The sequence below is a fragment of the Rana temporaria genome, chromosome 10, assembly GCF_905171775.1.
Source record: "Rana temporaria chromosome 10, aRanTem1.1, whole genome shotgun sequence".
In the NCBI taxonomy this organism is placed as follows: domain Eukaryota; kingdom Metazoa; phylum Chordata; class Amphibia; order Anura; family Ranidae; genus Rana; species Rana temporaria.
Window position 1 is genome coordinate 148,842,307 of NC_053498.1, and position 112,751 is coordinate 148,955,057.

Sequence of the window (112,751 nt, forward strand, 5' to 3'; positions counted from 1 at the left end):
TCACAAAACACACAAATCGCATCGTGTGTATGCAGGGCTGCTGTTAGAAATCACGTGGGGGCCCCCTACAGCCTACCTGGCAGGCCCCCCCCCCTCGAATATGTTTAAAAAAAAACATTTACACAATAAATATTCTAAAATCATTCTTAGCGCACACACAGATAACAGAGAAGCTGTGTGAATTAGCCCCTTTTTTAAATAGTTTTTTAAATTTTTGAACAAAAACATTTTATAATTAAAAAAAAAAAAATATTGGCAATTTTTACAAAAAAAATGTATACAATTTTCTATTTTTTTTTACAAGGGATTAAAATAATACTGGGTTATTTATTTTTATTTTTATTTTTTTAACAGGGCAAGGAAGCCGGCAGTTGTGTTTGTGTCTCTCCATGCAACAGCTAAAAGTCGGCTGGAGGGTTTTCAGCTGCTGCCGAGAGCCGCGCAGGGCATTGTGTAATTGCCCTTCCTTTCCTCTGGTGTTTGGGCCCCCTACAGGAGGACTGGTGGTCCCCCCCCCTATCAGCGGCCCTGTGTGTATGTGCTTAGGAGGACTTCTGCCCCATCCAATATGTAGCACCCAAGGACAGAAAGGCAGTTGTGTTTGTGTCTCTCCATGCAACAGCTAAAAGTCGGCGGGAGGGTTTTCAGCTGCTGCCGAGAGCCGCGCAGGGCATCCTGTAATTGCCCTTCCTTTCCTCTGGTGTTTGGGCCCCCCTGTGTGCCCGGGCACCCTACAGGAGGACTGGTGGTCCCCCCCCCCTATCAGCGGCCCTGTGTGTATGTGCTTAGGAGGACTTCTGCCCCATCCAATATGTAGCCCCCCCAAGGACAGAAAAGCAGTTGAATTGCCTCCAAGCTACTTATGACAACTTATGCTTTAATAACATTAAGAAATAAATTAAATTTACATTTTTTTTTGTTTTGCGATTATTTTTAAAGAAATCGATGTAAAGTTCCAGTGTTTTTTAAAAAGTTTAGTAAATGTGTATTTTTATGTGTTTTAGTGTGCAAAATTGTAATGTGTAATGTGTGTCAGTGTTGGGGTGCAGTAGACGCTTTTTTACTGGTTGAAAAATAGCAGTGCGTGTGATACACAGTATATAGAAAATCCATGTCTGATGTATATTATATGTAGTTGTATAATGTGTGCATATGGAAAATTATTAAAACGACCTATCAAATGTGTACAATGTAACAAGACAATGATCTATTAAATCTATACAATGTAATAAGTCAATGGTCTGTCAAATCTATACAATGTAATAATAAGTCAATGGTCTGTCAAATCTATACAATGTAACAAGACGATGATCTATCAAATCTATACAATGTAACAAGTCAATGGTCTGTCAAATCTATACAATGTAATAAGTCAATGGTCTATCAATAATATACAATGTAATAAGTCAATGATCTATTAAATCTATACAATGTAATACGTCAATGGTCTGTCAAATCTATTCAATGTAACAAGACGATGATCTATCAAATCTATACAATGTAATAATAAGTCAATGGTCTGTCAAATCTATACAATGTAATAATAAGTCAATGGTCTATCAAATCTATACAATGTAATAAGTCAATGATCTATTAAATCTATACAATGTAATAATAAGTCAATGGTCTATCAAATCTATACAATGTAATAAGTCAATGGTCTATCAAATCTATACAATGTAATAAGTCAATGATCTATCAAATCTATACAATGTAACAAGTCAATATAAAACACCAGCCAAACTAAACACATACATTGGAACAACATTATCATGTATACTTACCGTTAAAAAATTGGTAATAAAAGAAAAACGTACTTGTTATTATAAAGATGCTGACAGTAGATATGTTGCCCTGAAGGTCTGTTGATTCGGTTTGGGAGCTGCAGTCCTGTAAAAACATACGTTTATCACACTACTACTGTGGCGGCTGGTGCTCCAACAACCCCCCCCCCCAACGCTCGCCCATCTGCCCCCCCAGCCAGCTCGCCCTGCACTTACCTCATCTAAGTCGCGGGCAGCTTCGGCTTCTCCTCCCGGCCAATTTGGTCACTTCTCCTCCTGGCCAATCTGGTCGCTTATCCTCCTGGCCAATCTGGTCGCTTCTCCTCCTGGCCAATCTGGTCGCTTCTCCTCCTTGCCAATCTGGTCGCTTCTCCTCCTGGCCAATCTGGTCTTAAAGGATTACTAAACCCTTGTTTGTTTGTTTTTTAATAACAAACATGTCATACTTACCTCCTCTGTGCAGTTGGTTTTGCACGGAGTGGCCCCGATCCTTCTCTTCTGGGGTCCCTCAGCGGCGCTGGTGGCTCCTCCTCTTCTCAAGTCCCCCGTCTGAGAAGCGCTCTCCATCGGGACACCTGAGAGGGTGTGCTCCCGAGTCCTGCTGCTGCGTCTATTGACACTGACAGCAGGACTCGGCCCCCGCCCCCCGCGTCATTGGATTTTGATAGACAGCAGCGGGAGCCAATGGCTGCGTTGCTATCCATCTATCCAATCAGGACACGAGACGCCGGCCGGAGCTGGTGTGCTCATTCCCGTCATGGGAATTACGGGGCTCAGGTAAGTAAAAGGGGGGGGTTCGGGGGAGCTGCTGCATGACGGGAGGTTTTTCACCTTAATGCATACAATGCATTAAAGGGGAGGTCCGCCTAAAAAAATAATATTATAAGCCAGCAGCTACAAATACTGCAGCTGCTGACTTTTAATAAATGGACACTTACCTGTCCAGGGTGCTTGTGATGTCGGCAGCCAAAGCCGATTAATCGCTGAAGTGGCGTAACCCCCGCAGGGGTCTATGCCCGGAAGTGGGTGCAAATACCTGTATTACACAGGTATCTGCACCCCCTTCCCCCCTGAAAGGTGCCAAATGTGACACCGGAGGGGGGGAGGGTTCCGAAAAGCAGAGGTTCCATTTTTGTGTGGACCTCCACTTTAAGGTGAAAAACCTTGAGGTTTCCCCGCTTCCTGATTGGCCGGGAGAAGAAGGATGAAGACAATAACGAATATTGATTCGCTAATGTCACACAAGTGGGTGGGCTGGGGGCGCAGAGCACTGCGCCCCGAGCCCAACCTTTTTGAAGCCAATTAGAAACTAGGGGCCAGATTCTCGTACAGCGGCGTATCTTTGCGGCGGCATAACTTATCCGATTTACGTTACGCCTCCGCAACTTAGACGGGCAAGTGCTGTATTCTCAAAGCACTTGCTCCGTAAGTTGCGGCGGCGTATCGTAAGTAGGCCGGCGTAAGCCCGCCTAATTCAAATTTGGAACAGGGGGGCGTGTTTTATGTAAATGTTCTGTGACCCGACATGATTGACGTTTCTCACGAACGGCGCATGCGCCGTCCTTGGAAATCTCCCAGTGTGCATTGCTCCTAATACGCCGCAAGGACGTATTGGTTTTGACGTGAACGTAAATTACGTCCAGCCCCATTCACGGACGAGTTACGCAAACAACGTCAAATTTTCAAATTTTGTCGCGGGAACAACGGCCATACTTAACATTGGTACGCCGCACTTACGCCACCATATAGCAGGGGTAACTTTACGCCGGGAAAAGCCTAACGTAAACGGCGTATCTGTATTGCGTCGGCCGGACGTACGTTCGTGAATTTGCGTATCTAGCTGATTTACATATTTCTAGGCGTAAATCAGCGTACACGCCCCTAGCGGCCAGCGTAAATATGCAGTTACGATCCGATCTAAGAATCAGGCGCATAGATACGACCGGCCAGACGCAGAGATACGACGTATCTCTTTTGAGAATCTGGCCCTCAGGCTCTAATCATATGGAGATTAAGGGGGCGGGTACATGGAGATTAAGGGGGCCGACACATGGAGATTAAGGGGGCCGGCACATGGAGATTAAGGGGGCCGGCACATGGAGATTAAGGGGGCTGGCACATGGAGATTAAGGGGGCTGGCACATGGAGATTAAGGGGGCTGGCACATGGAGATTAAGGGGGCCGGCACATGGAGATTAAGGGGGCCGGCACATGGAGATTAAGGGGGCCGGCACATGGAGATTAAGGGGGCCGGCACATGGAGATTAAGGGGGCCGGCACATGGAGATTAAGGGGGCCGGCACATGGAGATTAAGGGGGCCGGCACATGGAGATTAAGGGGGCGGGCACATGGAGATTAAGGGGGCGGGCACATGGAGATTAGGGGGTGGGCACATGGAGATTAAGGGGGCCGGCACATGGAGATTAAGGGGGCGGGCACATGGAGATTAAGGGGGCCAACACATGGAGATAAGGGGGTCGGCACATGGAGATAAGGGGGCCGGCACATGGAGATTAAGGGGGTGGGCACATGGAGATAAGGGGCGGGCACATGGAGATTAGGGGCGGGCACATGGAGATAAGGGGCGGGCACATGGAGATTAAAGGGGCCGGCACATGGAGATAAGGGGCGGGCACATGGAGATTAGGGGCGGGCACATGGAGATTAAGGGGGCCGGCACATGAAGATTAGGGGGAGCGGCGCCCCTGTGTCCCTTAAGGAGTGGCCGCCGCTGCTCTACTACCGGTTATGCTCTATAAAAAGGCAAACCACAATCTGCTTTGATTAGCTGCTATTTTCTTTAGAGATTTAGCATAAAAAAAGATTTTTTTAGATATGAAGATCACACATCATCCAATGTCCAGTCTTACCGAAGTGCAGTTATCTGTGCAGAGTAAAACATCAGCAGACAGCCTGAACCCCAATAAATTGGGGAACTGAAGATTTTTTATTATGAACCGAGATTCATTGCCGATTCCATTGGATATTACAGTCACTGTGTCGGTGGTCTGGTTTATGGTCGGGCATCTGAACAAGAAGCAAAAAGAAAATCTTTTAGTTACTGTCGTCTTTTATGCAAAAATGATGCTAAAAAAAGGATTCTGACAAATATTATAGATCGACAATAAACAACGGGAACCATCAGTAGAGATATGAACCTAGCCTTAGTGACTCCCACTTCCCGCTGTGAAACATTCCCCCCACCCCCCATAACAGAACCTCTTTAAGTCCCCGAAGAGTTTAGAACAGAATGTGAATAAATACCGTATATACTCGAGTATAAGCCGACCCGAGTATAAGCCAAGGACTTAATTTTACCACAAAAAAATGGGAAAACTTATTGACTTGAGTATAAGCCTAGGGTGAGAATGCAGCAGCTACTGTAAGCGGAAAGGAGGGTCAACAATGCCCATTTGCATGCCTCACTGTGCCCATTTGCAACCTCACTGTGCCCATTGCAGTCTCACTGTGCCCATTGCAGCCTCACTGTGCCCATTGCAACCTCACTGTGCCCATTGCAGCCTCACTGTGCCCATTGCAGTCTCACTGTGCCCATTGCAGCCTCACTGTGTCATACCTCACTGTGCCCATTTGCAACCTCACTGTGCCCATTGCAGCCTCACTGTGCCCATTGCAGCCTCACTGTGCCATTGCAGCCTTCCTGTGCCCATTGCAACCTCACTGTGCCATACCTCACTGTGCCCATTGCAGCCTTACTGTGCCCATTGCAGTCTCACTGTGCCCATTGCAACCTCACTGTGCCATTGCAGCCTTCCTGTGCCCATTGCAACCTCACTGTGCCATTGCAGCCTTCCTGTGCCCATTGCAACCTCACTGTGCCATACCTCACTGTGCCCATTGCAGCCTTACTGTGCCCATTGCAGTCTCACTGTGCCCATTGCAGTCTCACTGTGCCCATTGCAGTCTCACTGTGCCCATTGCAACCTTACTGTGCCCATTTCAGCCTTACTGTGCCCATTGTAGCCTCACTGTGTCATACCTCACTGTGCCCATTGCAATCTCACTATGCCCGAGTACCTAAATTCTTGACAGGCGCCCATAGTTTAAAAGTCGCGGCTTCCTCCTGGCGTTCCGTTCCGCGATAGACAATTGACACAGTGTTCCGCCCATCACGGAGGTCTTCTCATCCTCGGACTCAGTTTCCCAGCAGACACTGTGTTCAGTGTTCCGCCAATCACGGACATTCTTTCATCCTCGGACGTCCGTGATTGACGGAACACTGAACACAGTGTCTGCTGGGAAACTGAATCCGAGGATCCGTGATGGGCGGAACACAGTGTCAATTGTCTATCGCAGAACGGAACGCCAGGAGGAAGCCGCGACTTTTAGAGAAAATGGACGCCTGTCAAGAATTCAGGTACAACCACTCGAGTATACGCCGAGGGGGGTATTTTCAGCCCTAAAAAAATGGCAGAAAAAACTTGGCTTATACTCGAGTATATACAGTATATAATATACATATGTGTCCTATGTATACAGCGCACTCAGTGTACTTACCCATCCAGTAGCACATAGTGTGGGGGGGCGTAGGATTCTTCGGAAGAGACATACATTCTCAGCACTTTGGTTTTGAAAATATTACCATCCAGATCTGGAATAAGCACAGAAATGTACACAGCGCCTTCCAGATATACGGGGTCAGTCGCTGGCAGGAAAGTGGAAAAGGAAATATCCCCATAGGCTGCCATGTACACCGTATAGAGAGTGTTCGTTCCAGAGAGACTCATCAATGTGGTCCTAAGAAAAGAAACATAACTGAACTCTTTGTATGTATAGACACATTCATGTATACAGCATGCACATATACACTCACTCACTCCAGCGCCATTCACGAATCACTTACGCAAACGACGTGAAATTCAAATTTCACGACGCGGGAACGGAGGGTATACTTTAGCATTGGCTGCCCCTACTATTAGAAGGGGCAGCCTTACGCTACAGACGCCGTACGGAAACTCCGTAACTTGCGTACGCAGGGCTCGCGCAACATTGTGAATCGGAGTTAGTATGCAATTTGCATACTATACACTGAGCACAATGGGAGCGCCCCCTAGCGGTCATTGCAAGAATGCAGCCTAAAATCTGCGTGGCATAAGAGCCTTATGCCATGCAGATTTTAGGCTGCAGTCTGCGTTACGATGTTTCTGAATCAGGAGCATTCGTAACGCCGGCGCAAGCAAGCAATTGCGCTGCGTAACTATGGTTACGCAGGCGCAATTGCTCTCTGAATCCGGGCGGGTGTTTGTAGAATTTGGAGGAAAATAATGAATTTAATCCATTTTGGAATGAGGCTGTAACATAAAAAAACATAAAAAAATGTGGAAAAGGTGAAGCTCTGTGGATACTTTCCGGATGCTCTGTATTTCACCAAAATGGCAACATTTTGCCAAAAGCTTTCAATTCGACTTCTCCCATTCCCAGTCCTCACCCAAGTATGGGATTCAGTGTTGTATTCGGCGGGACATTTAATCTCAGCGGGTAAGAGCAGGAAACATTCACCGCAAAATCTTCTCGCGTTTGAAGTGGAGTCGTGACGGCGAAAATCTTCAACGTGTTCCGGTACGTGACGTGGGTCGTGTTTAGCTGCGGAGGAATAAAGAGTAAGTTATTTCTTATATATATATATAAATAATTCTGTGTGTTCGAAATTCTTGAAAAAAGCGCAAGAAGTTTAACTAAGTCAGAGAACTGACAACGCCACTAATAATTGTGCAAAACGCAAAAAAAAATTTAAGCCCAACTTTCTGTTTAACCGCTTCAGCCCCGGACCATTATGCAGGTAAAGGACCAGGCCAGTTTTTTTGCGATTCGGCACTGCGTCGCTTTAACTGACAATTGCGCGGTCGTGCGACGTAGCTCCCAAACAAAATTGGCGTCCTTTTTTTCCCCACAAATAGAGCTTTCTTTTGGTGGTATTTGATCACCTCTGCGGTTTTTATTTTTTGCGCTATAAACAAAAATAAAGCGACAATTTTGAAAAAAATTCAATATTTTTTACTTTTTGCTGTAATAAATATCCCCCAAAAAATATATAACATTTTGTTTTTCCTCAGTTTAGGCCGATACGAATTCTTCTACATATTTTTGGTAAAAAAAAAAAAATCGCAATAAGCGTTTATCGATTGGTTTGCGCAAAATGTATAGCGTTTACAAAATAGGGGATAGTTTTATTGCATTTTTATTAGTAATTTTTTTTTTACTACTAATGGCGGCGATCAGCGATTTTTATCGTGACCGCGACATTATGGCGGACACATCGCACACTTTTGACACATTTTGGGACCATTGTCATTTTCACAGCGAAAAGTGCTATAAAAATGCACTGTTTACTGTGAAAATGACAATTGCAGTTTGGGAGTTAACCACTAGGGGGCGCTGAAGGGGTTAGGTGTGACCTCATTTGTGTTTCTAACTGTAGGGGGGCGGGGATGAACGTGTGACGTCATTGATAGTCTTTCCCTATATCAGGGAACAGACGATCGATGACGGCGCCACAGTGAAGAATGGGGAAGGTGTGTTTACACACACCTCTCCCCGTTCTTCAGCTCCGGTGACCGATCGCGGGACACCGGCGGCGATCGGGACGCGGGTCCCGCGGGCGCGGTCACGGATTTTCGGACAGGGTCAACCAACGTCTGGGCTCTTAAAGGCGACGTACCTGTATATCGGCGTTAAGCAGTCCTTAAGTGGTTAAGGACCGCTGCGAGCAAATTTACATCGACAGAATGGCACAGCTGGGCCGATGGGCATATATATACACGTCAACTTTAATTTGCCCGCCGTGTGCCCGTGGGACACGCGGACTCGATGTCCGCCGGTGTCCGGCGATCATGGCCGCCATCAGAAATTTTGGGGCCCCTTACACAGCAGGAGCAGAGAACCGGGGGGTGCTGCTGCCGCAAATTGAGAATGGAGGGCCGCCGTGAATCAAGAAGCAGGGGGGGGGGGAGGATTGGGTGCTGACGGAAAAAAAAAGGGGATGCCATCCGGGGCCCTGGGGACCACCGGGCCCCTTACAGGTGTACTGCCTGATGGCAGACCTGCCCGCGATTGTGTCACAGAGCTGAAGAACGGGGAGATGTCAGTGAAAAACACAACATCCTTCCTAGTGACATGTCACTGATCGTCTGCTCCCTCTCTTCAGGAACAGCGATCAGTGACGTGTCACGGCAAGCCACGCCCTCTAACAGTTGGAATCTCTCCCCAGGACACACTTAACCCCTTCAGCGCCCCCTACAGGTTAACTCCTTCACTGCCGGTGTAATTTTTTACAGTAATCAGTGCATTTTTATAGCACTGATCGCTGTGAAAATGACAATGGTCCCAAAATGGTGTCAAAAGTGTCCGATGTGTCCGACATAATGTCGCAGTCACGATAAAAATCACTGATTATCGTCATAACTAGTAAATACTAGTAAACTAGTTTTTTTCGTCAGCCCCCAAAGCCTCCCCGACCTCTAAGGGGCCCGGTGGTCCCCAGGGCCCCGGATGGCATCCCGCTTTTTGTATGTTTTAAAAAAAAAAATTGTAAGCCCCCCCAGACCTCTAAGGGGCCCGATGGTCCCCAGGGACCCCTTTTTAAAAAAAATGTTTTGTTCCTCAGCACCCAAAGCCCACCCGACCTTAATTTGCAGCGGCAGCACAACACCCCCCAGCTTCTCAATTTGTGGCACCCCTTCCGCTTCTGTGACACTCCCCCGGCCTACCAACTTGCGTCATCCCCCCCCCCCCCCCCCGGGTTCTCTGCTCCAGGGGGCCCATGCCTGAAGCTGTGTAAGGGGCCCCAAAATTCCTGATGGCGGCCCTGCAAAGGGATCACTTTTATGGTCTCTACTCACAAGTCCCCAGATCAACTTCCTCCTTCTAACTTCCCCCGGGTTCCACTCAATGAGAAAAACAATCCTTCTCCAGACCAGATCCCTTGAAAAAACGCTTGTAGTCAGATCCAGGCTGCTTCTAGGTCCCAGCATTGCAGCTCCTGAAACCTGGTCCTTTACTTGCCTCAGGGGCAACAGCCCCCCCCCCCCCCGCCCCAGGCTGGGAACTTTCCTTCCTGGGGAAAGAATCTGTCCAAGGCTTCGGACTATAAGAACTGCCCAGCCTCCTTCTGGGTGCACCTTCTCAGGGATTGGCTAGGCCCTGATTATTATTTTTTGCTGGCTATTTGAATTCTCCCTCCCTAAGATGTAGAAGCGTCTTCTAGAGGCAGGAGGAAGCAATCAACCTGCGAAACCCTAAACAGACCAAACCAAACAATCTCTGCTCCCTTGATTACAGAAGGAGACAAAAAACGAAGGGGCAGATTCACGTAGAGCCGCGTAAAATTGTGCGGGCGTAAACGTATCTGATTTACGTTACGCCTCCGCAACTTACACGGGAAAGTGCTGTATTCTCAAAGCACTTGCTCCGTAAGTTGTGGCGGCGTAGCGTAAATCGGCCGGCGTAAGCCCGCCTAATTCAAATTTGGATCAGGGGGGGGGGGGCGTGTTTTATGTAAAACTACTGTGACCCGACGTGATTGATGTTTTTTCGGAACTGCGCATGCGCTGTCCGTGAGGTTCCCAGTGTGCATTGCTCCAAAGTACGCCGTAAGGACGTCATTGGTTTCGACGTGAATGTAAATGACGTCCAGCCCCGTTCACGGACGACTTACGCAAACGACGTAACTTTTTCAAATTTCGACGCAGGAACGACGGCCATACTTAACATTGGCTGCGCCTCATATAGCAGGGGCAACTTTACGCCGGGAAAAGCCTAACGTAAACGTCGTAACTTTACTGCGTCGGCCGCGCGTACGTTCGGGAAATCACGTATCTAGCCAATTTGCATACTCAACGCGGAATTCGACGGAAGCGCCACCTAGCGGTCAAAAAAAAAATGCAGTTTAGATCTGACGGCGTAAGAGCCTTACGCCTGTCGGATCTAATGGATATCTATGCGTAACTGATTCTAAGAATCAGGCGCATAGATACGACGGGTCGGATTAGGACTTACGACGGCGTACATGGCGCTGCGCCGTCGTAAGTCCTAAGGCTTAATCTACCTAGCAACCCAACTAGGAGGGTGCTACATCTTTATACCTCCCCTGTGCCAGTGTTCTTCTATAATACATAGCCGAGCCGTGTAGCCGGGACTTACTTCCACAATATCATCGCAGTCGTTGTTCGTCAGAGGTCGGTGAAAAGTCACCTGCGCCGCGCCGTTCACAATCTCGCTATCAGCCAGGCACGAGGGACTTTGCAGACTTATACTGGAGGTGGTGTAGCCATTTCTTTCCAGCACACATTTGGATATGAACACGTCAAGCTTTCCTCCGCCGCAATCAACTGTCGGATTCGGACGGCTTTCTGATAAAACAAAAAGTAATAAATTAATTAACCACATTTATTTTTTCCTGTTTATTTTTTGCTAGAAATACTGGGGTAGATTCAGGTAGGGCTGCGCACTCTTACGGAGGCGCAGCGTTCCATTTTTACGCTACGCCTCCGTAAATTACTTGCACTACGCTTCATTCACGAAGCAGTAGCTCCGTAATTTGCGGGGGCGTTCCGTAAAAGTGGCCGGCGTAAGCGCGCGTAATTTAAATGATCCCGTAGGGGGCGTGGATCATTTAAATTAGGCGCGTTCCCGCGCCGAACGTAGTGCGCATGCTCCGTCGGGAAACTTTCCCGACGTGCATTGCGGTAAATGACGTCGCAAGGACGTCATTTGCTTCAACGTGAACGTAAATGGCGTCCAGCGCCAATTACGATTCACTTAGGCAAACAACGTAATTTTCAAAAATCGCGACGCGGGAACGACGGGTATACTTAGCATTGGCTGCGCCTGCTAATAGCAGGAGCAGCCTTACGCGGAACCCGACGAACGTAAACGACGTAAAATTCGAACGCCGGGCGCGTACACGGTTGTGAATCGGCGTGAGTATGCAATTTGCATACTATACGCTGACCACTACGGGAACGCCACCTAGCGACCAGCGTAAGAATGCAGCCTACGATACGACGGCATAAGAGCCTTATGCCAGGCATATCTTAGGCTACAGTTGGCGTATCAAGCTCTCTGAATCAGGAGAAGTCAATACGCCGGCGCAACTAAGCAATTACGCTGCGTATCTATGGATACGCAGACGCAATTGCTTTCTGAATCTACCCCACTGTAAACCCCGCAAGAAAGAATATATTTCTAAAAGCAGAGACCCTCTGAGAATTAAACGGTTGTAGTTGCGACTTTAATACGTCACGTGATATTTGCACAGCTGTTTATCAAACGCATCTTTTTGGGAAGAATAGACTAAAACGAATTTTAGCGCCAACAGACACAATTTTTTAAACACAACTGTTGTTAACCACTTAAGCCCCGGACCATTTTTAAGCCCCTTTTTGCGATTCGGCACTGCGTCGCTTTAACTGACAATTGCGCGGTCGTGCGACGTGGCTCCCAAACAAAATTGGCGTCCTTTTTTCCCCAAAAATAGAGCTTTCTTTTGGTGGTATTTGATCACCTCTGCGGTTTTTATTTTTTGCGCTATAAACAAAAATAGAGCGACAATTTTGAAAAAAAAAACAATATTTTTTACTTTTTGCTATAATAAATATCCCCCAAAAATATATAAAAAAAAAATGTTTTTCCTCAGTTTAGGCCGATACGTATTCTTCTACATATTTTTGGTAAAAAAAAAAAAAAAATCGCAATAAGCGATTGCTTTTTTGCGCAAAATGTATAGCGTTTACAAAATAGGGGATAGTTTTGTTGCATTTATATTAATAATTTATTTTTTTACTACTAATGGCGGTGATCAGCGATTTTGTTTTCGTGACTGCGACATTATAGCGGACACTTCGGACAATTTTGACACATTTTTGGGACCATTGTCATTTTCACAGCAAAAAATGCTATAAAAATGCACTGATTACTGTGAAAATGACAATTGCAGTTTGGGAGTTAACCACAGGGGGCGCTGTAGGAGTTAGGGTTCACCTAGTGTGTGTTTACAACTATAGGGGGGTGTGGCTGTAGGTCTGATGTCATCGATCGAGTCTCCCTATAAAAGGGATCACTCGATCGATGCAGCGCCACAGTGAAGCACGGGGAAGCCGTGTTTACATACGGCTCTCCCCGTTCTTCAGCTCCGGGGAGCGATCGCGAGGGGGCGGCTAGAAACGAATAGCCGTGCCGTCGTCCCGGATCGCTCCCTGCGGGAATCCGACCGCCACACGCAGCGGAGGGGGTCCCGATCGGACCCCCCACCCGCTAGAAGGCAAGGACTAACAATACATTGAGAAGCACTGATTACATTGCGGGTATGCTGGTTGTTTTTTTGTTTGTTTTTTCGTACATACCTCGTTATCGCCTTTTTATCGCTCGGCTTCCGGGTATGATTCTTGCTGGACTGGGCGTTCCTAGTTGATTGACCTTCCTCCGACCGGCGCATACTGCGCGTCACGACTTTCCGACAGAAGCTGAACGTCATTGCGCAGGCGCCGTATAGAGTCTATAGAGTTTATATATAGAGAGTTTTTGAGGCAAGTGCTTTATTCAGAAAGCACTTGCCTCTAAAGTTGCGGCGGCGTATCGTAAATCCACTGGAGGAATTCAAATTCCGCGGCTGGGGGGCGTCTAAAATTTAAATCAGGCGCGTCCCCGCGCCGATCCAACAGCGCATGCGCCGTCCGCAAATTTTCCCAGCGTGCATTGCCCCAAATGACGTCGCAAGGACGTCATTGGTTTTGACGTTAACCTAAATTACGTCCGGCCGTATTCGCGAACGACTTACGCAAACGACGTAAAAAATTCAAAACTCGGCGCGGGAACAACGGCCATACTTAACATTGGATACGCCGCACTTACCCCTCCTATAGCAGGGGTAACTTTCCACCTGAAAAAGCCGAACGCAAACAAAGTAAAAAAAAAAAGCGCCGGGCGGTCGTTCGTTTCTGAATCGGCGTAAATGCTCATTTGCATATTCGACGCGTAAAAGACACGGAAGCGCCACCTAGCGGCCGGCCTGGAATTGCAGCCTAAGATACGACGGTGTAAGTCAATTACACCTGTCGGATCTTAGGCATATCTATGCGTAACCTGATTCTAAGAATCAGGCGCACAGATACGACGGCCGGACTCAGAGATACGACGGCGTTTACCAGGAGATGCGCCGTCGTATCTTCTTTCTGAATCCGGCCCCATGTGCGTGTAAAGGCAGGCGTCCCAATACTTTTGGTAATATAGTGTGTGTTATATCGTGTTTAATATTTTAGATTTGTGCTTATCATACAACCATTCATATACAGCACTTTAGAGTATATAGGAAGGCGAAGTGTCCTTCAGCCCTCTTTATGGCCATTGGATCCTAGCATACTATACCTGCATAGTGGTAGACGGTGGAATTACACCGGCAGGCGGTGCCGCTGCCATCACAGTACTCATCACCGGCGCAGGTTTCATTTCCACAGATTACAGAGGCTGGAGATACAGAGAAGGGAATACAGCTGAATGTCTGCGATGTATTACATGATTTACACATTGATTGGTATTGATTGGCATGGATTGGTATTGATTGGCAATTTTTTTTTTTTTTTTTATAAATTTTTTTTATATATATATATATTTTTTTTATTAAAGGGCCCAGGGGTCCCCATGGCTCCGGATGGCAAACCCCCTTAACCCTTTTTTTTATTTTATTTTTATTAAAAAAAAATTATATATATATATTTTTTTTTTTAATTATTATTATTAAAGGGCCCAGAGGTCCCCAGGGCCTCGGATGACAACCCCCCTTCTTTTTTATTTATCTTTTTATATATATATGTTTTTTTATTAAAGGGCCCAGAGGTCCCCAGGGCTCCGGATGGCAAACCCCCTTACCCCTTTTTTTTATTTTATTTTTATTTAAAAATAAATTATATTTATTTTTTTATTAAAGGGCCCAGAGGTCCCCAGGGCCCCGGATGACAACCCCCCTTCTTTTTTATTTATTTTTTTATATATATATTTCTTTTTTTATTAAAGGGCCCAGAGGTCCCCAGGGCTCCGTATGACAACCCCCCTTCTTTTTTATTTATCTTTTTATATATATATGTTTTTTTATTAAAGGGCCCAGAGGTCCCCAGGGCTCCGGATGGCAAACCCCCCTTACCCCTTTTTTTTATTTTATTTTTATTTAAAAATAAATTATATTTATTTTTTTATTAAAGGGCCCAGAGGTCCCCAGGGCCCCGGATGACAACCCCCCTTCTTTTTTATTTATTTTTTTATATATATATTTCTTTTTTTATTAAAGGGCCCAGAGGTCCCCAGGGCTCCGTATGACAACCCCCCTTCTTTTTTATTTATCTTTTTATATATATATATATTTTTATTAAAGGGCCCAGAGGTCCCCAGGGCTCCGTATGACAACCCCCCTTCTTTTTTATTTATTTTTTTATATATATATTTCTTTTTTTATTAAAGGGCCCAGAGGTCCCCAGGGCCCCGGATGACAACCCCCCTTCTTTTTTATTTATTTTTTTATATATATATATTTCTTTTTTTATTAAAGGGCCCAGAGGTCCCCAGGGCTCCGTATGACAACCCCCCTTCTTTTTTATTTATCTTTTTATATATATATATTTTTTTATTAAAGGGCCCAGAGGTCCCCAGGGCTCCGGATGGCAAACCCCCTTACCCCTTTTTTTTATTTTATTTTTATATAAAAAAAATTATATTTATTTTTTTATTAAAGGGCCCAGAGGTCCCCAGTGCCCCAGATGGCAACCCTCCTTTATTTTTTTCCCACCCCGGTTCTCTGCTTCAGGGGGCCAATGCCTGAAGCTGTGTAAGGGGGGGGGGGGCCCCATAATTCCTGATGGCGGCCCTGCATGGAGGCTCAGGTTTTATGTAACCGTGCCTCTTAAAGCCCCTCCCACTGTTAATGCAATTTGACCACGCCAACGCAATTTGTGTACAAGCGCCGCATTAGGTGCCCCAAGTCTTTTACAAAAATACAGTTACATTTTTACACTTTATTTATATTAATTTGAATATAAAAATGATAACATGATCTAACACAGTTGTGCCCCCTCTCATGTGCCGGGGTACAGCGCCAGAACCACAGGAAACAAATCCGATGTATCACCAGGATCAGAGGCGGGGCTCTAGGCTTTGTGAGGCTTTGACATGAGGCCCCCACTCACGCCCGTAATGGGAAAAAGTATAAAATTTTTGCATGAGGAGATTGGTCCCACACGTCTGCAGGCAGTGCCATCATTCTTCCCGATGCTGGGCTCTCCCCTTCCTCCACCAGGCAAATTAGGCGGCCGCGAGGCCCCCGTGAGCTTCGAGGCCCTAGGCAACCGCCTAATTTGCCTAATTAAAGAGCCGCCTCTGACCGGGATTACATGGAATCGCTGCTACGTAACAGATTTCATACAAACAGAGGCTGGCGTGACTTACTTGTGTTTGAAGAGACTGTAGGCGGGTTACCCCCAGCGCCAGCGCACTCCTGGAATCAAACACAAGATATATGAAAGGAATGCATAAGAGTTTTGTACTTTTTAAATTAACTCTATGGTCGCCAGTGATGCAATTTCACACCCGCTACTCTCCTACACCCCCGGGGGCCACACATGCATTCATTATAACACACAATGGCCTAGATTCAGCATACTATTATGGCGGCGCAGCGTATCGTATTTACGCTACGCCGCCGTAAGTTTGAGAGGCAAGTGCTGTATTCACAAAGCACTTGCCTCCTAACTTACGGCGGCGTAGCGTAAATGGGGCCGGCGTAAGCGTGCGTCATTCAAATGATGTTGAGGGGGGGCGTGTTTTATTTAAAATAGGTTGACCCCGCGTATTTTACGTTTTTTTACGAACAGCGCATGCGCCGTTTGTGAAAAAATCCCAGTGCGCATGCTCGAAATTCCGACGCAAATCGTCATTGCTTTCGACGTGAACGTAAATTACGTCCAGCCCTATTCGCGAACGACTTACGCAAACAACGTAATAAATTCAAATTTCGAAGCGGGAACGACGTCCATACTTAACATTGGCTGCGCCACCTAATAGCAGGAGCAACGTTACGCCGACTGCAGCCTAAGATATGCATGGCATAAGGCTCTTATGCCGTCGTATCGTAGGCTGCATTCTTACGCAGGCCGCTAGGTGGCGTTCTCGTAGTGGTCAGCGTAGAGTATGCAAATTGCATACTCACGCCGATTCACAACCGTACACGCGCCCTGCGTTCGCATTTTACGTCATTTGCGTTCGTCGTTTTTTGCGTAAGGCTGCCCATGGTATTAGCAGGGGCAGCCAATGCTAAGTATACCCGTCGTTCCCGCGTCGCGATTTTTAAAAATTACGTCGTTTGCGTAAGTGAATCGTGAATGGCGCTGGACGCAATTTACGTTCACGTTGAAGCAAATGACGTCCTTGCGACGTCATTTGCCACAATGCACGTCGGGAAAGTTTCCCGACGGAGCATGCGCACTACGTTCGGCGCGGGAACGCGCCTAATTTAAATGATCCACGCCCCCTACGGGATCATTTAAATTACGCGCGCTTACGCCGGGCAGTTTTACGGAGCGCACACGCAAATTACGGAGCTACTGCTTCGTGAATGAAGCGTAGCGCACGTCATTTACGCAGGCGTAGCGTAAAAACGGTACGCTGCGCCTCCGTAGTAGTGCGCGCCCCTACCTGAATCCACCCCATTTATTATAGCAAAAAGTAAAAAAATATTGCATTTTTTTTTCTTAATCGTCGCTCTATTTTTGTTTATAGCGCAAAAAATAAAAACCGCAGAGGTGATCACGGGACTCCAGTGTCGATCGGGTCCGTGAGTCCCGCGGTCACGGAGCTTTGGACCGGGACGTGGGCGCGCGCCCGCGACCCCACAGCTGGGCGTAAAGGAAAACGTACCTATACGTTGATTGTGCTCAGCCGTGCCATTCTGCCGACGTATATCGGCGTGAAGGGGTCCTTAAGTGGTTAAAACAATAAAATTCCGCACACTTCTTTCCGGTATCACGGAACATCTTCCAGGTGTGTGATGAAGTCTTACCGGGACGCAATTATCCACGCAGAAGAGGACGTCGGCAGAAAGCCTGAAACTGTCGAAACCAGAAATCTGGAAGACCTTCATAGCGAACCGCGACTCAGTGCCGACTCCATTGCCGATCACGGTGATCAGGTCAGCAAGCAGACCTCCCGCCGGACACCTGGATACAGAAACAATCAGGTTTTAGCTCCTCCCATCTATATCACAAGGAGTATTCAGGAAATGATAACGATACATAGTATTACATTATAATACAATACACAGCATGCGCACCTCACAACTTTTCAAAATGCAACTGCGGTACATTCAATTTTTTTTGTTCAATGCCATTAAAGTTGTTGAGCGGGGGGGGGGGGGGGGATTAGGGTGACCACGTGTCCCGGATTGCCCGGGACAGTCCCGCATTTTGCATGTCTGTCCCGGGCACATTCATTCCAGGACAATACAGTGTCCCGGAATGAAACTGACATAGCCCCCCCCCCCCCCGGGCCAATCTGATGCCCCCCCCAAAAAATGCAGCCACATCACCGCTTTACTCACTGACAGTACTTGTCCTGGCTGGGAATGCCCGGAGGAGCACAGTCCCCGCCCCCTGCTTGTGATTGGAGAAATCATAAATCCCGCCTCTTGTGTCCAATCACTGTGCTGTGATTCGTTACATCACAAGCTGATTTTGGGGAAGGGGGGGTGTCCCTGAATGGTAGGTTGGAAATGTGGTCACCCTAGGGGGGATGCTACCGCGGGACGGCTACATTTTTTTTATGCTGACATTAAAGTTGTTGAGTGGTGGGGGGGAGGGGGGGTGCCATCGCAGGATGCCGAATATTTTTTTGGGGTGGGGGTGCCGACGTGGTGATTATTTTTATTTTTTTTGGACAATAAAGTTGGTGCGCAGGGGGGGGTGATACTAGCGTGGGATGAGGGGGGGGGGGGGTTGCAGGAAATTAGATCACACTTGGTAGGGGAGGGGGGTGCTGTCATACCTCAACCTCCCATGCTGCCACTGGCTCCTCTTCCTGTGCGGGAAAATTACCGCTATCGCGGGACTGCGGGAAAGAAGTGTCTGTGCGGGAAAGTCCCGCAAAATCCATCCGTGGTTGGGAGGTATGAGCATGTTCCCATTATATCTACGTTTATCATAATCATTTAGCTAATAAAAATGCCATAAAACTATCCCCTATTTTGTAAACGCTATAAATTTTGCGCAAACCAATCAATAAACGATTATTGCAATTTTTTTTTACCAAAAATAGGTAGAAGAATACATATCGGCCTAAACTGAGGAAAAAATTATGAGCTAGATTCAGGTACGAGATACGAGAGCGTATCTCCATATAAACCCTCGTATCTCTGAGTTGCGGCGTCGTATCTATGCGCCTGATTCTTAGAATTAGTTACGCATAGATTTGACTAAGATCACTTACGCCGTCGTATCTTAGTTGCAATTTTACGCTGGCCGCTAGGTGGCGCTTCCGTCAATTTACGCGAGGAATATGCTAATTAGGTAGATACGCCGATTCACAAACGTACCTACGCCCGGCGCATTTTTTTACGTCGTTTACGTTAGGCTTTTTCCGGCGTAAGGTTGCTCCTGCTATATGAGGCGTACGCAATGTTAAGTATGGACGTCGTTCCCGCGTCGAATTTTGAAATGTTTACGTCGTTTGCGTAAGTCGTTGGCGAATAGGGCGTTCAAGTCTAAAGCATTGACGATTTGCGGCGGAATTTCGAGCATGCGTACTGGGATTCTTTTACGAACGGCACATGCGCCATTCGTAAAAAAAAACGTCAAATACGTGGGGTCACACTAAATTTGAATAAAACAGGCCCACATCATCCAAATTTGAATTAGGCGGGCTTACGCCGGAGCACATATGTTACGCCGCCGTAACTTAGGGCGCAAGTTCTTTCTGAATACGGAACTTGCGCCCTAATTTACGGCGGCGTAACGTATCGGAGATACGTTACGCTCGCACAACATTACGCAGGGCTATCTGAATCTAGCCCTATATTTTTTATATATTTTTTGGGGATATTTATTTTAGCAAAAAGTAAAAAATATTGCATTTTTTTTTTTTTAAATTGTCGCTCCATTTTTATTTATAGCGCAAAAAATAAAAACCGCAGAGGTGATCAAATACCACCAAAAGAAAGCTCTATTTGTGGGAAAAAAAGGACGCCAATTTTGTTTGGGAGCCACGTCGCACGACCGCGCAATTGTGAGTTAAAGCGACACAGTGCCGAATCGCAAAAAGGGGCAAGGTCCTTAACCTGCATAATAGTCCGGGTCTTAAGTGGTTAATAAAAAAAAAACAAGAATTGTGTGACTGTATAGGAATTTATGATTCTGGACACTCACCCATTCAGAAGTAAATCGTATTGCAGATTTTCGGACTCTCCGGGAGAGACGTACATTCGCTCCACTTTGAGGTTTGCGTCCAAATCCGGCGCGGTCACTACGATGTACACAGTGTCCTCCACATACAATGCGTCGTTGTCTGAGAGCGGAGTGGTAAAGGCTCCATCTTTATAGATCCACATGCGCACTGCGGAGGAGATATTTGTTCCGGGAATGTTTACTGATAAGATGCTGAAAAATAAAGAAGAGGCGTCACCCACAGGAATAATTGGAGGTTCATCTGCAGAGAGAGACTTCTAACTACTGATAGATACAATGGGCTGGATTCAGGTTTGCGCTTTTTTTACGGAGGCGCAGGGCAACGTTTTTGCCCTGCGTTCCCGCAAATTTACTGCGCTGCCCTTGATTCACGGAGCAGTAGCTCTGTAAATTGCGTGGGCGCGCCGGCAAAATGCCCGGCGTAAGCGCGCGCAATTTAAATGATCCCGTAGGGGGCGGGAATCATTTAAATTAGGCGCGTTCCCGCGCCGATCGTAGAGCGCATGCTCCGTCGGGAAACTTTCCCGACGTGCATTGCGGCAAATGACGTCGCAAGGACGTCATTTGCTTCAAAGTGAACGTGAATGGCGTCCAGCGCCATTCACGAATCACTTACGCAAACTGCGTAAATTTGAAATTTCGCGACGCGGGAACGACGGGTATACGTAACATTGGCTGCCCCTGCTAATAGCAGGGGCAGCCTTACGCAAAAACCGCCGTACGGAAACAACGTAAATTGCGTACGCAGGGCTCACGTAACGTTGTGAATCGGCGTTAGTATGCAATTTGCATACTATACGCTGAGCACAACGGGAACGCCCCCTAGCGGCCATCGCTAGAATGCAGCCTAAGATATGCGGGCATAAGAGCCTTATGCCGCGCATATCTTAGGCTGCAGTCGGCGTAACGAGGTTCCTGAATCAGGAGCATTCGTTACGCCGGGGCAAGTAAGCAATTGCGCTGCGTAACTATGGTTACACAGGCGCAATTGCTTCTTGAATCCAGCCCAATGAGACCCAACAAGGTGACAGAATCATGGCTGTTGGTATCAAGTTTGGGTGGCGGAGTGCGCTGGACCAGTGCCGCTGGAGGCCGCCTAGCGGGTGTAAAGGGAATTTACTTCCAATGGGTTACAGTGCCATGAAAAAGTATTCACACCCCTTGAAATTTCCCACATTTTCTCATGTTACAACCAAAAACGTGAATGTATTTAATTGGGATTTTATGTGAGAGACACAAAGTGTCACATAATTGGGAAGTGGAAGGAAAATGATAAATGATACAAGTAAATATGTGAAAAGTGTGGGGGGGAGGGGCATTTGTATTCAGCCCCCTTTACTCTGATAACTAAAATCCAGTGGAACCAATTGCCTTCAGAAATCACCTAATTAGTAAATAGATTCCACCTGTGTGTCATGTAATCTCAGTATAAATACAGCTGTTCTGTGAAGCCCTCGGAGGTTTGTTAGAGAACCTTAGTGAACAAACAGCATCACGAAGGCCGAGGAACACACCAGACAGGTCAGGGATAAAGTTGTGGAGAAGTATAAAGCAGGGTTAGGTTATAAAAAAATCTCCCAAGCTTTGATCATCTCACGGAGCTTCTGTTCAATCCATCATCGGAAAATGGAAAGAGTACGGCACAACTGCAAACCTACCAAGACATGGCCGTCCACCTAAACTGACCGGGCCGGGCATCAGAGAAGCAGCCAAGAGGCCCATGGTAGCTCTGGAGGAGCTGCACAGCTCAGGGGGGAGAATCTGTCCACAGGACAACTATTAGTGGTCTCTCCACAAATCTGCCCTTTATGGAAGAGTGACAAGAAGAAAGACATTGGAGGAAGAAAGACATAAGAAGTCCTGTTTGCAGTTTGTGAGAAGCCATGTGGGGGAGGGGACACAGCAACCATGTGGGGGAGGGGACACAGCAAACATGTGGGGGAGGGGACACAGCAAACATGTGGAAGAAGGGGCTCTGGTCACATGACACCAAAGTTCAACAAAAAACGCTATGTGTGGGGGAACACTAACACTGCACATCACCCTGAACACACCATCCCCACTGTGAAACATGGTGGTGGCAGCATCATGTGGTGGGGATGCTTTTCTTCAGCAGGGACAGGGAAGCTGGTCAGAGTTGATGGGAAGATGGATGGAGACAAATACAGGACAATCTTAGAAGAAAACCTGTTAGAGTCTGCAAAAGACTTGAGACCGGGGGGGGGGGGGGGAGGTTCACCTTCCAGCAGGACAACGCCCCTAAAGTACAGCCAAAGCTACAATGGAATGGATTAGATCAAAGCCTATTCATGTGTTAGAATGGCCCAGTCACAGTCCAGACCTAAATCCCATTGAGAATCTGTGGCAAGACTTGAAAATTGCTGATCACAGACGCTCTCCATCCAATCTGACAGAGACAGAGATATTTTACAGAGAAGAAGAATGGAGGAGAAATGTCCCTCTCTAGATGTGCAAAGCTGGTAGAGACCCCCCAAAAAGACTTGTAGAGAAAGGGGGTCCTACAAAGTATTGACTCCGGGGGGCGCCATACAAATGCCCCTCCCCCCACACTTTTCACAGATTTATTTGTATCATTTTCCTTCCACTTCACAATTATGTGACACTTTGTGTTGGTCATCAGTGCCCTGATTACAATAAAGCCCCACAGTGCCAGCAATCAGTGGCCATTAGTGATGCCAGTCAGGGCTGGCTATCAGTGCTGCCCATCAATATCACCCATTAAAGCCCATGAGTGCCACCTATCTGTGCCTACCAGTCTTGCCTATTTGTGCCCACCAGTGCCACCCATCAGGGCCACCTATCACTGCCCATAAGTGCGGCATATTTGTGCCTCTTCATCAGTGGCATGTAATTAGTGCCCATAAGTACAGCCTCATCAGTGCCCATTAGTGTCGTCTCATCGGCACCAAAAAGTGAAGGAGATAAATTACTTATTTACAAAACTTACTGATGGAAACTACGAAAAACTTTAATTTTTTTTAATGGGTTTTTACATTTTTGGGGGGAAAAAACAACAACCCAGAAGTGATTAAATACCAACAAAAGAAAGCTGTATTTATGTAAAGAAAATTATAAAAATGTCACATGGTTACAGTGTCGCACGACCGCGCAATTGTCATTCAAAGTGTGACAGCGCCCTATTCTGAAAAATGGCCTGGGCAGGAAGAGGGTGAAAGTACCCGGTATTGAGGTGGTTAATGAATGATCGATATTACCGGAGTGCTGGCTTCAGGGTGATGATAAGCTGGGCGCTGATACTCAGAGGGACCGCGCAGGAAACGTCCATAAAGAACACTCGCTGCATCTGATTTACAGATTCCCGGGAAAAAGCGTACAGCGTGTTCCTGTATGTGACCCGCATCCCATTTACCTGCGGAGAGAGAAGTGAGTCATTAAACCGGTTTGAAGTTGTGGACAATGAACAGGACAAACGTAAATACAGCGGAACCTCGGATCACAGGCATAATCGGTTCCAGGAGAATGCTCTTAATCCAAAGCACTCGCATATCAAAGCGAGTTTCCCCATAGAAGTCAATGGAAACGAAAATAATTTGTTCCGCATTGACTTCAATGGTATGCAATACCGCATGTAGCCAGAGGTGGGGTGGGGGGGCGCCAGAGAGCCTCGGGAACACACGGAAAGGCCCGAGGACAGCTCGGCTGACCTCAGCAAACCGCGGAAAGACTCCGGGCCAGATTCTCGTAGATTTGAGGCGGGCGTAGCGTAAGCCATTTACACTACGCCGCCCCAACTTACAGGAGCAAGTGCTGTATTCCCCAAACACTTGCTCCGTAGTTTGCAGTGGCGTAGTGTAATTGGCCTGGCGTATCCCCGCGTAATTCCAAGGGGGCGGCTTGTATTTAAATTAAGCGTGCCCCCGTGCTGTTCGAACTGCGCATGCGCCGGGCTTAAAATAGCCCAGTGCGCATGCTCCAGTTCTCGACGGAAAACGTCAATGACGCCGACGTGTGCGTTATTGATGTAAAGTCGTATTCAAGAACGACTTAGTAAAACGATGTACCCGACGGGAAAAGATGACGCGGACCCGACGCCATACTTAACATGGCATACGTGGGACTGGCGTAAGGTTACCCCTCATATAGCAGGGGTAACCTTACGCTTACGCAAATGACGTAAGCAACGGTTACGCGACGTGATTTCGTTCGTGAATCGGCATATCAGGCTCATTTGCATAAACAAATGAGACCTGAACGTAAACGCCACCTAGCGGCCGGCGGCGAATTACATTTAAGATCCGACAGTGTAAGTGACTTACACTAGTCGGATCCTAGTCTAAATCCGGCGTATCTTGTTTTGTGAATCAGTAGATACACCGGCGTAACTTGTTTGAGAATATGGCCCTCTGTTCCTTTCCGAATGGTGCCGATCGGCTCCGGCCCCCCCACCTCAGGCCAAACGCAATACTGCACACCGCTTTGGCCTGAATGCTGCTAGTTTTGTGAGACAACACTCGCAGACCGAGCTACGATTTTTTAAAATACAGCGCTCATATTGCGAAACGCTCATTAACCACGTTACTCGCAATTCGGGGTTCCACTGTAGTTCAGTTGAAACTCTAAGATTTTTTTTTACATTTTTAAAAAGATTTTTAAAAAAATCGTAACTCAGTTTGCAAATGTTGTCTCACAAAACAAGCAGGATTCAGGCCAAAGCGGTGTAAGGTGGGGGGGGGGGGGGCACTGGAGTCGAACGGTGCCGATCGCAGCCGATCTGCACCGTTCGAAAATGTACGGAAAGGCCGGAGGACAGCTCGGCTGACTTTGGCAAACCTCGGGAATGGAGTCTTTCCAAGGTTTGCCGAGGTGCCCTTGGGCATTTCCGGCCGTTTCCGAGGCTCTCCGGCAAAAAATACAGCGCTCGTATTGCGAAACGCTCGTTAACCGCGTTACTCGCAATCCGAGGTTCCACTGTATTTTTTAGAGGGGGAATTAAAAATGTAAAAAAAAAATCTTAGAGTTTCAATTGAACTACAGTGGAACCTCGGATTGCGAGTAACGCGGTTAACGAGCGTTTCGCAATACGAGCGCTGTGCATTTTTAAAAATCGTAACTCGGTTTGTGAGTGTTGTCTCGCGGCACGAGCAGGATTCAGGCCAAGGCGGTGTGCAGTACTGCGTTTGGCCTGTGGCAGGGGGGGGGGGGGGGCCGGAGCCGATTGCAGCCGATCGGCACCGTTCGGAAATACACGGAAAGGAACGGAGTCCTTCTGAGGTTTGCCGAGGTCAGCCGAGCTGTCCTCGAGCCTTTCCGTGTGTTCCCGAGACTCTATGCCTCCCCCCTCCACGTCTGGCCACATGCGGTATTGCATGCCATTGAAGTCAATGAGGAACAAATTATTTTCATTTCCATTGACTTCTATGGGGAAACTCGCTTTGATATGCGAGTGCTTTGGATTACGAGCATTCTCCTGGAACGGATTATACCCGTAATCCGAGGTTCCACTGTTAAAAAAATACCCAATCTCTAATTACAAGTTGGCCAGGAGGGTGTCTACGATTTTTAAAAATACAGCGCTCGTATTGCTAAACGCTCGTTAACCGCGTTACTCACAATCCAAGGTTCCACTGTATTGTTTAGAGGGGGAATTAAAAATGTAAAAAAAAAATCTTATGCCCTGTACACACGATCGGTTCGTCTGATGAAAACGGACCGATGGATTTTTTCATCAGATATCCGATGAAGCTGACTTTCATCAGTCTTGCCCACACACCATCAGTTAAAAAAAACGATCGTGTCAGAACGCGGTGACGTAAAACACACGTGCTGAAAAAAAATGAAGTTCAATGCTTCCGAGCATGCGTCGACTTGATTCTGAGCATGCGTGGATTTTCCATCAGAAAATTTTAAAACAGGTTTCTAGTTTTTTCAACGATGGATAAAAAAGCGATGGAGCCCACACACGATCGGTTCGTCTGATGAAAACAGACCGCTTTCATCAGACGAACCGATCGTGTGTACGCGGCATTAGAGTTTCACTTGAACTACAGTGGAACCTCGGATTGCGAGTAACGCGGTTAACGAGCGTTTCACAATACGAGTAATTATTGCAAATACAAATTTATCCGAAATAACGAATGCCGTATCTAAACGAATGGAACGTAACAAATGAATAATAAATAATAATAATAATAAAAAAAATGATTATTGTTATTTATTATTATTTATTCATTATGTTCCATTTGTTTAGGTGTGGCATTCGTTATTTCGGGTAATTTGTGACTTCGGATAAATTTGTGTTCGTTACGTTCACTAACAGCCAAATTTGAACGGAAATTCCAATACCTAGAATTTAATAGTTATTATTTAAGATTTTTGAATTTTCTGGGTTTTCAGAATTTCATATTTTTAATTTAGAATTATTTGGAAAAATTTGTTAACCACTTAAGGACCGCCTCCTGCACATATACGTCGGCAGAATAGCACGTCTGGGCACAAGCACGTACCTGTACGTCCTCTTTAAGTGCCCAGCCGTGGGTCACGGGCGAGCGCCCACGACCCGGTCCGAAGCTCCGTGGCCGCGGGACCCGCGGACCTGATCGCTGCTGGAGTCCCGTGATCGGTCCCCGGAGCTAAAGAACGGGGAGAGCCGTGTGTAAACACAGCTTCCCCGTTCTTCACAGTGGCACTGTCATCGATCGTGTGTTCCCTGATATAGGGAAACACAATCAATGACATCACACATCCAGCCCCGCCCCCCCTACAGTTAGAAACACATATGAGGTCACACTTAACCCCTTCAGCGCCCCCTAGTGGTTAACTCCCAAACTGCAATTGTCATTTTCACAGTTATCAGAGCATTTTTAATGCACTTTTCGCTGTGAAAATGACAATGGTCCCAAAAATGTGTCAAAATTGTCCGAAGTGTCCGCCATAATGTCGCAGTCATGAAAAAAAATCGCTGATCGCCGCCATTAGTAGTAAAAAAAAAATGAATAAAAATACAATAAAACTATCCCCTATTTTGTAAACGCTATAAATTTTGCGCAAACCAATCGATAAACGCTTATTGCGATTTTTTTTACCAAAAATAGGTAGAAGAATACGTATCGGCCTAAACTGAGGAAAAAAAGTTTTTTTTTTTATATCTTTTTTGGGGGATATTTATTATAGCAAAAAGTAAAAAATATAGAATTTTTTTCAAAATTGTCGCTCTATTTTTGTTTATAGCGCAAAAAATAAAAACCGCAGAGGTGATCAAATACCACCAAAAGAAAGCTCTATTTGTGGGGAAAAAAAGGACGCCAGTTTTGTTTGGGAGCCACGTCGCACGACCGCGCAATTGTCAGATAAAGCGACGCAGTGCCAAATCGCAAAAACTGGCCGGGTCCTTTACCTGCCTAAAGGTCCGGGGCTTAAGTGGTTAAACGGTTTTTCATTAATTCGAATTAACGAATTTGTCGAAATTCATTAAAAAACGAATTCGGAACGAAATGAATTGCACAGGGATCCTCAGGCAGGAGGCATTGGCGTCTTTACACCACCTAATACATTTTTAACCAATTCTCGAAAACTGCTGTAATTAAACAATAATCGAATTCCCTTCCAATCACAATGCTTCATTGTATCCAGTCTCACCTCCCTTGTACAATGGACGGCCAATCTGCCGGGTGTAGACTCACCTCTGCCGTGGTGTTGCAGTAATTAATTATCAGCGGGGTGTGGAAGCTCATCTGGGCCGTATTATTGGCAATCTCTCTTGTTGCCAGACAGTCGGGGCTTTTCAGACGTACAGTTGACGCGTTAAACCCATTTTCTTCCAGCCAACATTTCGATAAAAATATATTTAGAGTTCCATCAGTGCAGGTAATGGATGGAGCCAGATTGCTTCCTAAAACAAAAAAAATTAAAAAAAAGGTATATTCAGTATTTTAAGATGATTATAGTGATCGTGAATCTTATTTGTAGAGCAGGGGTGTCCAAACTTTTTTCAAAGAGGGCCAGATTTGATGAAGTGAACATGCGTGAGGGCCGAACATTTTGCCCGACATTTTTTGCACCATTAAAATTCGGTCTAAGGGCCAGATTCTCAAAGGCGTTACGACGGCGCAACACCATTAGCGCCGTCGTAACACCTCATCTGGCCCCGGGTATCTATGCGACTGATTCTCAGAATCAGTTGCGCATAGGTACCCATTAGATCTGACATGCGTAAGGCTGTTACGCTGTCAGATCTTAAAAGTATTTTTTTTTCCCGCCGCTAGGTGTCGCATCGTCGCTTTTCCCCGTCGTCTATGCAAATGAGGTAAGTACGGCGATTCCCGAACATACGCGAGGTCGACGCAGCGAATTAACGTCGTTTGCGTAGCGTACCCGACGCGTAAGGTTGCCCCTGCTAATTAGCAGGCGCAACCAATGTTAACGATGGCCGTCGTTCCCGCGTCGAATTCAATAAAAATTACGTCGTTTGCGTAAGATGTCCGTGAATGGCGCTGGACGCCATTTACGTATACATCTAGGCAAATGACGTCGGGGCGACGTCATTTTGCGCAATGCACGTCGGGTAATTTACCCGACGGAGCATGCGCAGTACGCTCGGCGCGGGAGCGGGCCTAATTTAAATGGTGCCCGCCCCATTTGAATTGGGCGGGCTTGCGACGAGCAATCTAACGCTACACCGCCGCAAGTTTACAGGTAAGTGTTCTGAGAATCAGGATGTAAACCTGTAGACCTGCGGCGGTGTAACGTAGATCTCATATATTACGCTGCCCAGGAGCAGCGCGAATGTATGAGAATCTGGCCCTAAGTGTGTTCGTTTGAGCAACTAATACACTGCGCAACAAGAATTCTCTTGCCTTTGTGGGTGTGTGTGGTGAAGAGATGAGCTTGGGGGGGTTATTTGGATATACTGGGCCAGATTTACAAAGAGATACGCCGTCGTATCTCTGAGATCCGACGGTCGGATCTATGCGACTGATTCATAAGAATCAGGTTCCGCATAGATCTCCCTTAGATCCGACTGGTGTAAGTGACTTACACCGTCGGATCTTAGGCTGCAATATCCCACCGGCCGCTAGGTGTCGCTTCGGTTTTTTACGCGAGGAATATGCAAATTCCGATTTCCGCCGATTCAGAAACGAACGCCCGCCCGCCCGTCGCTTTTTTTTTACGTCGTTTGCGTTCGGCTTTTTCCGGCGGATAGTTACCCCTGCTATATGCGGCGTATCCAATGTTAAGTATGGCCATCGTTCCCGCGTCGAGTTTTGAATTTTTACGTCGTTTGCATAAGTCGGTCGCGAATACGGATCGACGCAATTTACGTTCACGCCGAAAACACTGACATCTTAGCGACGTCAGTGTGAGCAATGCACGCCGGGAAATTTAGCCAGCGGCGCATGCGCATTTAAATCGGCGCGGGGACGCGCCTGATTTAAATACTACACTCCCCCTAGCCGCGGAATATGAATTCCGCCGGGGGAGTTACGATCCGCCGGTGCAAGTTTCGAGGTAAGTGCTTTCTGAATACTGCACTAGCCTCGCAAAATTGCACCGGCGGATCATAAATCACATAGATTACGCGGATCTAAAGATCCGCTAATCTATCTGAATCTGGCCCACTGTATTTATTTCTTTTGTGGCCCCAACGAATCCCAGAGTGCTGCTTAGGTCTAAGGATGAGCTTGGGCGTGTTATATGGATATACCATATTTATCGGCTTACCATTGCCATGAATGCAGCCTTACTATTGCAACCAATGCAGCCTTACATGTGCCATAAATGCAGCCTCACATGTGCCATGAATGCAGCCTCACATGTGCCATCAGTGCAGCCTGAACGATGCCCTTCTGCAGCCTCGGAGGGCAGAGGGAGGGGGGCGGGACGAGTGCCGACAGATAACAAACAGGAGAATCTCTTGTTTACTCTGTGGCCTCTTTAATACAAAGTCCCGCCTCCTATGATAGACAGAACAGTTGTCCAATGGCACCCCAGGAGACGGGACTTCCAATACAGATGATGCTGAGTAAACAAGAGATTCTCTTCATGTAATCTGAAGGCGCCCGTCCTTCCCCCTCCCTGTCCCCTCCAAGGCAGTGCCAATAAATACAGTATACAGCATATGCAGTATATATCTTATATCAATATATATATCCAAATCCCCAGGGGGGCCATATTAAATCAACAGGGGGCCGCATTTGGCCCCCGGGCCGGACTTTGGACATGCCTGTTGTAGAAGCTTTAGCTTGACAAATGGCATGGCAGGGGACTGGTTGGAAGAGAGGATAAGAAGTAGGGGTGACTGGAGATGGGGGTAGGTGGGATGGCAGGGGAATGCATAGAAGGTAGGGTTAGTAGACAGGTGAATAGGTTTGGGGGGTAGGTGGAGCGGTGGGGCAATAGATAGAAGGTACGATAAGTAAAATGGGGATGGGGGTAGGTGGGGTGGCAGGGGAATGCATAAAAGGTAGGGTACGTAGAGCTGTGAATGGGGTTGGGGGTAGGTGGAGCAGTGGGAGAGTAGATAGAAGGTTGAATAAGCAATTGGGTGAATAGGGATAGGAGTATGTGGAGTGACAGGGGAATTGATGGAATCTAGAATAAGCAGTAGGATGAATGGAGATGGGGGTAAGTGGAGCCGCAGGGGAGTGGATGGAAGCGAGGATAAGCAGAAGGGGGGGTGGGGGTAGGTGGAGAGGCAGAGGAATGAATGGAAGGGAGGATAAGCAGTAGGGTGAATATGTATATTGGTGGGGGGGGGGGGGGGAAAGAATGGATGGAAGGGAGAATAAGCAGAAGTGTGAATGGGGATGGGGGTAGGATGGGTGGCAGGTGAATGGATGGAAGGGAGGATAAGCAGTAGGGTGATTATGTATGTGGATAGGTGGGGGGGCAGGGGAATGGATGGAAGGGAGGATAAGCAGTAGGGTGAATGGGGATGGGGTGAGTCAGGTGGCAGGGGAGTAGATGGAAGGTAGGATAAGCAGAAGGGGGGATGGGGGTAGGTGGAGAGGCAGAGGAATGAATGGAAGGGAGGATAAGCAGTAGGGTGATTATGTATGGGGGTAGGTGGAGCCGCCGGGGAGTGGATGGAAGTGAGGTTAAAGGGGTGGTTCACCCTAAAAACTGCTTTTTTTTATTACACTGCCCCCCCCCCCCACATTACAATCCGATTAAAGAGGAGTTCCACCCAAATTTGGAACTTCCTCTTAACCCACTCCTCTCCCCCTTACATGCCACATTTGGCATGTAATTTTTTTTGGGGGGGGAGTGGGGGCTTCAGCACGAGTGGGACTTCCTGTCCCACTTCCTCCTTCCTGTAGGCGACTAAGCTTAATCCTATCACTATTCACCCAATTGCTTATTCAACCTTCTATCTATTCTCCCACCGCTCCACCCACCCCCAAGGTAGTATAAGTAGTAGGGTGAATGGGGATGGGGTAGGTGGGGTGGTAGGGGAATAGATGGAAGGTAGTATAAGTAGTAGGGTGAATGGAGATGGGGGTAGGTGGTGAGGATGGGGAATAGATGGAAGGTAGTATAAGTAGTAGGGTGAATGGGGACGGGGTAGGTGTGGAGGATGGGGAATAGATGGAAGGTAGTATAAGTAGTAGGGTGAATGGGGATGGGGGTAGGTGGGGAGGATGGGGAATAGATGGAAGGTAGTATAAGTAGTAGGGTGAATGGGGATGGGGGTAGGTGTGGAGGATGGGGAATAGATGGAAGGTAGTATAAGTAGTAGGGTGAATGGGGATGGGGGTAGGTGGGGAGGATGGGGAATAGATGGAAGGTAGTATAAGTAGTAGGGTGAATGGGGATGGGGGTAGGTGGGGAGGATGGGGAATAGATGGAAGGTAGTATAAGTAGTAGGGTGAATGGAGATGGGGGTAGGTGGGGAGGATGGGGAATAGATGGAAGGTAGTATAAGTAGTGGGGTGAATGGAGATGGGGGTAGGTGGGGAGGATGGGGAATAGATGGAAGGTAGTATAAGTAGTAGGGTGAATGGGGATGGGGGTAGGTGGGGTGGTAGGGGAATAGATGGAAGGTAGTATAAGTAGTAGGGTGAATGGGGATGGGGGTAGGTGGGGAGGATGGGGAATAGATGGAAGGTAGTATAAGTAGTAGGGTGAATGGGGATGGGGGTAGGTGGGGAGGATGGGGAATAGATGGAAGGTAGTATAAGTAGTAGGGTGAATGGGGATGGGGGTAGGTGTGGAGGATGGGGAATAGATGGAAGGTAGTATAAGTAGTAGGGTGAATGGGGTTGGGGGTAGGTGTGGAGGATGGGGAATAGATGGAAGGTAGTATAAGTAGTAGGGTGAATGGGGATGGGGGTAGGTGGGGTGGTAGGGGAATAGATGGAAGGTAGTATAAGTAGTAGGGTGAATGGGGATGGGGGTAGGTGGGGAGGATGGGGAATAGATGGAAGGTAGTATAAGTAGTAGGGTGAATGGGGATGGGGGTAGGTGGGGAGGATGGGGAATAGATGGAAGGTAGTATAAGTAGTAGGGTGAATGGGGTGGGGTAGGTGGGGAGAATGGGGAATAGATGGAAGGTAGTATAAGTAGTAGGGTGAATGGGGATGGGGGTAGGTGTGGAGGATGGGGAATAGATGGAAGGTAGTATAAGTAGTAGGGTGAATGGGGATGGGGGTAGGTGGGGAGGATGGGGAATAGATGGAAAGTAGTATAAGTAGTAGGGTGAATGGGGATGGGGGTAGGTGTGGAGGATGGGGAATAGATGGAAGGTAGTATAAGTAGTAGGGTGAATGGGGATGGGGGTAGGTGGGGAGGATGGGGAATAGATGGAAGGTAGTATAAGTAGTAGGGTGAATGGGGGTGGGGTAGGTGGGGAGGATGGGGAATAGATGGAAGGTAGTATAAGTAGTAGGGTGAATGGGGATGGGGTAGGTGGGGAGAATGGGGAATAGATGGAAGGTAGTATAAGTAGTAGGGTGAATGGGGATGGGGGTAGGTGGGGGAGGATGGGAATAGATGAAGGTAGTATAAGTAGTAGGGTGAATGGGGATGGGGGTAGGTGGGGAGGATGGGGAATAGATGGAAGGTAGTATAAGTAGTAGGGTGAATGGGGATGGGGGTAGGTGGGGAGGATGGGGAATAGATGGAAGGTAGTATAAGTAGTAGGGTGAATGGGGATGGGGGTAGGTGGGGAGGATGGGGAAGATGGAAGGTAGTATAAGCAGTAGGGTGAATGGGGATGGGGGTAGGTGGGGAGGATGGGGAATAGATGGAAGGTAGTATAAGTAGTAGGGTGAATGGGGATGGGGGTAGGTGGGGTGGTAGGGGAATAGATGGAAGGTAGTATAAGTAGTAGGGTGAATGGGGTTGGGGGTAGGTGTGGAGGATGGGGAATAGATGGAAGGTAGTATAAGTAGTAGGGTGAATGGGGATGGGGGTAGGTGGGGAAGATGGGGAATAGATGGAAGGAAGTATAAGCAGTAGGGTGAATGGGGATGGGGGTAGGTGGGGAGGATGGGGAATAGATGGAAGGTAGTATAAGTAGTAGGGTGAATGGGGATGGGGGGAGGTGGGGAGGATGGGGAATAGATGGAAGGTAGTATAAGTAGTAGGGTGAATGGGGATGGGGGTAGGTGGGGAGATGGGGAATAGATGGAGGTAGTATAAGTATAAGGGTGAATGGGATGGGGTAGGGGGGTGGTAGGGGAATAGATGGATGGTAGTATATGTAGTAGGGTGATGGGATGGGGGTAGGTGGGGAGAGGGAAGATGGAATGTAGTAAAGTAGTAGGGTGAATGGTGATGGGGGTAGGGCAGGGGGATGGGAATAGAGGGAAAGGTAGTATATGTTTAGGGTGAATGGGATGCGGGGTGGGTGAGGGATGGGAAAAGATGGAAGGTAGTATAAGTAGTAGGGTGAATGGGGATGGGGGTAGGTGGGGAGGATGGGGAATAGATGGAAGGTAGTATAAGTAGTAGGGTGAATGGGGATGGGGGTAGGTGGGGTGGTAGGGGAATAGATGGAAGGTAGTATAAGTAGTAGGGTGAATGGGGATGGGGGTAGGTGTGGAGGATGGGGAATAGATGGAAGGTAGTATAAGTAGTAGGGTGAATGGGGATGGGGGTAGGTGGGGAGGATGGGGAATAGGTGGAAGGTAGTATAAGTAGTAGGGTGAATGGAGATGGGGGTAGGTGGGGAGGATGGGGAATAGATGGAAGGTAGTATAAGTAGTAGGGTGAATAGGGATGGGGGTAGGTGGGGTGGTAGGGGAATAGATGGAAGGTAGTATAAGTAGTAGGGTGAATGGGGATGGGGGTAGGCGGGGGGGATGGGGAATAGATGGAAGGTAGTATAAGTTGTAGGGTGAATGGGGATGGGGGTAGGTGTGGAGGATGGGGAATAGATGGAAGGTAGTATAAGTAGTAGGGTGAATGGGGATGGGGTAGGTGGGAAGGATGGGGAATAGATGGAAGGTAGTATAAGTAGTAGGGTGAATGGGGATGGGGGTAGGTGGGGAGGATGGGGAATAGATGGAAGGTAGTATAAGTAGTAGGGTGAATGGGGATGGGGGTAGGTGTGGAGGATGGGGAATAGATGGAAGGTAGTATAAGTAGTAGGGTGAATGGGGATGGGGGTAGGTGTGGAGGATGGGGAATAGATGGAAGGTAGTATAAGTAGTAGGGTGAATGGGGATGGGGGTAGGTGGGGAGGATGGGGAATAGATGGAAGGTAGTATAAGTAGTAGGGTGAATGGGGATGGGGGTAGGTGGGGAGGATGGGGAATAGATGGAAGGTAGTATAAGTAGTAGGGTGAATGGGGATGGGGGTAGGTGGGGAGGATGGGGAATAGATGGAAGGTAGTATAAGTAGTAGGGTGAATGGGGATGGGGGTAGGTGGGGAGGATGGGGAATAGATGGAAGGTAGTATAAGTAGTAGGGTGAATAGGGATGGGGGTAGGTGTGGAGGCTGGAGAATAGATGGAAGGTAGTATAAGTAGTATGGTGAATGGGGATGGGGGTAGGTGGGGAGGATGGGGAATAGATGGAAGGTAGTATAAGTAGTAGGGTGAATGGGGATGGGGGTAGGTGGGGAGGATGGGGAATAGATGGAAGGTAGTATAAGTAGTAGGGTGAATGGGGATGGGGGTAGGTGGGGAGGATGGGGAATAGATGGAAGGTAGTATAAGTAGTAGGGTGAATGGGGATGGGGGTAGGTGGGGAGGATGGGGAATAGATGGAAGGTAGTATAAGTAGTAGGGTGAATGGGGATGGGGGTAGGCGGGGGGGATGGGGAATAGATGAAAGGTAGTATAAGTAGTAGGGTGAATGGGGATGGGGGTAGGCGGGGGGATGGGGAATCCTGGCCGTGTGTATGCTCCTCGCGGTTTTTCCGATGGGAAAACTGCCCAAAAACTGCCAGACAAAAAAAGAGAACCTGCTCTCTTTTTTCCCACCAGGAATCCCGGCGGACTTTTTCCCGGCAGTTTTTCTATGGGGGAAAAACTGCGATGGAGCATACACACGGCTGGATTCCCGAGCAAAGCTCTCATCTGAGTTTTCCTGATGGGAAAACCTCCCGTGTGTATGAGGGGGGGGGGGAAAGTTACCAAGCAGGTTCTCGGTTTTACCCCCCCCGGATTTCCGACAAACAGGCAGGGATCAGGAATCCGCCGCCATCAGGAATTATGGGGCCCCTTACACAGCTTCAGACATGGGCCCCCTGGAGCAGAGAACAAGGGGGGGGGCTGCAGCCTCAAAATGAGAAGCGGGGGGGGGGGCTGCCGCCTCTAATTGAGAAGCGGGGGGGCTGCCGCCTCTAATTGAGAAGTGGGGGGGCTGCCGCCGCTAATTGAGAAGCGGGGGGGCTGTCGCCACTAATTGAGAAGCGGGGGGGCTGCCGCCACTAATTTAGAAGTGGGGGGGCTGCCGCCACTAATTGAGAAGCGGGGGGCTGCCGCTGCTAATTGAGAATGAGGGAGGGGTTTCCCTATATATAAAAAATTATAAAAAAAAAGGGGGGGTAGCCATCGGGGGCCCTGGGGATCTCTGGGCCCTTTAATAAAAAGAAAAAAGAAAAAAAAGAAATAAAACATTTTTTTCCCCCAAAAAATAAAAAGAAAAAAAGGGGGGTAGCCATCGGGGGCCCTGGGGATCTCTGGGCCCTTTAATAAAAAGAAAAAAGAAAAAAAAGAAATAAAACATTTTTTTTCCCCAAAAAAATAAAAAGAAAAAAAGGGGGGGGGGTAGCCATCGGGGGCCCTGGGTATTTCTGGGCCCTTTAATAAAAAGAAAAAAGAAATAAAAAAATATATAAAAAAAATATGTTTTTTTTCAAAAAAGAAAAAAAGGGGGTTACCATCCGGGGCCCTGAGGACCTCTGGGCCCCATACAAAAAAAAAGGAGGTTGCCATCCGGGCCCCTTACAGGTGTACTGCCTGTACCCCCCTGATGGCGGCCCTGCAAACAGGTATAAATACCAATTACTGTATTGGTTGAAGTCCCGCCTCTGGCAAATAACGAGTTAAAGCCGCATGTCTGAGAAAATCGCGGCGTCCTCAGACAGGCGTCTTCGTTTTTTTGTTCTTTTGCACAATTCCTGTAAAGAAGAAACTTCACCTATTTTTTAAACAAAAAAAACTTGTTGAGCCGCATTACCAACATGTAAAAAACAGCTTGGGGCAAAGTCTAAGTCCGGTGGGCATTGGTTTAAAATTAAACCTCAGGTTGAGAAATGCCGCCGCTTTCCTAACACAACGCTGAGTGAACTGCGATTGCCCAGCATGGCGCCCGCTGTTTACCTTTTTGGACGCTGCAATTCAGGTGCCCGGCGCCCGACAAGGGGCCGGGCACCTGAATAGGGGGTGGCAGCGGCGACCTTCGATTTATGCAATGCATGAATCTATCTATGGTGATAGAGAGGTGGCAGGAGAGAGGGGAGTGGCGCCCGTGCGCCCCTTACTGACGCAGCGCCACTGGTATGAGTCATATCTTTCCGAGGTTTGAGACAAATTTTGGTAAATTGCGTAAAAAATGTAAAATGGTCTCATATTCAGTCTTTATCAGACCAGTGCTGAGAGACAGAGAAGTCTATAGAGCAGTGATGGGGAACCTTGGCACCCCGGATGTGTTGGAACTACATTTCCCATGATGCTCATCCACTCTGCAGTGTAGTGGAGCTTCATGGGAAATGTAGTTCCAAAACATCTGGGGTGCCGAGGTTCTCCATCACTGCTATAGACCCTCGGCAACCAACTGATTGGGCCAGATTCTCGTAGAATGGCGTATCTTAGCGGCGGCGTAACGTATCCGATTTACGTTACGCCGCCGCAACTTACACGGGGCAAGCGCTGTATTCTCAAAGCACTTGCTCCGTAAGTTGCGGCGGCGTAGCGTAAATCGGCCGGCGTAAGCCGCCTAATTCAAATGTGGAAGGGGGGGGGGGGCGTGTTTTATGTTAATCTACTGTGGCACGACGTGATTGACGTTTTTCACGAACGGCGCATGAGCCGTCCGTGGAAATCTCCCAGTGTGCATTGCTCCTAATACGCCGCAAGGACGTCATTGGTTTCGACATGAACGTAAATGTCGTCCAGCCCCATTCAACGGACGACTTACGCAAACAACGTAACTTTTTCAAATTTCGACGCGGGAACGAAGGCCATACTTAACATTGGCTGCGCCACCATATAGCAGGGGCAAAACTATACGCCGGGAAAAGCCTAACGTAAACGTCGTAACTTTACTGCGCCGGCCGCGCGTACGTTCGGGAATTCGCGTATCTAGCTAATTTGCATACTCGACGCGGAATTCGACGGAAGCGCCACCTAGCGGTAAAAAAGAAAAATGCAGTTTAGATCCGACGGCGTAAGAGACTTACGCCTGTCGGATCTAATGGATATCTATGCGTAACTGATTCTAAGAATCAGGCGCATAGATACGACGGCCCAGATTAGGACTTACGACGGCGTACATGGTGATGCGCCATCGTAAGTCCTATGAGAATCTGGGCCGTTGTGTCTCCAGGTTTGGTTTCTTGATTATGTGTCCGTTGGGTGATCCCTTAACGAGGTTCTTCAGAGGACGTCAAATCAATGCGTTTTATTGCTGGAAACCAGTTGAGTAGCATTGCGGCCATGGTAGGGTTGGGTTGGGTTGGGTCACAAGGGCAATTTTTACATTTTTAGAATGTTATTTAAATGTTCAAAAGCCGTGATAATGTAAAAAAAAAAAAAGATCACCTGTCACAAGTGAAGAACGTTCCAGATCATACAATGCAGAATTCATGACGTCACTGGGGAGGGGCCAGCAGAGGGGAACGAGTCGTATTAATTACCCCTTTACAGAGACTGCGTCAGAGTGATTGACGCGCTTCAGTTTCTGGAAACCCCAGAAGATTTCTCAACACGGCCTCTCCCAGAAAGGAACGGCTTTATACGGGCAGGAACGGCTAAAATACACTGTGGCCCGGATTCAAAGAGCAATTGCGCCTGCGTAACCATAGTTACGCAGCGCAATTGCTTGCTTGCGCCGGCGTAACGAATGCTCCTGATTCAGGAACCTCGTTACGCCTGCATATCTTAGGCTGCATTCTTGCGATGGCCGCTAGGTGGCGTTCCCGTTGTGGTCAGCGTAGAGTATGCAAATTGCATACTAACACCGATTCACAACGTTAGGCGAGCCCTGCGTACGCAGTTTACGACGTTTGCGTACGGCGGTTTTCGCGTAAGGCTGCCCCTGCTATTAGCAGGGGCAGCCAATGTTACGTATACCCATCGTTCCCGCGTCGCGAAATTTAAAATTTACGTAGTTTGCGTAAGTGAATCGTGAATGGCGCTGGACGCCATTCACGTTCGCTTTGAAGCAAATGACGTCCTTGCGACGTCATTTGCCGCAATGCACGTCGGGAAAGTTTCCCGACGGAGCATGCGCTCCACGCTCGGCGCAGGAACGCGCCTAATTTAAATGATTCCCGCCCCCGGCGGGATCATTTACATTGCGCGCGCTTACGCCAGGCAATTTTGCCGGCGCGCCCTCGCAATTTACGGAGCTACTGCTCCGTGAATCGAGGGCAGCGCAAAATATTTGCGTGGGCGCAGGGCAAAATCGTTGCCCTGTGCCTCTGCAAATAAAGCGCAAATGTACCTGAATCTGGGCCAGTGTGTGTATGTGTATTCTGTGTTTGTATACTGTGTGGCACCATATTCTATTGCCTGGGGCCCCATCATCTCCTATTGCCCGGGGGCCCCCTGAGTTGTCCGCCCCTGCTATGGGGTTGAGGTCAAACTGGTTTCAGTTGAATCTGGAGGCATACACTATATTGTCAAAAGTTTTGGGGTTGAGGTCAGGACTCTGTGCAGGCCAGTCAAGTTCCTCCACCCCAAACTTGCTCCTCCATGTCTATATGGACCTTCCTTTGTACACTGGTGCGCAGTCATGTTGGAACAGGAAGGGGCCGTCCCCAAACTCCTCCCACAAATTTGGGAACATGAAATTGTCCAAATTGTCTCCGTATGCCGACACCTTAAGAGTTCCCTTCACTGGAACTAAGGGGCCAACACAACCCTCAAAAACAGGTAAGTGCTTGTGCCCAGCCGTGCCATTCTGCCGACGTATATGTGCCGGAGGTGGTCCTTAACCACTTCCCGCCGCGGATTCTACGAGAATCTGGCCCATTGTATCTCTCTTGTTACGAGGACGTATGTATTTTCTATGCTCCTCGGCTCTATGGAACGGCCATAATGTGGTATGTTCAGTATGTAACCCCCCCCCATGCGATCGTTATACTATACCTATGTAGCTGTTGGAGGCAGTTGAATTACACTGGCAGGCAGTAATGTTGGCATTGCAGTACTCATCATCAGCGCAGGTATCACTTCCACAGCTTGTGGACACAGACACTGTAAAGACAAAAATAAAAAGGTATAATAAAAGTATAAAAGTCTCCATCGGGATTATTCACCAAAACCTTTGTCCTCCAATATTTTCCGGCAGTGAATCAGTTCAGCCATTGTTAATTATTAATGTGATCGGTGAGCCACATTCCTCCTCATTACACGCTATACGTATTTCTCACCACAGATGCTGCTTGCTGTATCATTTAAACTTTATATTTAACCCCCCCTCTTTAAGAGCTTCTAAATGCTGGGAGGCGGGCATTTCGGATCAGGGCCGATCCTGGGCAGGTGCACGGGGTGCAGTGCACCCAGGAGCCACAGAGGTGGGGGCGCTGAAGTGCCAGAGTGCTCCCCTTCTGCCTCCTCCTCCTCCTCCTCTTCTTGTCTGTGTCCAGAGGCAGATCTCTCCGCCGGCAACTGACGGGAGCGGATCAGAGGAGGAGAGGCTGTGCCGCCGCCGCTGTGTTTTCTGCCCAAGTCCATCCTCCCTCCCTCCTCCTGTCAGACGAGGAGAGCCAAGCAGCCGGAGACCATAGCGGCCGTCTGGGAGTATCTCCTGAATTATATCTGCAGTCTCTGAGCATTTCCTGTATTATATCTGCCGTCCCTGAGCATCTCCTGTATTATATCTGCCGTCTCTGACCATCTCCTGTATTATATCTGCCGTCTCTGACCATCTCCTGTATTATGTATGCAGTCTCTGACCATCTCTTGTATCATGTCTGCAGTCTCTGACCATCTCTTGTATCATGTCTGCAGTCTCTGACCATCTCCTGTATCATGTCTGCAGTCTCTGACCATCTCTTGTATCAGGTCCACAGTCTCTGACCATCTCTTGTATCATGTCTGCAGTCTCTGACCATCTCCTGTATCATGTCTGCAGTCTCTGACCATCTCCTGTATTATGTATGCAGTCTCTGACCATCTCTTGTATTATGTATGCAGTCTCTGACCATCTCTTGTATTATGTATGCAGTCTCTGACCATCTTTTGTATTATGTATGCAGTCTCTGACCATCTCTTGTATCATGTCTGCAGTCTCTGACCATCTCCTGTATTATATCTGCCGTCTCTGACCATCTCCTGTATTATATCTGCAGTCTCTGACCATCTCTTGTGTTATATCTGCCGTCTCTGACCATCTCCTGTATTATATATGCAGTCTCTGACCATCTCTTGTATTATATATGCAGTCTCTGACCATCTCTTGTATTATATCTGCAGTCTCTGACCATCTCCTGTATTATATATGCAGTCTCTGACCATCTCTTGTATTATATATGCAGTCTCTGACCATCTCTTGTATTATATCTGCAGTCTCTGACCATCTCTTGTATTATATATGCAGTCTCTGATGGCTGTTAGTGAACGTAATGAATGCGAATTTATCCGAAAGTTACGAATTATCGGAAATAATGAACGCCGCATCTAAAAAAAATGGAACAGAGCAAATTAATAATAAATAATAATAAAAAGTTTTTATTATTATTATGATGGTTATGTATTATTATTAATTTATTACGTTCCATTCATTTAGATGCGGGTTCCTTATTTCGGATAAATTCGCGTTCGTTACTAACAGCCATATTTGAAAGAAAATTCCAATACCTATAATTTATAGTTACTTATCATTTCAGATTTTTCGTATTTCCGAAAAATTTGTTAAATGTTTTTTTTCCGTTAATTTGGATGTTTCAGAATCAAAGAAACTTGTCAAAATGTGTTAAAAAAAATAAAATAACGAATTCCAAAACGAAACTAATTGCACATGTCTACTTTGTTGAACATTCCTCCTGACACACTTAGAGCCCATTCACACCTAGGCGTTTTGTCGCCTGTAGCGCGACGCTCACAAACGCCAGAGGGACCAAAATACATGAAAGTCTATGGGGATGGTTCACATCTGAACGCTGATGCGCCTGACGCCCATCGCCTGTAGCCAAAAAAAGTTCCGGACCCTTTTTTGTATCGGGCGGTTTGGGCGTATTTGAGCGTTTCCATTTTCCATAGAAAGTAATGGAAACGCTCGATTCAAGCGACTTGCGCGACAACGGGCGTTTGCTACGGGCGTTTCGTCGCTTTAATCAATAGAACTTGTCGCCCATGCAAAGGATTAAAAAAATCTACCAACATAGCAACAAGTGATGAAAAGATGATAATTTTTCCTATTGGCTAAAATAAAAAACGTCAAAGTACAAAAACGTCGGACAACGCTGTATGCAAACGCGCAAATAAGCATGAATACGCGCGACAAAACGCCAGAAAAAAACACTGAAAAAAACGCCAAACGACCGACGCTCAGGTGTGAATGCAGCCTTAGAGTGTCTGTTGTGTTTTTTAAAGAGGGGTGAGGATCACCTACCTGACACGAGAGCGCCAAACGCAATGATCAGCACAAGGAAGGTCTTCATGTCCGCGAGGACACCTAGTGGAGGAAAATATATAGAAATACAGAGGATGAGTAAACTGCACAGCTCTGGTCTCCAATAGCTAGATTCAGTTAGGGTGTCCTAACTTTGCGGCGGCATCGCTTAGCGTGTTTAGGCTACGCCGCCGTAAGTTAGCGAGGCAAGTACTTGATTCTCAAAGTACTTGCCTGCTAAGTTACGGCGGCGTAGCCTAAAGCGGGCGGGCGTAAGGGCGCCTAATTCAAAATTGTCTGAGGGGGCGTGTTTTATGATAATGAGGCTTGACCCTGACGTGATTGGCGTTTTCTTTTTAACTGCGCATGCGCCGGGCGCCTACATTTTCCAGTGTGCATTGCGGCTAAGTCCGCCGCACGGTCCTATTGATTTCGACGTGGACGTAAACAACGTAAATCCCTATTCACGGACGACTTACGCAAACGACGTAAAATTTTCGAAATTTGAAGCGGGAACAGCGGCCATACTTAACATTACTATTCCATCTATTTGATTGAATAACTTTAGGCCTGCTAAAGCGTTACGTAAACGGCGTATCTGTACTGCGTTGGCCGGGCGTACGTTCGTGAATTTTTGGGAGGGGGGGGTGTGTGTGTGGAAAAAGTATGCCAACAACTTCCCCCCCGGCCGGTCAGCAGCACCAGGGCCGCCATCAGGAATTATGGGGCCCCCTTAAACAGCTTCAGGCATGGGCCCCCTGGAGCAGAAAACCGAGAACAGGGGGGGGGGGGGGGCGGCGTGTCCTGACGCCTCAAATTGAGAAGCAGGGGGGCTGCCGCGAATTTAAAAAATAAAAAATAAAATGATATAAAAAAAAGGGGGCCTTTAATAAAAAGGAAAAAAAAGGAAATAAAAAAATGTAAATATAAAAAAAAAAATTGAAAAAAAAGGGGGGGGGGTTGCCATCTGGGGACCTCTGGGCCCTTTAATAAAAAGAAAAAAAAAAGGAAATAAAAAAAATGTAAATATAAATATTAATAAAAAAATAAATAAAAAATAAATATATATAAATATATATATATATATATATATATATATATAAAAAAAAAGATTTAAAAAAAGGGGGGTAGCCATCCGTGCCCCTTACAAAAAAAGGGGTTGTCACCCGGGCCCCTTACAGATGTACTGCCTGTACCCCCCTGATGGCGACCCTGGGCAGCACTTACCGCATCGCTCGGCGACGGTGGCCTCCCGTACCCCTGCTCTCTGCGGGTCATCATGACAGTGGTGGCTTCCATTTCCTCCCTCCTCGGCGGCCAATCGGGAGTCTTCTCTTTTCGGCCAATTGGAAGATGAGTCTCACACCCGCTTCTGATTGGCCGGATTGAGGATCAGTGTTTCTGGCTCTAATCAGGAGCTTAAAAAAAAAACCCGCCGGTGTAATTCATGTGCCCGGCGTCCCGAAAGGGTATGGATGCATGAATAGGGGGTGGGGGCCGTGAATAGAGGGGGAGTGTGACGGCCACTGGCCTCCACCGCAAACTCGCTCCTCCATGTCTGTATGGACCTTGCTTTGTGCACTGGTGGGCAGTCATGTTGGAACAGGAAGGGGCCGTCCCCAAACTCCTCCCACAAAGTTGGGAGCTTGAACTGGTATGCTGACGCCTTAAGAGTTCCTTTCACTGGAACTAAGGGGCCAAACCCAACCCCTGAAACACAACCCCCCCACACCAAAATCCCCCCTCCCCCCACACCATAATTCCCCCCACACCATAATCCCCCCTCCACCCCGCACCATTATCCCCCCTCCACCCCCACATCATAATCCCCCCTCCACCAAATGATTTGGACCAGAGCACAAAGCAAGGTCCATAAAGACACGGATGAGCGAGTTTGGGGTGGAGGAACATGACTGGCCTGCACAGACTCCTGACCTCAACCCCATAGAACACCTTTGGGATGAATTAGAGCCTGTGAGCCAGACCTTCTCATCCAACATCAGTGCCTGACCTCACAAATGCTCTTCTGAAAGAACGGTCAAACATTCCCATAGACACCCTCCTAAACCTTGTGGACGGCCTTCCCAGAAGAGGTGAAGCTGTTATAGCTGTAAATGGCGGAGCCAACTCAATATTGAATCCTCCGGACTAATAGCTAGATTCAGAAAGATTTACGCCGGTGTATCAGTAGATACGCCGTCGTAACTCTGAATCTACGCCGTCGCAAATTTAAGCGTATTCTGGAAACCAGATACGCTTAAATTAGGCTAAGATACGAGCGGCGTAAGTCTCCTGCGCCGTCGTATCTTAGGGTGCAATATTTACGCTGGCCGCTAGGTGGCTCTTCCGTCGAGTTCGGCGTAGAATATGTAAATGACTAGATACGCCGATTCACAAACGTACGTGCGCCCGTTTCCGTAACAGATATACGCCGCGTAAAGATAAAGCTGCCCCCTAGGTGGCGTAGCCAATGTTAAGTATGGCCGTCGTTCCCGCGTCGAAATTTGAAAATTGTACGTCGTTTGCGTAAGTCGTCCGTGAATGGCGCTGGACGTAATTTACGTTCACGTCGAAACCAATACGTCCTTGCGGCGTACTTTGGAGCAATGCACACTGGGATATGTACACGGACGCCGTTCGTAAAAAACGTCAATCACGTCGGGTCACGAGTAATTTCCATAAAACACTCCCCCCCCCATCCTCATTTGAATTAGGCGCGCTTGCGCTGGCCACATTTACGCTACGCCGCCGTAAGTTAGGAGGCAAGTGCTTTGTGAATACAGTACTTGCCTCTCTGACTTAAGGCGGCGTAGCGTAAATACGATACGCTACGCCGCCTTAAAGATGCGGCGCTCTCTCTGAATCCAGCTATAAGACTGGGATGGCAATAAAGTTCATGTGCGTGTAAAGGCAGGCGTCCCAATACTTTTGACAATAAAGCGTATAACCCCGTGCAGTCCTGAAAACATAATAGCGTCACTTAAAAAGAAAATATCAAGCTTTATACTAACCAACAAAGGTGTTGTCGGAATTCCCGCGGTCTGCGACCGGCTCTCTCCAGACCGTGAAGCTCGCGCTCGGTCGTCGGTCGGGTTTTGGGTATTAGAATAGGGCGGCGGTCGCTCCGTGTCTGACCATCAATCACATCAGCTGCTTCTATACTGTGAGCAGAGGAGGAGGAATGTACCGGGGGGGGGGGGAGGGGAGTTATGTCACATTTATGAGAAGATATGTGACCCGCCCATTGCGGTATTTCCCGAGTCGCCGGGATTGGTAACATTTATACTTTTGTGTGTCTCAGGCGTGTTCATTATCTGTATATAAAGATCTGAGACATCGCCGGCGTGTAAAGGAAACGCAGTGCTGCCACTGGTGGCATATATCAGCTGGCACGCCGCTCGAGTTTGATGGGCACAGTGGCTGCGTTTGATGGGCACAGTGGCTGCGTTTGATGGGCACAGTGACTGCGTTTGATGGGCACAGTGGCGGCGTTTGATGGCACAGTGGCGGCGTTTGATGGCACAGTGGCTGGGTTTGATGAGCACAGTGGCAGCGTTTGATGGCACAGTGGCTGGGTTTGATGGGCACAGTGGCTGCGTTTGATGGGCACAGTGGCTGCGTTTGATGGGCACAGTGACTGCGTTTGATGGGCACAGTGGCTGCGTTTGATGGGCACAGTGGCGCCGTTTGATGGGCAGTGGTGTCGTTTGATGGGCACAGTGGCAGCGTTTGATGGGCACAGTGGCTGCGTTTGATGGGCACAGTGGCGGCGTTTGATGAGCACAGTGGCGGCGTTTGATGAGCACAGTGGCAGCGTTTGATGGGCACAGTGGCTGGGTTTGATGGGCACAGTGGCGGCGTTTGATGGGCACAGTGGCGGCGTTTGATGGACACAGTGGCTGCGTTTGATGGGCACAGTGGCTGCGTTTGATGGCACAGTGGCGGCGTTTGATGGGCACAGTGGCTGCGTTTGCTGGGCACAGTGGCTGGGTTTGATGGGCACAGTGGCTGCAGTTGATGGGCACAGTGGTGGCGTTTGATGAGCACAGTGGCGGCGTTTGATGAGCACAGTGGCGGCGTTTGATGAGCACAGTGGCGGCGTTTGATGGGCAGTGGTGTCGTTTGATGGGCACAGTGGTGTCGTTTGATGGGCACAGTGGCAGCGTTTGATGGGCACAGTGACTGCGTTTGATGGGCACAGTGGCGGCGTTTGATGGGCACAGTGGCTGCGTTTGATGGGCTAAGTGGCGGCCTTTGATGGGCACAGTGGCGGCGTTTGATGGGCACAGTGGCTGCGTTTGATGGGCTAAGTGGTGGCCTTTGATGGGCTCAGTGGCGGCGTTTGATGAGCACAGTGGCGGCGTTTGATGGGCACAGTGGCGGCGTTTGATGGGCACAGTGGCGGCGTTTGATGGACACAGTGGCTGCGTTTGATGGGCACAGTGGCTGCGTTTGATGGGCACAGTGGCTGCGTTTGATGGGCACAGTGGCTGCGTTTGATGGGCACAGTGACTGCGTTTGATGGGCACAGTGGCTGCGTTTGATGGGCACAGTGGCTGCGTTTGATGGGCTAAGTGGCGGCCTTTGATGGGCTCAGTGGCGGCCTTTGATGGGCACAGTGGCTGCGTTTGATGGACACAGTGGCGGCGTTTGATAGGCACAGTGGCTGCGTTTGATGGGCACAGTGGCTGCGTTTGATGGGCACACTGGCAGCGTTTGATGGCACAGTGGCTGGGTTTGATGGGCACAGTGGCTGCAGTTGATGGGCACAGTGGTGGCGTTTGATGAGCACAGTGGCGGCGTTTGATGAGCACAGTGGCGGCGTTTGATGAGCACAGTGGCGGTGTTTGATGGGCACAGTGGCTGCCTTTGATGGACACAGTGGCTGCGTTTGATGGGCACAGTGGCGCCGTTTGATGGGCACAGTGGCGCCGTTTGATGGGCAGTGGTGGCGTTTGATGGACACAGTGGCTGCGATTGATGGGCACAGTGACTGCGTTTGATGGGCACAGTGGCGGAGTTTGATGGGCACAGTGGCTGCGTTTGATGGGCACAGTGGCTGCGTTTGAAAGCTGAAAATTGGCTTGGGCGGGAAGGTGCGTAAGTGCCCCCCGGTATGGAAGTGGTTAATATTTTTTTTTTTTTAGGCAGACCTCCCCCCACACTGTTCAGGTAGATCCCCCCCCCTCTCCAGGGTCACTTACCTCCGCATTACACAAATGACTGGAATTTGGAAACATAACAAAAACCTCATCAGACATTCAGATCGGGAAGAGAAATAATCCGGACGCTTTATACAGATTTATTTTTAACAATAGAATTTTATTTTAAAGTCATTCAATGCGCCAATATTTACAGAAGCGGAACGTAGAGAAAATCCCAACAGAAACGATGAATACAAACATGGCGGCAAATCAGTTCTGATCAAAGAAAACAGACTCTAGGCCAGTGATGGGGAACCTTGGCACCCCAGATGTTTTGGAACTACATTTCCCATGATGCTCCACTACACTGCAGAGTGCAAGAAGAGCATCATGGGAAATGTAGTCCCAAAACATCCGGGGTGCCAAGGTTCCCCATCACTGCTCTAGGCAAAAAACAAACAAAAAACAACACTTTTTAGACAGAGAAGGGTTAGAACCTCTGGCGGTTTTTATCGCTTCATCCCCTTTGGGGAGGATTTCTTCCCATAGACACCAATACCGATCATTAGACATCAGAAGATTCAATATTTTCCTTTTGCTGCCCGAGGTCCCGCCTTCTCTTTCTGTCTTGGCCTCGGGGTGGTGTCACCAGGGGTGTATTTAGGTTTTGTGCTGCCCTAGGCCTGGTGAAACTCACGCACCCCCTACTTTATATATGACGCACCCCTTCCTTTTTAAGACCCGCCCTGTCATTTTCATGGGATGAGGACAGAGGGACGCAGTGGGATGAGAACAGGGGGACAGGGTGGGATGGGGACAGGGTGGGATGAGGACAGAGGGACAGGGTGACATGAGGACAGAGGGACAGGGTGGGATGAGGACAGAGTGAGATGAGGACAGGGTGGGATGAGCACAGGGGGACAGGGTGGGATGAGGACAGAGGGACAGGGTGGGATGAGGACAGGGGGACAGGGTGGGATGAGGACAGAGGGACAGGGTGGGATAAGGACAGGGGGACAGGGTGGGATGAGGACAGGGGGGGATGAGGACAGAGGGACAGGGTGGGATGAGGACAGAGGGACAGGGTGGGATGAGGACAGAGGGACAGGGTGGGATGAGGTCAGGGGGACAGGGTGGGATGAGGACAGGGGGACAGGGTGGCATAAGGACAAGGGGACAGGGTGGGATGAGCACAGGGGGACAGGGTGGGATGAGCACAGGGGGACAGGGTGGGATGAGCACAGGGGGACAGGGTGGGATGAGCATAGGGGGACATGAGGACAGGGTGGGATGAGGACAGAGTGAGATGAGCACAGGGGGACAGGGTGGGATGAGCACAGGGGGACAGGATGGGATGAGCACAGGGGAACAGGGTGGGATGAGGACAGAGTGAGATGAGGACAGAGGGACAGGGTGGGATGAGGACAGAGTGAGATGAGGACAGAGGGACAGGGTGGGATGAGGACAGAGGGACAGGGTGGGATGAGGACAGAGGGACAGGGTGGGATGAGGACAGAGGGACAGGGTGGGATGAGCACAGGGGGCAGGGTGGGATGAGCACAGGGGGACAGGGTGGGATGAGGACAGGGTGGGAGGAGGACAGGGTGGGATGAGGACAGGGGGACAGGGTGGGATGAGGACAGGGTGGGAGGAGGACAGGGTGGGAGGAGGACAGAGGGACAGGGTGGGATGAGAACAGAGGGACAGGGTGGGATGAGGACAGAGGGACAGGGTGGGATGAGGACAGGGTGGGATGAGGACAGGGGGACAGGGTGGGATGAGCACAGGGGGACAGGGTGGGATGAGCACAGGGGGACAGGGTGGGATGAGCACAGGGGCTTTTTCGCCGCCCCCCGCAAAGTGCCGCCCTAGGCCTGGGCCTTGTCGGCCTAGGCCATAATACATCTCTGGGTGTCACCCAGACAGGAAGTGAACAAAGTCTCTCAAAAAATGGGGGTCACAAACACACCAATAATCACCTGCCAGGGGTTCTAACCCTCCCCTAGTAGAATTTTAACCTTTAAAAGAGAAAACTGAAATAAACAAACAATCCACAACGACTGGAAAGGTGATTTTTATTTGAGTCGGATGGATCGGCACCCGGATCTCACCCACTAACCAATGGAATTGCCGGTTTCCCCATGGAAAAAGTGACGAAACGCGTTTCTGACATTTGATTGTCTACAGCAGGGGTCTTCAAACTACGGCCCTCCAGTTGTTCAGGAACTACAATTCCCATCATGTCTGTGAATGTCAGTGAGTTTTTCAATGCCTCATGGGACGTGTAGTTCTGCAACAGCTGGAGGGCCGTAGTTTGAAGATCCCTGGTCTACAGGAAGAGTAAAGTGCACCTGTCACGTGTACCCGGCTGCGGCCATGTTGTGTGATGAGGTGACACCCGGCAACACAAAGCCACAAGCGAATACTATCCAGGAAAACACACGGCTGTCAGAGATGTTTATTGTACCTTCAATGCGTTTTATACAATACATTGCTGCCAGATTCAGCAGGCTTTTCACAGTGCTGCCGAGTGGGACGCACAACCTCCCCGGCCCCTGTTCTCTCCGGTTCAGAAATGAAAGGATAGCAGCAAAAGACGAACCCGAGACGCTCTGCAGATAGTCAGCGGCACTTTATTCACTTTTACCAAAAAAAGAAAAAAAAGACACTGCCTATGCAGGCGACTGGCCCTTTAAATAAAAGCAAACTGTGCAGCTCCGACCAACGTTAAAGGAGTGGAGATCATAGTACGGGGGGGGGGAGATCATAGTACGGGGGGGGGGGGAGATCATAGTATGGGGGGGGGATCATAGTACGGGGGGGAGGAGATCATAGTACGGGGGGGGGGGGAGATCATAGTACGGGGGGGTCATAGTACGGGGGGGGATATCATAGTACGGGGGAGATCATAGTACGGGGGAGATCATAGTAGGGGGGGGGGAGATCATAGTACGGGAAGGGGGGAGATCATAGTACGGGGGGGGGGAGGTCATAGTACGGGGGAGATCATAGTACGGGGGGGGGGAGATCATAGTACAGGGGGGGAGATCATAGTACGGGGGGGGGGGGGAGATCATAGTACGGGGGGGGGGGAGATCATAGTACGGGAGGGGGGGAGATCATAGTACGGGGGGGTCATAGTACGGGGGGGGGATATCATAGTATGGGGGGGGGGGAGGAGATCATAGTACGGGGGGGGGGGAGGAGGTCATAGTACAGGGGGGGGGTATAGTACGGGGGGGGATCATAGTACGGGGGGGGGGGAGGTCATAGTACGGGGGAGGGATCATAGTACGGGGGGGGGGGGGGAGGTCATAGTACGGGGGGGGGGGGGGGAGGTCATAGTACGGGGGGGAGATCATAGTACCGGAGGGGGTGGTCATAGTACGGGGGGGGGTGTCATAGTACGGGGAGGAGATCATAGTACGGGGGGGGGGGAAGATCCATGTCCCAAAGAGCGGCTGTGGAATATTATGGAATGGCTCAGGTGAAGTGCAGCACCTCCTGAGGAACTGGAGATTCTCTAGATCAGGGGTCTCAAAACTACAATTCCCATCATACCTCTGCCTGTGGGAGGAGTCATGCTTGTAACTGTCAGCCTTGCAATGCCTCATGGGACTTGTAGTTCTGCAACAAGGGGCTGCCCCCTTTGAGATCCCCTGAGCTAGACTAGAGCAACAGATATGGACAGCAGAGGGCGCATCTGAGTGTAGAGTTTATTAAAAATCATTTTAATTCGACCAGCGGTCTCCAGACTGCAGCCCTTTTCCCTGCCTTTATCTGGTCCTTGGGGCACTATTCTATCCACTGATATCCCAACAATGGGGCACAATTCCCCCCAACGCAAAGGAAGGAGGCTCAATGCCTCCCAATGATGGGGTGCAATTCCTCCCACTGACCCCCAACAATGGGGCCCAGTGATAGGGTGCAATTCCTCCCAATGATGGGGTGCCATTCCTCCCACTGACACCAATGATGGGGTGCCATTCCTCCCACTGACACCAATGATGGGGTGCCATTCCTCCCACTGACACCCAACAATAGGGCCCCAATGATGGGGTGAAATTCCTCCCAATGATTGGGTGCAATTCCTCCCACCGACACCAATGATGGGGTGCAATTCCTCCCACCGACACCCAAAAATATACTTTAAGGTTTTGGATGGAGGGGAGGGGGCTGGATTAGACCCCCGCTTCAGTTTTTATTGCCGTCATTGTCCCCATTAGGGAGATTCATTCTCTCCATTTGTCCCTTTTTCCACCATCATTGAAAGTGAAAGAAAATCCCAAAATGTTAGGTTGTCCCCAGAACAAGAATAGGGGGGTGAGGGGGGGGGGGTTTGAACTTCCAATGGGGACACCAGTTCTGGGGGTCTCCCCCCAACAAAGGGAAAGGAAGTCAGCCCCAACAAAAGGGACAGGAAGGGAAAGGAAGTCTCCCCCCCCCCCCCCCCAACAACGAGACAGGAAGGGAAAGGAAGTCTCCCCCCCCCCCCCCCAACAATGGGAAAGGAAGTCTCCCCCCCCAACAATGGGAAAGGAAGTCTCCCCCCCCCCAACAATGGGAAAGGAAGTCTCTCCCCCCCCCCCAACAAAGGGAAAGGAAGGGAAAGGAAATCTCCCCCCAACAAAAGGGACAGGAAGGGAAAGGAAGTCTCCCCCCAACAAAAGGGACAGGAAGGGAAAGGAAGTCTCCCCCCAACAAAAGGGAAAGGAAGGGAAAGGAAGTCCCCCCCCAACAAAAGGGACAGGAAGGGAAAGGAAGTCTCCCCCCAACAAAAGGGACAGGAAGGGAAAGGAAGTCTCCCCCCAACAAAAGGGACAGGAAGGGAAAGGAAGTCTCCCCCCAACAAAAGGGACAGGAAGGGAAAGGAAGTCTCCCCCCAACAAAAGGGACAGGAAGGGAAAAGGAAGTCTCCCCCCAACAAAAGGGACAGGAAGGGAAAGGAAGTCTCCCCCCAACAAAAGGGACAGGAAGGGAAAAGGAAGTCTCCCCCCAACAAAAGGGACAGGAAGGGAAAGGAAGTCTCCCCCCCCCCCCAACAATGGGCCAGGAAGTGAGGGAGAAAAAATAACCCTCCTCAATAACGGGACAGGAAGTGGGGCCAAATCCCCCCCAAGTAAAGAGAAATGTCTCCAGCAATAGGACGGAAAATCCCCCCCAAGTGAAATCAAATCTCCCCCGCAATGGAACAGGAACCCCTCCCCCAAAACAGGAGAGAAAGTAGGGAAATCTCAAACAAAACGGCAAAAAATTATCTGACAGGAGTTCTAATCCTCCATTACTTTATCCAAAAATGAAAAAAATTCCCCAATGGGAAGAAACCATGAAAAGTAGAACAAGCCAAATTCTTTATTTTTATAAAAAATAATAAGGTCCTGTAGTGGTTTTCTCTGAAGGGTCCGGGTTTCTCCACTCTTCATAAATAAGTCCTCAGGTTTACAAGTGCAAATTAAAGCATGAAAGCCGACTTCTGATTGGTTGCTCCAGGCTCAGGCTTCCCTTTGCCCCATAGCAAAAAAAAAAAACAATACAAACAACACTGGGGTCAATCTTTGGTCTTTTTTTCACCCTCATACATTCCAGACTCCGAATCCACCATGTTTACAGCGCGACTCAGAAATCAAACAATAATCAGCTAAAAAAAAAAAAAAAGGGAGGGGGGGGGTTGGGGCGAATAAAAAAAGTATTGATGGGAATTAGAAGGAAGCGGTCACCACCCACTTGCCTGTAAAAGTGCGCCGTCCAGGCCCAACGTCTTCGCTTCATTGTTTTGTAGCCTGACACTTTCCAAACTACCCCCCCCCCCCCCCCCACAACTGCCTGACCTCCGGGAGGGGGGGGGGCATCAATTAAAACCGAGAAAAGTAAAGTCTCCTCTACAAAGCGGACCTGATGATTGGTGAGGAACGGATGGAAGGGGGGGGAATGAAGCGGTGGGCGTGTACAGTCTCCTCCCAACAAACTTCTACCATTGGGCCAATTTGGCCACACCCACATAACCGTATTCGCTTTTTGATAGGCCACACCCGTTACTATAAACGAGATTGGTAGCAGTATTAGAAATAAATATTAACCACTTCCATACCGGGAATATTCTGGCACTTCTCTCCTACATGCAAAAAAAAAACGTAATTGTTTTGCTAGAAAATTACTCAGAACCCCCCATAAAGTATGCGTTTTTTAGCAGACACCCTAGGGAATAAAATGGCGGTCATTACACGGTATTTGCGCAATAATTTTTCAAACGCTTTTTTTGGGAGGGCAAGAAAAAATAAATAAATAAATAAAAAAAACACAGTAATTGTGAAAGATGATTTTATGCCGAGTAAATAGATACCCAACACGTCACGCTTTGAAATTGTGCACACATTAATGGAATGGCGCCAAACTTCTGTACTTAAAAATCTCCATAGGCGACGCTTAATTTTTTTTTTTTACAGGTTACTATTTTAGTAGTTACAGAGGAGGTGTAGTGCATGGAGTGCTCAACCTGTGGCCCTCCAGCTGTTGCAGAACTACAATTCCCATCATGCCTCTGCCTTTGGGAGTCATGCTTGTAACGCCTCATAGGACTTGTAGTTCTGCAACAACTGGAGGGCCACAGGTTGAGCATCCATGGTCTAGTGCAGTGGTCTCCAAACTGCGGCCCGGGAGCCAGATGTGGCCCTTTGCTTGCTTTTATCTGGCCCTTAAGATACTATTTCATCCACTAATACAAAAATTGGGACAGAAATCCCCCCCCTCCATAGACACCAATGACAGGGCAGAAATCCCCCCTCCCACCCCAATGACGGGGCAGAAATTCCCCCCCCCCCCCCCCCTTGACGGGGCAGAAATTCCCCCCCCCCCCCCCCTTGACGGGGCAGAAATTCCCCCCCCCCCCCCTTGACGGGGCAGAAATCCCCCCTCCCCCCACTGACGGGGCAGAAATCCCCCCTCCCACCAATGACGGGGCAGAAATCCCAACCGACACCAATGACGGGGCAGAAATCCCCCCTCCCACCCCACTGACACCAATGACGGGGCAGAAATCCCCCCTCCCACCAATCCCCCCCACAAACTGACGGGGCAGAAATCCCCCTTCCAATGACATTTAAGAAGAAGAAGAAGAAGTGCAATTCCTCCCACCAGCACCAATGATGGGGACACTATTTCTGCCACCAATGAGGACGCACAATTTCTCCCATTGACACCAAATATGGGGCATTCCCCCCCCAGACGTTGGGACCTTTTCTGCTTTCAGTGGTCACAGTTCCGGCCCCCCCCACTAAAGTCTGAAGGACAGTAAACTGGCCCTTTGTTTAGAAAGTTTGGAGACCCCCTGGTCTAGGGCATGACGTTTACAATACAGAATTTACCTCCCTACAGACTCCCGAACCGGTCATTACAATGGATACTTTGTTAAAAAATAAGTTACAAAATAAATTAAAAAAAATTATCTGCGGACACATTACACTGCGGGGGTGTCAGGCTTCAATGTTGACTTTTGCAAAAGTCAGTACCCTCCATTCTACAAAGCACCAGATTTGGGGCACCCTGCTGAAATAAAAATGAATGAGAGAAACCATGCCCTCTCCCCCCCCCCCATATAGGGGGGGGGGGGAGAGAACAGGGCAAGGCTTCTCTCATTCATTTTTATTTCAGCAGGGTGCCCCAAATCTGGTGCTTTGATGACGCACTGTGGGGGAGAAAAACCGCTCCGGAAGAACCCCGACAATATTGTCGCAATTCCACCTGACAGCCTTATTGACAGCTAGCTCCGTCTCTCAGGGCAGAGCTAAGAGGGAAGGCAAGCTGCGCCCTCCAGTGACAGCGAGGGGCAGAGTTTTTAATGACAAGTTCACCTTTTTGGGGGATATAATAAAATCAATAAATGCATATTTTTGCAGGAAAAAAAATAAATTTATAATTTTCCTGGAAATCATTGCACCCCTGATGAGTGGATTGGGGGGTGCAATGCCAGACTCCTGCAGACCAGGGCTGCAGCTTTGGGGGGGGGGGGGGCAGAATAATAATTAAGAAGCGCCACCTTACATCAGAGGCTGGTAATACTTGATTGAGGTCCACCTCTGCTATACTGCACTTGGTAACACCGCAGAAAAAACACTGGAAAATAAAACAGTGGCCTCTCTGATGGCAGGTAAGAAAAACAGACGAAATAAATAATAAAAAAAAATTAAATAAAAAAAAAAAAAAAAATCCATCTTTTTAATTAAAAAAAAAAAAAAATAAAAGATGGATATCTTTTAATGTTTTTTTATTAATTTATTATTAAAAAAAAAAAGTAATAAATAAAAAAAATAATAAAAAAAATAAAAAAAAATAAAAGATGGATATCTTTTATTATTATTTTTTTTATTATTAATTTATTACTTTTTTTTTAATAAATTAATAAAAAAACATTAATAAAAGATATCCATCCTTTATTTTTATTTTTATTTTTTTTTTAACAGTGCTGAATGTGAATCTAAAATTGCCCTCCTCACACGAATACCAGGAAGACCTCACTGATCTGTTTACCCTCCTCATCACCTCGGCAGAGAGAGTCAGTTTACTTTTAGAAATGCGTGAACTCTGAGATTTGGTTGAGCTGCATTGACTCCAGTGCTTTGTGCGGTGGGTGGGGGGCCCCCCCCCCCCCGGTGTTCCCAGCATTGGGTGGGCCCCCCCCTGGTGTTCCCAGCATTGGGTGGGGCCCCCCCTGGTGTTCCCAGCATTCCATGTCAGTGTAGAACCAGCATTGTCTGTAGAACATTCATGCATATAAAGGATATAGAAATCGGAGCCGTAGAGTTTTGTCATTTTATATATAAAAAGGGCAGGAGGACTTGGTATACGGTATATACGCTGTAATCCCACCTTTGCAGATCTTTATGTTGGAAATACAGACGGGCCCCGGGGCCCCTCAGGATCACCTTCAGCCCCTGTTCTGCCCCTCTATGGACTGGATCATGGTAACCCTTTATTAATCTTAAATTTGGAGAGAAGAAAAAAAAAAAAAAAAAAAATGTATCCCGTTGGGCGGCAGTCCATGTTCTGTGTCGGGCGGTCCGTGTCACGTGTGCTGGTTGTCGGGGGGCGGGGACTAGTTCCTGAGGCCAGGAAGTTCCGCAGTGCCGAGTTACAGTTCAATCTTCACTCCCTTTATGAACGGCAATCCGGTGGGAACATTCTTTTTATATTCGATGTATTGATCTCCGAAGAAGTGGATGAGAGAATACTCCTCTTCCTCCACCCGCTCGCGGAAGAACCTCCAGGAAGCCAGAGTGTAGCCAATCAGACAGACCGGATTACACAGCAAAACCTGACAGACAAGAGCACAAATGACAGACATGGAATTATCAGACCGCAATTTTTATATCACTTCAATACGGAGCGCCCACATCCTGCCCGGGACAGTTTTTGGTCCACACTTTGTGTGACAATTACGCAGTCATGCTACACAGTAACCATAACATAATTATATTTCTCTCCCCCCCCCCCCCCCATGCAAATAGAGCTTTCTTTTGGGGCTTTTAGAGACATAAAATATAGCTTTATTCGTTTTCCTTGACAGCTTATCCCTTGTTTTCCTTTCGTGCTTCTTTGATTGCCATTTAAAATGAGTGGGTTAAAAATTTCACAGGAATGCGGTTTACGGTGCAATTCACATGCGAGTTGCAGTGTTGAACACAGACTCAAAGGAAGGGGGGGGGGGGGGGTTTAGATCAGCTTTAAAATCTTTTGTTTAACCACTTAAGGACCGCCTCCTGCACATATACATCGGCAGAATGGCACGGCTGGGCACAAGCACGTACCTGTACGTCCTCTTTAAGTGCCCAGCCGTGGGTCGCGAGCGCGTGACCCGGTCCAAAGCTGCAGGACCCGATCGCCGCTGGAGTCCCGCGATCGGTCCCCGGAGTTGAAGAACGAGGACAGCTGTGTGTAAACACACCTTCCCCGTTCTTCACTGTGGCGCCGTCATCGATTGTGTTTCCCTATAAAAGGAAGCACACGATCAATGACGTCACACCTACAGCCACACCCCCCTACAGTTAGAAACACAGATGAGGTCACACTTAACCCCTTCAGGGCCCCCTTGTGGTTAACTCTCAAACTGCAATTGTAATTTTCACAGTAATCGGTGCTTTCTTTGCTGTAAAAAAACGACAATGGTCCTAAAATTGTCCAAAGTGTCCGCCATAATGTCGCAGTCACGAAAGAAAAGAGCTGATGCCACCATTAGTAGTAATAAAACAAAAATGCAATAAAAGTATCTATTTTGTAAACGCTATAAATTTTGCACAAACCAATCAATAAACGCTTATTGCGGGTTTTTTTTACCAAGAATATGTAGAAGAATACGTATCGGCCTAAACTGAGGAAAAACTTTTTTTTTTTTTTTTTTAATATATATTTTTGGGGGATATTTATTATAGCAAAAAAATATTGAATTTTTTCAAAATTGTCGCTCTATTTTTGTTTATAGCACAAAAAATAAAAACCGCAGAGATGATCAAATACCACCAAAAGAAAGCTCTATTTGTGGGAAAAAAAAGACGCCAATTTTGTTTGGGAGCCACGTCGCACGACTGCACAATTGTCAGTTAAAGCGACGCAGTGCCGAATCGCAAAAAGGGGCAAGGTCCTTTAGCTGCCTAAAAAGGTCCGGGTCTTAAGTGGTTAACCACTTCCAGCGGGGCTGCGACAGACGTTTTTTACCTTAAAGCGGATGTGCCACTAAAAAAATATATTAAAAGCCAGCAGATACAAATACTGCAGCTGCTGACTTTTAATATAAGGACACTTACCTGTCCTGGAGTCCAGCGCCGATCGCAGCAGATGACGAGCCGATCGCTCGTCACCCTGCTGCTCCCCCCTCCATCCTCGGTGAGGGAACCAGGAAGTGAAGCGCTCCGGCTTCACTGCCCGGTTCCCTACGGCGCATGCGCGAGTCGCGCTGCGCCCGCCGATTGGCTCCTGCTGTGTGCTGGGAGCCGAGTGTTCCCAGCATACAACAGGGGACGGACGGGAAGGAAGGAAAAAACCCGTCCTTTGCCCGTATCGTAGGGCCGGAAGTGGGTGCAGATACCTGTCTGTAGACAGGTATCTGCACCCCCCTCCCCCCTGAAAGGTGTCAAATGTGACACCGGAGGGGGGGAGGGTTCCGATCAGCGGGACTCCACTTTAGAGTGGAGATCCGCTTTAATGCATTAAGGTAACAAAAAACATAAGAGTTTAACCCATTGAGAATGTCCAATAGGACGAAACGCGTCTGGAGGCAGCGTCAGTGACGTCACCACGCCTAGGAGGAGGGCTCCGTAAGCCGGCCGGCTTGTTTTATCTGTTTAATGCTGTGTTTATACTGCCTAAGTGTAAGTACATTACTTTCTTAAATAAATTTGTATACCTACGATATCACGCTATTGCGTCCCTTTCTATTCTCCTGTCTACATGTGAGCCGGATTGGGTTACGCTTATCGCTATACTGTTGTTGCTGATGAATTGTGGGGTGTCCTAAATCGGAAAATCACACCAACTCCAAACCTCAGCTGTCTTTTGATTGGAAATCTGAGCCCGGGGGATTTAAAGGCCGTGGCTGGGTTATAGCCAACTGCACCAAAGGCTTGCTATCTGGTAAGCTGATACACAATTCCGGTGGTGGGATCTCACACATTGTATGCATGTCACCTGGTGCATTGAAAAATCAACATCTTTACATGCAAATCAGCCTCTGATCAATACAGTGTTTTTGTATCTGCTGGAGAATCAATCCAATATCCACTATTACTTACACTACCTGTGGACTGTTGAACTATTATATTCATTTTGTTATTTGGCGCGGCTTTTTATATTGTTTAATTTCCTTTAATGGCTGTGTGTTGAGTTATTTTGAGGGGACGGCAAATTTACACTGTTATACAAGCTGTACACTCACTACACAACATTGTAGATACAAAGTGTCATTTCTTCAGTGTTGTCACATGAAAAGATTTACACAAATGTGTGGGGTGTACTTACTTTTGTGAGACACTGTATATCCCATAACGTGTGGATTCTATAATCTTTCCCAACAGAATATTACACGGATTTGGGTTATTTTCACCAAAATAATGTAGCAGAATACAAATTTTAGTCTAGATTTATGAAGAAAGATTCGTAAAATTTTATAAACAACAAAAAAAAAAGTTTCTCTTGAAAATTTGCAATTTTTTATTTTTGTTTATTTGGCAAACAAAAAAAACCCCAGTGAGGATTTAGTACCACCAAAAGAAAGCTTTGTGTGAACAAAGTTCTAAAATGTCACACGAGTACAGTGTTACATGACCTTGCAATTGTCAAAGTGTGACAGCGCTAAGAAAATTGGCCTGGAAAGGGGTAAAAGTGCCAGGGAATTGAAGTGGATAAACTGAAAATTTATTTGGCATTAAAAGGGGTTGTAGAGGTAATTATTTTTTCCCTAAATAGCTTCCTTTCCCTTACCTCATCCTTCCATTTTGCTTTTTAAATGTCCTTATTTCTTCTGAGAAATCCTCACTTCCTGTTCTTCTGTCTGTAACTCCACACAGTAATGCAAGGCTTTCTCCCTGGTGTGGCGTGTCGTGCTCGCCCCCCTCCCTTGGACTACAGGAGAGTCAGGACGCCCTCTATGTTGCAGATAGAGAAAGGAGCTGTGTGTTAGTGGGTGTCCTGACTCTCCTGTAGTCCAAGGGAGGGGGTGAGCACGACACTCCACACCAGGGAGAAGGCCGCGCATTACTGTGTGGAGTTACAGACAGAAGAACAGGAAGTGAGGATTTCTCAGAAGAAATAAGGACATTTAAAAGCAAAATGGAAGGATGAGGTAAGTGAAGGAGGACTGCACTGAGGTAAGTGAAGGAGGACTGCACTGAGGTAAGTGAAGGAGGACTGCACTGAGGTAAGTGAAGGAGGACTGCACTGAGGTAAAGGAAGCCATTTAGGGAAAAAAAAAAAAAAAAAAATTGCACCTTTACAACCCATTTAAGCCTCATGTACGTGAGTTTTGTATCTGAACACGTCTTTGCATTCAGATCCATAAATGACGCTGTACCTGGGTCCCGATGCTCCAGTAGAACCAGCCGACGTAGGAAGGGTGTCTGAACCAGGAATAGACGCCGGCGGTGACCAGAGTGTGCGTCTCGGACTTCTCGTTCTGGACGATGTGGTTGAAGTTGGAGCCGGCGGTCAGCATCGCAGACTTCCTCAGAGACTCCCCGAAGATCACCATCACCAGTCCGATGACACTCAGCCATGTGATCTGCTTCAGGCCTGCAATGGGGGGGGAGGGGGAAGAAATTCTTACCAATGACAGAAGGTAGACCTCCACATCAACCACACAAAGAGAACCTGTCCCTTACATAGTGTGCCCCACAGCATTGGATTAAATGAGATTATATATACCGTATTTGCCGGCGTATAAGACGACCCCCTAATTTCCCAGCTAAAATGTTGGTTTTGGGATATACCCGCCGTATAAGACTACCCCCTTCTTACTAGTCATGCCTCGCCTCACTGTGCCACCATTACATGCCAGACTCACTGTGCCACTGCATGTCTTGACGATCCCTTGCCTTATCCCAAGACATGCAGAATCTGTCAGACCGCGGCCATCCATTTTTTCAAAAGCCGCACCTCCTTCTGCTGTTCCGTGATAGGCGGAACACTCAGCTTCCCAGGAGACACTGTGTTCAGTTCACTGTGTTCAGTGTTCCGCCTATCACGGAGAGGCGTTTTCATTTTTTTTTTACATATTTGACACTTTATTTTTTTACACTTAATTTTTTTTTTTTATATTTATTTTTATATTTATCACTTTATTTATCACTTTTATTCCTATTACAAGGAATGTAAACATCCCTTGTAATAGGAATCAGTGTGACAGGTCCTCTTTATGGAGAGAGGCGGGGGGGGGGGGGTCAATAATACCCCACATCTCTCCTCCAGGCTGGAAAGCATGAGAGCGGTGAATTTTTTTTTACCAATCTCATGATTACTGTTGCTTAGTAGCCGCAATCACGGCTTTGTTTCCTTACGGTCATCACATCCCACCCGGGCCTCCAACGGTCATAGAAATGACGGGTGACCATCTGGTCACCAGTCATCTCTATGCTTCCTGCCAGTGCCGGACGATTCTTTCTCCGGGCCCCCGATGGCACAGGAGAGCCCGGAGAAGCACCGGATGATGGTGGTGGTGGGGGGGGGGGGGGGATGTCCCCTCCCACCGCCTATAAGAACAACTGCCGCTATGATCATTCTTATGTTGCGCAGGATCGCCGGCAGAAGAGAAGGATATCTGAATGATGCCTCTAGCTGCCCCCATCATTCAGATATCCCCCCACAAAGCCCAGGACGTCATATGACGTCCACCCAGGATGGGAGATCCCCTCTGTGGACGTCATATTACAATGGGCGGGTATTGAAGTGGTTAATCTGCCAGCATCCTTTGTATGGCAGAGAAAGATAGTGATACAAGTAGTAATGAGTAAAATACAGCATACAAGTACCTACTTTATTAATATAGATAAAAGTGCATTGTGTTAAAAACACACACACAGATCATTATAACATAAAACATAATGAATTAGCCCAAAGCTACTGATCCAAATTGTTGCTCAAAATGAATTGAGATCAGCTAGTTGGATTCTCATACATGTTTCGCAAATTGTTTGGTATAATGTACGAGAATCCAACTAGCTGATCTCAATTCATTTTGAGCAACAATTTTGCTCCATGTACACTGGGCTTCAAAAAACGTCCATATAGAGCATTTTCTGTACAAAGTTTAGACAAGTTTTAGTTTTTTTTCTGCCAGTGAGCGCCAATCAGAAACGCGAATGAGAAGGTTTTTTTTTTGTAAAAGTGGGTCTACTTATTAAATGATTAATTTTTTATCTGGTCAGGTCTTCACATCATAAAATAAGACCCTGAGACGGACACCAACCTGGACAGATGGTTTTCTCGATGGTGAACTCCACCCAGGAGGAGATGGCGGCCATTGTGTACTCCACGCTGTGGTTGAGCAGGAAGGAGTCCAGGGATAAACTTTTAGGATTGTTCACCGCCGTGATCAGATATTCCGAGTAGTGGAAGAAGGACAGAGAACACACGTACCTAGGAGGAGGAGGAGGAGGAGGGGGGGGAAGATTATCTGTATTAGAAAACGGGAATCCACATCACAGCTAAACCCCCATCCAGGTGATAGAAGGGAGAGAGGACGCAATTGTCGCCACCGCTACCAGCAGGTCTGATAAGCAGAAGAGAACCCTGGAGCGTGGCCCCGCCCCCAACAAAAGTGATCTTGCAGCGAATCCACCTCAGAGACCACTTTTCTGAAAGTGTACCGCCCCCGCTGAAGAGGATACCGGGGGTTATGGGAGCCATCTGCTGCCATAACAGTATTCCTCTTCAATCAGCCGACGTACAATGGTGCAGCTCTGCATGGCGGCCAATCAGCTTCTAAGTTCAGATTGTTCAATGAAGCCATGGCAACAAAACCTGGAAGCCGATTGGTTTCTATGCAGAGCTGCAGCAGATTTGGCACTCTCCAGTTTTAGTAAATAACCCCCCATTGCATCACTTCCTCTGTATTGCACGGCCCTTGCTATGCAGCAGAACAACCGCGCCCCCCCCCCCCCCCCCCACCCCTGTAGTAGTGATGTATACATATACTCACCATCCGAAGTGTCTCCATGGCGATTGGCTGACGCCCACCACCAACCCACAGCCAAAGGCGAAGCCCAAGAACGCGGCTCTGATGGCCACCTGCAAGACACAGAGAGACATGGATCACATACAGAACAAAGAGAACCTGTCATGGATCGGAACACATTGAGATGTTCAGGCTGCTGACAGATGATCGGCAGATCCAGGAGGAGGAGCTTCTATGCTAAACACTGACACTTCCTCTAGGTCAGGGGTGTCAAATCGCGGGCCGCATCAGCATAAGGATTGACTTCAAAAGGGCCGGTTGTATCTGTAAGATGAGATGTCCAGCGCATCCCCTCCCCTTACATTAGATGTCAGGAGCCCCCCCCCCCCCCCCATCAGAAGTTGAGTCTCCCACTCTCCCTTACATCACAGTGCACCCCCCTTTCCTTATGCTGCTGCTGGGAAGAAGCTGGATGCATTGCTTAAAGCAGAAAATACAGGGTCTGGAGGAGGACAAGACGAGGGGCTGGAGCTCTCCTGCAGCTGCAAGAGCCACATGAAATGGCCTGGAGGGCCGGATTCGGCCCGCGGGCCTTGTGTGCCGACACCTGTGCTCTAAAAGAAAACCTGGCTCCGCCCCCAACCTTCCTTGTAAAAAGGGCAACAGGAAGCCTGAAGCGGAAAGGGGGCGTGGTCATACATTATCTCCCCAAGTCTCCCTATTGGTTGACGAGGCCATCTGTCACAACTTATGTTACCCCCCCCCTGGATCCCTATAGAACAGAGACCGCCTGTAACATTAAAAGAGCAATAGGGAGCCTGGAAAGGCGGGAGGGGGGTGTGGTCATGGATTACTTCCGAGTCTTCCTACTGGTCAGTGAGACGGCCCGTCACATTAAAAAGCAATAAGGAGGATAAGAACCGGGGGGTGTGGCCATGTATTACACCTGGAACCTCCCTACAGGTCAAAGAGGTCACATTAAAGGAGCCCAAGAATGAGTGGGTGTGGTCAGATTACCCCCGAGTCTCCCTATAGGGAGCCTGAGGATGAGGGAGGAGTCTTCCATTGGCCAATGAGGTCCCAGTCACATTAAAGGAGCCATAGGGAACCTGAGAATGAAGCGAGTGGGTGTGGCCTTAGATGAACCCAAGCTCTCCTTTTAGGACACCCGTCACATTATAGGAGCAATAGTGAGGAGGAGGAGGAGGAGGAGGAAAGGGGGCGTGGTCATGTATTACCCCCGGAGCCTCCCTACAGGTCACATTAAAGAAGCACTAAGGCGCCCGAGAATGAAGCGAGAGGGCGTGGTCATGTGTCCACCCCCAAGTCTCCCTATAGGACACACACTAACAACAAAGTGAGCAATAGGGAGTCGGAGGAGGAGGGAGGGGGTGTGCTCATTACTCCCGGGTCTTACTATTGGTCAATGAGGTCGCCACCCATCATATTAAAGGAGAAGGAGGAAGGGGGTGTGGTCAAGCTTGACTTATACAAAAAGTCGAGAATTGCATGCAATTTCAGTTGCCATAGACATGCAAGAAGATTTCATTTGTGTCATTGAGGTGGGGGGAGGCGGGGGGATTGGGAGCTCTTCCTACTCAGGATTGGTCATACGTGTGATCATGTGACTGTTCCAATGTCAAAATACACCGCTGACATCATGTAACCTGTACTTATGACATCACTTATAGGGGGAGAACAACTCATCTCCAACACCCCCCCCCCCCCATACTGACAGCACATCCTATGACATCCTGGGTACCAGTGCCCGCCGGTGCTCAATTTTTTTTTTGGGGGGGGGGGGCACAAACGCCCACCTGCTTGCCCACCCTGTACTTACCCCATGACCGGCAGAGATGGAGGATTGTCTGATCTTCCTCTATAGTACAATGCTGAGCCTCCCCTCCCCCAACACACTGACACTGCAATCAGCTTTACTCCCCTCACTGAGAAATCCTATTACTGGGAATAGAACAAATCTCTGTCCTCCCGTGACCGCACCCCCCCCCCATCCTCCCGTGACCGCACCCCCCCCCCCCCCATCCTCCCGTGACCACACCCCCCCCCCCCATCCTCCCGTGACCGCACCCCCCCCCCCATCCTCCCGTGACCGCACCCCCCCCATCCTCCCGTGACCCCACCCCCCCATCCTATCCTCCCATGACCGCAGTCACCCCCCCCCATCCTCCCGTGACCGCAGCCAGCCACCCCCCCATCCTCCCGTGACCGTACATCCCCCCCCCCCCATCCTCCCGTGACCGTACATCCCCCCCCCCCATTTCCCCCAATCTCATCCTCCCGTGACCGGAACACTTCTCCCCCCCATCCTATGACCGTACATCCCCCCCCCCATGACCGTAAACTGGCAGAGCGCCCTCCAGTGGAGGTGAGGTAGATGTACCTGGCAATGCACCCCCCCCCCCCAGTGGTGAGGCAAGGTAGGTGGCACCACCGGTGGCGAGGTAGGTGCCCCCCCTGCCCCATTGATGGAGCTGAGGTAAGTGTACCTGGTGATGAGGCAGCACAAGGGTAGGTAGTGATGAAGGGGTAAGTAGCGGTAGGTGTACCTGGTAATGCACCCCCTGGTAAAGGAGGGAGGCAGGGTGGGTGGCAGTAGGTGTACTTGGTAATTCACCCCCAGTAGAGGAGGGGGGGTAGGTGTACCTGGTAATACACCCCCCCCCCCGGTAAAGGTAGGTGTACCTGTTAATGCACCCCCCGGTAAAGGTAGGTAGGTGGGTAGGTGTACCTGGTAATGCGCCCCCAGTGGGGGAGGGAAGGTGGGTAGGTGTACCTGGTAATGCGCCCCCCCGGTAGAGGGGTAGGTATGTGGCGGTTGTGTACCCAGTAATGCACACACACCCGGTAGATGAGGTAGGTAGGGGAGGTAGGTGACGGTAAGTGTTCCTGGTAATGCACCCCCCCCAGTGGGGGAGGGAAGGTGGGTAGGTGTACCTGGTAATGCGCCCCCCGGTGGTGGGGAGGTAGGTAGCGGTAGGTGTACCTGGTAATGTGCCCCCCGTGGTGGGGAGGTAGGTAGCAGTAGGTGTACCTGGTAATGCACCCCCCTATAAAGGGGGAGGTAGGTGGGTGGGTGTACCTGGTAATGCACCCCCCTATAGAAGGGGAGGTAAGTAGGTGTACCTGGTAATGCGCCCCCCGGTAGAGGAGGAGAAGGAGTCCATTGAGTCCGGCTATGAAGGCGGTGAGGGAGATTCGGTCTCCGGTACTCCCCAGTAGGCCGGGTCCCCGCTCCGTGTACCGGCTGGTGAGGGCGGGGAGGAGGGTGACGGACACCCCGAGGAGGAAGCTCGCCGCACTCACTCTCCCCTCCACCACCAGCCGCTCGCCGGCCATTTTGGAGGAGGCAGAGAGGAAGCGCACCTCCAAACTTCCGCCCGGGGCGGGGCGTGTCCTTTCCATCCACAGAGAGGAGACAGCGACCCCTGGCGGCCGGATGTCGCACAGCACAGGAGTAGAGATCAGTTATCATAGTGCTGATGGGGATTCTGCCCAATGGGGGACACAGATAAAAAAATACCCAACAGGGGTTCTAATCCTTCCCGACACCCTGTACAAAAATAAAACAACGTTTTTTTATCTGTAAACACACAATAAATATGGAGACATATGTGAATTTGTCTTCTGTACAACGACACGAAATGGTGAATTTGGTACAAAGCGCCGCTAAGATATTTACAAATTAAATAAAGTTTTTTTTCTTTTCAATTTTTAAATGTGACAATAAAAAAAAATTAACAAACAAAACAAATGAGAATGAAAAAAAAATAAAGCAGAAAAAATAAATAAAAACACAGCAGGAAAAATAACAATTAAAGGGGAACTCCACGTGGCAAAAAAATAAAATAATAAATGACAAAAAAAAACACACAAGTCACACAAGTCACGTTGTAAATCAATGTTATTAAAAATTCCCTTTCCTTTCCAATCCTCAGAGACGTCATTCTCTGTAAAATACAATATGGCCACCTGGAGGCGCTCTGTACACAGGCCCCGCCCCCCAGAAATGTCCTGCTTGTGTGATTGGCTCACTGATTTCCCCAGAAGTCTATACTATCTATTTCCAGTATAAACAATGTTACTTTGTATCTCTATATCTCCCGTCTGATCAATGTTTATAAACAATGTTACTTTGTATCTCTCTATCTCCCGTCTGATCAATGTTTATAAACAATGTTACTTTGTATCTCTATCTCCCGTCTGATCAATGTTTATAAACAATGTTACTTTGTATCTCTCTATCTCCCGTCTGATCAATGTTTATAAACAATGTTACTTTGTATCTCTCTATCTCCCGTCTGATCAATGTTTATAAACAATGTTACTTTGTATCTCTCTATCTCCCGTCTGATCAATGTTTATAAACAATGTTACTTTGTATCTCTATCTCCTGTCTGATCAATGTTTATAAACAATGTTACTTTGTATCTCTCTATCTCCTGTCGGATCAATGTTTATAAACAATGTTACTTTGTATCTCTATCTCCTGTCTGATCAATGTTTATAAACAATGTTACTTTGTATCTCTCTATCTCCTGTCTGATCAATGTTTATAAACAATGTTACTTTGTATCTCTCTATCTCATGTCTGATCAATGTTTATAAACAATGTTACTTTGTATCTCTCTATCTCCTGTCTGATCAATGTTTATAAACAATGTTACTTTGTATCTCTCTCTCTCCTGTCTGATCAATGTTTATAAACAATGTTACTTTGTATCTCTCTCTCTCCCGTCTGATCAATGTTTATAAACAATGTTACTTTGTATCTCTCTATCTCCTGTCTGATCAATGTTTATAAACAATGTTACTTTGTATCTCTCTATCTCCCGTCTGATCAATGTTTATAAACAATGTTACTTTGTATCTCTCTATCTCATGTCTGATCAATGTTTATAAACAATGTTACTTTGTATCTCTCTATCTCCTGTCTGATCAATGTTTATAAACAATGTTACTTTGTATCTCTCTATCTCCTGTCTGATCAATGTTTATAAACAATGTTACTTTGTATCTCTCCATCTCCCGTCTGATCAATGTTTATAAACAATGTTACTTTGTATCTCTATCTCCCGTCTGATCAATGTTTATAAACAATGTTACTTTGTATCTCTATCTCCCGTCTGATCAATGTTTATAAACAATGTTACTTTGTATCTCTATCTCCTGTCTGATCAATGTTTATAAACAATGTTACTTTGTATCTCTCTATCTCCCTTCTGAATAATGTTTATAAACAATGTTACTTATCTCCCGTCTGATCAATGTTTATAAACAATGTTACTTTGTATCTCTCTGTCTCCTGTCTGAGCAATGTTTATAAACAATGTTACTTTGTATCTCTCTATCTCCTGTCTGATCAATGTTTATAAACAATGTTACTTTGTATCTCTATCTCTTGTCTGATCAATGTTTATAAACAATGTTACTTTGTAACTCTATATCCCCTTTAAAACATATACAATAAAATCTAATGGGGTAGATTCAGAAAGAAGTTACGCTGGCATATCTATTGATACGCCGTTTAATTCCTTGGATGCGCTGGCGTGTATCCAGAAAACAAGATACGCCGGAATTTTGCTAAGATCCGACTGATGTAAGTCTCTTACGCCGTCGTATCTTAGTTGCATATTTACGCTGGCCGCTAGGTGGCGCTTCCGTAGATTTATGCATAGAGTATGCAAATTAGGTAGATATGCCGATTCACGAACGTAGTTGTGCCCGTCGTATCTATATGCGTCCTTTACGTAAGGCGTCGGACCGGCGTAAAGTTACCCCTGCTATAGTGTGGCGTACGCAATGTTAAGTATTGATGTCGGGACAGCGTCGAATTTTCCGTCGTTTACGTCGTTTGCGTAAAACGTTCGCGAATAGGGCTTTGCGTAAGTTACGTTCACGTCTATTTGCGACGTGATTTCGAGCATGCGCACTGGTATACGTCCACGGACGGTGCATGCACCGTTCGAAAACAGCGCCAATTACGTGGGGTCATGATAGTTTAACATAAAACACGCCCACTACCAGCCAAATTTGAATTAGGCGGGCTTACGCCGACACATTTACACTACGCCGCCGTAACTTAGGGCGTAAGTTCTTTCTGAATACGGAACTTGCGCCCTAAGTTACGGCGGCGTAGTGTATGTGAGAATTTGGGGTGTATGCGCCCCACATATAGTTTATTGTCAAAAGTATTGGGACGCCGATGAGCTCATCACTGAGCTGCTTCTCCTTTCCCTGACCAGTCACAGGCTGATGATGGAGAGAAGACTGAGGACATCTAGTGGCAGAAAAAATGTACTGCATGGGAAATCTCCAAAGCTGAATATTGCAGCAAAAGCTGTTATTTTTTTATTTTTTTTTACTTTTATTGGGTTAATTATTTGTAATCTTGTTATTTTTAGCTGGAGTTCTGCTTTAACCAATGGCAATTGATTCCATGCACAGGAATTTATTATTAATATTAATTTTTAATTAATATTAATTTATTATTATTATTATTATTATTATTATTATTATTATTATTATTATTATTATAATATATCTATTATTAAAAAGATTGTTTTAAATAAATATATTCATATTTAATATTATTAATTATTGATTATTAATTAATTAATAATTAATATTAAGTTATTGTTAATATTACTATTAACTATAAATATTTATTTATTTATATATATAATATATTTAATAGTAATATTGATAATAAATTAATATTAATTATTAATCAATAATTAATATCAATAATAAATATTATTAAAAAGATTGTTTTAAATAAATATATTCATATTTAATATTAATTATTGATTATTAATTAATATTAAGTTATTGTTAATATTACTATTAATACTATTAAATATATATACTGTATATATATATATATAATATATATTTAATAGCAATATTGATAATAAATTAATATTAATTATTAATCAATAAATAATATCAATAATAAATATTAATATATTTATTTAAAAAAATCTTTTTAATAATAGATATATTGTTAGCATACAGTTTTGTATGCAATCAAAGGTCGCCCTCCGCCCCATGCTTTGCTTTTTCCTGTTTTTAACCACTTTGACCATTTGGCTGGCCAAAGAGCAGAGCATTTTTTTTTTGCGATTCGGCACTGCGTCGCTTTAACCGACAATTGCGCGGTCGTGCGACGTGGCTCCCAAACAAAATTGACGTTCTCTTTTTTCCCCCACAAATAGAACTTTCTTTTGGTGGTATTTGATCACTTCTGCGTTTTTTTTTTTTTTGCGCTATAAACAAAAATAGAGCGACAGTTTTGAAAAAAAAAAATGCACTATTTTTTACTTTTTGCCATAATACATATTACAATTAATTTTTTAATTAATTTTTAAAAATAATTTGAAAATATTTTTTTATTTATTAACGCATTACCTGATTTATGGATTTACTTGTAAAATGTTTAAAATAATATTATCGTGATATTTCACGTCATATATATATCTATTTTATTATATTATTTTTTTATTTTTTATTAAGGTTTAAATTTATTGCGCTGCACTTTATTCTTCATAATAAATTTCCCCTAAAAAATTCTCAGTTTAGGCCGATACGTATTCTTCTACATATTTTTGGTAAAAAAAAATATTAAAAAAAAATCGCAATAAGCGTTTATTGATTGGTTTGTGCAAAAGTTATAGGGCCAGATTCACAGAAGAAATACGCCGGAGTATCTACTGATACGCCGGTGTATTTTCAAATTTGCCGCGTCGTATCTTTAGTTTGAATCCTCAAACAAAGATACAACGGCTTCTGGCTTCGATCCGAAAGGCGTACGGCTTCGGACCTTAGGATGCAATACTTTGGCGGCCGCTGGGTGGAGATCGCGTCGTTTTCCGCGTCGGGTATGCTAATTAGCTGTTTACGGGCGATCCACGAAGGTACGCGCGTTCGTCGCATTCTCTTACGTCGTCGCTAGTCGGCTTTTCGCGTCGCATAGTTACGGCTGCTATTTAGGTGGTATAACAATAGACAGCCCATGTTAAAGTATGGCCGTCGTTCCCGCGTCGAATTTCATTTTTTTTTTTTTTGCGTAAGTCGTCGGGGTATACGAAAGTACGTTACGCACGTTGCCGTTCAAAACATTACGTCGGGGCGACGTCATTTCGCGCAAAGCACGGCGGGAAATTTCAAAACGGAGCATGCGCAGTACGTCCGGCGCGGGAACGCGCCTAATTTAAATGGTCCCCGCCCCTTTTGAATTAGGCGGGTTTGCGCTGGACGGCTTTACGCTACGCCGCCGCAAGTTTACACGTAAATGCTTTGTGAATCAAGCACTTACGACGAAAACTTGCGGCGGAGTAACGTAAAGGGGATACGTTACGCCGCCAACATTTTTCATGAATCTGGCCCACAATTTTTCCTCATCGTTATTTGTATAATTGCACCGTTAAAATCCCTCTCTTCTTCCCCTTTGTAAAGTGGACATTTTTCTTCACGAGAGTCTCAGGCCCCGTACACACGGCCGAGAAACTCGACAAACACATGGAGTTCCTCGGCCAGTTCAGCCCTGAAGCCGCCGAGGAGCTCGGCGGGCCGAGAGCTCCCATAGAACAACGAGGAAATAGAGAACATGTTCTCTATTTCCTCGCCGAGCTCCTCGTCGGCTTCCTCGGCCGAAAGTGTACACACGGCCGGGTTTCTCGGCAGAATTCAGCCAGAAACTCGGTCGGAAGCTGAATTCTGCCGAGGAAACTGGTCGTGTGTACGGGGCCTCAGAGTAAAAGTAGCGATGCGTTGCGGATCCTCTACAAGAGTCCGCTTGTCTCCGGCGCTTTTCAGGGTTACCTGGAGTACAATGGGCAGATCTGTCTTCTGTCCCTTCTACACGGGAATAATGGAGAAATAATGGAGCGGTGTGGAGTTCACATGAAAGTTTTCTGACTTGCAGCTGTGCGGCGGAACCGGCCAGTCCCACCAGCAAGCCGCGTTCCTCCGAGAACAATGTGTGGGGGACTCTATAGTTGCGAGCCGGGGGGCTTGGGAAGCGTGGAAATCGGAACACTCCGCCTCCTTCTCCATGGTCCTCTAAGAGATTCGACACACTCTACAACAAAAGGGGCCGCGGCTCCTGGGAACAGGTCTCCCAATCAATGAGTCAACTTTCATGGGACATACATCATCGGTTAAACAACTCCGCAATGACAGCGATATCTGACGCGTCACTTCAGTGCGTCACATCAATGCAACAATGTATCAGACTAAAAATCAATGTATTACACCAATACAAAATATAACAGAATTTCAATGTATCAAACTAAAATGTAATGTATCGTACCAATACACAATATACTGTAATATAACTTCAATGTATCCCTCCAATACAAAATATAATAGAACTTCAATGTATCACACAAAATACAGAATATAATATAGCTTCAATGTATCAGACTAAAAATCTATGTAATACACCAACACAAAATAGAATAGAATTTCAATGTATCAGACTAAAATGTAATGTATCGTACCAATACAGAATATAATATAACTTCAGTGTTTCAGACTAAAAATCAATGTATCCCTCCAATACAAAATAGAATAGAATTTCAATGTATCACACAAAATACAGAATATAATAGAATTTCAATGTATCAGACTAAAATGTAATGTATCGTATCAATACAGAATATAAAATAGCTTCAATGTTTCAGACTAAAAATCAATGTATCCCACCAATACTAAATATAATAGAATTTCAATGTATATCAGCAATAACCCTTTCACACTGAAGCGTTTTACAGCGTTCTAGCGTTAAAAATAGTGCTTTTAAAAGCTCAAAAAACGCTCTCCATGCATCTCAATGGACCCTTTCACAATGAGTCCTGCAAGCAGCATCTTTGGAGAAGCTTTTGGGCGCTGAAAAAAAAACACTCCAAAAACGCCTCTCTCCATTGAAATGAATTGAAAGCGCTGTAAAAACGCCTTACCCTTTCACACCGAGGTGCTGCAAAAACGCCCTAAAACGTTAGGGTCTTAGCGGTGCTTTACCAGCACATTGGGATTGCAGACGAGGCTTCGCTCGAATAACGCTCGAAAAAACACTTGAATAACGCTCGAAAAACGCTGAAATAACGCTCGAAAAATGCTTGAAAAAACGCTCGAATAACGCTAAAACAACGTTCGAGAAAACGCTCGAATAACGCTCAAATAACACTTGAAAAACGCTCGAATAACGCTCGAAAAAATGCTCGAAAAACGCTCGAATAACGCTCAAATAGCGCTCGAATAACGCTCGAAAACGCTCAATAATGCTCGAATAACGCTCAAATAACGCTCGAAAAACTGTCAAATAGCGCTTAAATAACGCTCGAAAAATGCTTGAATAACACTTGAAAAACGCTTGAATAGAGCTCTAAAAATGCCCCAGTGTGAAAAGGGCCTTAAACTAAAACTCAATGTATTACACCAATACAAAATATATAATTTCAATGTATCAAATTAAAATGTAATGTATCGTACCAATATATAATATAATAAAACTTCAATGTATCCCTCCAATACAGATAGTAATATGACTTCAATGTATCACACAAAAAAATCAATGTATCCCACCAATATAAAATATAATATTATTTAAATGTATCCCAAAAATACAGAATATAATATAGCTTCTATGTATCAGACTAAAAATCAATGGGCCAGATTCACTTACAATTAAGGCGGCGTAACGTTACTCCGCCGCAAGTTTTCATCGTAAGTGCTTGATTCACAAAGCACTTGCGTGTAAACTTGTGGCGGCGTAGCGTAAAGCCGTCCAGCACAAGCCTGCCTAATTCAAATGGGGCGGGGACCATTTAAATTAGGCGCGTTCCCGCGCCAAACGTACTGCGCATGCTCCGTTTTGAAATTTCCCGCCGTGCTTTGCGCGAAATGACGTCGCCCCGATGTAATGTTTTGAACGGCGACGTGCGTTACGTACTTTCGTTTTTTTCCAGTTACAGGCGGCTGTCTGGGGGGCAGGGCGATGTCAGCAAGAGAAATTTGGCCACACCCACTGCAGCACGCTATGCGCAACGCATTTCTACTCTCCTTGAGGCACCCAAAAGTGTCCCGGGCTGCTAAAGTGTTCGGGTTTGGCTTAAAGAAAAGGTGGTAACCCTAGCGCAGATCCACGTTCTAGGGTAAGTAAAGTGAATCCCAGTCAATAAATGTGCCTGCCTTATATAGATCCCCCTATATAGCATACAATATATACATAGGTGTACGTACAGGGTGTGCCAGGTGTGCCTGGGCACACCCTAATCACCTTGTGCAGTGCAGAGTGCCCCTCTGGCCCCTTCCCTTTGTGAATGAACACAGTGAGTGATCGGTACCGTGTGTTTGAGCTTTGGAGTGCACACCCTAATGCACACTATATATAAGAAAAAGGGGAGGAGTTGAGAACACACACTGACTTTGGGGGGTGATTGGAATATATAAACTATCCTTAATATTTCTATTTACTATCATATGTGCGTTGTTTCACGTTCCTCTCATGTTATTGGATATCTGATGATAATATACATATCATTGGGGTGGATTCAGAAAGCAATTGCGTCTGCGTATCCATAGATACGCAGCGTAATTGCTTAGTTGCGCCGGCGTAATGACTTTTCTGTATTCAGGAACCTCGTTACGCCGACTGCAGCCTAAGATATGACTGGCATAAGGCTCTTATGCCGTCGTATCGTAGGCTGCATTCTGACGTTGGCCGCTAGGTGGCGTTCCCGTTGTGGTCAGCGTATAGTATGCAAATTGCATACTCACGCCGATTCACAACCGTACGCGCGCCCGGCGTTCAAATTTTACGTCGTTTGCGTTCGTCGGTTTCTGCGTAAGGCTGCTCATGCTATAAGCAGGGGCAGCCAATGCTAAGTATACCCGTCGTTTCCCGCGTTGCGATGTTTGAAAATGATGTTGTTTGCGTAAGTGAATCGTGAATGGCGCTGGACGCCATTTACGTTCACGTCGAAGCAAATGACGTCCTTGCGACATCATTTACCGCAATGCACGTCGGGAAATTTTCCCGACGGAGCATGCACAGTACGTTCGGCGCGGGAACACGCCTAATTTAAATGATCCACGCCCCCTACGGGATCATTTAAATTACACGCGCTTACGCCGGCCATTTTTACGGAGCGCCCACGCAAATTACGGAGCTACTGCTTCGTGAATGAAGCGTAGCACAGGTAATTTACGGAGGCGTAGCGTAAAAACTTAACGCTGCGCCTCCGTAAGAGTGCGCAGCCCTACCTGAATCTAGGCCATTGTCTGTCCAATCAGCACGGATCCTCTGGGCACGTTCTCGCTGTGTAATTAGCGGGCGATGTCTGATTTTGATAAAGTTGTTTCGCCGGATTTCACCACCGCGGCCCCAACAAAGAAGCATGAAGATTGGCTACAAACGGGAAGGCTGTGGCCATTAGAAGCAGAAAATTGTGATTTTCTAAGAGGGTGAAAAGTTTCCGCTTGGAGGGGAGAAGTTGGCCGGCCCGGGAGCTTTGAATGGAGGTGTTGGGGGGTCTCCTGGCTCTCTATCCGAAGCCCACCCACACCATGACCGGCCACATTAGCTGCAATTTTACGGAGGATTCAAAGCTAATCCGATGTTTTTGCAACGGACATTTGAAGGTCGCGACCTTGCTGAGAACCGGTGAATTATGTCACCACCTCACTTTTCAGTCCTGAAGGGCGCATCTGATAGGCTTATGTCTGACTTAGTCAAGCGGAGAGGGACTGCGGCAGACCTGAGTGTTGTGATATGTAGTGATTATTACGATATGTTGCATTAGTCTAGTTATTTTTTTATAGATATTTAATTTGCGCTTTTCCTTGCCCCGTATTTATAGCCCAACTCGGGGAATCTTGAAATGTATCCCTCACAGTGACATCACTGCCCTAATAGGGCCAATACCGTAGACATACTGGGGCAGATCCACAAAGATCTGCCCCGGCGCAGCGTATCTGAGAAACGCTACGCCGCCGTAACTTACTTCTCTTTGGTTCGAATCCAGAAAGAATTCGCCCCGTAAGTTACAGCGGCGTAGTCTATTTCTCGCGGCGTAATTCAAATCGGCGAGTAGGGGGCGTGTTTCATTTAAATGAAGCGCGTCCCCGCGCCGAACGAACTGCGCATGCGCCGTCCCTAAAATTTCCCACCGTGCATTGCGCTAAATGACGTCGCAAGGATGTCATTGTTTTGACATGGACGTAAATTACGTCCAGCCCGATTCACGGACGACTTACGCAAACAAAATAACATTTTTAAAATTATACGCGGGAACGACGGCCATACTTAACATTGAGTACGCCACCAAATAGCAGCTTTAACTATACGCCGAAAAAAGCCGACTAGAGACGACGTAAAAAAATGCGATGGCCGCTGGTACGTTCGTGGATCGTTGGAAATAGCTAATTTGCATACCCGACGCGGAAAACGACGGGAACGCCATCCAGCAGACGCCGAAGAATTGCATCTTAGATCCGAAGGCGTACGAAGACGTACGCCTGTCGGATCTAACCCAGATGCCGTCGTATCTTGTTTTGAGGATTCAAACTAAAGATAAGACGCGGGAAATTTGAAAGTACGCCGGCGTATCAGTAGATACACCGGCGTACTCTCTTTGTGGATCTGCCCCACTGTATTTGGTAAATTATGTCACCACAATCCCCGCCCCCTTCCCTTATATAGCTGATGACAGCTCAGTGGCGGATCCAGGGGGGGCAACGGGGCAATTGCCACCCCCCCCCCCGAGAAATTTGTGGCAGTTGCAGAACTTGCGGCGCCTGAGAGTCTGAGCGGTTGGCTCTGCGGCGAGTCAGAGAGTGGGCGGTCAGCTGGTCGGCTCTGTGGGTGAGTGGGCGGGTGGCCAATCAACAAGCCGGCGGCCGGGGGAGCAGAGAGATGACTTCATCTCTCACCGCCCGCCCTGCATCCCTGCAGTAACTTCCGCCCTCACTGTGCAGGCAGCAGAGAGATGACATCATCTCTCTGCTGCCTGACTCTGACAAGCAAAACACCACCTTAGCATGTGACAATCTGCATCTGGTGGCAGGTGAGGTGACATTCCACAACATGTGGCAGGTGATGTGGCAAGTATCAATCTGCAGCGTGTGGCAAGTGACAATCCGCAACGTGTGGCAGGTGACATGACAAGTGACGCGGCAAGTGACAATCCGCAACGTGTGGTAAGTGACAATCTGCAACATGTGGCAGGCGGCGTGGCAAGTAACAATCCGCAACGTGTGGCAGGTGACGTGGCAAGTGACGCGGCAAGTGACAATCCGCAACGTGTGGCAAGTGACAATCTTCAACATGTGGCAGGCGGCGTGGCAAGTGACGTGGCAAGTGACAATCCGCAACGTGTGGTAAGTGACAATCTTCAACATGTGGCAGGCGGCGTGGCAAGTGACAATCTGCAACATGTGGCAGGCGGCGTGGCAAGTGACAATCTGCAACATGTGGCAGGCGGCGTGGCAAGTATCAATCTGCAACATGTGGCAGGCGGCGTGGCAAGTGACAATCCGCAACATGTGGCAGGTGACGTGGCAAGTGACAATCCGCAACGTGTGGCAGGTGACGTGGCAAGTATCAATCTGCAACATGTGGCAGGCGGCGTGGCAAGTGACAATCTGCAACATGTGGCAGGTGACGTGGCAAGTGACAATCTGCAACGTGTGGCAGGTGACGTGGCAAGTGACACACTCGGGGCTCCCACTGATTCTGCATTATGGTGAGTTGAACCATTTCATTATATATTACAATGTAATAATAGAAATAATGCGCTTCAATCTTCCTGACACCATAACAACCACGGTGTCGTGATGATTGAAGCGCCAACACCAGTCATTTCCCTGATAAATTGCCTCCCAAAAAAAAATATTTTCTGGCAGTGCCCCTCCCGAGACTAGACTCTGGATCCACCCCTGTGACAGCTTGGGAAGCTCATTCAGCTACATGTTCTGTCGGGATCGGTCCTGGGCGCCAAGCTGTCCCTGAGTATTTCCGAGGCTCTCTGGTGCCCCCCCCCCACCTCTGGCCACATGCAGTATTGCATGCCATAGAAGTCAATGCGGAACTAATTATTTTCGTTTCCATTAACTCCTACGGGGAAACTCGCTTTGGATTACAAGCGTTCTCCTGGAACGGATTATGCTCGTAATCCGCGGTTCCACTGTATTTGGGTATCTCTATTTTTAGGTTACATATATATATTTATTTTTGGGAATGAGAAAAGGGTACTTACCAGGTGTGGCTGGTGGCATGTTTTTTGGGGGAGGGGCAAACAATCTACCCGCCCACCACCACCCCCGGTATGTTGGTAGACCCCCCCCCCCCCCGTAAATCGCCGTAAATAGCTAATTTGCATACTCGATGCGGAATTCTACAGAAGCGCCACCTAGCGGCCGCCGAAATATTGCACCTTAAGATCCGACGGCGTACTAAGACATACGCCTGTCGGATCCCTCCGAGATGCCGTTGTATCTTGTTTTGTAGATACAAAACAAAGATATGACGCGGGAATTTTAAAATTACATTATATTATTATTATTATTTTATTTACTTTTACATTTTAATTGTTAACAGTACAAAGGTCACGTTGCTTCCTACTGTAGCCTGGCTGTATTTGCTGCAGTCGTTGGTTGGTGGTCGGTGGTTGGTGATTGGTGGTCGGTGGTTGCGGCTGACATGAGCCGTTGGGGGGGGGGGGGACTTCCCTCTGTATAGAAGATCCACCATCCCAACACTGATAAATGGTCGCATCGCCCGGGGCTGACCATGGCTAATTGCTGGACTTTTTGGCTAATTCTCCTCTATTTCTGCACCGCGAAGGGCATTCTATACACCAGATGTCGCACAAAAGCCCGGGAGAGGCCGGCAGCTCCGTATCTAATTGGCTGTTTTATGAAGCACTATCGCTGCCATCGGGGGATTAATGTGATAAACAAGACACTCAATGAGGCCTCAATAATAAGAAAGACCCCACATGGGTCACTTTCTGTAAGACTCGGAGAAGCCGACTTGAATCTTTTAATGTATATGGTCAACAGCGGTTATAGAAAAAAAATCACCCCCTTTAACCACTTAAGCACCGGACCTTTAGGCAGGTAAAGGACCTGAGCAGGTTTTGCGATTCAGCACTGCGTCGCTTTAACTGACAATTGCGCGGTCGTGCGACGTGGCTCCCAAACAAAATTGACGTCCTTTTTTCCCCACAAATAGAGCTTTCTTTTGGTGGTATTTGATCACCTCTGCGGTTTTTATTTTTTGCGCTATAAACAAAAATAGAGCGACAATTTAAAAAAAAAAAACAATGGGCCAGATCCTCAAAAGATATACGCTGTCGTATCCCTGTTTCTATCTATGGAACTGATCCACAGAATCAGTTTCCAAGAGATAGACAGAAGATCCGACATGTGTAAGGGACTTACACTGTCGGATCTTAGGATGCAGTACCGCATCCGCCGCTGGGGGCATTCATCGTCGAAATTACGCGTCGGGTATGCTAATGAGGAGTTACTTCGATCCTCAAAGCTTTTTCGCGTTCGCTACGTCACCGCTACGTTAGTTTCCCGTCGCTTAGTTACACTTTTATAAACCAGCCCTAATTTTACACAGCAGGCGTACTGCTGTGTAAAGTATGGCCGTCTTTCCCGCGTCTAATTTTTAAATTTTACGTCGATTGCGTAAGCCGTACGGGAATACGGAACTACGCTACGCGCCGATCAAAAAATGACGTCACGTCGCGCAAAGCACGTCGGGAAAATTGCGTCACAAGCATGCGCAGTACGTCCGGCGCGGGAGCGCGCCTAATTTAAATGGGACTCGCCCCATTAGATTAGGAACGCCTTGCGCCGGACGGATTTGAGTTACACCGCCGCAAATTTCCAGGTAAGTGTGTTGTGGATCGATACCTAACTTAGGAAATTTGCGGCAGTGTAACTTAAATCGGTTAAATTACGTTGCGCTGCGGGGCTGTGGATCTGGCCCAATATTTTTTACTTTTTGCTGTAATAAATATCCCCCAAAAACATATTAAAAAAAGTTTTTTTTCCTCAGTTTAGGCCGATACGTATTCTTATACCTATTTTTGGTAAAATAAGCGCTTATCGATTGCTTTGCGCAAAATTTATAGCGTTTACAAAATAGGAGATAGTTTTATTGCATTTTTATTAATATTTTTTTTTTTTACTACTAATGGCGGCGATCAGCGATTTTTTTCGTGACTGCGACATTACGGCGGACACATCGGACAATTTTGACACATTTTTGGGACAATTGTCATTTTCACAGCAAAAAATTCTATAAAAATGCACCGATTACTGTGAAAATGACAATTGCCGTTTAGGAGTTAACCACTAGGGGGCGCTGAAGGGGTTAAGTGTGCCATCATATATGTTTCTAACTGTAGGGGGCGGGGCTGGACGTGTGACATTATTGATCGTGTTTCCCTATATCAGGGAACAGACAATCGATGACGGCCCCACTGTGAAGAACGGGGAAGCTGTGTTTACACTCACCTCTCCCCGTTCTTGAGCTCTGGGGACCGATCGTGGGACTCCAGCGGCGATCGGGTCCACGGGTCCCGCGGCCGCGGAGCTTCGGACCAGGTCGCAGGCGCGCGCCCGCGACCCACGGCTGGGCACTAAAAGAGGACGTACAAGTACGTGCCTGTGCCATTCTGCCGACGTATATGTGCAGGAGGCGGTCCTTAAGTGGTTAAAATAATCACATTTTATTTCTTTGCAGCCTGAATTGAGGACAGACACCGTTTTTGTTTTATCCAGCTGCATTTACTCGTGCAACTTATAACATCCAAGTGAAAGCTATAACACCATAATGTTCGAAAAAAAAATTTCCACGTTGACTTCAATGGAATGCAATACCGAATGCGGACAGAGGTGGGGGGGGGCGACAGAGAGTGCCAAAAATGGTCAAAAAGGCCCGAGGACACTTCAGCTTGGTTCCTGCGCTCCCATACCTCAGGCCAAATGAGGTACTGCAGGCCAATGTTCGGCTTTTCTTGGCTCCTGCGCCCCCGTACCTCAGGTCAAATGAGGTACTGCAGGCCAATGTTCGGCTTTTCTTGGCTCCTGCGCCCCCGTACCTCAGGCCAAATGAGGTACTGCAGGCCAGTGTTCGGCTTTTCTTGGCTCCTGCTCCAGGCCAAATGAGGTACTGCAGGCCAATGTTCATCTTTTCTTGGCTCCTGCGCCCCCGTACCTCAGGCCAAATGAGGTACTGCAGGCCAATGTTCATCTTTTCTTGGCTCCTGCGCCCCCGTACCTCAGGCCAAATGAGGTACTGCAGGCCAATGTTCGGCTTTTCTTGGCTCCTGCGCCCCCGTACCTCAGGCCAAATGAGGTACTGCAGGCCAATGTTCGGCTTTTCTTGGCTCCTGCTCCAGGCCAAATGAGGTACTGCAGGCCAATGTTCATCTTTTCTTGGCTCCTGCGCCCCCGTACCTCAGGCCAAATGAGGTACTGCAGGCCAATGTTCATCTTTTCTTGGCTCCTGCGCCCCCGTACCTCAGGCCAAATGAGGTACTGCAGGCCAATGTTCGGCTTTTCTTGGCTCCTGCTCCAGGCCAAATGAGGTACTGCAGGTTATTTTCGGCTCTGCTTGGCTTCTGCTCCCCCGTACCTCAGGCCAAAATGAGGTACTGCAGGCAGTCAACACTCACAAACCGGGTCAGAATTAAAAAAAAAAGAATTTGCTTGCAAATCAAAACGCTCTCAAACCAAGTTACTCTTAGACCGAGATTCCACTGTACTTACCTTAGAATGAAGCGCCAGCACCGCCTCTTGATCGCCGCTAAGGGAGCTGATATGTGTTTCTTCCGGGTTCCGGGAGATGCTGCCAGAAAATCTGAGCTCTTTACGAGAATGGAGGACTCCCGCGCATGCGCGGGAGTGACGTAATCGCAGCTCCGACGCTGTGAGTGACATGCGTGGGAGTCCTCCATTCTGGCAAGGAGCTCTGATTTTCCGGCGGAACCCGGAATAAACGCAGAGGCAACATATCAGCTCCCTCAGCGGTGAACGGGAGGCAGTGCGGGCGCTTCCTTCTAAGGTAAGGATTTCATAATGAGCTAGTATGCAGTGCATATTAGCTCATTATGCCTTTGTCTTGCAGGTTCTTGTTTTTTATTGGTCAGGACATACAACTGCTTTAATACAAATAAATCACCAGGACTGGATGGCTCACACCCGAGAGTACCTCCTTTTGAGTATATTTATTACAGCAAAAAGTAAAACATAGTGGGCTAGATTCAGGTAGAAGCGCCCATTCTTACGGCGGTGCAGCGTATCGTATTTACGATGCGCCGCCGTAAGTTAGAGAGGCAAGTGCTGCATTCACAAACCACTTGCCTCCTAACTTACGGCGGCGTAGCGTAAATGGGGCCGGCGTAAGCGCGCCTAATTCAAATGATGATGAGGGGGCGTGTTTTATTTAAATTAATGGTGACCCCGCTTATTTTACGTCTTTTAAAAACGGCGCATGCTCGAAATTCTGCCGCAAATCGTCATTGCTTTCCACGTGAACGTAAATTACGTCCAGCCCTATTCGCGAACGACTTACGCAAACGACGTAATAAATTCAAATTTCGAAGCGGGAACGACGTCCATACTTAACATTGGCTGCGCCCCCTAATAGCAGGAGTAACGTTACGCCGAAAAAGCCTAACGTAAACAACGTAACTAAATTGCGCCGGGCGTACGTACGTTTGTGAATCGGCATATCTAGGTCATTTGCATATTCTACGCCGAAAACGACGGAAGCGCCCCCTAGCGGCCAGCGTAATATTGCACACAATTATACGCCGCCGTATTCAAGTTACGTCGGCAGAGGAAGCCTATTTTTTGAACGTATCTGCCTTTGAGAATTGGCGTAAAGATACGATGGCGCAGATTTGAAATTACGGCGGCGTATCTGGAGATACGCCGCCGTAACTGCTACCTGAATCTAGCCCATTGTTTTTTTTTTTAAAAATTGTCGCTCTATTTTTGTTTATAGCGCAAAAAACAAAAACCGCAGAGGTGATCGAATACCACCAAAAGAAAGCTCTATTTGTGGGGAAAAAAGGACGCCAATTTTGTTTGGGAGCCGCGTCGGCACGACCGCGCAATTTTCAGTTAAAGCGACGCAGTGCCGAATCACAAAAAAAAGTGGCCCGGTCTTTGGCCGGCCAAATGGTCCCCGGGGCTGAAGCGGTTAAACGTTGTCATGTTGGGTATCACCTGGAACCGCAAGTCTCAGCATGTCCTCTGCCGCTGGAGGGCCACATGTTGCCCAACTTCTCCACTCAACACAAATTATCCTCACAAATTGCTTCAGATGTTCTACTTGATGTGCAATAAAATGTCACTTTGACTACAAATTCCCTTTGAAAACAGAAGGTCTCATTCAGAGAGATACTTGTATCAGCATGACAAGGAGCACGCCGCCGCCGCCGCCGCCATCGCCATCATCTCTGAAAGCCTCTCATATGAAAGGAGAAGCCGGGAGACTTTATGACAAGGAAGAACATCATTAGGTAACAAATTGTCCTAAACAAGACCTCTGGTTCCAATGACAATAGAAGGTCACATAATGTCCTCACTCACTTTCTCCCTGACAATGGCGGCGGGGGGGGGGGGGGGGGGCGTCTCCCTCCAGCAACAAATCATTGATGGCTATTAATGGGAACCAGTTTGGTTGGAGTCAAAGAGCTGATAGGGAGCTGATAGGGAGCTGATAGGGAGCTTGCTGTGCTCATCCACTTGTTAATAAAGCAATCTGCCCTCCAGCTAAAACAATTACAGCGCCGGCTTGTCTTCTAACTCCGCACTAAAACTCCATCATGGCGGTAATTAGAGGGAAGACCTCAGTTACTAATAGTGTTGCTCACGAATATTCGCATTTCGAATATTCGTTACGAATATGGCATATTCGAATATTCGCGAATAACTCGAATTTCGCGGCCAAAATTCGCTATTCCGAATATTCGTATTTTTTCAAATTTATTTTTAAAACAGATCACATTCTATCGACGTCTAAAAGCATTGCTGGTATGATTAGAGACCCTGGGCCGAGTAGCTAAGCTGAGGCGATCCTTTTATGTTGCCGAATATTCACAATCGCGAATATTCGATTTCCGAATATTCGCAAATACTTTCTCCGCCCTTCTTTTGCATCAGAGCCAATCAGAGTTCTCCTACCACAGTTGTCAAAATCTCGCCATCAATTTCGCATTCACATTAGCGAAATTTCGATAAAATATCACCAATATTCAATTTCCGAATATTCGCGAATACTTTCTCCGCCCTTCTTTTGCATCAGAGCCAATCAGAGTTGTCAAAATCTCGCAATCAATTTCGCATTCGCATTAGCGAAATTTCGATAAAATATCACCAATATTCGATTTCCGAATATTCGCGAATACTTTCTCCGCCCTTCTTTTGCATCAGAGCCAATCAGAGTTCTCCTACCACAGTTGTAAAAATTTCGCAATCAATTTCGCATTCGCATTAGCGAAATTTCGCAAATTTTTATTTTTTAAATATCACGAATATTCGATTTTAGCTAATATTTCACGAATATTCATCTATATATTCGTGATATATTGCGAAATTGAATATGGCGTATTCCGCTCAACACTAGTTACTAAGACAGGAATGGAATACGGAAAGAATCCAGCTGGGGATGAATGGAAACTGGAACGTTTTATATTTGATTTTAGGTATATGTAAGTAAGTGATACTGGTCAGCTTATTGGAAATAGTTCTATCAATATCATATTTGGGCCCGGATTCACAAAGAGTTACGCCGGCGTATCAGTAGATACGCCGACGTAACTCGGAATCCAAGCCCGTCGTAAGTTAAAGTGTATTCTCAAACTGAGATACACTTAAACCTAGCTAAGATAAGACAGCCTGCGCCGTCGTATATTAGGGTGCAATTTTTCCGCTGGCCGCTAGGTGGCGCTTCCGTTGAGTTCGGCATAGAATATGTAAATGACTAGATACGCCGATTCACGAACCTACGCAGTAAAGATACGCCATTTCCGTTAGAGGTGCGCCGGCGTAAAGATAAAGCTGCCCCCTAGGTGGCCTAGCCAATGTTAAGTATGGCCGTCGTTCCCGCCTAGAAATTTGAACATTTTACGTCGTTTGCGTAAGTCGTCCGTGAATGGGGCTGGACGTAATTTACGTTCACGTCGAAACCAATACGTCCTTGCGGCGTACTTTGGAGCAATGCACACTGGGATATGTACACGGACGGCGCATGCGCCGTTCGTAAAAAACGTCAATCACGTCGGGTCACCAATCATTTACATAAAACACGCCCCCCCTCATCCTCATTTGAATTAGGCGCGCTTACGCCGGCCCCATTTACGCTACGCCGCCGTAACTTAGAAGGCAGGTGCTTTGTGAATACAGCACTTGCCTCTTTGACTTAAGGCGTAGCGTAAATATGATACGCTACGCCGCCGTAAAAATGCGCCGATCTACGTGAATCTGGGCCTCGGTTTTTAGTGGTGGCATCATTGCAAAATCTCAAGGCACCCAGTCTAAAAACATAAATGGTTCTTATCACTAGGAAAGCTGAGCCTGGGACGATGTACACAACTGGCCTGACGAAATTAACTTCACATCAGAGGTTCCCCCATCACATCAGAGGTCCTCACATCACATCAGAGGTCCCCCATTACATCAGAGGTCCCCCCATCACATCAGAGGTCCCCCCATCACATCAGAGGACCCCCATCATATCAGAGGTCCCCCTTCACGTCAGAGGTCCCCCCATCACATCAGAGGTCCCCCCATCTCATCAGAGGTCCCCCCATCACATCAGAGGTCCCCCATCACATCAGAGGTCCCCCATCACATCAGAGGTCCCCCATCACATCAGAGGTCCTCACATCACATCAAAGGTCCCCCCATCACATCAGAGGTCCCCCATCACATCAGAGGTCCCCCCATCACATCAAAGGTCCCCCCATCACATCAGAGGTCCCCCATCACATCAGAGGTCCCCCATCACATCAGAGGACTCCCCCATCACATCAGAGGTCCCCCCATCACACCAGAGGTCCTCCCATCACATCAGAGGTCCCCCCATCACATCAGAGGACCCCCTTCACGTCAGAGGTCCCTCATCACATCAGAGGTCCCCCCCCCATCACATCAGAGGTCCCCATCACATCAGAGGTCCCCCATCACATCAGAGGTCCCCATCACATCAGAGGTCCTCACATCACATCAGAGGTCCTCACATCACATCAGAGGTCCCCCCATCACATCAGAGGTCCCCCATCACATCAGAGGTCCCCTATCACATCAGAGGACTCCCCCATCACATCAGAGGTCCCCCATCACATCAGAGGTCCTCCCATCACATCAGAGGTCCTCCCATCACATCAGAGGTCCCCCATCACATTAGAGGTCCCCCCATCACATCAGAGGACTCCCCCATCACATCAGAGGTCCCCATCACATCAGAGGTCCCCTATCACATCAGAGGACTCCCCATCACATCAGAGGTCCTCACATCACATCAGATGTCCTCCCATCACATCAGAGTTCCTCCCATCACATCAGAGGTCCTCCATCACATCAGAGGTCCCTCCATCACATAAGAGGTCCCCCATCACATCAGAGGTCCCCCATCACATCAGAGGTCCCCCATCACGTCAGAGGTCCCCCCATCACATCAGAGGTCCTCACATCACATCAGAGGTCCTCACATCACATCAGAGGTCCTCACATCACATCAGAGGTCCCCCCATCACATCAGAGGTCCTCACATCACATCAGAGGTCTCCCCATCACATCAGCGGTCCCCCCAACACATCAGAGGTCCCCCCATCACATTAGAGGTCCTCACATCACATCAGAGGTCCCTCATCACATCAGAGGTCCCCCATCACATCAGAGTCCCCCTTCACATCAGAGGAATCCCATCACATCAGAGGTCCCTCATCACATCAGAGATCCCCCCCATCCCATCAGAGGAATCCCATCACATCAGAGGTCCCTCATCACATCAGAGGTCCCCCATCACATCAGAGGTCCCCCATCACTTCAGAGGTCCCCCATCACATCAGAGGTCCCCCATCACTTCAGAGGTCCCCCATCACATCAGAGGTCCCCCATCACATCAGAGGTCCCCCATCACATCAGAGGTCCCCATCACATCAGAGGTCCCCATCACATCAGAGGTCCCCAGATCACATCAGAGGTCCCCCATCACATCAGAGGTCCCCAGATCACATCAGAGGTCCCCCATCACATCAGAGGTCCCCCCATCACCTCAGAGGTCCCCCCATCACATTAGAGGTCCTCCCCATCACATCAGAGATCCCCCATCACATCAGAGATCCCCCATCACATCAGAGGTCCCCCATCACATGAGAGGTCCCCCCCATCACGTCAGAGGTCCCCCCATCACATCAGAGATCCCTCCATCATGTCAGAGGTCCCCCCATCACATCAGAGATCCCCCTCCATTGCATCAAAGGTCCCCCATCACATCAGAGGACTCCCATCACATCAGAGGTCCCCCCATCACATCAGAGGTCCCCCATCACATCAGAGGTCCCCCCATCACATCAGAGATCCCCCTCCATCACATCAGAGGTCCCCCCATCACATCAGAGGTCCCTCCATCATGTCAGAGGTCCCCCCCATCACATCAGAGGACCCCCCATCACATCAGAGATCCCTCCTCCATCACATCAGAGGTCCCCCCATCACATCAGAGGTCCTCACATCACATCAGAGGTCCCCCCGTCACATCAGAGGACCCCCCATCACATCAGAGGTCCTCACATCACATCAGAGGTCCCTCATCACATCAGAGCCCCCCCCCATCACATCAGAGGTCCCTCCATCACATCAGAGGTCCCCCCATCACATCAGAGGACCCCCCCCCATCACATCAGAGGTCCTCACATCACATCAGAGGTCCCTCATCACATCAGAGGTCCCCTCATCACATCAGAGGTCCCCCCATCACATCAGAGGTCCCCCCATCACATCAGAGATCCTCCATCACATCAGAGATCCCTCCTCCATCACATCAGAGATCCCTCCTCCATCACATCAGAGGTCCCCCCATCACATCAGAGATCCCCCCATCACATCACAAAATGTTTTACTATCCAAAGTAATTACAACAAGGGCAGCAGATTTACTAGATGGAAAGTTGAAAAAATGACCGACGTTCCGCTTTAATGACTGTTTTGCTTAAAGTTGCGATGCTATGATTAGCCCACAGTTATCACATGGTACTGGGGCCAATCACAGATCACAAGCCTTTCATGACAGCTAAATCTATTGTGATGATCACTGTTATAAGCAATAATAGAGTGGTGTAAATCGTTCAGCCAGTAGGTTGAATGAAAAAAACCGAATCGATTCCTTCATACATTTGAGGTGAATGAAGGAATCCTCCCTGATGCACTCCTCTGCTGTCCGAATACACTGATCAGTGCTGCAGCCTACTGGCTGCAGAGCTGATCGATCGAAAAATTTCCAGCAAGCCCATTTGTGAGCAGTCATTCAGTAGATCAATTGCTCTCGAGCAAGACCGTCCATAGCAGTGGCGGTCCGTCCATAGAGGGCGCTGGAGCGCCGCCCCCTCTGGCTCTCGCCCGCCACTGAGTCTAATAACATACATACATTGCATTGCATGAATGTATGTTATTGTCGCCGCTGCCGCTGGTCTATTCAGAGATGGCCGGAAATTGAGCGCCGACCACCTGAATAACGGCAGCTGGTTGGCTGTGCGGAAGTGCCTATCAGAGCCAGCGATAGGCTTTCCAAGTACAGCCCTCGTCTCCCAGATGTCTTATCCTCGGGACGTACGGAGGGGGCGTTCCTTGGATAAGACTGACGGCCATCTCAGCCAATCAGGTTCCCCGATTCTGGTTATCGGTAACCTGATTGGCTGAAGCGTCACCAAGGCGGGAGAAGACATCAAGGGACGTGGAAGGTGTAAGGTAAGTGCATTTTACAGGGCACATCGGTGACAATGGGCACAGAGGCGACAAAGGGCACAGTGGCATCAATGGGCACAGTGGTGACAAAGGGCACAGTTGCATCAATGGGCACCGTGGTGACAAAGGGCACCGTGGTGACAAAGGGCACAGTGGTGACAATGGGCACAGTGGCAACAATTAAAGGGTACAGTGACATGCACAGTGGCAACAATGGGCACAGTAGCGACAATTAAAGGGCACAGTGGTGACAATTGGCACAGTGGCGACAATTGGCACAGTGGCGACAATTGAGGGGCACAGTGGCTGCGTTTGTTGGCATGGCACAGTGGTGACAATTGATGGCACAGTGGCTGCGTTTGATGGCATGGCACAGTGGCTGCGTTTGATGGCATGGCACAGTGGTGCGAATTGATGGCATAGTGACTGCATTTGATGGCATGGCACAGTGGTGATAATTGATGCCACAGTGGCTGCATTTGATGGCATGGCACAGTGGTGACAATTGATGGCACAGTGGTTGCGTTTGATGGCATGGCACAGTGGCTGCGTTTGATGGCATGGCACATTGGTGACAATTGATGGCACAGTGGCTGCGTTTGATGGCATGGCACATTGGTGACAATTGATGGCACAGTGGCTGCGTTTGATGGCATGGCACAGTGGTGCGAATTGATGGCACAGTGGCTGCATTTAATGGGCACAGTGGCTGCATTTGATGGGCACAGTGGCTGCATTCGATGGGCACAGTTGCTGCATTTGATGGGCACAGTGGCTGCGTTTGATGGGCACAGTGGCTGCATTCAAAGGAAACACTTGCTGCATTCGATGGGCACAGTTGCTGCATTTGATGGGCACAGTGGCTGCATTCGATGGGCACAGTGGCTGCGTTTGATGGGCACAGTGGCTGCGTTTGATGGGCACAGTGGTTGCGTTTGATGGGCACAGTGGCTGCATTTGATGGGCACAGTGGCATTGGAAGGGGTCCCTATACCAACATGTGATCATGACCCGACTTAAGTATGCACATTAGATCTGACTTCACTTGCTGCATGCTTTTTTTTTTGCTCAGTAACTCAGCTTATCGTTCCTCTCTCTCTCATGTCTACCAGTCGGGTGTGACTGCCCCCTGTGCCCCCTATGCCCCCTGTGCATGGCGAGTTCCTGAGATGGATTTTATTGCAGATATTTTTTCATCACACATGACGTCACAGAAATGAATGGAAGTCTCTGATGATGACGTCACTTTACATGTCAGGTTAACATTTCTGAGTATAGAAAGCGGCTTCTCTTTTCTTTTATCCCGGCAAATGATTCACTTTTTTTGTTTCCCTCCAAAGCCCCCCCCCCTCCTTTGTGCCCTTGAAGTGAGCTCATTGGATTAGTTATGCATGGCAGAGCAGCCGGGTGTCAGACGTCACGTGTGTGGGGACAATGGCTGCTGTGAGCTGCACTGTGCAGAATGACAATAGGCAGCGGCCGGTAATTCCCTGCACCCTCTGCAGACCCTTTCTTTTTTCTCTGCACAAAGCCCCGTGTATCTTTTTTCTCTCCATTTAGCGATTCACTCCCATTATACAGTTCGCCTGGAAATCTCTTTGTTCTTTTTATTTCCAAGTCACAAGAAGTTTCTGAAACAACTTTTACAAGTCTATAGAGAACCCCCCCCCAGCCTGGACACGTGCCTATAGTGGGCACCCCCACAACTCCCAGTATACCCACCTTACCCACCAGTGTGTCAGCATGGGTGTGCCAACCTGCTCAGCCTGCAGGGGGCAGTATATACATTTTCCAAGCTGTCGGGGTATCATCCTGCCCACAGGGGGTGCCGCAGGGCAGGGGGGGGGGTGTGTGTCAACATGGGTGTGCCAACCTGCTCAGCCTGCAGGTGGCAATATATCAATTTCCCAAGCTGTCATGTGTCATCCTGCCCACAGGGCACAAAGGAGAGAGGGCAAGAATATAGAGATAGGCTAGTGAGAAAGAGAAAGTGGTAATTACTGCCACCCCCAGGGTCAGGATATTGCCCCATAGTGGGCACTCATATATCTCCCAGTATACCCAAATGGAGGTGCCCCATGGCAGGGGGAGTGTGCCAGCATGGGTGTGCCAACCTGCTCAGCCTGCAGGGAGCAGTATTTCAATTTTCCACACTGTCGGGTGTCATCATGCCCACAGGGCACAAAGGAGGGAGGGCAAGAATATAGAGATAGGCTAGTGAGAAATAGAATGTAATTACTGCCACCCCCAGGGTCAGTATATTGCCCTATAGTGGGCACTCCCAGTATACCCACCTTGGAGGTGCCCCAGGGCAGGGGGGAGTGTGTCAGCATAGGTGTGCCAATCTGCTCAGCCTGCAGGGAGCAGTATATCCATTTTCCACACTGGTGAGTGTCATCCTGCCCTCAGGGCACAAAGAAAGAGAAAGTGGTAATTACTGCCACCCCCAGGGTCAGGATATTGCCCCATAGTGGGCACTCCTATATCTCCCAGTATACCCAAATTGAGGTGCCCCATGGCAGGGGGAGTGTGTCAACATGAGTGTGCCAACCTGCTCAGCCTGCAAGGAGCAGTATATCAATTTTCCACGCTGTCGGGTGTCACCCTGCCCACAGGGCACAAAGGAGAGATAGGCTAGAAAGAAAGGGAAAGTGGTAATTACTGCCACCCCCAGGGTCAGTATATTGCCCTATAGTGGGCACTCCCACAATTCCCAGTATACCCACCTTGGAAGTGCCCCAGGGCAGGGGGGAGTGTGTCAGCATAGGTGTGTCAACCTGCTCAGCCTGCAGGGGGCAATATATCAGTTTTCCACACTGTCGGGTGTCTTCCTGCCCCCCAGGAGGGAGGACATAGAGATAGCCTATTAAGAAAGAAAAGGAAAGTGGTAATTACTGCCACCCCAATCAGGATTTTCCCCCATAGTGGGCACTCTTATATCTCCCAGTATACACACCTGGAGGTGCCCAAGGGCAGAGGGGAGTATGTCACCCGGATACACTCGGAAATACTCAGTTCCTGAGTGTTTCCGAGTGTTTCCGAGATCAGCCGAGCTGTCCTTGTGTATTTCAGAGACTCTCCGGCGCCCCCATACCTCTGGCAACATGCGGTATTGCATGCCCTAGAAGTCAATGCGGAACAAATTATCTTTGCTTCCATTGACTTCTATGGTCACCAGTCATCTCTATGACCGTTGGAGACCCGGGTGCGATGTAATGACGTCACGTCCAGGCCGCGGATGTAAACACGATCGCGGCTGGAAAGCATGAGATCGGTGATTTTTTTTTCTCACTCTCATTGCTTTCCAGCCTGGAGGAGAGATGTGGGGTTTTATTGACCACCCCGCATCTCTCCATAAAGAGGACCTGTCAAGATATATTTTAATTATTTATTTATTTTTTTACTTTATTCATTTATGTTTTACACTTTTTTTTTATCACTTTAATTCCTATTACAAGGGATGTAAACATCTCTTGTAATAAAAAAATCAAGTAAAAAAAAAATAAAGTAAAAAAAAAATGAAAAAAAAAAAATATATAGTGACTGGTCCTCCTTACGAACATTGTTTTTTTAAAATGCCCCCGTCCCCGGTAGCTCGCGCTCAGAAGCAAAAACACGCGTAAGTCCCGCCCACATATGTAAACGCAGTTCAAACTACACATCCCTTGTAATAAAAAAAAAGTGATAAAAAAAGTGTAAAAAAATAAATAAATAAAGTAACAAATATATATATATATATATATATATATATATATATATATATATATATATATATATATATATATCGTGACAGAAAAAAGTGATAAAAAAAGTGTAAAAAATAAATAAATAAAAAATTAAAGCGTCGCCTATGAAGATTTTTATGTAGCGAAGTGGTTTGGATAGCACCGTGCGCAGTTCAAACCACACATCCCTTGTAATAAAAAAAAGTAAAAAAAAAAAGTGTAAAAAATAAATAAATAAAGTAAAAAAAAATGAAAAATAAAATAAAATATATGGTGACTGGTCCTCTTTACGTTCTTTTTTTTAAAAAATGCCCCGTCCCCGGTAGCTAGTGTTTAGAAGCGAACACACACGTAAGTCCCGCCCACATATGTAAACGCAGTTCAAACCACACATCCCTTGTAATAAAAAAAAAAGTGTAAAAAATAAATAAATAAATAAACAAAAATGAAAAAAATAAAATAAAAGATATCGTGACAGGTCCTGTTTATGATTTTATTTTATTTTTTAATGCCCCCGTCCCCGGTAGCTCGCGCTCAGAAGCGAACACACACGTAAGTCCCACCCACATATGTAAACGCAGTTCAAACTACACATCCCTTGTAATAAAAAAAAAGTGATAAAAAAAGTGTAAAAAAATAAATAAATAAAGTAAAAATATATATATATATATATATATATATATATATATATATATATATATATATATATATATATATATATATATATATATATATATATATCGTGACAGAAAAAAGTGATAAAAAAAAGTGTAAAAAATAAATAAATAAAAAATTAAAGCGTCGCCTATGAAGATTTTTATGTACCGAAGTGGGTTAGGAAGCACCGTGCGTCTAAAGGACGTGGTGAGAATTCCGATGGTCCAATAATTTTTTGGGTGATTCTCCTTTCTCCAGCTTTGGCGGCAATGAACAGCTGTCGTCATAAAACTACAGTCCGGCCACAAGCCAGCAGTGTAAAGTTTATGGGGCAATAGACAGCCTGGGGCATTTCACACCCCCCCCCCCCTCCATACTGTACAGCCTCGTTTTGTTTCTTTTTAATTGCAAATGGCCAGTGGGGAACCTGGTGGTGAAATTGGCCCGGCATGCCCGGGGAGACCATCATTAAATAACAAATTACTTCAACAGGTCTCCTAATTTGTTAATTTGGCGCTGTTGTCTCGCACACCCTGCTGTCTCAATGCGGATAGGTGAGTCCTTATGGCCGAGATGAATGAGATCTATTAACTGTCCGGCCACAAAGGGCCATTCCTTCCCATTGTGGAGCATGGAGAGGACATGTAGGCCCCGCCCCCTGCAAGAGTCCCGGATCAGGGCCCTGACATGAGTTTTGAGGCAATCGTATTATTTTTGTCATTTTGGATGCAAAAGTAAAATTTTCGAAGGAAAAAAAATATCATTTGTGGGCATTTTTTTTGCAAAAAAAAAACTGCATGGTAAATACAAAGTACAACCATGAAAATGTTGAATATGCACATACACTATATTGTCAAAAGTATTGGGACGCCCGCCTTTACGCACACATGAACTTTAATGACATCCCAGCTTTAGTCCAATCAGTGGCGGCTGGCGCAAACAAACGAAAAAAAAAAAAAAAACAATTGTAGCCTCACTGTGCCCATCAAACGCAGCCACTGTGCCCATCAAAGGCAGCCACTGTGCCCATCAATTGTCACCACTGTGCCATGCCATCAATTGTCGCCACTGTGCCATCAATTGTCGCCACTGTGCCATGCCCATCAAATGCAGCCACTGTGCCATGGCATCAAACGCAGCCACTGTGCCCATCAAATGCAGCCACTGTGCCCATCAATTGTCACCACCGTGCCATGCCATCAATTGTCGCCACTGTGCCATCAATTGTCGCCACTGTGCCATGCCATCAAATCCAGCCACTGTGTCATGGCATCAAACGCAGCCACTGTGCCATTATTTATTGCCACTGTGGCCATCAATTGTCACCACGGTGCCCATCAATTGTCACCACCGTGCCCACCAATTGTCACCACTGTGCCCATCAATTAGCGCTACTGTGCCCATAAATTAGCACCACGGTGCCCATCAATTTGCGCCACTGTGCCCTGTTAAATGCTGCTACTGTGCCCTTTTAAATTCCAGAAAAGCATTTGTGAGGTCTGGCACTGATGTTGGCCCTCAGTCTCCTCTCTTATTCATCCCACAGGTGTTCTATGAGGTTGAGGTCAGGACTCTGTGCAGGCCAGTCAAGTTCCTCCACCCCAGAGTCCTGACCTCAACCTGATAGAACACCTTTGGGATGAATTAGGCCCGGTACACACGACCGAGTTTCTCGGCAGAATTCAGCCAGAAACTCGATCGGAGCCGTATTCTGCCAAGAAACCCGGCGTGTGTACACTTGCGGCCGAGGAAGCCGATGAGTTCCTCGTCAAGCCAAATAGAGAACATGTTCTCTATTTCCTCGTTGTTCAATGAGGAAAGTTGGCTCGCCGAGATCCTCGGCGGCTTCACACAGAACTCGACGAGCAAAACGATGAGTTTTGCCCGTCGAGTTCCTCGGATGTGTGTACGGGGCCTTAGAGTGGAGACTGCTCTTCTGGAAGAATGGTCAAACATTCCCATAGACACCCTCCTAAACCTTGTGGACGGCCTTCCCAGAAGAGGTGAAGGTGTTATAGCTGCAGAGGGCGGAGCCAACTCAATATTGAACCCTACGGACTAAGACTGGGATGCCATTAAAGATCATGTGCGTGTAAAGGCAGGTGTCCCAATACTTTTGACAATATACTGTAGATGCACCAAGGACAGGGTGACCCGTCTTGTCGGAGTTGCTGCTTTTCGCAGAGAGCCAACCTCTACTGAAGTCCCCAATAGAGATCTGCAGATTTTGATTGCATCCGGGAGATGATGTGCTCTTTAGTTTGTACGCGTTCCGGATCAAAGAGCCGCGCCGTCCCAGAAATGACAAATTCCATTCCATTCTCATCGTACAAAACTTTCCCAGGAGCACTTTGCTGACTGAAGCCCCGCCTCCTGAATGCCCGACGACTATAGAAAGTGGATTCCCAAGCGAGGAGAATTGGCGGCCCGCCTCTAGTCTCTGTCCTATTTTTCCCGATTCTCCACACTTTTTTCTGTAGAGAGAACAAGCCCGAGAACCCTGGAGAACAGCTGTATTCAGTCTGATTGATGGGGAGCGTTTCACCCCCCCCCCCCCCGGGCATGGAGGACAGCTCTGTGAGCCCAGGAACCCAGCAGGGTGAGGTCATGGAGGGGGGTTCACTAAAACTGGGGAGGGCGAAATCTGGTGAAGTTGTGCATGGGGGCAGTGGCAGCTGGTGCTCAATTTTTTTTTTGGGGGGGGGCGCAAACAAACTGAAAAAAAAAACATCAATTGCAGCCACTGTGCCGATCAATTGCCACCACTGTGCCCATCAAACGCAGCCACTGTGCCCATCAATTGCCGCTACTGTGCCCATCAAACGCAGCCACTGTGCCCATCAAACGCAGCCACTGTGCCCATCAAACGCAGCCACTGTGCCCATCAAACGCAGCCACTGTGCCATCAATCGCCGCCACTGTGCCCATCAAACGCAGCCACTGTGTCCATCAAACGCAGCCACTGTGCCCATCAAACGCAGCCACTGTGCCCATAAAACGCAGCCACTGTGCCCATCAAACGCAGTCACTGTGCCCATCAAACGCAGCCACTGTGCCCATGAAATGAAGCCACAGTGCCCGTCAAATGCAACTAATGTGCCTATAAATTCCTGCCCATCAATTGCTGCCAGTGTGCCTATCAATTGCTGCCAGTGTGCCCATCAACTGCTGCTTCTGTGCCCATCAATTGCTGCCAGTGTGCCCATCAATTAGCACTACTGTGCCCATCAATTGCTGCTACTGTGCCCATCAGTTGCTGCCAGTGTGCACCATAGGAAAGCATGTGAAATGGACTGTAGTGCGTTTCTGCAAAACGCACTAAAAACGCATGAACCTGAGGTAAACGTCCGGCGTCCGGGCACTAAGCTCATCCCCAGGGCCGCCATCAGTGGGATACAGGCAGTACACCTGTAAGGGGCCCGGTGGTCCCCAGGGGCCCAGATGGCACCCCTCTTTTTTTTGTCAGCACCCAAAGCCCCTTCGACCTCTAAGGGGCCCGGTGGTCCCCAGGGCCCCTGGATGGCATCCCCCTTTTTAAAAAAAAATGTTTTTCTTATTTAAATTTTTTTCGTCAGCACCAAAACCCCCCCCCCACCTCTAAGGGGCCCAGTGGTCTCTAAGGGCCCCCGGGTGGCATCCCCATTTTAAATTTTTTTTTTGTTTGTCGGCACCCAAAGCCCACCGACCTCTAAGGGGCCCGGATGGCATCCCCTTTTTTTTTTGTTCGTCAGCACCCAAAGCCCCCCTGACCTCTAAGGGGCTCGGTGGTCCCCAGGCCCCTTAGAGGTCAGGGGGGCTTTGGGTGCTTTTTTTTTTTTTTTCGTCAGCACCCAAAGCCGCAACAACCTTAATTTGCGGCGGCAGCCCTTCTATTTCTTGACTCGTGGCGCCACCCTGCTTCTCAACTTGCGATACTCCCCCCGCTTCTCAATTTGAGGCGGCAGCACCCCCCTCGGTTCTCTGCTCCAGGGGGCCCATGCCTGAAGCTGTGTAAGGGGCCCCAAAATTTCTGATGGCGGCCCTGCTCATCCCTGCTCATAAATTTGATTGGATTTGGATCAATCGGATTATAAAACCGAATTGTGAAACCAGAGATTTGTTTGATAATTTATGATTGTATCTTCAGCTATTGATTGAAACCCAAATACTTCCTTGTGTGTGGCATATCGATCACAATGGGCTGTAGATCAATTATTCCTATCAGGATTGGAAAAGTAATCGATCATTTATCAAAGCTTGTATTTCCACCATTTAATAAATCGTTTCTGATTGATTGATTGGATTTCCAATCAGTACTGTATGGCCTCGTACACACGACAGAGATTCTCGGCAGAATTCGCCGAGAAACTCGGTCAAAACCCGGATTCTGCCGAGAATCTCTGTCGTCTGTACAGTTTTGGCTCGATGGAGCCGCCGAGGAGCTCGACGAGAAAATAGAGAACATGTTCTCTATTTTCTCGTTGGCCGCGTTGTTCTATAGGAGAAGGCGGCCCGCCGAGCTCCTCGGCGGCTTCATCCCAAAACGAGACGAGGAACTCGACGTGCCAAGCACGTCGAGTTCCTCTGTCGTGTGTACGGGGCCTCTGTGGTGCATTGTTTGATATTTTAATCGATGTTTTATCTCTTGTTTGTGATCGCTGGTACCTACAAATTCACACATGTATGATTGGGCTTCTCAGTGCACAACAGGAGAAGATAGATGTCTTAGTGTGGTCAGTTTTATAATAGGTCTAGCAAATATCTGGGGATAAAAGTTGTGAGAAATGGTGGAAGAAATAGAGACCTTCCCCTGAAATGATGGACAATTGTCTATTATATGGGGAATTATGGAAGAATAGGGGGGGGGGGCTGATCTCAGGGTGTGATGACACCAGACATACAATCCAGATCAGCCTCTCTGAATAGAAATGTGATTTTATGGTGGGAGGACTGAGCTCCTGTGAAATCAGAGTGTGCTGAGTGCTCCCTGTGATCCCTATGATCCCTATGTCTTCATCTGAAGCGGAACATGTCATCATCTTTTACTTCCGACCTCCAGAGAGCAGAAAATCGCCCATTAGACATAGTGGCAGCCTGCTGTCATCTCCACATCTCCATCTCTCTGTGGGGGTCACCTCTGGATGGAGAGGGAGGGAGGGGGCTGAGTGTGCCCCCCCAGGGGGTAGGATGAGGTGTGGGATCTTCATTCCTCTACAGAAGAGAAAAGCAACCTGTGACCACAAGGGAGAAGTCAGGACACCATGCTGGGACTTGTGCGACTATCTTCCCCCAATCTACTGATCTCCTCTCTCTGAGATACTGGAACCCAAATACATAGAATGATAAATAAACCAAAGTCTTCATCTCTCTTCAAGTCTTCCCTCCTCTCCTATTATATCGTCCCACCTCTATTCTTCTTTATTCATACATCTCTTGTCCTTCTCCTTCCATCCCTCTCTTATCTTTCTACATTTTGTTTTCCTTCCTAAATCCATCTCTCTCTCTCTCTCTCTCTCTCTCTCTCTCTCTCTCTCTCTCTCTCTCTCTCTCTCTCTCTCTCTCTCTCTCTCATCACGTTTTTTCACTTTCTTTCTTTCTGTTTATGATTTGTTTCTTGTATTGTATCTTCCATTCTAATTTCTCCCTCCATCCTTTTCTCTCTTGTATTCACTCTCTCACACTTACCCACCCATCCATCCATCCCATCCATCCATCCTTCCTCCTCTCTGTTTATTAACAATCTTTATCTCTAGTATTCTCTCTCTCTCTCTCTCTCTCTCTCTCTCTCTCTCTCTCTCTCTCTCTCGCGCTCTTTCTTCCTCTCTCTAAAGCTCCCTTCTTTAATTTTATCTTTCTCCCTCTCTACCCTCTTTTTTCTCTCTCTCCATTGTCTCTCTCCCAACCCCACTCTCTCTCCCTCTCTCCTCACTCTCTTTCTTCCTCTATACCTGTCCCTCTCTCCTCCTCCTCCTCCTCCTCCCTTATCCCACTCTCTCTCTCCACTCTCTCTTCTTTCCACCCTCTCTCTCTCTCTCCCTTCCTTCCTTTTCTCTAGTATACTCTCTGTCTTAATGAGAGGGTACACCTGGGCACTGCCCAGGGGCCCCAGCTGCATGGGGGCCCCTGCACTTTCCCCAAAGCAGCTGGTCTTTGAGCCCACACTGCCCTGAAATTGGGCACCCCATGATGGCATTGAGAGTGATGGATGCAAAGGGGAGGCAGTCTGCCTCCTACCTACTTAATGTCTGTTTACCTGCACTGTCATCGTTGTAGGGGCCCCAGAGCATTACTTTGCTCAGGGGCCCATGATGCTATTAAGATGGCCCTGCTCCTTCCCTTTCCCTCACACTTATTTTACCCCTCTCCTTCCTCCTTTATCCTGCTCTCTCTTTCCCTTCCACTCCTCTTTCTCTTCCTTCTGTCTCTCTCTTTCACTCTTCCCACTTTCGTTCACTCTCTGTCCCTCTCACCCCTTCTTTCTCTCTCGTTCTCTTTCCCTTCTCTCTTTCTATCCTCTCTCTCTCCCCCTTTTCTTTCCTCTTTCTCCCTCCCTTCTCTATCTCTCCCCCTCTTCTCTCTCTTTCCCTTTCTCTCTCTCTCTCGTTCTCTTTCCCTTCTCTCTTTCTATCCTCTCTCTCTCCCCCTTTTCTTTCCCCTTTCTCCCTCCCTTCTCTATCTCTCTCCCCCTTCTCTCTCTTTCTCACTTCTTTCCCTCTCTCCTTCTTCCTTTATCCTGCTCTCTCTCCCTTCCACTCCACTCTCTCCTCCTTCTGTCTGTCTGTCTGTCTCTTTCTCTCTCTCTCTCTCTCTCTCTCTCTCTCTCTCTCTTTCACGCTTCCCACTTTATTTGACTATCTCTCCTTCTTTTCACTTTTTTTACCTTTTTTCTTTCTCCCTTCTTCTACAATCCCCCCTTCTCGCCCTTGCTCTCTCTCTCTCTCTCTCTCTCTCTCTCTCTCCCTCCTCTCTCTCTCTTTCTCTCTCTCCCTATCTTCCTTCTCTCTCCCCCTCCTCTCTTCCCTCTCTCTCCCTCCCTACCCCGCTCTCTCTCTATCCTCTCGCACTCTCTCCTCTCTCTGTCTCTTTCTCTCCCCCTTTTTCTTCCAATTTTCTCTCTCCCCTCTGTCCCTCCCCCTTCTCTCTCTCTTTCCCATTCTCTCTCTCTCTATTTCTCTCTCTCTCTCTCTCTCTTTCTCTCTCTCTTTCTCACTTCTTTCCCCTCTCCTTCCCCATTTATCCTGCTCTCTCTCTCCCTTCCACTTCGCTCTCTCCTCCTTGTGTCTCTCTCTCCTTCTCTCTCTTCCCCATTCTCTCTCCCCTATTCTCTCTCTCTCCCCTATTCTCTCTCTCTCCCCTTCTCTCTCTCTTTCCCCTTCTCTCTCTCTCTATTTCTCTCTCTCTCTCTCTCTTTCTCTCTCTCTTTCTCACTTCTTTCCCCTCTCCTTCCCCATTTATCCTGCTCTCTCTCTCCCTTCCACTTCGCTCTCTCCTCCTTGTGTCTCTCTCTCCTTCTCTCTCTTCCCCATTCTCTCTCTCCTCTCTCTCCCCTATTCTCTCTCTCTCCCCTTCTCTCTCTCCCCCATTCTCTCTCTCTCTCCCCTCTCTCTCTCTCTCTCTCTCTCTCTCTCTCTCCCCCCCTTCTCTCTCTCTCTCTCCCTTCTTTCTCTCTCCCCTTCTCTCTCCCCTCTCTCCCTCTCTCTCTCCCCCTTCCCTCTCACATCTCTCCCCTTTCTCCCCCCCCCCTCTCTCTCTCTCTCTCTCTCTCTCTCTCTCTCTCCCTTCTTCCCTCCCTGCAGTCTTCCATCTCACTAACTTTTCAATATCACTCAGTTGCCTGCTATACCTACAAAAATAGTCCAGTAACCCCCCCAGTAATATGCCCAATCTTCTCCATCTCAGACCTATATTCACAAATATATTCTTATAGGAGAAGGCAGACTTATTTGTCACCATTATACTTTTTGTTTGTTTTTCGGTCCAACATATAATAAAGATCCCTACATTTGCCTTCCTCCTTGCAGATGGGGACACAAGTGTATTTCACAGTCTGTAAGTTACCCAGTTGTACACCTCCTATGTGTCTGTCCATGCAGTGCTGACTTCCCCATACAAGAAGGTTCAATAAGCCCAGCAGTGCTGAGTTCAGTCCCTGAACTATAAAAGACTTCATGGATGACTGGACATTGGAGTGGCTCTTTGTCTTTTGAGAGGCAAAGGCCTCAGTTCAAGTGTCCTATTGACATGTAAATAGAGGGATGGTATATATGGGAATTCCATCAGTGGCAGCATTACAGCAACAAACTCTTGTGCCTTGTGTAGTCCAAGTCTCCTTCTCCTCCACCATGGTGACCCACACAGAGTCCAGAGAACCCAGCAGCTTCAGGAAGGTCAGTACTTTGGTTGGATGGTAGAATCCCATGCAATGCTTTCAGCTTCTGTATTGGTGTGACACAATGTAACACAACATTAATTGGTAATTGTCTCTGCAGGTTTCTAAACCATTGATGGAAAAGAAGAGACGAGCCAGAATCAATGTATCCCTAGAGCAGCTCAAATCTCTCCTGGAGAGGAATTATTCCCAGAATGTAAGTATAGGACCAATCACAAACCTTTCCTAGGATGACCATCTTACACCACTATCACCATTCATCGGGGACAAGAGGGTAATAATGACATTTATTCCTTTTCCAGATCAGAAAACGCAAACTGGAGAAAGCCGACATACTGGAGCTAACCGTGAAATATCTGAAGACCCTTCAGAGTTCAGTACAAGGTGAATAGTTTTCCTTTATAGAGAGAATTGTGCAATTCTCATACAATGTATACACTTGTTTCTTCTACACGTTGCCCTCTACTGCATGGGTCATGAAGGGGACTACAGGGGGAAACATTGACACACAAGTACATCTTCAGACCAAATCACTACCCCCTTCCTTTCTTGATGTCTCTTCTTTGAATATTTGTTCCATGAAAGATTCTTTCTTTCTTTCTTTCTTTCTTTCTTTCTTTCTTTCTTTCTTTCTTTCTTTCTTTCTTTCTTTCTCTTTTCTTTCTTTCTTTCTTTCTTTCTCTTTTCTTTCTTTCTTTCTTTCTTTCTTTCTTTCTTTCTCCTTTTCACTCTCATACCCATCCATTCTTCCTTCCTTCCTTCCGTTTTCAATCTTTTCCCCTAGTATTCTCTGTCACTCCATCTCTTCCTCTCCCCCCCCCCCCTCTTTTTCTTTCTCTTCCTCTCATTCACTCTTTTTTCCTTTCTCTACTTCTCCTTACCTTCATTTTCTCTCTCTCCCCTTTCTTTCTCTCTCACCCTTTTTTTCTTTCTGTCTTCCCCCTTTCTTTATTTCTCTCTCCTCCTTTTCTTCCTTTATTTCTCTATCTCCCCCTTTCTTTCTCTCTTCCCCCTTTCTTCCTGACTTCCTCCTTTCTTTCTGTCTTCCCCCTTTCTTTCTCTCTCCTCCTTTTCTTCCTTTCTTTCTCTATCTCCCCTTTCTTTTTCTCCCCCCACTTTCTTTTTCTCTCCCCCCTTTCTCTCTCTCTCTCCCCCTTTTCTTTCTCTTTCTCCCTTTCTTGCTTTCTTTCTTTCTTCCTCCTTTCTTTCTCTCTCCCCCTTTTCTTTTTATCTCCCCCTTTCTTTTTATTTCCCCCTTTCTTTCTCTATCTCTCTCAATTGTCTCTCTCCCATCCCCACTCTCTCTCCCCCTCTCTCTATCTTTCTCCCTTTCTTCCTTCCTTCCTTCCCTCTAGTATTCTCTCTCACTCCTTCTCTCCGTTCCACGATTCCACTCCTGTCTGTCTCTCCTTAACTACCCTCTCTCTCTCCCTCCCCCTTCACTCTCTCTCCCTCCCCCTTCTCTCTCTCTCTCTCTCTCTCTCACACACTTTCCTTTGTTTCTATCCCTCATCTCTTTCTTTCTCCCCCTATCTACTTCCCTCACTTTCTCTCTCCTCCTTCCTACCTTCTCCCTTCCCCCCTTTAGTTTCTCTCGTTCCCTCTCTCCCACATTCTTTCTTGCTCTCTTCCCTTCTCTCTCTCCCCCCTTTTCTCTCTCCCCTTCTCTCTCTCCCCCCGCCCCTTTTCTCTCTCTGTCTTTCTCTCCCCCTCTCTCCCCCATTTTCTCTCTCTGTCTTTCTCTCTCTCTCCCCCTTCTCTCTCTCTTTCTCTCTCTCCCCCCTTTTCTCTCTCTCCCCTTCTCCCCCTCTCTCTCCCCCCCTTTTCTCTCCCCCCTTTTCTCTCTCTCCCCTTCTCTCCCTCTCCCCTTCTCTCCCTCTCTCTCCCCCCTTTTCTCTCTATGTCTTTCTCTCTCTCTCCCCCCCTTCTCTCTCTCTTTCTCTCTCTCCCCTTCTCTCTCACTCCCTTCTCTCCTTCTCTTCTCCTCTCCCTGCTGTCTGTCGTCATACCAACCTTCTAATATGACTGCATTTGCCTGCTAAACCTTCAAAAAGAGTCCAGTAACCCCCCAGTAATATCCCTAAAATCCTGCCAAGAAAACCGGTCGTCTGTATGCTTTCCCTGGGGTAAAAAAAACGTGCATGCTCGTAAACAATTCGACACATGCGCGGAAGCATAGAACGTCGTTTTGTCGGCTCGTTGTAGTCTTCGACGTCACCAGGCTTAAGAGGAGTCCTTTCAGGGCCGTCTTAAAAGCATCTGGGCAAAGTAATGCTCTGGGGCCCCTACAGTGACGACAGGTAAACAGACATCAAGTAGGTAGGAGGCAGACTGCCTCCCCTGTGTATCTATCACTCTCAGGCCCGGTGCACATGGCCGAGAAGCTCGACGAGCAAAACACATCGTTTTGCTTGTCGAGTTCCTTGTGAAGCCGCAGAGGATCTCGGCGAGCCAAGTTTCCCCGTTGACTAACGAGGAAATAGAGAACATGTTCTCCATTTGGCCTGACGAGATCCTCGTCGGTTTCCTCGGCCGAAAGTGTACACACGGCCGGGTTTCTCGGCAGAATACGGCTCCGATCGAGTTTCTAGCTGAATTCTGCCGAGAAACTCGGTCGTGTGTACGGGGCCTCAGTGCCATCATGGAGCCCCCAATTTCGGAGCAGCGTGGGCTCAAGGACCAGCTGATTTGGGGAAAGTGCAGGGGCCCCACATGCATCTGGGCAGTGCCCAGGTGTGCCCTCTCATTAAGACAGCCCTTCCCGTCTGGAAATGCGTTGTTTTTTTTTTCCTGCCGGGAAAAATGGTCGTGTGTACGGGGCATTAGTTGTCACTGGAACAAGTGTCTGCATTGGAAGATTCCCCCACTTTTTATCGTCCATGATGGCGATGGCATCAAGTACAGAAAGAGTGGGGGGTCAATCTAGTACTTACCTACTTTATACAAACTTTAGGCACACAACAAATAAAAATGTAAAGTGTATCAATCTCATGATCCTCACCATCTCTTTTTTTTCTTCAGCAGCCGGTCCCATCTTCAGGAGTGCCGACTACCATGCTGGCTTCAGGAATTGTCTGAACAGCGTCAGCCAGTTTCTAATAAAGTCAGAGGAATATGTCCCCCCTTCCTCTCTGGGTCTAATCCAAGACGTGTCCTCACTTCATCCTTCTTCTAATGGAGCCGGGTTCAGGACCAAGGACAGCAGCATCACCTGCAGTGCAGCATCCAAAACTGTCATCCCCCAGGACCACCAGCTCCCTGCCAACCTGAGCCAACCTGGTGCCATCAACAAACCCACTAAGCTCAGGACAATGCCACACCAGCCACTGCCATGCCAAACAAACAACAGTTCCCCCCAAGCTCTGTCACCGAGCCTTAGTCCCAATGTACTGGCTGCTCCAGACCAGAGCGTATGGAGACCCTGGTGAAAGCGCAGCTACAAAGACTATATATATATCTATAGCTCCCTAGGAGAGAGAAGAACATGTTCTTTATAAGAATATAAATTATTTTGTATATGCCAGACATAGGTTCCACATTTGTTTGTCTAATTGTGTAGATTACAAAGGCTTTTATTTATAAGAATTGTGCATTTTATGCCGGTTTTCACAATAAATTTTATTTTTTACAGAATTGTTTGTCATCATTTTGCATTTGGGGAATCGTTGTATAAAATGTAGTAAAATGAAAAGCATTTCATTCAAAGAAAATTAAAAATCTACAGGGTACAAGCACTTCAGCATTTTGTTGTAGTATTTTTTTTATATTATATATATATATATACAGTGCCGATCCTGACCTCCCTGGGGCCCTAAGCAAAATGACATGGCACATTAAAAATGAGAAGCGGGGGGCGCTGACGACAGTGGCATGTCACATTAAAGAAAGTTGAGAAGCAGGGTTAGGGGGTGTTCTGCTGTCGGAAATGACATCTTATATTAAATTGAGAAGCAGGGGGTGCTGACTTCTTACCTCTTCTCCCATGCAGCCAGCGAGTTGAGAAGCGGGGTGAGGGGGCGAAAATGACTTCTCACCAGGCGGGGCCTCTAGTAATTTGGGGGGCCCTTCGCAGCTTTGTGGGGCCCTAAGCGACTTGCATAGTGAGCCTATAGGGCGGATCGGCCCTGTATATATATATATATATATATATATATATATATATAGAGGGGTGAGAGTGGGGGGACCGTGGAGGGGTGAGAGTGGGGGGACCATGGAGGAGTGAGAGTGGGGGGACCATGGAGGGGCGGGAGTGGGGGGACCGTGGAGGGGTGAGAGTGGGGGGACCGTGGAGGAGTGAGAGTGGGGGGACCGTGGAGTAGTGAGAGTGGGGGGACCGTGGAGGAGTGAGAGTGGGGGGGCCGTGGAGGGGTGAGAGTGGGGGTCCATGGAGTAGTGAGAGTGGGGGGACCGTGGAGGAGTGAGAGTGGGGGGGCCGTGGAGGGGTGAGAGTGGGGGGACCGTGGAGTAGTGAGAGTGGGGGGACCGTGGAGGAGTGAGAGTGGGGGGGCCGTGGAGGGGTGAGAGTGGGGGTCCATGGAGTAGTGAGAGTGGGGGGACCATGGAGGAGTGAGAGTGGGGGGGCCGTGGAGGGGTGAGAGTGGGGGGACCGTGGAGTAGTGAGAGTGGGGGGACCGTGGAGGAGTGAGAGTGGGGGGACCGTGGAGGGGTGAGAGTGGGGGGACCGTGGAGTAGTGAGAGTGGGGGGACCATGGAGGAGTGAGAGTGGGGGGACCGTGGAGGAGTGAGAGTGGGGGGCCGTGGAGGGGTGAGAGTGGGGGGACCGTGGAGGAGTGAGAGTGGGGGGCCGTGGAGGGGTGAGAGTGGGGGACTTTGGAGGAGTGAGAGTGGGGGGACCATGGAGGAGTGAGAGTGGAGGGACCGTGGAGGGGTGAGAGTGGGGGGACCGTGGAGGGGTGAGAGTGAGGGGACCGTGGAGGGGTGAGTTGGAAAAAAATCCACGGTTTTGTTGTCGGAGTTTCCGATCGTGTGTACGCGGAATTAGTTACACTCATCCCCAGTAGACATACGGTAGACATACGATTATCTGGATCAGGGGATAGTCATATCTCTGACCACTTTTAAATACATTTTAATTAACTGAACACAGTGAGGCAAAGTGAGGCACAGTGAGGCATGCAGATGGACACCCTAGGCTTATACTCGAGTCAATACGTTTTCCCAGTTTTTTGTGGTAAAATTAGGTGCCTCGGCTTATACTCGAGTATATACGGTATTCATCCAGTTGGCTTTAGCAATCCAGCTATTCAGCATTCCCACGCATTTTCTGCAGGAAATGCATTTTCTTGTTTAAAATACAAAGTCAATTTTATTCATTTACAATAGTTCCTTAGATTTATCTATATCCATAAAAAAAAAATAACATTTAGTTACATATTGCATGAAGGAGGATGTCTAAGAAAGGCGCGTATTGTGCTTTTTTTTTTTTTTTCTATTTTTATTTTTTATTTCAATGAACTGTTTATTTAGGTAAAAGATGTAGTCTAAAAGTCCTGGAACCAGAAAAACTCTCTGACTGTCCTCGGTCGCAGTACTTGCGTCTTTTATCCCAGTTTATTTAATAAAACCCTTTATTCTCTCTAAACATTCATACCCTAAATACCCAGCTAAGCTTTCCAGCAAATATTTACCCCCTTCTACATCACAATGCTGTCCTAGCAGAGGGGCTGCTTCAAGGAGCCTAAGCTGCCAAAGTGGCTCCTTTCCGACTTTGAGGCTAAATAAATATTTGCCGGAAAAATCCCATCAGAAAGTCCTGAGCAAACAGACGTTCAGTAAATGTTATCTATGTAAAGCCGGCCACAGACATCAGAGGACGGGTGTTCGGGAGAGTGGATAAGAGGTGCTGGAACTTTGATGGTTTTTTTTATACATTTATTTGATATTTTCGAATAGTATCACGGGGAGGGGGGGGGGTGGGGTACATATAGAGAATTGGGCTGGCAGCATCACACTCAAGGGCTTCCGCCATCACCTTGGGTTATGATAGGCAGGGCCGCCATCAGGGGGGTACAGGCAGTACCACCTGTGAGGGGCCCGGATCCCCCCAGGGCCCCAGATGGCAACCCCCTTTTTTTTTTTTTTTTAGAGGTCCGGAGGTCTATTTTTTTATTTCTTTTATTTTTTTATATACCGTATTTATCGGGGTATTGCGCGCTGCGGGGGGATAGCGCGCACCCCTAATGTGGACCGGCATTCCTGTAAAAAAAAACATTTTAGTATTTACAGTTTTGGTGTCTTGCGCGGCGTCCATCGGCGTCCATAAAACATAAAACTCTGCCCTATTTTGTAAACGCTATAAATTTTGCGCAAACCAATCGTTAAACGCTTATTGCGATTTTTTTTTTTTTTTACCAAAAATAGGTGGAAGAATACGTATCGGCCTAAACTGAGGAAAAAAATGTTTTTTATATATCTTTTTGGGGGATATTTATTATAGCAAAAAGTAAAAAATATTGTTTTTTTTTCAAAATTGTCGCTCTATTTTTGTTTATAGCGCAAAAAATAAAAACCGCAGAGGTGATCAAATACCACCAAAAGAAATCTCTATTTGTGGGAAAAAATGGACGCCAATTTTGTTTGGGAGCCACGTCGCACGACCGCGCAATTGACAGTTAAAGCGACCCAGTGCCGAATCGCAAAAAGGGGCCAGGTCCTTAACCTGCATATTGGTTCCGGGTCTTAAGTGGTTAATAAATTATTTCCTAATTGTCCAAATGCAGGAGGAGCCCAGATTTGTAGAGTTTAATTGGTACAAATGAAAGCATCCCAGGGAAGGCCAGAGCCACACACCAATATAGCAATTCATGCAGCCAGGCCATAAATAATTGGTACAAACCGTCTGTGAAGCAATTCTTGTCCCTAACTTCTGTTAAGTTCCATTCTGACATTAACTAGTGGAAAATTAGCTGACAACTTCCATTAAAATTAAAATGTTCTGGTCCCAGCAAGGGGTGACATGTCGCTGAGCTGAGGCCGGATTGAGTCGAATCAGTTTCACGCTCAATCTCCACGCACAGCTTCTGGCCTCTGACCGCCTTGTCTCAGCAAATTTGCAATTCTATACGCTGGACTACAAAGCAACCCACACAAAACCAGGAGATTAGAGGCCTCTGTGTTTACCTGGTAACTACAAATTCGCCACATCACCATATTGTTCTCATTTTAAATAATATTCAAATAAAAAAAAAAAAAGTAAAAACATTTTTTTTTTTTTTTTTTTTTTTTTTTTGCATTTACCTAATTTACCGCTGCCATTTTTAAATTACAAATAACCAAACTATTCAAAATGGGCAAGAAAATATATAAACCTAGAGAAAGCTTTGTGGGACAATTAGTATTGTATGTGTTAATATTATATACTTTTATCCTAGAATTCACAGATGATCCTGTGTAGGTCATAATAAAAGCATGGGAAAATACCATAATAGGCATTCCAAAGCAGTTGAAATATATAAAAAATCTGTAGGATAAAGACAAAACACGTTGAGGTAATAAAAGAAAAATATATAAAAATCTATAGGATAAAGACAAAACACATTGAGGCAATAAAAGAAAAATATATAAAAATCTATAATTTAAAGACAAAACACATTGAGGTAATGAAAGACAAATATATAAAAATCTGTAGGATAAAGACAAAACACATTGAGGTAATAAAAGCAAATATATAAAAAATCTGTAGGATAAAGACAAAACACATTGAGGTAATAAAAGAAAAATATATAAAAATCTGTAGGATAAAGACAAAACACATTGAGCTGTGCAACTATGCCACAGAAATATATATTTTTTTATATTAAATATAATTAATAATAAACAGAAACAAATTAGGAAGATTGAAAACCAAATGACACCAACATAACTAGTATAACAATAACAGTATGTTATATAAAAACACATGCAAATATATATATATATATATAAAAAAACAACACACACATATTAGTTAAAATAAACAATGGCCCAGATTCAAGAAGCAATTGCGCCTGTGTAACCATAGGTTACACAGCGCAATTGCTTACTTGCTCCGGCGTAGCGAATGCTCCAGATTCAGGAACATCGCTACGCCGACTGCAGCCTAAAATCTGCGTGGCATAAGGCTCTTATGCCACGCAGATTTTAGTCTGCATTCTTGCGATGGCCGCTAGGGGGCGCTCCCATTGTGATCTGTGTATAGTATGCAAATTGCATACTAACACCGATTCACAACGTTGCGCGAGCCCTGCGTACGCAAATTACGTAGTTTGCGTACGTCAGGTTTCGCGTAAGGTTACACATCCTAATAGCAGGCGCAGCCAATGCTATAGGATACCCACATTCCCGCGTCGCGATATTTAAAATCTACGTCGTTTGCGTAAGTGAATCGTGAATGGCGCTGGACGCCATTCACGTTCACTTTGAAGCAAATGACGTCCTTGCGACATCATTTGCCGCAATGCACGTCGGGAAAGTTTCCCGACGGAACATGCGCTTTACGCTTGGCGCGGGAGCGCGCCTAATTTAAATGATTCCCGCCCCCGGCGGGATCATTTACATTGCGCGCGCTTACGCCGGGCAATTTTGCCGGCGCGCCCTCGCAATTTACGGAGCTACTGCTCCGTGAATCGAGGGCAGCGCAAAATATTTGCGAGGGCGCAGGGCAAAATCGTTGCCCTGTGCCTCCGCAAATAAAGCGCAAATGTACTTGAATCTGGGCCAATGTAAATAAAAATAAATAATTTATTTATACATACTACAAAAAATACTTGTAACTACAAAACAATTTCTATACAAAGTACACTCACTACAGTTCAGTCAGGGATAATAAACATTTACAAATATTATGTATCAAATGTATAAAAGTGTACAAAGTATCATATATATACACACACACACACACACACACAAGGTAACAGTAATCTATAAGATACAAAACAGCAGCAAAGAACACAAAGGAAACAAAGTACAATAATAAAAGCATGCCAGAGATGATGGCCCAAAAAAAAGAAATCAGTCAGGCAGTGTGACAGCTACCCCCCGAATGTCCAAGTCATTGTGGTACTAAGACTGCTTTCTCATGGAGGACCCCCTTAACAAAGTGGTCCGTGTACCCCTAAACACTCTGCCATCGTCTTTGTTGTATTTTAAAATTGTACTTCATATTTGATATGCTTTTGCTGCTATTTTGTTACTTTGTATTGTATGCTTCTCTGTTACTAAACGTATGACGCAAAGGGTGTATGTTTACTATCCCTGAGTTCCTAAATACTTAAAATACAGAAACTATTTGGTGCATCTAAACTGTAATGGGCGTGCTTACTTCAAGATAGATAGATAGATAGATAGATAGATAGATAGATAGATAGATAGATAGATAGATAGATAGATAGATAGATAGATAGATAGATAGATAGATAGATAGATAGATATCATATACAGTAAAACCTTGGTTTGCGAGGATAATTCGTTCCAGGAACATGCTTGTAATCCAAAGCACTTGTATATCAAAGCATTTTTTTTTAACAGGATATAAAAGAGAAGAGAGGCGCCTCTAAGTGTAGCAATAAGTTGCTAAATGTTGTAACTTCATTAAATGTAACCATATTGCTACACTTAGAGGCGCCTCTCTTCTCTTTTATACTCAGTTGTGACATGACGCTACTCTTATATCAAGACATCGCTTGTATATCAAGGCATAATTTATTAACACATTTTGCTCGTCTTGCAAAATGCTCTTAAACCAAGTTACTCTCAAACCAAGGTTTTACTGTAAATATATATATATTGGTTATTGGAAGTTGGGTGGCATGTCCCCCTAAAATAAATTTCAGCAACCCTTTCCTCTTTCTTATACTATTAATTCACTTGTGGATAGGTGTGCAAGACATTATCTTGAACAATAAAATAATATACATATATACATGTGCATTCAATATATATATACACACAGAACCTTACAACAATTTAATATATCACTTAATTATATTATTATTATTATTATTATTATTATTATAATATTATTATTATATTAGTAATATATATATGTGTGTGTGTATATATATATATACACACACATACATACATACATTTTTTTAAAGGTTAATATACTAAAGAATTATTATATTATTATTAGTAGTAGTAGTAGTAGTAGTAGTAATGTAAATACTATATATATATATATATATATATATATATATATATATATATATATATATATATATATATACATATATATATATATATTTTAACTAATAGAATAATATAATAATGTGTATGTATATAGATATAGAGATCTATACAGATATATATCTCTATATCTATATCTATCTAGATATCTATCTAGATATCTATCTATCTATCTGTATATCTCTCTATCTCTATCTATCTATCTATATATATACACACACACACACACACACACTTTTTAAGGTTAATATTCCAAAGAATTTAAGAATCTTGCAAAGAACCTTCAAACAATAGTTCACTTTAATTTTCCAACCATGTGAAAAGAAAGATGATTGGATATACCAAGTGGAGAATATTCACACAATTTATCGTGGAAATTTACCAAACTCCTTTAATGAATAAGCTCAGTGTCTGCAATTATCATGCGTTGTGTAATATATATATATATATATATATATATATATATATATATATATATATATATATATATATATTAAATTAGATAGATAGATAGATAGATAGATAGATAGATAGATAGATAGATAGATAGATAGATAA

General features: G+C 47.1%; 3 protein-coding genes across 4 annotated transcripts; 1 reads left to right on the plus strand and 2 right to left on the minus strand.

Annotated features, from left to right (window-relative positions):
- Positions 1-295: 295 nt before the first annotated feature.
- Positions 296-45,539, minus strand: LOC120915758. The gene is made up of 14 exons (XM_040326530.1): positions 45,459-45,539; positions 42,448-42,510; positions 39,990-40,088; positions 27,899-28,110; positions 23,474-23,628; positions 20,199-20,429; positions 17,843-17,999; positions 16,234-16,282; positions 14,167-14,265; positions 10,945-11,153; positions 7,235-7,389; positions 6,304-6,543; positions 4,656-4,812; positions 296-1,890 (listed from the first exon to the last, which is right to left on the minus strand). The coding sequence occupies exons 2-14, from the start codon at positions 42,494-42,496 to the stop codon at positions 1,771-1,773; spliced, it is 1,932 nt and encodes a 643-aa protein (XP_040182464.1). The 5' UTR covers positions 42,497-42,510; positions 45,459-45,539; the 3' UTR covers positions 296-1,770.
- A 10,844-nt stretch (positions 45,540-56,383) lies between these two features.
- On the minus strand, positions 56,384-66,627 carry ICMT (isoprenylcysteine carboxyl methyltransferase). The gene is made up of 5 exons (XM_040326531.1): positions 66,388-66,627; positions 63,268-63,356; positions 62,536-62,705; positions 60,646-60,863; positions 56,384-56,898 (listed from the first exon to the last, which is right to left on the minus strand). The coding sequence occupies exons 1-5, from the start codon at positions 66,598-66,600 to the stop codon at positions 56,716-56,718; spliced, it is 873 nt and encodes a 290-aa protein (XP_040182465.1). The 5' UTR covers positions 66,601-66,627; the 3' UTR covers positions 56,384-56,715.
- Positions 66,628-101,642: 35,015 nt separating this feature from the next.
- HES3 (hes family bHLH transcription factor 3) lies at positions 101,643-105,641 on the plus strand. Of its 2 annotated transcripts, none has more exons than XM_040326952.1 (4): positions 101,643-102,006; positions 102,109-102,204; positions 102,311-102,392; positions 105,030-105,641. In XM_040326952.1, the coding sequence occupies exons 1-4, from the start codon at positions 101,875-101,877 to the stop codon at positions 105,434-105,436; spliced, it is 717 nt and encodes a 238-aa protein (XP_040182886.1). In that variant the 5' UTR covers positions 101,643-101,874; the 3' UTR covers positions 105,437-105,641. The 2 variants fall into 2 exon arrangements, with proteins under 2 accessions (XP_040182886.1, XP_040182887.1); XM_040326953.1 differs by having other exon boundaries at positions 105,033-105,641.
- The last annotated feature ends 7,110 nt before the right edge of the window (positions 105,642-112,751 follow it).

What these genes read in the sequence shown, in the direction of transcription:
- LOC120915758 (XM_040326530.1), bottom strand. Translation starts at nt 42,496, where the DNA reads ATGAAGACCTTCCTTGTGCTGATCATTGCGTTTGGCGCTCTCGTGTCA. An exon ending in TAATTCAACTGCCTCCAACA is followed by an intron (nt 28,111 to 39,989) that starts GCTACATAGGTA and finishes TTTTTTTTGTTT; the next exon opens with TAGGAAGCAATCTGGCTCCA. An exon ending in GCGTGGATAATTGCGTCCCG is followed by an intron (nt 16,283 to 17,842) that starts GTAAGACTTCAT and finishes GTTTGATTCCAG; the next exon opens with GAGTGCGCTGGCGCTGGGGG.
- ICMT (XM_040326531.1), bottom strand. Translation starts at nt 66,600, where the DNA reads ATGGCCGGCGAGCGGCTGGTGGTGGAGGGGAGAGTGAGTGCGGCGAGC. An exon ending in ACCGGGGGGCGCATTACCAG is followed by an intron (nt 63,357 to 66,387) that starts GTACACCTACTT and finishes TGTGTCTTGCAG; the next exon opens with GTGGCCATCAGAGCCGCGTT. An exon ending in CCATGGAGACACTTCGGATG is followed by an intron (nt 62,706 to 63,267) that starts GTGAGTATATGT and finishes TCCTCCTCCTAG; the next exon opens with GTACGTGTGTTCTCTGTCCT.
- HES3 (XM_040326952.1), top strand. Translation starts at nt 101,875, where the DNA reads ATGGTATATATGGGAATTCCATCAGTGGCAGCATTACAGCAACAAACT. An exon ending in AGAGGAATTATTCCCAGAAT is followed by an intron (nt 102,205 to 102,310) that starts GTAAGTATAGGA and finishes TTCCTTTTCCAG; the next exon opens with ATCAGAAAACGCAAACTGGA. An exon ending in CCTTCAGAGTTCAGTACAAG is followed by an intron (nt 102,393 to 105,029) that starts GTGAATAGTTTT and finishes TTTTTTCTTCAG; the next exon opens with CAGCCGGTCCCATCTTCAGG.